We start from the raw sequence: 114,852 nt of genomic DNA, 5'->3' as shown, positions 1-114,852 counted from the left end.
GTCTCTCTTCTGACTTGTAAGTTTAGAAAAACATGAGCCAATATTTATTCTTAAATTATGCAAATATACATTTCTAATCCTATACTTACCCCCCCCCCCAGTTAACTTTACAAAATAATAAATACAGGCAAATAGGTGCTGGGGATGTAGTGGTACAGCACTTGCCTAACATGGGTTTGATCCCCAACACATAAAATAAATAAATCAATAAATAAAATCTACAATTATTTTGTAGGAAGATCTGACAAAGATCCAGATTTGGTATTGACCTGCATAAAACTGCTAAATAGGATTTTACCTCCCAAAGCTTAATTAGACTTCCCTGTTAAGGCTCTGAACTATTGTTCAAATAACTCAAACTTAGGGAACTATACTTCTAGGGAGGAGAATGATTCCAACAGACTACCCTGATAGTTAGAAAACAGGGTTTCCCAAAAAGAAAGAGAGAATGCAGAGAGAATGGTGGATCTAAGGACTAAGTTAAGGAAGAAGAGAGCCCACAGTGGACCCCTGAGAACTTCTTGCTCATCTTTATTTGTGAAAAATCATACACTGGTGAATATTTTTAAATCCTGTCAGAGAAACTGACAACTTTATAGTTGAAGTTGTTGATAGAAGTGAGAACCAGTTCATGAAGGGGCGGTAGGACTGTCCTATGTTCCCTCTTCTAGTTCTCTATAGAAGTCCTATGGTGATATCAGCATTGATTTCTGAGTTTTAAGTGGTAACCAACACAACCAAAGGAATGCAGAATTACTGGGGGGCTCAGAGAAGCAGTGGTCCACTTAGAGGCAACTGTGAGAAAAATCCCTATCCTTTAAGCTGGACATGGTTGTGCATGCCTGTAATCCCAGCAACTCATGAGGCTGAGAATGAGAATCACAACTTCTAAGCCAGCAACCTGATTCAATCCCCAGTACTGGAAAAAAAAAAAAAAAGTTTAGAAGATTGCCAGGTTTCTGTTCACTGACTAAAAGGCTTAGGAGTCACTCCAGTTGAACTGGGCTAACTGGGCTGTGCAAAATAACCACACAGGAGACACAAATACCTTTTTCTTTGGGGTCACTGTGACAGCTCCTCTGATCTTAAGGGTCTGCAGAGAGAGAGAGAGAGAGAGAGAGAGAGAGAGAGAGAATGGACGTGGGACCCCTTTTGTTGAGGAGAAGCTTCAAATGAGGCAAGGGGTCAGATTTCAGGAGGCTGACTCTTCAGCCGGTTGACTGACACCTGGGTAGGCCACACCCAAGGGCACAGTAAGAGAAGGGGACACATACAAGGCACTTTAGATTCTATCCTAAACAGGGCAAGGGGTTATATTACAAAGGAACAGGGAGCGTAGCTCCACACATGGGGCTGTAGAAAGACCCAGTCACTGGAACCCTAGAAGAGGGGGGCAGTCTAGCAGCATGGGTGCCTGACGCCACATCGCCCAGCAGGGGAGTTAACTCAGTCACGTGCTGGTCTCCCACATATTCCCCCTTTCTTAATATATACATAAAAAAGCAACTGGAAAATTGTATCTTTCAGTCACTGGATTCTTGATCATGATCTGTTATTGAAACACAAAAGGAATTAGTAGAAAATATATCTTTTTAATAACACAATATACTTGGGAGATCCAGGTTATTATTATTACTTTGTCAAACACTCATTAGAAGAGTCTTAATCTTTTCCCAATTTTACTGGGAGGCATTGCGTTTGGCCATAGTAACATAGACATTTTCATTGGCATGGAATTTAGGCCTCTCCATAAACCACAGAGCAGAGGGCTCATTCACATTATTCATTACATTGTCTTCTAGAGCATTATAACTTAGTTCTCATCCTTCCATCAACACTTTTCTGACCATGAAGGATCTTGGAAGTAATTTAAGTCAAACATTTTTAAAATCCATACATTGTAAATTTTAAGACATAGCCACAAAGGCTGTTATTGAAAAAGCAAGGAATAATATTTAAAGTAGTCATTTCAGGGATTATGAGACCAGCAGTTTGCCTAGGTCTGATTAATTGACATACACCTGTTGTAAAGCCTGAATATTAACCTCAGCATATTATAGCACTGAAATATTAGCTGGCAATAACTAATGATAAAATTAGGTCTGTCAGTAATGTAAATACTCTTAGAAAAAATCTATTTTAATAATCTTTGCTGTTGTTATTGTCCATATAGGTAAATGTAGTCTTAGTCACCAAAGTCCAGCATAATTGGCTGGTTTAGATTTCTCATATGCTGTCTTGCATGTTTCTGTCACTGGTGTGGTCGATTAGTTGCTCAGCTACCTTGGCTACCTCAGTCATGGGGGGTAGAGATGCGGAATCAATACACAGACTCTGGGAGCTGGTGAGAACTGGCTGGTGACAAACCTCAAGTCTAGTAGCTCAGTTTATTTTTGGAATGCACACAACTGTTATAGGGTTCGAGTGGGATGTGCCCATCAATCATACATAAGTAAGATAATATCCATAAGCCAATCATCTTCTGCCTAATGTAACCACACTGTGAGGAAACTCTAAATATTGCTGTCATAGTGGAAAGCAGTCTAGAAGGGTCTTTGTCCCTAAGAGGGGGGCTTACTGAGTCAGGGATTTCATGCCCTGAAGCCCCTGACTCTCGGTTTCCTGGCCCCGTAGTTTGGCAATGCTAACCACAAGTGCTGAGGATGTGGTTTCATTGATGGCTTGCTAGAGCAGAGCATCCCATCCTGCAGGTGTTCCTGTTAGGCCTGAAGGAATGTGGATTCCTCAAGCACTCGAAGCTGTTCATAGCTGCTCGTTGCAACTGAAATCTATTCCAACATTTCCTCTCCTTTTATTAAATTTGTTGCCAAAGGAGAACCATGATGAGAGAAGAAAGGAAAAGGGAAAAGCATAGAAAAAAGGGCATGAAGCAAGAAAGAGAAAAGCATCCAGTCATGGCCCATTCTTGTAGCTGTAGCTCCACTCATGGGGCAGTAGGAAGACACAGTCACTGGAACCCTAGAAGAGAGGGGCAGTCTAGCAGCATGGGTGTCCAGCAGGGGAGTTAACTCAGTCATGTGCGAGTTGGTCTCCCACAGGAGATAACATTGGGGAGGGGGGGTGCATGCATGTGTGCATATTTTTGGATTTTCTACTCTGTTCATGGAATCTGTTCATGTTCCAGTTTAACATTGTCTTAATTTTCATTAGGTTTGTAGTACATTTTTAAACTGCTAAGTAGTCTCTCTAGACTTTTCAAAATTTTTCTTATTTTCCCATTCATTTTTATTGTAGTTTATTGGTATATTAAAATTATACATGAATGGGATTCATTATGCCATATTCACACATACACATTACAATTGGATTGATCTAGTCCCCAATATCTTCCCTTTCTTCCTCCTCCCTCTCCCTGATCCAATTGCTCTATTCTACTGACCTCTCTTCCATTATTATTATTATTATTATTATTATTACTATTTTGATTGCTGCATTATAATTGTGTGTGTGTGTGTGTGTAATTCATTGTGGTATATTTGTACATAGACATACCATAATTTGGTAGATATCAGCCCCATGCCCTCCTCTCTTGGCTCCCTTCCTCTACCCCCTACTTTTCAAACTTTTCTTAACTTCTATCACACATTAATTAATTCAGATGCATTCAACAAGTATATATTGGACATCTATTATTTGCTAGATGTTGTAAGTGCTTCGCATAAAAAAGTAAACTCTACACACAAAAATCTCTGCTGTAGGTGGACTTCCATTTCAGTGAGGGACACAGGTGAGAAGTGAAATCAGCTATATGTCCAAAAGGCTTATTTTAAATAAAAAGATATAAGACAAATTTGATGGCTAATGTATCACTGTAATATGAACCAGAAAACAAAAAATAATGAAATCAATGTAATCCAATTGTGGGACCAAGCATGCATTCTTATTCCCATGTTAAATAACACTGGTATCAAGCAAAAATAACTAGCCTATTTGCTCCAGAAAATACCTATTCCTGGGATACAAGACTAAACTCCTAAACAATTCATTTATCAAGAACTAGCAGCTTGGGGCTGGGGATGTGGCTCAAGTGGTAGCACGCTCGCCTGGCATGCGTGCGGCCCGGGTTCGATCCTCAGCACCACATACAAACAAAAATGTTGTGTCTGCCGAAAACTAAAAAATAAATATTAAAATTCTTTAAAAAAAAAAAAAAAAGAACTAGCAGCTTTCTCTTAAGACTTACTTGAGACCTCTCTCTTCATGGTTTCTTGCTTGCAAAACCCACCTTAAAAATCATGGTCAATGGCCTTTTCCTAACTTCCTTACTGAGAGGGAATACTGAGGTGAGTTAAGGTAATAGCTTTGATAACTTAGATAAGAGGAAAAGCTAGATGCTCAGAGATTTTGGCACAAGTTTAAGAGTTTTTTAAAACAATGAGGTTTATTTAAAATTTTAAAAGTTCCTCAATGACGTTACTGATAAATAGACAATTCTTTGGATAGAGAATAATGATACACACACACACACACACACACACACACACACACACATACTTTTTTTTTTTTCTGTATTAGGGATTTAACCCAGAGCCTTGCCCATGCTAGAAAGCACTCTATAACTGAGTTATATACCCAACCCTTATGCTGACATAATTTTAACTTAAAATCAACTATTTATGCCTTCTCCCATACTTTAGTGGAAAATGAAAATGTTAGCACAATATTTTATTTAATACTAGATTATATGGGTTTGGTTTCTCATTATTTAAAATTTTAATTATTATTAATTTATTCACCCAGTAATTATTTCCACATGATTCAAGATTAAAACAAAAAAAAACTGTTTTTAGCTCCACATAAGTATAATAATAGATTTTAAAGAATTTAATCTCATGAATTCTTATAATCTTACAACAGATAAGGACTTAATGGACTCAAATAGTAATTTTCAGATTTTTTTTCATCAACTTGAAGATTTTAAACTCATATGAAAAATGAGTTAATTAAAGATTCCCCATGTGCAAGAAATAAAATCAAGACTCAATAAATAGGATGGATTCAAACTAAAAAGCTTCTCCTCAGCAAAAGAAACAATCAAGGTGAATAGAGAAACCACATTTGGGGAGCAAATTTTTTCCACATTTACATCAGATAGAGAAATAATATTCAGGATATATAAAGAACTCAAAAAAATTTAACATCAAAAAAACAAACAACCCAATCAATAGATAGGCTAAGGAGCTGAACAGACAGACACTTCTCAGAATATAATATATAATCGATCAACAAATATATGAAAAAAATGTTCAACATCTTTAGTAATTTGAGAAATGCAAATCAAAATTACTCTAAAATTTCATCTCTGGGACACTATGAAGGCAGTTCTAAGAGGAAAGTTCATTGCGTAGAGTTCATTCCTTCAAAGAAGAAAACAAATAAATGACCTACATTACATCTCAAAGCCCTAGAAAAAGAACAAATCAACCCTTAAAGCAGTAGAAAATAGGAAATAATTAAAATCAGAGCTGAAACCAATGAAGTTGAAACAAAACAAACAATTGAAAAAAAATTGAAAAAATAAAGTTGGTTCTTTGAAAAATAAATAAAATTGATAAACCATTAGCCATGCCAACAAAGAGATTTGAGAAAACTCAAATTACTAACACCTGTGATGAAAAAAAAGTATTACAACTCACACTTCAGAAATACAGAAGATAATTAGAAATTATTTTGAAAATTTGTACTCCAATAAATTAGAAAATATCAAAGGCATCAACAAATTTCTAGAGGCAAATGATATGCCCAGACTAAATTAGGATGATATACACAATTTAAGCAGATCAAGTTATTTTTTTAATATTTTTTGTTGTAGTTGGACACAATACCTTTATTTTATTTATTTATTTTTATTTATATATGACAGCAGAATGCATTACAATTCTTATTATACATATAGAGCACATTTTTTCATATATCTGGTTGTATACACAGTATATTCACAACAATTTGTGTCTTCATATTTGTACCTTAGATAATAATGATCATCACATTCCACCATCATTAATAACCCCATGCCCCCTTCCTTCCCCTCCAACCCCTCTCCCCTATCTAGAGTTTGTCTATTCCTCCCATGCTCCCACTCCCTATCCCACTATGAATCAGCCTCCTTATATCAAAGAAAACATTTAGCATTTGGGTTTTGGGGATTGGCTAACTTCACTTAGCATTATCTTCTACTCCATTTACCTGCAAATGCCATGATTTTATTCTCTTTTATTGCTGAGTAATATTCCATTTTGTATGTATGCCACATTTTTTAATCCATTCTTCTATTGAAGAGCATCTAGGTTGGTTCCATAGTTTAGCTATTGTAAATTGTGCTTCTATAAATATTGATGTGGCTATGTCCCTGTAGTATGCTGTTTTTAAGTCCTTTTGGTATAGACTGAAGAGAGGGATAGCTGGGTGGAATAATGGTTCCATTCTCAATTTTCCAAGAAATCTCCATGTGGTGCGGAGGGTCAAACCCAGCATCTCACACATGCTAGGCAAGCACTCTACTACTGAGCCACAACCCCAGCCCCATAAGCAGATTAATTTCAAGCAAAGAAATAAAGGATGCCATCAGAAGCCTACCAGTCAAGAAAAGCCAAGGACTGGATGGATACACAGCTGAGTTTTACAAGACCCTTAAAGAAGAACTAACATCAAAACTTCTTAAAATATTTCATGAAATAGAAAAAGAGGGAACTCTTCCAAACATATTCTATGATCATCCTGATTCCAAAACCAGTCAAAGACATATCAAAGAAAGAAAAATTCAGACCAATATCACTAATGAATATAGATGCAAAATTCTTAATAAATTTTTGGCAAATTGAATACAAAAACATATCAAAAAGATAGTGCACCATGATCAAGTAGGGCTCATCCCAGGGATGCAAGCTTGGTTTGACATACAGAAATCAATAAATGTAATTCATCACATCAACAGACTCAAACATAAAAATCATATGATCATCTCAATAGATGCAGAGAGAACATTTGACAAAATACAGCATCTCTTCATGTTCAAAATGCTACAAAATCTAGGGATATCAGGAACATACCTCAACATTGTGAAGGCTATCTTTGCTAAGCCGCAGGCCACCATCAGTCCAAATGGAGAAAAATTGAAAGCATTCCCTCTAAAAACTGGAACAAGACAGGGATGCCCTTTTTTACCACTTTTTTTTTTTTTAATTTCAAGAAAATTTAATATATTTTCTCAGGAAACAATAAAAAGGGGTGGTTACATAACAAAGTTATGTTATTTTTTTCATTGATTTTATTTTTTTAAATACATGACAGTGAAATGTATTACAATTTTTATTACACATTTATACCACAATTTTTCATATCTCTGTATAGGTTGACACCCAATTCGTGTCTTCAGACATGTACTTTGGATAATAATTTCCATCACATTCCACCCATCCTTGCTAATCCTCTGCCTCCTCCCTTTCCCTCCCTCTCCCTATCTAGAAATCATTTATTCCTCCCATGTTCCCTCTCCCTACCCCACTATGAGTCAGGCTCTTTATATCAGAGAAAATATTTGGCATTTGTTTTTCTGGGATTGGCTAACTTCACTTAGCTTACCTTCTCCAGTGCCATCCATTTACCTGCAAATGTCATGATTTTATTCTCTTTTATTGCTGAGTAAAAGTCCATTGTGTTGTAAGGGTCCGGCGGAGCGTCGGAGGGAAAGACCACACAAGAGACCAGCTTCATGCAATTGCAGGGGGAAGTTTTATTGGACCAGCATGCTGGGGCTCAAGGCTCACTCAGGAAGGGAGAGCAGCCCAGAGCCCAGAGCAGAGGTCAAGCAGAGCTTAAGTACACTTTTTAGAGAGGGCGCGGGGCTTTGCATACATCAGAACAAATCATCTTGAGGCACGGGAAAATTGAACAACAACCCTGAGCCATGATTAGTACATCCATTGGCGGGAACAGTCTGGGCAGAGGTGATTGGTCACCCCTGAGCGGGGTACATATTTAAACTGATTGGTTTTGTGGCCTGGATGCTTACGTCTGAGCTATTTTGGAGCCCTTAGCTAATAAACAACCAGGGAATCAATGGAAATATTCACTGGGCAGTTCAGGTATTGTTCTAACAGCTACAGAGATTACAGGTTCTGGGGGTAGCAGAGGAATTTTAACAATACCTGGCCTATTATTATTATTTTTAGCCCAAGCCTTTCAATTTAGAAACCTTACAATCCCCAGTCTTTTATACTTTAACTCAGACTCTTGCAGCTTAGAGTCAGCTTAGAAATTTTACCTTTACAGTGTATATATATATATATATATATATTTTTTTTTTTTTTTAGTTCTCGGCGGACACAACATCTTTGTTGGTATGTGGTGCTGAGGATCGAACCCAGGCTGCACCCATGCCAGGCGAGCGCGCTACCGCTTGAGCCACATCCCCAGCCCCTCCATTGTGTATATATACCACATTTTTTTTTATCCATTCGTCCTTCTTTTACCACTTCTATTTATTTATTTATTTATTTATTTATTGTTGTTGCTGTAATTGGACACAACACCTTTATTTTATTTATTTATTTTTACATGGTGTTGAGGATTGAACCCAGCACCTTGAACATGGTAGTGAAGCCAGATTTAAAGTTAGGTAGTCAGTGTAGTTAGGTAAATCGGGTCTAATATCGAGTGAAATCTAAGATGGAGGCCATGCTGGGAATGACTCAGGGAAAACACCACAACTCATGAAATGTTAATGAAGTCCGAAAAGGCCCTAGGCCAAAGTCCACCTCAAAGAAGTGTTAACCAACAGCCCCAACAGATTTGGAAATAGCCCATCCCAGAGAAGTGATAATCCCATCCCAAAAGGTGATAATTAGGCCCACCTGTGTCCCACCCCTCGGGCCTTCCCACCTACATTCCATCACTGAAAGAACTATAAAAAGGGGAGATGACCGTACTTCCACGGATTCCACCTCTTGGGTGCCCTTCTTCCTCCGGGAGAAGTCTTTTCTGCTGTCCTTTAATAAACTTCTAATTTCTACTCTGACCTTGCCTCGGCGTGCTTCTTTGGTGTTATTCTTCAACATCGGGGAAGCAAGAACTTGTCACCGGTCAACTGCGGTAACAGTAGGTGAGCACTCTACCAATGAACCAAAACCCCAGCCCTCACCACTTTTGTTTAATATAGTTTTTGAAATCTAGCCAGAGCAAGTAGACAGACAAAAGAAATTAAAGGGATACAGATAGGAAAGGAGAACTCAAATTATAACTATTTACAGACAACATGATTTTATACCTAGAAGACCCAAAATATTCCACCAGAAATCTCCTAGAACTAATAAATGAATTCAGCAAAGTAGCTGGATATAAAGTCAACACCCATAAATCAAAGGCATTTCTATACATTAGTGACAAGTCCTCAGAAAGAAAAACCTCCCCATTTATAATAGCCTCAAAACAGAAAAAAATACTTGGGAATAAATTTAATGAAAGAGGTGAAAGACCTTTACAATAAAAACTACAGCATTCTAAAGAAAGAAATTAAAGAAGACCTTAGAAGATGAAAAGATCTAACTTTTTCTTGGATAGGCAGAATTAATATTGTCAAAATGACCATACTACCAAAAGCTCTACACAAATGCAGTGTAATCCCAATTAAAATCCCAATGACATTACTCATAGAAATAGAAAAGGCAATCATAAAATCATCTGGAAAAATAAGAGACCCAGAATAGCCAAAGCAATCCTTAGCAAGAAAAGTGAAGCTGGTGGCATTAGTATTCCAGACCTTAAACTATACTACAAAGCTATAGTAACAAAAACAGCATGTTACTGGCACCAAAATAGACCTATAGTCCAATGGTATAGAATAGAGGACACAGAGACTAACCCACATAATTATAGTTATCTTATATTAGACAAAAACATACATTGGAGAAAAGATAGCCTCTTCAACAAATGGTGCTGGGAAAAATGGAAATCCACATGTAACAAAATAAAATTAAACCTCTATCTCTCACCATGCACAAAACTCAACTTAAAGTAGATCAAGGACCTAGGAATTAAACCAGAGACCTTGCACCTAATGGAAGAAAAAGTAGGCCCAAATCTTCATCATGTCAGATTAGGCCCCAAGTTTCTTAACAAGACTCCTACAGTGCAAGAATTAAAACCAAGAATCAATAAATGGGATGGATTCAAACTAAAAAGTTTCTTCTCAGCAAAAGAAACAATCAGTGAGGTGAACAGAGAACCTACAGAATGGGAGCAAATCTTTACCACAAGCACATCAGATAGAGCACTAATCTCTAGGATATATAAAACACTCAAAAACCTTAACACGAAAAAAACAAATAACCCAATCAATAAATGGGCCAAGGAACTGAACAGACACTTCTCAGAAGAGGATATACAATCAATCAACAAACATATAAAAAAATGTTCAACATCTCAGGCTGGGGTTGTGGCTCAGTGGTAGAGTGCTTGTCTAGTGTGTGTGAGGCCCTGGGTTCAATCCTCAGCACCACATAAAAATAAATAAATAAACGTATTGTGTCCAACTGAAGCCAGATTTAAAGTTAGGTAGTCAGTGTAGTTAGGTAAATCAGGTCTAATATCGAGTGAGATCTAAAATGGAAGCCATGTTGAGAATGAATTCCGGGAAAAGTTGAACAATGTTAATGAAGTCCCAGAAGAGCCCAAGGCCAGAGCCCGTCCCAAAGAAGTGTTAATGAATGGCTAACTTGAAGATGCTGACTCAGAAGTCCTTCCTGCCCAGATTACTTCTTTGGCCCACCTGTGCCCCACCCCTCGGGCCTTCCCACCTACATTCCATCACTGAAACAACTATAAAAAGGGGAAACAACCACACTTCCACAGATTCCATCTCTTGGGTGCCCTTCTTCCTCCGGGAGAAGTCTTTTCTTCTGTCTTTTAATAAACTTCTACTTTCCACTCTGACCTTGCCTCGGTGTGCTTCTCTGGTGTTATACTTCAACATTGGGGAAGCAAGGACTCATCACCAGTCAACAGCAGTAACACAACTACAACTAAAAAATAAATTAAAAAAAAAATGTTCAACATCTCTAGCAATTAGAGAAATGCAAATCAAAAACTATTCTAAGATTTTATCTCATTCCAGTCAGAATGGCAGCTATCAAGAATACAAACAAGGGCTGGGGTGGTGGCTCAGTGGTAGAGAACTTGCCTAGCATGTGTGAGGCCTTGGGTTCGATTCTCAGCACCACATACAAATAAATAAAATCAAGGTCCATCAACAACTAATAAAAAAAATTTTTTTTAAAAAGAATACAAACAACAATAAGTGTTGGCAAGGATGTGGAGGGAAAGGCATACTCATACATTGCTGGTAGGACTGCAAATTGGTGCAGTCAATCTGAAAAGCAATATAGAGTTTCTTTGGAAAACTTGGAATGAAACCACCATTTGACCCAGCTATTCCACTCCTCAGCTTATACCCAGAGGACTTAAAAATAGCCTACTACAGGCACACAGCCATATCAATGTTTATAGCAGCACAATTCACAACAGCTAAATTGTGGAACCAATCCAGATGCCTTTCAGTAGATGAATGAATAGGGAAACTTTGGTATATATACACAATGAAATATTACTCAGCATTAAAAGAGAATAAAATTATGGTAAATGGATGGAATTGGACAATATTGCTAAGTGAAGTTAGCAATTCCCAAAAACCAACCATCCTCTTTGACATGAGGATGCTGAGTCATAATGGCGATGGAGGGGGAGCTTGGGAGGAATGGAGAAACTTTAGATAGGGCAAAGGGGAGGGAGGGGAAGAGAGGGGGTGAGGGTGTAGGAATGGTGGTGGAATGAGTTAGACATCATTACCCTAAGCATATGTATGAAGACATGAATGGTGTGAAAATACTTTCTATACAATCAGCAACTTGAAAAATTGTACTCTATATGTATAATATGAAATGAATTGCACTCTGCCATTGTGTATAACAAATTAGAATAAATAAATAATAAATAATAAAATCATTAACTTTTTTTAAATATTTATTTTTTAGTTATAGGTGGACACTATAACTTCATTTCATTTTATGTGGTGCTGAGGATCGAACCCAGTGCCTCACACATGCTAGGTAAGTGCTCTATCACTGAGCCACAAACCCAGCCCAAATCATTAACATTTTTTGATGACTGCACACTTCCTATATGACAGCTATCAATTTAATAATATCACTCTGTTGCAAAGCTATACTTGCTTATTTTTTTATTTGCCAGCAGATGAAACATTATGGTTCATCAGCAGAGGGCACTACAGTGACACTGCTTAGCACAGATGCAGGAAGACACTTTTTTTTTTTTTTTTTTAGTTCTAGTTGGACACAATATTTTTATTTTATTTATTTTTATGTGGTGCTGAGAATCGAACCCAGGGCCTTAAACGTGCTAGGTGATCGCTCTCCCAGGGAGACACTTCTTGAAGGCTCCAGCTCTCCATTTTTGTTCTTTAACTCGGTAGCCCAATACAGAGGCTCCAACTGTTCTCCCTCTCCTGTAGGCTACTTTAGACCAGGTCCAGCCCACCTATACATCCTGGCCATTTCTACAGACTAACCCAGGCTGCTTCTTCATTCTAGCATGGGTGAACCACACAGTTCAATAGAATTTTCTAACCAGTGTCTTCACCATTGAAGACAAATATTAAAAAAAAAAAAAAATTGATGCAGTTTGTTTCCCGAGTGATCCCTGAATGACATATCTTAAAAATATACTTTTGTTCATGTATAAAGACTAGTACAATAACTATCTTAAAAAATATTTTATTTCTAAGTTAAATTGCAATGCCATTGTCAATCAGTGGTCATTGTAATACACTCTCTTGTGCAAATCATAGAATGTTGGAGTCTCTCATTCCTTTTCAGATGTATTACATCCTTACATGTTAGTGTTTGACCACATTCTTATATATTACTTTTTTGTTACACCTCGAGAAAGAGTTCTCCTATCTTTTATTCTGATAGTGTTCTAAAATTTTTCATCTTTTTAAAAAAATATATTTATTTTTTAGTTGTAGTTGGACACAATACCTTTATTTTATGTATTTCCATGTAGTGCTAAAGATCAAACTCAGGGCCTCGCATGTGCTAGGTGAGCCACAACCCCAACCCCAAATTTTTCATCTTAAAAGAGAAGACTCAGAGAAAAATAGCTCTTGAGCCTGATTTAAAAAAAGAAGACCATATTAGTTTGGTCAACAGTAATATTACAGTAAAACTCTAAGGTGTTGGTGTTTAGAATTGTTTTTCTCAAGTGAAGATAACTTAGTCATCCCTGAATTACTGGAAAACTCTACTAACTAGGAACCACAAGATCAGGAGGAGACATTTTCCACTTATGACATGCATATTGAGAAGATGACTGCACGAAGTGAATAGCTTCAGGAAACAAGATGTAGATGATTGAAATCATGGACTGTCGTGCTTTAATCAGCATGTTTTTGTACAAGCTTTTTTTTTTTTTTAACTAGAAAATGAATCCTGAGGTACTTTACCACCTAGCTACATCCCCCAGCCATTTTTATTTATTTATATTTTGAGATATGGTCTCACTTAGTCACCCAGGCTTGCCTCAAACTTGCAATCTTCCCACTTCAGACTCCCAAGTCACTGGGATTACAAGAGTGCACCACAATGCTTGGCTCCAGCCATTTTCTTTCCTCTTGGTTGCTTTAAAGTTAGAATTAACTCTGATTATCTATAAGGTTCCTATCCTTATTAGTGTTTTTGCAATCTTACTCCATTGGGTGCTTGCATTTCCCTTTTATTAATTCTTTGTAATAAATCAATGGTTTCCTGGGTAATTGTGTAAAGGTAAAATTTCTAAGCTGATTCTAAGCTGCAAAAGTCTGAGTTAAAGTGTAAAAGACTGGGCATTGTAAAGCTTCTAAATGGTAAGGCCTGGGCTAAAAAGTAAAAACTAGGTATTGTTAAAATTCTTCTGCTACCCCTGGAACCTGTAATCTCTGTAAGTTGTTAGTACAATGCAGGAACTGCCCAGTAAATATCTCCATTGATTCCCTGGTTGTTTAATAGCTAAGGGCTCCAGGTAACTTGGCACGTAAGCATCTAGGCTCCAAAACCAATCAGTTTAAATTTGTACCCCGCTTAGGAATGACCAATCACCCCTGCCCGCCCTGTTCCCGCCAATGAATGTACTAATCCTGTCTCAGAGTTGTTGTTCAATTTTCCCGAGCCTCATGATGATTTGTTCTGATGTATGCAAAGCCCCCGCCCTCTCCAGAAAGTGTACTTAATCTCTGCTTGACCTCTGCTCTGGGCTCTGGGCTGCTCTCCCTTCTTGAGTGAGCACGGAACCCCAGCGTGCTGGAATGGATCCCCAATAAATCCCCTTTTGCCAATTGCATGGAGCCAGTCTCTTGTGTGGTCTCTCCCTCCGACGCTCGCCGGACCCCTTTTACAATTGGATTCATTCACTAAGTAAATTTTTAGAGAATAACACAGCAGGTCAGATAGTTAGAAATACAAAATCCTCTATCATGTTTCCCTTCAAAGAGACAATCCTCAGAGACTTTGTAATAAAAAATTTGACTGAACTTTGTCCCCTCTTCCTGGGAGCCTATCTGTAAACCTTACAATTTTCTAAGTGATAAGAATGTTTGTTAGGGCTGGGGATGTGGCTCAAGCGGTAGCGCGCTCGCCTGGCATGCGTGCGGCCCCGGTTCGATCCTCAGCACCACATACAAAGATGTTGTATAAATAAATAAATATTAAAAAAAAAAAAAAAGAATGTTTGTTAGGGCTGGGGATGTGGCTCAAGCGGTAGCGCGCTTGCCTGGCATGCCTGCGGCCCGGGTTCAATCCTCAGCACCACAACAAAGATGTTGTGTCCGCCGAGAACTAAAAAATAAATATTAAAAATTCTCTCTCTCTCTCTCTCCTCTCTCACTCTCTCTTTAAAAAAAAAGAATGTTTGTTATTTACAGTGGTACTTCAAATGCAACTGATAGTTTCTGATAGTAATGTGATTCAGATGAGAGCTGGCCATGCCTGGAAGACCAACTGTGTAATTAGAGCATTGGAGCTGTGAGTCATGAGTCATGTGTTCTCAACCTGACCTCTAAGGAGAAGAGACTGGAGATTGAATCAACCACATGGGTAATGATTGAATCAATCCTGTCTATATAATGAAATCTCAATGCAAACTCTGCACACTGAAGTTCAAGTGAGATGCCTTGATTGGCAATTCTCTGTTTTCACACCTTGATGCTGGCTGAGTAATACATCCAATGGGTACTTTGCATTTTTTTTCCTTTTTAAAAAATTAATTTATTTATTTTAATTAGGCATATATGACAGCAGAATGCATTTTGATTCATTGTACACAATTGCAGCACAACTTTACATTTCTATGGTTGTACACAATGTAGTGTCACATCATATGTACAGTCAATCATACATGTACCTAGGGTAATGAAGTCCATCTCATTTCACTCTCTTTCCTGTCCCCACACACCCTCCCTATCCTCCCCTGCCTTTGCCCATTCAAAGTTCCTCCATTTTTCCCATGCCTCCCCCCTCCCTGTTATGGATCAGCATCCACTTATCAGAGAGAACATTTAATCTTTAGTTTTTTGGGATTGGCTTACTTCGCTTAGCATGATTATCTCCAACTCCATCCATTTACCTGCAAATGCCATAATTTTATTCCCTTTTAATGCTGAGTAATAATTCATTGTGTATATATACCACAGTTTCTTTATCCATTCATCTACTGAAGGGCATCTAGGTTGCTTCCACAGTTTAGCTATTGTGAATTGAGCTGCTATGAACATTGATGTGGCTGATTTTATAGTATGCTGATTTTAAGTCCTTTGGGTAGAGACTGAGGAGTGGGATAGCTGGGTCAAATAGTGATTCCATTCCAAGTTTTCTAAGAAATCTCCATACTGCTTTCCAGAATGGTTGCACCAATTTGCATTCCCACAAGCAATGTATGAGTGTACCTTTCCCTCCCCACATCCTCACCAACACTTATTATTGTTTGTATTCTTGATAACTGCCATTCTGACTGGAGTGAGATGAAATCTTAGAGTAGTTTTGATTTGCATTTCTTTAATTACTAGAAATGTTGACATTTTTTCATATATTTGTTGATCAATTGTGTATTATATTCTGAGAAGTGTCTGTTTAGCTCCTTAGCCCATCTATTGATTGGGTTGTTTTTTGTTTTGTTTTGTTTTGTTTTTGGTGTTAAGATTTTTGAGTTCTTTATATATCCTGGAAATTAATGCTCTGAGGTGCATGTGGTAAAGATTTTCTCCAATTCTGTAGGCTCTATCTTCACGTTACTGATTATTTCCTTTGCTGAGAAGGAGCTTTTAAGTTTGATTCCATCACATTTATTGATTCTTGATTTTACTTCTTGTACTTTAGGAGTATTGTTAAAGAAGTTGGATCCTAAGCCAACATGGTGAAGATTTGAGTATACTTTTTCTATTATTAGGCACAGGGTCTCTGGTCTAGTAAGTCTTTGATCCACTTGAGCTGAGTTTTGTACAGAGTAAGAGATAGGGGTTTAATTTCATTTTGTTACATGTGAATTTCCAATTCTCCCAGCACCATTTATTGAATAGGTTATCTTTTCTCCAGTGAATGTTTTTGGCACCTTGCTACAGAGATTTTTTTATTTTTCCCCCACACTGGGGATAGAACCCAGTGGTACTTAACCACTGAACTACATCCCCAGACTTATTTATTTATTTAATTTTGAGACAGGGTCTCCCTAAGTCGTTTAGGGCCTCACTAAGTTGCTGAGGCTGGTCTCAAACTTGCAATCCCTCTGCTTAACTTCCCAAGGCACTGAGATATAGGCTTGTACCACCATACTCAGCAAGAGATTTTTTGTAAAATGCATGAGGCTCAACTAAATACAAATCACATGAGGCTCAACTAAATGCAACAGACCCAAAGGTTACACACAGGAATTAAAGCCATGACACCATAGCAAGGATTGTTGTATATTCTCTGGGCTGCTCTCTACACACATGTCCTTTAGAGTGTTGATAGGAGACTGTTGACTAAGGTCAAGACTCTCCTGCTCATTCTTTCTTTTTCTTAATATATAATATAATTTATTTTATTATATTTTAATTTATTTATTATGTTTATATAAACACATTTATTTTATCTATTATATCCATTTGCATATATAGAATCCTGCTCACCCTTTTCATCAGAAATAGGAATAATGGAGAATATATTATTTTTCCTAATTTCCTTTCCACTCTAGTGACCCTACTCTCCTACTAGTAAGTTGTAAGAAGAAATGTTTTAAGATGATGAAAAGTTCTGGAAATGGAGAATATTGATGATTACACAATAATGTGAATGCATTGAATGCCACTGAACTATACACATAGTAAGAATGAATAAAAAACAGGGATTGGTGGCACATGCCTGTAATTCTAGTGGCTTGGAAGGCTGAAAGAGGAGAATCACAAGTTCAAAGCCAGACTCAGCAATGGCGAGGCACTAAACAACTCAGTGAGACCCTGTCTCTAAATAAAATACAAAATTGGGCTGGGGATGTGGCTTAGTGGCTGAGTGTTCTTGAGTTCAATTCCCAGTACCCCCCCCCCAAAAAAAAGTATGAATAAAACTGTAAATTTTAGATTATATATATATTTGCCACAATTTTAGAAAGTGTTTTTTTAATGTAGCTACCCAAGATTTTGTAAAGCACCCTGAAATTAAAAAAAAAAAATTCCATCAAAATTTATGGTACCACACTGATAGTAAATAAAAAAAGCAAACATCGGACATAACTCTTTTCCTTTCACTTCTACTTCTACTCTAACCAGTAGGCAAGAAGTAGAAGCGGGGAAAAGATACTAAATTGAATTTGAGAGGCTTAACCAATCTAAGCTAGATTGAAGAAACCAGACCAAATGAGAAACTAGGTTTTGTATCTTCAGAACTAACTGTACAACTTAACTTTCACCTTACCTAAAAGGTAAGTGTTATGGTTTGGATGTGAGGTGTCCCCCAAAAGCTCACGTGGGAAACAAGAAAGAATGTTCAGATGAGAAATGATTGGGTTGTGAGAGTCCTAACCCAATCAGTGATTTAATCCCCTGATAGGGATTACCTGAGTGGTAACTGAAGTGGTGGGGTGTGGCTGCAGGAGGTAGGAATTGGGGCATGGCTTTGGGTATATATTTGTATCTGGTGAGAAGAGCCTCTCTCTTGACTTCCTGATCACCATGATGCCAGCTGCTTCCCTTCTCCATCGTCTCCGCCATGATGTTCAGCCTCACCTGAGTCCTGAGGAATGCAGCTGGCCTTCTATGGACTAAGACTGAACCATGAGCCCTCAAATAAACCTTTCCTCCTTTACAATTGTTCTGGTTGGGTCCTTAATCACAGCAGCAAAAAGCTGACTAAAACAGTCAGTAGATAAACACATAATAGTTTCTCAGCTCCACAGCTGTACAACATTTATGACCATTTCCTCAGCCCTGCAGTTATCTGACTATTGCACTATGTGTATGTGGAAATTCCCACTTGAATTTCATAATGAGCATGGGCATATCCTCCTCACCTGCCCGCGCCCCCCCTTTTTTGTGGTAGGGGGAGTAAACTCAGGGTGCTCTATTACCACTGAACTACATCTCCAGCCTTTTTTTTTTTAATTTGATATAGAATCTCACTAAATTGATGAGGGTGGCCTCCATATTGTGAACCTCCAGCCTCAGCCTACCCTGTCACTGGGATTACACTGTGCCTGGCCCATATTTCCTCTTTCTATCCACATATACTAGGGAAAGATTAAATAGTTTATGGTATTCCATCTTATACAAAGGGGAAATGTATAACTGCATTTAAGAAAATCAAGTTCTATAATTCTGAAAATCCTCAAAAAACTGTGTTGGTGTTCATCAGTGATGATGTTGAATATGAAGAAAATGCTCTAAAATACTACCAGTGGGGGCTGGGGTTGTGGCTCAGTGGTAGAGTGCTCGCCTAGCATGTTGGAGGCACTGGGTTCGATCCTCAGTACCACATAAAAATAAAAAAAATAAAGGCATGTGTCCAACAACAACTAAAAAATATTTTTAAAAAATAATAAAATACTACCAGTGTATTGCTTACTCACACTGTTAAATTACAAATTTTATGATGAGAAAAATAAGCTTGAGTGAATTCATGCAACATGAAATAATTCTGAACCTCAGAAGCCTATGAAACTGAAACACCACAAAACAAAACAATAATTTGCAAATCAAATCAGTGAAGATAAATTTACAGATTACTTTCCTCAATTCTGGATTTATATTTTCATAGTCAGTGTTTTCTTCTATCTTTAAGTGTTTCAAAATTATTACTTTTATCTTCCTTTAAAAATATATCTATGTAGTTTTTTCAGTACTGTGTATGTTTTATTTTGTGGTACTGGGGACTGACCCCATGGCCCCACACATGCTAGGCAAGTGCTCTACCACTGAACTACATCCTCAGCCATATATATTTTTTCCTTTTTTTTTTTAGAAGTTTTCCACAATACCTTTATTTTATTCATTTATTTTTATGTGATACTGAGGATCAAACCCAGTGAGTGCCTCACAAATGCTAGGCAAGTGCTCTACCATTAAGCTATAGCCCCAGCCCCCCACCTTTTTATATTTTTATTTTGAGGCAAGGTCTCACTAAGTTGCTGAGCCTGGCCTCAAACTATCCATCCTCCTGCCTCAGCCTCCCAAGTCACTGGATTTAGAGGCATGCAACACTGCTCCTTTCTTTAATACTGTTTATAAAATATTGCCCATGGGTCTGGCGTTGTGGCTCAGTGGTAGAGCACTTGCCTAGCATGTGTGAGGCACTGTGTTCGATTCTCACACTGCATATAAATAAATGAATAAAATAAAGGTCCATCAACAACTAAAAAAAATTTAAAAAATAAAATATTGCCCAAATCCTGTGTACTATAAAACTAATTCTGTTGTGTATAGTTAAATTGTAATATAAGTACTAAGACAATATTAAAATTTGGAAACCTTATACAATGCTTCCCGACTAAAAAAAGGTATATAGAGAGTTCATAAGGAGGGAAAATTCAGTTCTCTTCTATAAACTCAAAGAGTTGTTAATTTTGCCCTATGTTGGTACTTTTTACTTTCTCTCTTGTTTGTAGATGCTATGTACTTTGAGCTCCTATGAAGGGTAAGGATAATATCTTAGATGCTCAATAAATATCTGGAGTTGAATATATATTGATTAGTTAAAATGAAAATGGGAAAACTACACCACCCAATCATAAATTACTAGCTAGAAGTAGTCATTTATAAACAAGTTTAGGCAGGAAAGAACAAGATGAATATAATAAAGAATATATAATAATTGCACTCACAATAGAGAAATGAAAGGAAGGAAAACAGAAATATAAGAAACAAGTACACACACACACACACACATACACACACACACACACACATACACAAAGTCAAGATTGCCTGGCAGCATGTTATAGCCTAAATCCGAAGAAGGAACTCCTATTTCTCTCTAGAAGGTAGGTACCAGAGCAGAGAAAAACTAGTTTCCACAGTGAGATTAAGACAATTTAAAAATCAGGCTATTGGGTTGGGGATGCAGCTCAGTGATAGAGCACTTGCCTAGTGTATGGGAGGCCCTGTGTTCAATCCCCAGCACCACAAAAACAAAATAGTAAAACAAAGAATCAAAAGGAACAGAAGAAGTGGACTAAGTTTTAATCCCAGCCCTCCAGGTGGTACTACTTTAATTCCCTAGTGATCAGGGTTCCATCTTCCATTTATATAGTCAATTTAGTGCAGTGGTTTGTTCTATGTCAACTTGATTAATCTGGAAAACATCTCCAAAAATTCCTTCTCTGCAGGATTCCAAGTTAGATCTGTTCAAAAGATGAGTTGGAGTGAGATTTGAAAGGTAGACATGAAGTAGCATTCATTGCTCTCTGAAAGTCACTGTGGTTAGATACAGATAGAGAGGACCAGCAGATTCTAGTTTATTCTTGATCTTCTTGGATTCACATCTGGCTCCTTCCCAACTTCTGACCCTGGTGATCCCCAATGGTCCCAGGTCCAACACCAGATGCTTGGCAGCTGCTCACAGAGGTAGCAGCTGAACAGCTTCCTACAGATCTTGCAGTAAGCCTTCTCTTTAGTCCTATTTTGGCAGCAGGACATGAGTGGCTTCTCAGACTGACTTGCTAATTACTGCTTCTCTAATCTTTTAGCATGCCTCTTGGATCTGTAACTTCTACACTTCTTCTCATGATTGTGCTATGTTTACTTCCTGTGTAAAAAAGAAAGAAAAGGAAAAAAAGAAAAACTCTAATCCTGTAACTCCTAATGATTTAGCTTCTCTAACCGAAAAAGTTACTATTTTCAGAAGAAACTGAGCTCATTGAATCATTCTCAAATAATTATTTTTGGTTTTAAGTTCGGATGTGAAGAGGAGAACCCTTATAATTGTTTAATGTGAAGCATGAAATGATTCATTGTGATTGGATCTCTGATCTCAAAGATCTTCCAATCTAGTTAGGGAGAAAAAAGATTTACCCACATTGGTTATGCAGGTATTTATGCATAGATATTCCGTTCATGACCCCTTTCCCACTTGCACATTGCAACTAGCAGTGACTATGTAATGGAATTCTGTCCAATGGGTCATAATAAGAAGTTTCCTGGGGACCTTTGGTTTTTTAATAAAAAGAGATGGACTTGGTAAGCCTATCCCTTCATCCTGTGCCCCTTCTTCTTTCCTAAATTCATATGTAGCTCCCAGATGAGCAGTCACCTTCTATCCATGAGTATACCAGTCTGTAGGAGGATGAGATCAAGAGATACTGGCTTTCAAGTTATCCAGCTGCAATGTCATCATCTGTCCAGTCCCCCAACTTTTGGGGGGCTGGGGAATGAACCCAGGGCCTCAGTATGCTAAACTTCTGCTTTACCACCCCAGCCCCTTTATTTCTTTTGCATAAGCCATTATAGCAGGATTTTCTATTAATTACAGCTAAAAGCAACATTTCAAAGTTTTTGAGACAGGATCTCACTATACACTGCCTATTCTGGCCTTGGACTCCTGAGCTCAAAGATCTTCTCTCCTCAGCTTCCCAGAAGGCATTTTTAAGTAAGACAAGATGTTAATTTTAAAGTGATATTATGAAAGCAGGGAGTATATGATTTCAGTATAGGATGACAAGTTTAAAAAAAGAAAGAGACACATAAGAGGTATGACCAGGTTTGGACCTTTTTTTTTTTTTGCAGGGGTGGGGTACCAGGGATTGAACTCAGGGGCACTTGACCACTGAGACACATCCACAGCCCTATTTTGTATTTTATTTAGAGGCAAGGTCTCACTGACTTGCTTTGTGCCTCACTGTTGCTGAGGCTGGCTTTGAACTCTCAATCCTCTTGTCTCAGCCTCCTGAGCCACTGGGATTACAAGCATGTGCCACTATGCCTGGCCCAGGTTTGGACCTTTATAAGAGAAGAAAAGAAAATTGATAAGCAGAAAGCAATTGAAGGACACTTCTTTCTTTCTTTGGGTACTGAGGATTGAATCCAGGGACATTTTATCACTGAGCTACATCCCTAGTCTTTTTATTTTTTATTTTGAGACAGAGTTTTACAACATTACTGAGGGTCTCACAGAATTGCTATGGTTGGCCTCGAACTTGTTATCCCCCTGCCTTGGCCTCTCAAATTGCTGGGCACAGAGGTGCATGCTTGTAATCCCAGCAGCTCCGAAGGCTAAGGCAGGAGAATGGCAAGTTCAAAGTCAGTCTCAGCAACTTAGCAAGGCCCTAAACAACTCAGCCAGACTCTGTCTCTAAATAAAATATAAAACGGGCTGGGGATGTGGCTCAGTGATTGAGTGCCCCTAGTTCAACCCCAGGTACAAAAAAAAAAAAAAAATTCTCTCAAATTGCTGGAATCAACAGATGGACTCCACCCATCTGTTGGAGGAGGAGGGGGAGGAGAAGTAGTACTCAGCAGCTGAGAGACATCTCAGAAGATAATGGTATGGGGAAAGGCATAAATCAAAGAGAGAAAATCATAAATCAAAACCAGTATCTGGGTTAGGGGTGTAGATCGCCTGACTAGCATTCAAGAGGTCTTAGGTTCAATCCTCAGCACTGCAAAAAGAGAAGAAAAAAATGCAAAACCATTATCTTAATTTCTGCATGAGAATGAATTTCTCATACTAGGATGAGTTTGCAGAGAAAAGAAAGTTAACAGGATAATGTAGTGATAGGAAATATTTACCAAACACCTTTTATGTGTTAGGTATTTTAACTTTGAGATATAGTCATAAACAAAACAGAGTGCCCACCCTCACAGAGTTAAATTCATTGGCTGAACAAGGTGGCCCATGCCTGTAATTCCACAGATTGGGGAGGCTGGGTTAGGAGGATCTCAAGTTTGAGGTCAGCCTCCGAAATTTAGCGAAACTCTGTTTCAAAATTTAAAAAGCAAAAAAGGGCTGGGAATAGCTCAGTGGTAAAGTACCTTTTAATTCCCAGTACTGAAATAAATACATAAATAAATTCTTTGGACATAAAGGTTAAGATATGAATAATGGGCCTGGGGATGTGGCTCAGTGGTAGGGTACTTGTCTGGCATGCATGAGGCCCTGGGTGCAATCCCTAGCACTGAAAACAAACAAACAAACAAAAAACCCCACAAACAAACAATCAAACTAAAAAGTGTATAATAAAGTGGAGGCACTGAATGTAAACTATTTTATCCCCCAGAAGCTTGGTGACAAAAGAAGGAAAAAAAATAGGTCCATTGTATATTATAAATAAAACAAATATAAGAATTCTCTGGAAGATGGAGTAAAGACAGATTTTGGGGTCCAAGGAATGGCACAACATTGAGTTCCGTGCTGGGTTTTCTATTTGCCTCATGTGTCTTGGACTGGATGCTGGAGCAGCCAGCAACTGGAAATATCAACAGGCATTAACAGAAGAGACCTTCAGAAAGTAACACACGGTGGCACATTCCTATAGTCCCAGACAGTCTGGAGACTGAAGTGGGACAATCACTTGAGCCCCAGCATTGGAGACCAGCCTGGGCAACATAGCAATAGCAGGACCCTGTCAAGAAGAAGAGCAGGAAGAAGAAGGAGAGGAAGAGGAAGGAGAAGGAGAAAAGGAAGAGGAAAAGGAGGAAGAGGAGGTGGAGGAGGAGAAGGAGGAGGAGGAGGAGGAGGAGGAAGAGAAGTAGTAGAAGTCATCTCTAGGAAAGCCTTCTCCAGGAAAGGGACAGTCTAATAAGACACACACAAAAACAACAACAACAACAACAAAAAAAACATTTTGACAATTTGACAATTGTGGCCCTACTGTAACCAAACAAAATGGAACCTACCACCATGCTAAAAGAAGGAAACAGGGGTTGGGGTTGTGGCTCAGTGGTAGAGACCTTGCCTAGCGTATGGAGGGCACTGGGTTTGATCCTTAGCACCACATAAAAAATAAATAAAGGTATTGTGCCCATCTATAACTAAAAGAAAAAAGGAAGAAAGAAAAACAGGTAAAAAAAATTTTTTTAAAAATGAAATGTGGAATGTTGGGATGACAGAAAGATAACGGAAATAGTATAAATATAATATAGTTTACTTCTTTTCTTGAGTTTAATAAATTAGGTTTTATGGTTGAAGCTCTCACTTGGCTGTAACAAAGCAACTTTCCTTTTCTGGTGTGGAGGTACCAAGGTGGGCTCAGTATGGAGCCAGGACTTTTTTATCTTGCCAAATAGTAACATTCCCAGCTGAGTCAGTGAAGCCAGATGGGCAGAGGTAATTAATGAGATGTGCCTCTCTCCTCCTAGCCATGGTGTCAGCAGAGGCCCACTGGAGAGGCCAAATTCCCATCCCTACTTAAGAGTAACAAGGCAACAAGTTACGCCCTATCATCCCCACCACTCAGGGAGGGGACCAAGTAGGGAACCTGGACTTCCATCTCCACCTAACAGTCACAAGGTGGCACTCCCCTCACAGGTGCAGTGTCAGACAAATCTGAGGAAAGACGACAAAGAGGCTGAAGGAGAGGCAACCACAAAAACAAAACCCGGAAAAACCTAAAAACTATACAAAGAAATACATTTTAAAAAAACACTATGGATAAACCAAAATTCTAATAAACTCTAATGAAAGTTCAAACAAACTGCAGGGATGTAAATAAAGAAAATGTCAGGAAAAAAGTAAATAAAGTAAACAAAAAGTGAGCTGGGCACGGTGCTGCAGGCCAGTGGCTTGGGAGGCTGAGACAGGAGGATCTCAGGGTTCAAAGCCAGCCTCAGCAAAAGCAAGGTGCTAAGCAATTGAGACGCTGTTTCTAAATAAAATACAAAATAGAGGTGGGGATGTGGCTCAATCTCTGGTACCTACCCCCCAAAAGGGAACAAACAGACAACAAAAAATTCCAGAATTAAGTCCTACATATCAAGAGTTACATTAAGTATAATTAGTCTAAATATACCAATTCAAAGACAGAGATGAGAATACAGGCTGGGAATACAGGCTGGCACCACCATATCATGTGGAAATGTACTTCAAATATAAAAAACGGTCATTTAAAAGTAAATAATTGGAAAAGTCCTATCACACAAATGCTTAAGTAGCTATGTTAACATTAACATAGAGTAGATTCAAAGGAGGATTCAAAAGAAGAAAAACACCAGAGACAGAACAAAATATCATGTACGAGAAATATAGTTCATTTTTACTTACTTATTTATTATTATTATTATTATTATTATTATTATTATTATTATTATTATTATTATTATTTTGGTGCTAGGGATTAAACCCAGAGGTGTTTAACCACTGAACTACATCCTCAGCCCTTTTTTAATTTTTTATTTTGAGACAGGGTCTTACTAAGTTGTTAAGGGCCTCACTAAATTGACGATGCTGGCTTTGAACTTGTGATCCTCCTGCCTCAGCCTCCCCAGGTGCTGGGAATACAGGCTGGCACCACCATATATTTTGAAGTACGTGAGAAATGTACTTCAAAAATAAAAAATGGTCATTTAAAAGTAAATAATTGGAAAAGTCCAATCACACAAATGCTTAAGTAGCTATGTTAACATTCACATAGAGTAGATTAAAAGGAGGATTCAAAAGAAGAAAAACACCAGAGACAGAACAAAACATCATGTAATGACAAAAGGATCCATATATCAAGAAGACATAGCAATACTAAATGTCTATACAATGAACAGAAAGAAAACAAGAGAAAGAGAAAAAAAATACCCTCTAAAACGTACAAGTTCAGCAGGGCCTCAAGATATAAAACAGACAAAAATCAACTGTACATCTATGTACTATATATGAACACTGAAATTAAAACTGTAATCACTCCAAAAACTGAAATATTTAGTTATAAAACATGTATGGGACTTAAAGGCTGAAAACTACAAAATACTAATCAAATAAATAAAAGAAAACTAAATTAATAGAAAGATTTCACAGCCTAGTAAAGATTTTAATTTTCCTCAAATTGATGGAGGTCTCATTTCTATCAAAATTGGAACAAGGAGCTGGGTTGTGACTAAGTGGCAGGGCACTTGTGTAACATGCTCAAGTCTCTGGATTCAATCCCCAGTACCCCTTTCCCCCAAAAAACCCAACAAGGCTTTTATTGTTTTTAATAGATAAAGACAAATTTATTCTAAAATTTACAGGAAAAAGCAAATGAACAAGAATATTCAGAACATTTTTTTTAAATGAGAATAAAGTGGGAGGAATCACTCTATCCACTTTTATGATTTATTTATAGCTTGCATAATTAAGACTCTGTAAGAGTATGTTAGTAATCAAGATTATGATTTGGAGAGACCCACTGTTCACTGGAACAGAACAGAGAAATAATCCCACACCAGTATTATTTATCTATTTATTTTGGTACCGGGAATTGAACTCAGGGATACTCGACCACTGAACCACATCCCCAGCCCTATTTTATATGTCACTAAATTGCTTTAGTGCCTTACCATTACTGAGGCTGGCTTTGAACTTGAGATCCTCCTGTTTCAGCCTCCTGAGCCTCTGGGATTAAAGGTGTGCGCCACTGTACCCGGCTAGTATTTTTGATTTTTGACAGGGGTAAAAAAGCAGTTCACCAGGTGCTTAGCAATTTATTGAGAGCCTGTCTCTAAATAAAATATAAAATAGGGCTGGAAATGTGGCTCGGTGGTCGAGTGCCCCTGAGTTCAATCCCTGGTACCAAAAAAAAAGCTGTTTAAGGAAACAGGAATAGTCTTTCAACAAAGGTGCCAGAGCATTTGGATAGCTATAGAGAAACCTCAACCTAAACCTCACACCTCGTCCAAAATTTAACTTAAAATAGATCACAAGTTTTAACAGAAGATGTTAAATGGTGATGCTTTAAGCAGAAATCATGGGAGGAAAATTTTGGGGAACTAGGACTTGGTGAAATGTTCCTAGACATAATAAAGATATAATCACACACCACAGGAAAAAGAAAATGGATAAGTTTGGTTTTATTGAAATGAAAAACTTTTAGTCTGTAAAAATCCTGAAAAGAAGACAAACTCCAAATTGGAAAAGTATTATAAATCACATATCTGACAAAGAACTCTTGTCTAGAATACATAAGGAATTCTTGAAACTTAATAGTAAATAGTAAAGACCCCAATCTAGGGGCTGGGGTTGTGGCTCAGTGGTAGAGCACTTGCCTAGCATGTGTGAGGCACTGTGTTCAATTCTCAGCATCACATATAAAATAAAATAAATAAAATAAAAGGGGCTGGGGCTGTTGTTCAGCGGTAGAGCACTCACCTAGCAAATGCGATGTGCTGGGTTCGAGCTGATCCTCAGCACCACATAAAATAAATAAATAGGGGCTGGGGATGTGGCTCGCCTGGCCCTGGTTTAGTCCTCAGCACCACATACAAACAAAGATGTTATGTCTAACGAAAACTAAAAAATAAATATTAAAAAATTCTCTCTCGCTCGCTCACTCTCTCTTTAAAAAAATAAATAAAATAAATAAATAAAAAATAAAGTTATTGTTTCCCAACTACATCTAAAAAAAATTTTAAAAAAGGTTCATCAACAACTAAATATATGTGTGTGTGTGTGTGTGTGTGTGTGTGTGTATTTTTTTAAAAGAAACCAATCTAATTAGAAAATGGGCAAAGAATATGAAGAGGCATTTCATCAGAAGGATATACAGGAAGTAAACAAGTACAGGGCCATTCAGGAAATGCAAATTAAGACCAGCTCTATTAGAATAGTAAAAAAAAAAAATGCTAAGAATGATGGTGAAGATGAGAAGAAATGTTTCTCATTCATTGTGGTGAATTGTGAAAAGGGAGAATGTTACAGCCACTCTAGAAAATTGTTTTCCAGCTTTTAAAATAATTTTTACTTTTTAAAGTTTTTGATGGAACTGGGAATTGAAGCTAGGGGCACTCTACCACTGAGCTACATCCCCAGCTCTTCTATTTATTTATTTATTTTTTAAATTTTGAGACAGGGACTTGCTAAAATGCCCATGGTAGTCTCAAACCTGTGGTCTTCCTGTCTCAGCTTCCTAAGAAGCTGAGATTATAGGCTTGAGTGTTTGGAAGTTTCTTTAAACAACAACAACAACAATAACATAACAACTAGTGGGGGTTGGGGGTAAATAGCTCAGTGGTAATTTGCACCTGGCAAACTAAGCTGGGAGACCAAAGACCATAAAGATCAAGTAAACTAGGATTTGAGACCAGCCTGGACAATATTGTGAGACCCTGTCTCAAAAAACAAACAACTAAAAAACAAACAAACAAAAAAAAACCCAGCAGCAACAAAATAAGTATGCAACTAATTGCACTCCTGGGCATTTATCCTAGAGGTGTGAAAAGGTACCTTAATACAACTCTACCCAGATGTTCACAGAAGCTTTACTTGTAATAGCAAAAATCTGGAAACAATTGCAGTGTCTTTCAATAGGTAAGTGGTTTAACAATTTTGTACACACATACTATGAAATCCTATTCAGAAATAAAAAGCTAAGAACTACTGATACCAAAAAACAAAAACAAAAAACCAAAAAACTTGGATGAATTTCAAGAGCATCATCAAGAGAAGTGAAAAAAGCCAATCTCCAAGGTTTACATACTTTATGACATACCATATATATAATATTCTCAAACAACAAAAGTATAGGGATAGAGAAATGACTTGTGATTGAAAGGGTTAGGAATTAGGAGTTAGAGGAGAAGATAACTTTTCCTGTATACTCTGATGGAATAGTTCTGGATCTTGATTGCCATAGTGGTTGCAGGAATCTACACATATGATAAGATGGCAGAGAAAAATATTTACACAATATACCATGATCAATTTTCTGGCTTTGTCATTGTTCTCTAGTTATGTAAAATTTAATTGTTGGATTTGGAGGGAAATGGATGGCATTAGAGCAGATTATGCTAAGTGAAGCTAGTCAATCCTTAAAAAACAAATACCAAATGACCCCTTTGATATAAGGGGAGTAAACAAGGACAGGGTAAGGACGAAGAGCTTGAGAAGAAGATTTACATTAAACAGGGATGAGAAAAGGGGAGGGGAGGGGAGGGGAGGGGAGGGGGGATAGTAGAGAATAGGACAGACAGCAGAATACATCAGACACTAGAAAGGCAATATGTCAATCAATGGAAGGGTAACTGATGTGATACAGCAATTTGTATACGGGGTAAAGTTGGGAGTTCATAACCCACTTGAATCAAACTGTGAAAGATGATGTATTAAGAACTGTGTAATGTTTTGAACGACCAACAATAAAAAAAAAAAAATTTAATTGTTGGGAGAAAACCGTGAAGGGTACATAGTACCATTCTGTATTATTTTTGCAACTTCCTGCAAATCTATAATTATTTAAAAATAAAAAGTGAAAAAAGAGCTAGGTATGGTGGTGCACTCCTGTAATCCTAGTTATTTGGGAGGCTGAAGCAGGAGGATAGCAAGTTCGAAGCCAGCTTCAGCAATTTAGTGAAGCCCTGAGTAACTTAATGAGACCCTGCCTCAAAATAAAAAATAAAAAAGTTGGAGATGTGGCTCAGTGGTTTGGTGCCCCTGGATTCAATACCAAATAAAGGAAAGAAAAAAAAAATCTGTGTAACTTTGACAGCATTTCTCTAGCTTGCCTATTTGAACTCCCCTTTTTCTAATTTATGCTTTTTTACTTTCTCAAGTTATGCTATTGTTCTCAGAAAACAGCTGAGAAAGCTGACCTACAAGAATTAAAGGAACAAAGATAATAAAAGACATCATCTGGCCAAAATCAGGAAGTGAGAATATACAGGAAAAGGAAGAAGACTGTAGAATAAAGAAGAGGTGAAGAAGGAGAAAAGACACACAGAAAAAAGGTAGAAGAGTAAAAAAGAGGTGGTACATGGACATATGGGATAGTACAAGCCTTAACTGAAACTGCACATGGAGATTTAAGAAAGAAGCAAACCAAAAGTCTGAGACGAGGAATGATGACCCATAATCTCAGTGACATGTGAGGTTGAGAAAGGAGGATCATAAGTTGTAGCAAGCCTGTGCAATTTAGAGAGACCCTCAACAACTTAGAGAGACTCTGTCTCAAAGAATTAGTGCTGGGGATGTAATTCAATGGTAGAGTTCTTCCTAGCATGCATGATGTCCTGGCTTCCCTTCCCAACACTGCAAAACATTATAAATAAAAATAAATTAAAGGACTGGAGATGTAGTTCTAGGGATATGGCTTAGTGGTAAAGTACCACTTGATTCAATCCCCAGTAGAAAAACAATTAAAAAATTCCACTGGAACAGCACACAGTCTAGGCAGATTTACAATATACATTCATAGTTCACCTGTCAATCCCTGCCCTTGCCCAATTGCTTTCTGACCTATCCAGTGAGTCCAGATTCATTCAGACTTTTCTTATTCTCTGTGTCTGAAAACAACTCTTTTCTATCCATTGGTAAACCTGCTTAGCTGTATGTCTAGTCATTGTTTCACCAGCTAATACATCTTGGTTTCTCTCCACCTGAGACTAAAACTCCAATGCTTCTTGATTTTCATGGGGAGGAAGGCCTTGGGTGAATTGATGACATCCCTGACTGAACTCATTCTTTGATTATTGCTCTTGACTTTTCCTGTGTTCTTGCTAATTTCTCACTGCTTCTTTATCATGAGATTTAAAACATCACACATAAGAAAATAAACAGATCAATAATTCCTGTAAATGCTATTAAGTGTAAGGTGTGTTGCTAATTCTGTGTATTAAGGTGGGGAATTAGATAAGAGATATGAACCAAGTGGTTATCATTGCTAAGTTTTTTATAATAAACATTGAATCTCATTTATAAAGATTTTATTCAAATGAATGTATTTTTAGTGAAGAAAGTCAGTGCTTTTAAAGGGTCAATCTTTAAATACAGAAAAACACATAAAGTCAAAACAAAAATAAATACCAAGTATTTTTTTTATTTATAAATTTTTTTTAGTTGTAGACAGACACAATACCTTTATTTTTTTAATATTTGATTTTTCATTGTAGTTGGACACAATACCTTTATTTTTATTTATTTATTTTTATATGGTACTGAAGATGGAACCCAGGCCCTTGCACATTCGAGGCTAGTGCTCTACCGCTAATCCACAAGCCCAGTCCCTCATTTATTTATTTTTAAAGATTTTTTTAAAGATGGACACAATATCTTTATTTATTTTTATGAGGTGCTGAGGATTGAACCCAGTGCCTCACATGCACGAGGCAAGCACTCTACCACTGAGCTATAACCCCAGCCCCTATTTATTTATTTTATGTGGTGCTGGATCGAACCCAGTGTCTCACGTGTGCTAGGCAAGCACTCTACCACTGAGCTCCAACTCCAGCCCAAACAGAAGGATTTCTCAAAGGTTTTAGGGCTTTGTCAGGGTTCATCATGTGGTGCCCCTTCCTTTCATTCATTCAATAATTATTTATTTTAAAAAATTAATTGAGTACCTGAAAAATGCATGCCCTGATGAATAAGATAGAATCTACTTCTAAGTAGTCTAAAGACTAATAGGAAATATTGCAAAAATGATGCCACTGGAAGACGATGTCAGAATCTTTCCAGATGTAGTTTTTGGATTGAGTCCTTTAGGTCCAGAAGGAGTTAAACAGATTGAGCTGGTGGTGGGTCAAGCTGGGGAATGGGGTGGGGTTGAGGGAGATGATTAGGAAATCTGAAGCTGGAATAAAAGTACTGGATTGCTTTTACTTCAGCATCTTTTTCTAATTATAAGCCATTCTGCCTGCAGACTTGCTGCTTCCCTGCCCCACCTAGAGGCCCTTTGGGATCACAAAAAGGGGTGGCCTTGAGAACTGAAGGGCTGGAAGGTTGTCTTGGCTGCTAGACTCCCTGAATGACCTTGGGCAAGTTGTTTAACTTCTGTTTTATTCATCTGGAAAATGGGAATGGTAACCCAGGTTACATGACAGAATGTAAGTCAAGCTTCTGCCTCAATACATTAAGATTTCCCTTGATTTAGTTTTGGAAATTGTATTATTTTTCCTGTGGATAGGTGCGTGAGGCATGGCTGGGGAGAAAGGTCTCCAAGTGGCAGTGTTGTGCTCAGCCTTTCCTCTTCTCCATCCCCTCCCCTCCATTTCTCCCCTCTCAGATTCAGAATTCCTGCTCCCAGGGATCCTGGGCTTTTGTTCTCTGGAGGCTGAAATGTCCACCTGCTTTGCTCTGATTTGCTGTTTACAAGGTAACATCTGTTGTCTGCAGGCTGTCACAAATTGAAATTGTCAAAATTTATGGACAGCAAGGGCTAAGTATTGAAGTTTGTTCACACTAACATATCAATGCTTTTCCATTTTCCTTCTACTTTTTTATTTTCTGAGGACCTCCCCATTGACAGTAATCACACCTTCTTTACTAGCTGCCGCCTCTTCAGTTTTGGTCACTAATTAAAAAGTTTAGCATCAATTAGATTTTATTATATATCTGTCTTTCCCACATGATTTTAAGCTCTTAAATCTATAGTAGGATTGGCCATAACAGTTTGTCAAACTTGAATATATATAACAATCACCTGGGGATCTGGTTAAACTGCAGAAAACAATTCCATAGGCCTGGGGAGGGGGTGGATTTCTACCAGGCTTCCTGGTGAAGCCCATGCTGCTGGGCCCTAACCACACTTGGAGTTGGAAGGCCTTTACAGTTACAGTGTTGAGAACAAAGGAGTTGCATAAAAAATGATTTCTGAGGGATGCTTTGGATTCGAGAGAATTCAGTTTCTTGGACTTTTCTTCAGTACAATTTTCTGCCCCATTCCTATGCATGATTTGCCACCAAATGATGATTATTTCTTTGTGCAATTTTGTGCCCTTCCTCGCCACCTTCATAGTCTCCAAACATGCACAGAAATGGATCATTTAGTAGTTTCACAAACCTCTTTCTACTATCATCTACCTTAAAACAGTAAGAAAAAAATTTTAAAAGAATAATTTTTATTTTTTTCTTGCTCTACAACCAATAATAGCTCCATAGTAGTCAACAAACTCAAATTCAGGATGAGAAAGTTGGAGCCATATCACCAACAATTTCCTCTCCCTTGCCAATTCCCTTTGTGCTCTGCATGGAACCCTCTGCAAACCTTAAGCTACAACTTAGTTTTTTGAAACTCCTTGCAGGTCATTTTACTTTGGGAATATAAATTCATTCCTTTTGAAAAGGCATGCTGTTTTTGTATATTCAATAAAGCTTTTTCTAATTTATTGTCAGTTGAATACTTTATTTAAAGCAGTAGTAGCTATGTATCAATAATTACATATTTTAATATTCTTTTAAAATATATTTTCATCCCTTTTAAAATAGGAAGTAAATGTGCTTGCTCATAGCTATATCACAACACCAAAGTGGGCTTAATACACAGTAGGTACTTTTGAGGGGGTTCAATGAAGGATGAAACAAAATTTGAGATTAATTTTATTAATGCTCAAAATGCCTTATTCATTAGATATTTATTGTAAACCTGAATGAATGGTAAAGAACACAATAAGACAATACTGGTGACATAGCTCTGGTAAGAGTAAAAATATTAAATTATCAGATCACGTCAAATGCTGGGCATGTTATTACTAATATATTAATGACATGCATAAACTAAAGGATCAAAAATAAGGTAATCTTTAAAATCCCTTTAAAAGTATTTTGAAATTTGGTAACACTCACTGTACCACCTACCAGTACCATTCTACTGGGGAAATGAAATTCAGAAGCAGCTAAAATTTAGTCTGGGCCCAAACCCACATCCTATTTTACAAGCTTATGCTTTCGTGTCATTGTTTTTTAACCTTCGCATTTTGCATTTGTTGGGACTGCATTTTTTCTTAACAGTTCTTGGTGATTTAAATATAAAAGAAATGAATGAGACTTTCTCATATTACAATCTCAAGGAAAAGCAGACTGTAAGGTTCATTCAGCGAGGTGCATGGCCTACAAGCTGCATACTCTGCAACCGCTTGGTGCTCCAATTTTATCTATGGGTTTTTGTACAGCTCCTCTTTTTTGTATGATGCAAATCGCCCAAGAAAGAATTAAAGCCTCCCCGCCCTGGGAAACGATGCAAAAACAGGCTGCCAGTTTCTCCCTAATACGCATCCAAGTGCGATGGGCCCTGATATCCGCCCCCAAACCCGATACACAACAATCGCTTCCTCCCTCCCCGCCTTTTACATACAGTACACATACAAATACACACACGCAGAGCAGCCAGCAGGGGCGGGCCAGGCCCGACCATTCCACAAACCACAGGGGAGAACCACAGCCACTCCAGCTATTTTCTCTCACTTCTTCGTTCTTTCTTATCTATTTCTCTTTTCTGCTGAATACAATTATTAGTGAAAAGGTAACATGAGGATCTAGGGTCTTCAAAACCTCCGCTCTGGAGTCACAGACTTTGTGGGGGTGCTATACTATCCCCCCTACCTCAGCGAGCACTTGGTCCCGCCCCAGTGCTAGCGGGCGCCGAGCGGGAGCCGCGCGGGAGCGGCGCAGCGACGGCGGCGGCAGTGGTGGCGGCGGTTGCGATTCTTAGCCGTTGAGACGCCTCTGCGGCAGCTGGTGGCGCAGGTGGCTTGCGTGGACGCGGGCGGAGGCGGCCGGCCCGCCACCGCAGCCTCAGCGCCCACGGCCCCGGCAGGTGAGCGGGCGGCGGTCACTCGCCCCGCCCCCCACCCTCGCTGGCCTCTCTGTTGGCTGTAGCGGGGAAGTGGACGCGGCCCGGCCGAGGGGCGATCAGGGGCTGCGACCGTCGGGGAGCAGGTTGTGGGGGAGGTTGTGCGTGGATGGAAGGGAAATGTCCGCCTTAATCCATCTTTCTCGTCACTGTATCCGCCTCCCTTTTGGGGGCTTGAGCCCGTGGAATAAGCCCTGGAAAAGATGGGGCGGGAGGAGGGAATCTGGGGTAGGGCAGCATCCCTGCCTCAGGTGGTGGCGTCTTTTAGGCTAGGGACCTGCTCCAGCCTGGAGGGGTAGCTGCGGAGGCCGCGCTCTCCGGGAGGAGCGGGAGGCGGCCCTCCTCTTGCTCTCCCACCCCCACCCTTGCTGTTCCTGCCCCTCCCCCTCCCTCTGCGGCCCCTCCCTTCGGGTTTCTTCGCTTTAACCGTCCTCCCTGCTGTCCCTCGCAGGCCCGTCGGGACACCCCGAGGCATCCTCCCCCGCCCGCCGGCGAGGGAGCCTGGGCTCATCCGCGCTCCCGCATCTCTCTGCCGCGCGCACCGCCTCATCTCCTCTTGGTTTTGGGACCCCCCGGCCTCGCCCCCCCAGAGACATGACTCGCGATTTCAAACCTGGAGACCTCATCTTCGCCAAGATGAAAGGTTATCCTCATTGGCCAGCTCGAGTAAGTGATTTGTAGCCTTCGCGTTTAGCGGTGCTCCCTTCATTCTCAGATGCCTTCTTCCTGCCATTTCTATTATTTTTTTCCTGTGTCCTTTCTGCCCCTCGATTTTCTTTATCTCGTTTGTAATTTCTCATTTTTGCTTTTGCCCGATAATCTCCCATGTAATTGTAAAAATTTAAGTTTTCTTACATACTCATTTATTTCCCTATGGCTTGTTTTTGACAGTCATTGACAGGTGTTCTTATAGGAAATATTTAGATGACATGCCAGTTAATGTTCCACTGTAGGTGAAATTATCCAGAATAAATTTATGTTTAAAAACTACTGAAACATGACGTTTACTAAATTTTAAATAAAATACAAAATATCAATGGAACCTATGCGAATTACAAACTCTTGAATGTCAGAAGTGTATATTTGACTAAATTGAATTTGCAGGGTTTAAAAAAAATACATGAGTTGAGTTGATGAAACCTTCTGGATTTGCTTGTTTTTAAAAAAAGGTGTTTAGGACTGCATATTCTTGAAAATTTTCCAGTTAGTCAATAGGAAGGTCCATAAAATTTATTTCCACGTTTTTATTTATGTTGTTTACCTTATGACCTTGAGAAATTATTTTACTTTTTTGTTTCTTATGGACAAAAAAAGGAGTGGACCAGATTCTGGGATCACGTCTGTTTGTATAGAGTGATCTTCAAGGACCCAGGATGTTTTGTGACACTTAGGAATTGAAACTGTGTGAAATAACTAAGCTCCATTTTCAGAAAAATACCTTTTATTAGATTTTCATGGGACCCAGTTTTTAAGACCCATATAGATACAACCTAAAGAATGTTGAGATACATTAGAGTAAGCTCAAGATCTTTTTAAGGATTCTAAAGTTGTAATTATTGTTTTGTTTAAACCATTTACTCCGAATTTGCCTCAAAAATAATTAAATCCTATAGTTCTAGTTATGTCAGCTGGAAAGAGGAATGTGCAGAGATACCCATTAGATAACAGAATCATGGAGGGAGCAACTGAGAGTGCCATCCAAGTATAGTTTCTTGATTTCTTTTTTCCTCTCCAGCTATTTTATAGACTCTATTTAACATATTTCCTTTCAAAGCTTTTTTTTTTTTTATTAGTCATGTTTTCTTTTTCAGTGGAGTTTCACTTGAACATCTTTAATTATAACCCTTTTCTAATATTTGGCATTCTAATCTGTTCCCTTTAAGAAAATCTTTTAATTCTTACTTTGTGTATGTTTTGACTTCAAATATATTGTAAGCTTCTTGAGGGCAGTGGCCTTAAACTGGAATTTTTAAAAACCCCACCAGTCCTTAGCTACATAATCATGCACTTAAAAAGCACTATATTTAGTATTTAAATAATGCCTGGGGACCTGAACAGGTTTAAGGTCCCTCCAAGATACTTTTTTTTTTTTCAAGGCATCTTTATTTTTGAGTTATAAAAATCTGAGGGAATCTGATACATCCATATTCAGATTCCAAAGCCACACTAGTGAGAAGCCAAGTGGAAATTCTTAAAAAATTTTCTACTCCCACATCATCCTCCCCACACCCTTCAATATGTTAGGTGACTAAGAGTTAGTGCTATTAAAAGTAAAAATAAAGTAGCTTTAGGAGGGCCAGAGTATTTTCCTTCTTTAACAAGTCTTGCTTTTAATGAGTTTATTTGGATTGCAATGGGAATTTTTTGTCATTTCCCCCCTTGGAAGCAGCTAAATTTAGTTTTGACATATTCTGTGTTTAAGAATTATGTTTTTTCCATCTTTAGTCTTAGAAATTGTAAATCTTTGTTTTACAGAGTATTGAAGTTTTCAGTTGTAAAGGTAATACATCTTGTTCCCATTTTGGGTTTAACATTTTCTGTCTACGTATACATTCCAAACTGGATTGCTTCTAAGTCTTACATATTCTTGTAATCCTTAACTAGTTTTTTTTTTTTAATCAATTTAAAAAAAAATTTGCCTAACATTTGTTAAGCTCAGTCTGTGCTAATAATAAGCATTTGAAAAGACTCCTAAAGCTATGTAATACAGAAAGAAATATATGAACTAAATTGACAGAAAATATTCTTTATTTTAAAGGCTTAAGGATTTTTTCAATTCTTAGGGCCTTCCCACAAAGTTGAAACGACAGATTGAAGTGACAGGTATAAATGGAGAAATTAAGGTCTCTAGTGGTGCTGGATGGTAATAACTTTATTGGTGTCTGAAACCTTCCAGTGCAGTCACATTTATGGTCTGGCCTTCTATGGTGTAATGCTTACAGAGTCAGCACCCTTAACAGTCAGCTGATTTTTTTTTTTTTTTTAATTAAATTGCTTTTAAAAAATATATATTTATTTTTTACATGGTACTGAGGATTGACAGTGCTTCATGCTTGCTAGGTGAGCGCTCTACCACTGAGCCACAACCCCAGCCCATTAAATGGCTTTTTTTTAAAAAAATCTTTTTTTAATTGTAGTTGGATACAATACCTTTATTTATTTATTTTTATGTGATGCTGAGGATTGAACCCAGAGCCTCGCATGTGCTAGGCTGTACAGCTGAGCCACAACCCCAATCCCAATCAAATTGCTTTTGAAATAGAAATTTATTAAATTCTTTCTAGATACTAGAATTTATTAAATTCTTTCTAGTTTGAATACAGGGAATAAAGGAGAGTAAAATATTACAGAAATGTTAGATATAACAAATACCACCTAATGTTGTTTTCCTTAATTAAAAGGGTTGAAAGAGAACTGAAAAAGGAATAGATAACCCCATCTGATTCAACCATGTAGATGGAGGATCTTTTCATAATATGTGTTTCATACTTTGGGAAATACTGCTTTAAACTTTTGTTAATGTCTTTTTTGGGGTGAGAATATTGGGGATTGAATTTAGGAGCACTCATTGCTGACTCCTGAGCTGCTGGGATTACAGGCGTGGGCCACTGCTCCTGGCAATGTCTCTCTCTCTCTTTTTATTTTTTATTTTTTTGGTATATATGTACTTTTTTTTGGGAGGGGGAGTGGTGTTGGGGATTGAACCCAGGGCCTTGTGTACGTGAGGCAAACACTCTACCAACTGAACTATACTATAATCCCAGCCCTTATTTGTATATTTTTTACAGTGCTGGGAATTGAATTCTTGTGTTCTTTTTCTTTTTTTAGTATTTTTTAGCTGTCAGTGGACCTTTTATTTATTTATTTATTTATACGTGGTGCTGAGGATCGAACTCAGTGCCTAATACTTGCTAAGGCAAGTGCTCTACTACTGAGCCACAACTCTAGCCCGAATTCTTGTGTTCTTATGCATGCTGAGCGAGCACTGTACTAGTGAGCTATACCCGAGGCCAATTTTTTCCTTTACATTACTGTGTTTTTTTGTGTAGCTTTCCTACAGAAATATTGTTTAGGATTGTGGAATAGGTTCAGATACTTTATATGAAAAGCTTAGGGCCAAATATGTTTAATAATTCAACAATTTTAGGAAGTTGAAACCTATGCCACGTTTTCCTGCTGGTATGGTCTGGGATAGCACATAATAATCTAACACAATATTTTTCTGCAGAGAAACAACAGAAATACTAGCAATGACTAAATTAACCTCAATGTCAGTCCAGGTTTTGCTACCAGATGAGGTTTTGAAAAATCTTGTGTTTTAGAACTTCTTGGGTTTCAAAACTGGAGATATAGGGTTATGGGCTTTTGATAATGAGTCCATTTTTTATCTGTTTTGAATGTCTTATTCTTAGTTTTTTCAGGTATGTATGATTGAAAATATTTTAATTTTAATTTTTCAAATATTTCTTTTAGGTAGATGAAGTTCCTGATGGAGCTGTAAAGCCACCTACAAATAAGCTACCCATTTTCTTTTTTGGAACTCATGAGACGTAAGTCCTGTTAGCATAGAGGCAAATAATACTTAATGTTGTGGGTCATGTGACATAAAATGAAGAGCAAGTAGAGATTCAATGGGAAGATAATAACAAAATAGAAAACTTTAATTAAAATCATTGATATTTGAAAAATGTCTTTGAGTCTCTCTTTTTTTTTTTTGATGGTTCTGGAAATTTTCTCTTATTTTTTAAAAAGAAATATTTATTTACTTATTAGGTGTAAATGGACACAACACAATGCTTTTATTTTTACGTGGTACTGAGGATCGAACAAGCGATCTACCGCTGAGCCACAATCCCAGCGCTCCTCTTATTTTTAAAGTAGACACTATAGGTTTAATTTTTATTGGAATAGATGTTTTCTTAATTAAAAAAGCAAAGTGTTTTTTCAGCAATCACATGGATGAGTGACAGATGAAAATAATATGAGGGAAGTTTTAACAAGGTCTTTAGTAGGCCTATTTAGTAAAATATCTTTTGTACAAGTACTACCTGATAACCTGTTTTAGGCTTTTTGTGATATTAGCCACACAAACTATGTTGTGGGGAAGATGAGAAGAAGAAATCTGGAAAGTTACCTGTATGTGTTTCTGTGGTTACTAAAGCCACTATTACTGCTCTGCTGTTCTGGTGGATATGTGAGCAGAGAACCAATTACTAATGTGAAGCAAAATAATTTTTAAGAAAAATGCAGCCGAAAGTTGAACTATTAATTGTAGGTACATGGCATTGTTCTGGGGCCCATCACATTAATTCCCAAAGGTTATATTCTCATGTGCCTATAATTTAATCGCTTTACAAATACTACATAATATGTCTGATTTGGGACTTGAAATAATTTTTTTTGTAGAATAGAATTGTGTGTCTGAGATGAGAAATAAAACTGTTGATACTGTGATTATAATTATGTATTTCTAAGAGTGACTACAATGGCAATATTTGGTTATGTTGTTCAGCTGTTGTATATACTTCCACATAATTTCTTTAACAGCTTTATTGAGATGTGATTTATGTACCACTGAGTTTATAGTGTGTAATTCAATTGATTTTAATATATTTTGATAGATTTTAGTGTAATTATTCTTTTACCCATTAATGATCACTTCATCCCCTTCTTCCCAGTCCTTACTTACTACAGTCTCCAATCTGTATAGATTTGCCATTTACAGACATTTCATGTTAATGGTATTATACAATATCACATAATTAGTTTGTTTCAAATGTAATTTTAGATCTAGAGTTGGATTGGCCTTTACTGTTTTTAATATGAGTTACATTCAGACATATTGTATTAAAAAAGAAGAAAAAAATATGTGTGTATGTACATATAATACAGTTTTAAACTCTTTTTTGGGGGGAGGGGTACTAGGGATTGAACCCAGAGGTGCTCAGCCACTGAGCCACATCCTGTGTCCTTCCCCCATCCCCATTTTGAGACAGGGTCTTCCTAAGTTGCTTGGAGCCTTTCTAAGTTGGTGAGGCTGGCTTTGAATTCACAATCCTCTTGCCTCAGCTTCCCAAGCCTCTGGTTTATAGGCATGCTCCACCATGGAAACCTAAGCAAAATTAATAGGGAAAGGATTCTTGTGTATGTGTACATGGTACTGGAATTGAACCTGGAGACACTCTACCACTGAACTACATTCCTAACCTTTTTAATTTTGAGACAGGGTCTTGTTAAGTTGCTCAGGTTGCCCTCAAATTTGTGATCCTCCTGCCGCAGCCTCCTGAATAGCTGGTATGATAGATGTGTAGTCTCAAAGCCTGGGGGGAAAGGAATCTTTGAAAAATTGTATACTTTGTATTAGTGTAGGGGTTTGCAAAGTATGCTTCATGCTAGGTCTAGCAATGCCAGAATCATAGATTTTTAGTTAAAAAAGGAAAGTTCTTAATGCCCCATCCCTGATATACTGAATCAGTTTGTGAGGTGAGGAGCCTGAAAGTCTGTTTTAACAAGCCTTCCAGATGATTTTTGATGTGTATGAAGTTTGAAAACATTAATTTGAGCAGATATTCTTTAGAATTTTTCAGTTTTGTAAGTTTAAAATTCCTTATTTCAGTTTTTCTGATTTTATTTGTTTATCTGTTTATTTGATACCAGGGATTGAATTCAAGGGCACTTGACCACTGAGACACATCCCCAGTCCTATTTTGTGTTTTATTTAGAGACAGGGTCTCACTGAGTTGCTAAGTACCTCACCGTTGCTGAGGCTGGCTTTGAACTCTTGATCCTCCAGTCTGCTGGGATTATAGGTATGTGCCACTGTGCACAGTAGTAGTTTTTCTGATTTTAAAAGATTTTATGATGTTATATGTATTCTTAATTTTCATAAAACACTTAATAAGTTTTTTTTTTTTAAACCCAGGGGCGCTTTATCCCTTAGCTACATCCCCAGTGCTTTTTAATTTTTAGATAGGGTCTTGCTGAGTTGCTTAGGGCCTTAGTAAGTTGCTGAGTCTGGCCTTGAACTTGCAATCCTCCTGTCTCAATCTCCCAAGTTCCTGGGACTTGTGCACCACTGTGTGCACATAGGTGTGCACCACTGCCTGGCCCATTCTTAAGTGGTCTTTCCCTACCCCATATTGAACCCAGGGCCCTATACATGTTACTTACTTTTTTCTTGTGCTGGGGATTGAACTCAGGGCCTTGCACATGCTGGCCAATTGTTCTATCATTGAGCAACACACCTATACCCCTTGTTAGGCAGGCACTTTACTTTACAAATATACCCCAGCCCTAGGTTATTATTTTAAATTCTGAAGAGGAATGAGCATTCTTTCCCCAGTGTTTAAAAATGAGAATTTTACTTTATATTTTTGCAGTGCTGGGGGTGGAACTCAGTGCTTCCTACATGCTAGGCAAGTGCTATACCACTAAGCTATATTCCCAGCCAAATATTTATTTTAAATCAAAACATACTACATCAGCTAATTTATTGTGCATTATTGAACAGATAACTAAGATGGTGTATGAAGAAAATAAAATTCAAGAAATATATTCAAAGAATTAAAAGTTTACACAATGTTTTTATAGTGTTTTGGTCCTTAGTGTTCTCACAAATATATCATCTATCTTTGGAAAGGCAGTGCTGCCATATACCTGTTGGTGTGGTAACAACATTTTTTTGTACTTTAGTTTTTAGGAACTAGATCTCTAATAGTCCTGGGAGGGTAGTTATGTATTTGAACCTTTTTCAGTTTGGACTTTGTGTAAATGGAAGTTTATTCTGACAACCAGGAGTTAGATGGGACAGGAAGAACAAAAGAAATAGCACTGTTTGGAAGATTACTAACTTACAACTAATATATAGATGAAGATTTTATTGTGAATTTAGAACAAGGATCCTTTTGTGACTGCATTCTTTCTCTAACCTGTGAGCCATCCAATTTTACATCTCATTTGATGTTATTTATAGTAAATTTGTCCAGTAGTAAAGTTTTTTGTTTGTTTTCTTTTTGCAGTACTGGGGATTGAACCCCAGGGTCTCACATGTAGCAGGCAAGTAATCTATCACTGAACTAACACCCCCAGCCTTTTTAGATTTTGAGATAGGGTCTTGCAAAGTTGCCTGTGCTGGCTTCATATTTGGTGATCCTTCTGCCTCATCCTTCCAAGCAGCTATTATTCCTTATTGGTGTGTACCACTATGCTTGGCTAAGTTTTGAATATTAGTGATCCCTTATGTATGCTAACTATGATTGTCTACTAGGTATCACAGATTGAACATTTAAAACTGAATCTAGTAGATAGTTCTGATATGAATCCAGTTCTTTCTGATACTAGAGCCAAAGTCTTGGTGTTATCCTTGATTCCTTATTACAGTCTTTGCCTTTCCTCCCCACATCTAGTCAGTCAGCAAATCTTGTTATTATTGTATCTTTCCTTCAAAATGCATCTTGATCTGCCTGCTCTGCGGTTCCTCTGATAACAACTAAAGTCCATCTCACAATTCCTATAAATATTGTTCTTATCCTATCTTGGTCTCATTTTCAATTCTAAATATATAATCAAAGTGACTTCATATGCCAATCAGGTTGTGTGCCTTCTCTGTCCAAAAACCTTCATTGATTCCCTATTAACATTACCATGAACGTTTCCATAAACTTGGTGGCACATGCCTGTAATTACAGCTACTTAGGAGACTGAGGCAGAAGTATTGAAACTTGAAGGCCAGTCTGGGCAACTTAGCAAAACCCACTTCTCAAAAATAAAATGAAAAGGGCTGGAAATGTAGCTCAGGCTTGTCTAGCACGTGGGAGGCCCTGGGTTCAGTGCCCAGTACAAGAAAACCAAACCTAAGAAACTATTTACGAATACTGTTTAAGAGACCCTATATGAATTAGTTTATGTTTACCTCTCTAGCTTGTCACATTTTTCTTTTTTTTATTATAAAATTATTTTTTTGCATTTTATTATTATTATTTTTTTAATTATAAAATTATTTTTTTGCATTTTATTTTTTTGTCACATTTTTCATTGCTTTTTTTCTGTTTTACAAATAATGTCTCATCTTTCCTCAGGTTCTTTTTACTTGTTTATCCTTTTATGTGGTTGGATATTTAAAGTCATTTAGATCTAAGCTCAGTATCTCCTTTTTATGTTTATTTTCTCCAATGTAGTGAAGACTTAAAATGATTTTTTTTTTTCTCTTCACCCACAAGTGAAAAGCTGAAATAGCAGGGACCTTGTCTGTTTTGTAATCACTTATTTAAGGGCCTTCTACGTAATAGCTGTTGAATAATTATCTGAGGATTGAAAATTTGATGCTCTTAGAGTCATTTGTTATTATGAATTTGCCTTCCATTTACTAATACAAAATGTTTAATACAACTTCTAAACTTAGTTTAGAAGTCTCTCTGCTATTTACCTGTTGTATGACCTCAGGCAGGTTATTTACCTTTGGTTTGGTTTTTTACTTCCTCGTTTGTGAAATGGGAATAATAATAACCTACCTCATAATTTTGGGGTACAAACAAGATTTTACATGAAAATGCCTAGAATAGTGTTTGGCATATGGTAAACACTAAAACAATGTCAGTTATTAATTAGAAATTGTGTAGCTTTGACAAGCATGTCATCTTGGAAAAGGTACTTGAATTTATAAATTATTGGTAACATTGCATATTTTTCCAAGGCTGCTACTGTACTCCAGTTATTAAATTGTCTGTTATTAAATTGTTTGAAATGCTGGTGAATTTAAGTTTTGCTGACTGATTGCTTCTGCTAATTAAGGGAATACCCTAACCTAGTTCTGTTTCTCAGAAAGTCTGGAAAATTTAAATAAAATGGCATTTTGTTGCTTTTATCTCCAGTATTACTGCTCTTAATTGCCTTATTACAAAGAAGTTGTATGCTCAGCTTTAGGAACTTTAAAAATATATACCATAGGTTGTTTTAAAACCTGCCTGATTTATAGTTTTATAAGTGAAGATCAAGAGGGAGGTACTGGTCAGGTCACAGGCACAGGTAATAAAGGAATGAATCATGGAATAGGATTTTTATTCCACACTAGTTTTATACAACTCTGTATTACCACCAAAGCTGTATATACTGATGTTGGGCTTGTGTGATTCTCTCATGCCTCACACCAAGTAATAAACTGTTTTATTCATCTCTGTTATACCAGCAGATGCATATTCAATTGTCTAACGAATAATTTTTCATTATAAAAAAATGCATGCTATTATATAAAACCTTATGAAACATACAGTATGCTTTATAGCTTGTGATTTGAATAGTGGAGAAATGAAGCAGCAAATTAGAATCAATATGTTACAAAAAAACTGTTTAGTAATATGGCAAAGTTAAACAAGTTTTGATATTTTAGTCTTTAACCCAGATCTTCTCATTTTGTTTACTTTAAAGGAAGGGTTCTAGGTGTTCAACAACAGCTTTTATGAGGATTACGGTTCAAAGACATAACTGCTTTTCTGTGTATTTAAATTCTTATAAAAATCAGGACATACACACTTAGGGCCTTGAGGAGTGTGCCATGTGAGAACCACACTTGTAGGATTTAGATTGTTTCAGAATTATTGTTCTACTCAATAAATGATTTGCTAATTTTTTAGTTTTTTTTAAGTTAGCCTCAATTCTTACAAGTTTGACATTGTATTTGAGGTTTTAATTCACATGTTGAGGGGTGTGGCATCAATATTTTATTAGGAAATGCTTCAAAGAGTATATTACAGTAAACAGTGGAAACTCTGAAACCTTTTTAATGATCACTGTACAGAGTTGAGACACTCGTGTTCAACAGCTAGGTGACCATGCCTGTGTAAGCCAGACTTCAATTTCCTAATCTTTGGAATAAGGATTTGGGGATACTTAAGTTTTCTTTTAGCTCTGAAATTTGCCGCTTGAATTAATGTGTATATTTTCTTTGCTAAAAATTTAAAAAGACCCTAAAAATTCTCTGTAATGGAATAAATAATTTTTATTCCTTTTTTCCCCTTTTTCTTTCTTTCTTTCTTTTTTTTTTTTTTTTGTGTGTGTGTGTGTATGGTATTGGATATTGAACCTAGGAGTACTCTACCAGGCTAAATCCCCAGCCCTTTTTATTTTTTATTTGATATAGGGTCTCACTAAGTTGTGGAGGCTTACCTCCAACTTGAGATCCTTCTGCCTCAGTCTTCCAAGTCACTAGGATTATAGGCATGTGCTTTTATTCCTGTTTTTAAGAAACATTTCCTAAAGCTATTAATGTTCTTATGATTTTTTTCTTTGGGCTTGCTTTTAGTTTTGGACTTGCTCTTAGTTTTTCAATATTAGGTATTTTATGTAGTTACATCCTTTTATTTTGCTTATGTCATTTTTTTTCAATGTCTTTTAAAATGAAATATGTTATAGAGTGAATTGGAGTTGACAGCAATACCTGGTATCCTTTGGAAACCAGTAGTGCTTTCTTTTTTTTTTTTTTTAAGAGAGAGAGAGAGAGAGAGAGAGAGAGAGAGAGAGAGAGAGAGAGAAGTTTTTAATATTTATTTTTCAGTTATCAGCAGACACAACATCTTTGTTTGTATGTGGTGCTGAGGATTGAACTCGGGCTGCAGGCATTCCAGGCAGGCACGCTACCACTTGAGCCATGTCCCCAGCCCCAGTAATGCTTTCTTAGAGCTAATTTAGGCCCTGTTCACCAATCCTGTGGGATTATATGCCCAGAAAGGATTCTCTTCTTCATCCACCTTGTTTTTGAGTCTTATTAGGTGGTCAGTCTTGAGAATATTCTTTGACCCAATTGTTCTTAGAATTGATTATGAAGATGTGTGCTAAGATTGATTAATATGTTTATTATAGCAGCATTATTCTGTAATAAAAATTTTGACAGAAAAAAATCATCCAACAGTAGACCAATTCTGGATTAGTCATTCAGTGAAATAATGTTCATTGTTGATATGAAAAGATATTCACTTCATCTAAAAGTATGTATCATTGAAATTACATATTTTTATATTCAAATAAATGGACTGAAAACAGTGGTTATATGTGATTGGTAAAATTGTGAATTGCTTGTTTCTTTTGATAATAGACGACATTCTCTGAAAACAAAAAGATTTTTTAAAAAATCTATATTATTTAGTGGTACTAGGGGGTGAAGCCCAAGGACACTTTACCAGTGAGTTTCATCTCCATCCTCTTTTTTAAAATTTTTTGAGACAGTCTCTTAAGTTGCAAACAGTGGCTTTAACTTGTGATCTTCCTGCTTCAGCCTCCCCAGTTGCTAGGATTACAGACACACCACTCTGCCTGGCCAAATTTATTTATTTATTTTTAATTTTTAAAAATATATTTTAATTTTTAAAATATTTATTTTTTAGTTGTAGTTTGACACAATACCTTTATTGATTTATTTTCAAGTGATGCTGAGGATTGAACCCAGGGCCTCTTGCGTGCTTGGTGAGTGCTCCACCGCTGAGCCACAACCCCAGCCCTGCTTGGCCAGATTTATTAAAAAAAAAAAATTTTTTTTTAAACAGGTAGAATTCATTGCCCATATAATTTGCCTATATAAACTAATAATTCAGTAGATATTAGTATATCCAGAAAGTAGTGGAGGCATTAGCCTAGTCTAAAAGAAACTCATTAGCAGTTACTTAACCATTTCTTCCCATTCCTCCTCCTTGCCTTAGCCTATGCAATGACCGAATTACTTTGCTACTTGAGGCAGTTCATATAAAGGAAACCATACAACATGTGGTTGTTAAAGATTACCTTTTTACACTTAGCATAATGTTTCCATATTCATCCATGAAGTAGCATGTGGTAATGCTTCTATATCTTTTTTTAAAAAATATTTTTATTGTAGATGTTCACAGTGACTTCATTTTATCTGTTTTTTAGGTGGAGGTGAAAGCCAAACCCCAGTGCCTCACATGTGCTGGGCAAGTGCTCTACCACTGAGCTACAACCCCAATCCCCATTTCTTTTTATTGCCGAATAATATTGCCCGTTGTTATCGATCTATCATACTGTACTGTACTTATTCATCATTTGGCAGACTTGAGTTTTTCTACATTTGGCTATTATGAATAATGTTGCTGTGAACTTAGTATACAAGATTTCTTTTCCTTCTTCCCATGCAGGGGATTAAATCCAGACCTGTAGCATGCTAGGCAAGTACATCTCCAGCCCTTGTATACTAGTTTTTGTATGAACATATGTTTTTATTTCTTGAAGAGTAGAATTCCTTGGTCAAATGCTGACTTTAGAATTAGTCTTTTGAGAAATTGCCAGAATGTTTCCAAGTCAGTTGTGTATGAAGATTCTAATTTCCCCACATTGTCTTTATGTTTATTTATTTATTTTTCATTTACATTTATTGTGGTGTTTGGGATGTCTCCCAGGATTATGTCTTTGCTAGACAAGTGCTCTGTCACTGAGACATCCCCAGCCACATTTTCTTTTTTATTATATCCATTGTATTGGGTATGAGATGCTATCTCATTGTGGTTTTGATTTCTGTTTTCCTGATTACTAGAGATGTTAAGCATCAAAAACTTCTAAACTTGTACAGACTTTCTCCTTTGGACTATATTATTTAATTTTTGATGTATTAAAATATGTGAATTTAGCCATATGTGGTGGTGCATGCTTGTCATTCCAGGTACTGCAGAGGCTGAGGCAAGGACTAATTTGAGAATGGCCTCAGTAAGTTGGTAAAACACTGTCTTAAAAGGGTTGGTGATATGTAACTTGTTAGGTTTTCCTAGGTTCAATCCCTAGTTTTTTATTTAAGTGAATTGATGGGGGCTAGAGTTGTGGCTCAGCTGTGCAGTGCTTGCCTTGCAAGAGTGTAAGGCGCTGGGTTCATTCAGCACCACATAAAAATAAATAAAGGTATAAAAAAGTGAATTTATGTATGACATTTGAATATCATGAGTAGCAAAATAATGGAAAGTATAACAGTAATATCAGAATCTGGGAGGAGGAGCAAGTGAAGAATTTTTTTAGTTAGTAGACTTTCAAATTGCATTAATAAACAGCCTAGATAAGTCTGGTTTTTTTTGTGTGTGTGGTGGTACTGGGAATTGAATCTAGGGGTGCTCTGTAATGAGCTGTTTCCCCTGCCCTTTTATTTAAGTTAGAGATGAAAATAATAATATAATGCAGTCACAAAGCAAGAGTCAAAATATTGGTGTCTATAAAAGAGAACTTTAAAGGTACATCATAAAGAGCGAAGAATATAAGTCATCTTTATTTAGCTTTGCATAGTTGTAGTACGTATGAATTTTATTTACTGTGGCTTAGTTAAGTAATACCTGTCCCTAAACACCATGGTATAAACTACAAAATTTGCTACTAGCTTTTTCAACCCACAAATTAAGATGTAAATCACAGATGTGTACCGTGTCACTTTCCTAGTTTCTTGGTGATTGGTCCTTGTGTATTTGTTTCTCAAAACATACAGACTGCAAGTATGTAGTTGGCCATTGTTTCCAACAATAGACCCAAGTGACTTTTACCAAAATAAAGAAACGAGAATTGACCAGCAAAGATGAAGTACAGTAATAATGCTGGAAGTTAATTTGAATTGAATAGGTAGAGTTATAGAATAAGTAGCTAACCTTATGAATGTTGATGTGCACATTTGGAGAGACATTAAATGTCCAGTCCCAGGAACTTGAGTGAAGTAATGAAAACAAGTTTATCAACGTAAATGAGGAAAGTGGTTAGAAAGTATGAAGATGTCCTAGAGGATGTGGCACCAACAAAATTCACATTTTGAAGAATAATTCACAGTGTTGAAGAATAAAATGTTGGAAGATGATCTAAACTTAACAAAGGAGTATGAGTATAGAAAATATGCTTATTCCATAGAAGTTATCAAAAAAAGCACTGTTCAAATTATTCTTGATTTTTTTTTAAACAACAACAAAAAATGGCACTCTTTAATCTCAATGTTCCTAATATTTTCAGTTACAATGTACTAAATAATATTAGGCTTACTATTTCATTTCTTTACATGTTTCTAACTTGTCAGTAATAGTATTTAGTGTCATGATAATTTTTAAAGATCACGGAACAATTATAATTTTTCCCATTGATTATCTAGAGTGCTTATTTTTTGACCTCTCACTGTCATATAAAGTAGATGGCCTGTTTTTACTTCTTGCCACTTGGGAGGCCAGAGGCTGACGCAGGATTGCTTGTTCAAGGCCAGCCTGGGCAGCTTAGTGAGACCTGTCTTGAAATAAAATTAAAAAGGGCTGGGATGTAGCTGAGTGGTAGAACAATTACCTAGTATGTGCAAGGCCCTGGGTTTAATACCTAATACCTGATGCTTTGAGATGAAGGTGGATAATGCATGTAAAAAATATTTATTTTAAACCCTTATACACATGAATATCATTGTGTTAGATCAGTCTTCTTTTTTCAGTGGCTTTTAGATTTAGAGTCTTACCTAAAAACACTCATGTTTGAGAATTTTAAACTTTTTTTTTTTGTGTGTGTGTGGGGGGGGGGCTGAGGATTGAACCTAGGACCTTGTGCATACGAGGGAAGCACTCTACCAACTGAGCTATATTCCCAGCCCTGTAATAAGTATTTTTCAAGATTCCTTTTACTTTTTGTAGCTCCTCATGCCAGCAGTTTTTATGTTGATTTGGAACTATAAATGAGGATATTGTTGGACCTTTTTATCTACATTGTTGGCTAAGATCCAGTTTTTCTCTTTCAGCTTCCAAAGTTTTTATCTCATATGATCTTATGAGTCTATACCTTTAAATTACTTCCTTTACCATTGTCTTTTGAAGTTTCAAGAGGGAAAATTTGTTGAACTAGCTTGTTTCAACTGGAAATAAATTTTTGTGGCAGTTCAACTAACTTACTTTGAATTTAAAATTGATTATGTAGTAGGTGTGTTGCACAGTAAAGCTTTTATGTGCCCTAATTATATTTAGAGTTCTAAGTTTCTTTCTCTTTTTAAATTACCTTTATTTTGTTTCTATGTGGTGCAGAGGATTGAGCCCAGTGCCTCATGCATGCTAGGCAAGTGCTCTACACACTGAGCCACAACCCCAGCCCTCTAAGTCTCTTTTTATGGAAATTTTAATTTAAAATCTTACAAAGTATTCCTGTAAGTATTCATTAGGTCTTTAATTCTTACAGGATTTCAGCAGGTAGAAAATTTGTTATATATATATCTAATTACAATAATTTTAAGTTTTAGTACATTTTAGAAGAAATTAGAGTCAATTTCATTGTCCTGTTTTGGAAAGCACATATATAAAACTTGGTGCGGTGCGTGCATGCCTATAATTCTAGCAACTTGAAGGCTGAGGCAGGAGGATCACAGGTTAAAAATAAAAGGACAGCTTGGTCAACTCAGCAAGATCCTATTTCAAAATAAAAAGGGCTGTGGGTGTAGCTCAACAGTAGAGAGCTTGCCTAGCAATGCATGAAGCCCTGGATTCAATTCCTAGCATTGCAGAAAAAACAAAAAGCCCAAGTACAGGTCCATTGTAGTGAAAATAACTCATACATAATGTCTACCTTCATAGAAGTGACAGGCTTTTTTTTTTTTTTTTTTTTTTGTACTGGGACTTTAATCTAGGTACTAGTTCTCCTGGCTCAGGCCCCCAAGTAGTTGGATTATAGGCATGGATCACTGTGCCTGGCTTAGAATTGACACTTTCTAAAGAATTTATATAGGAAAGGGACACATAAGGGGTCTGTCTTGGAGAAGGTATCTGAATACACAGAACCAATTGGTGCTTGTTATCTATGGATTATGTATTTGTGAATTTGTCTACTCATTAGAATTTATTTGTAGTCCCAAATTATTTATTTTAGTAAGTATTGTTTTTACAGTCTACATAGCACCATAAGCTTTTGCATTTCTGTGCTCTGTGTATGTGTGTTTTTTAACTAGTCTTGAAACATAGTGCTAAAATTCTTTTTAGTGTTCTTAAGGTTATGATTTACCTTATGGAGAAAGCACATTTTCTATAAGTTGTTGGCTGTGAATTCAGTGTTAGTGAACCAGCAGTATATTTTGTAAAGTATTTTTAAACTGGTTATGTATGGACAGGATTATGAAAATGTTGTGACTGTAGGAATCACACCTTGTATATCCTATAGGAGCATTAGTTCATTAGAATTCAGTGTTCACAAGTTAGGTGCTGTACCAAATTTTGTTGAAATGAAATTATATTTGGAATGCAGTTAAAGGTTTGATGAATGGTGTTGTGTCTTTTTTTGTGTGTGCTTGTGTTTTTCTTTCATTTTTTTTTACTGGAAATTGAACCAAGAGGTCCTTAACCACTGAGCCACATCTTCAGCCTTGTTTGTTTATAATTTTAAGATGGTGTCTTGCTAAATTGCTTTAGGGCCTCACTGAATTTCTGAGATAGCCTTTGAACTTTTGATCCTCCTGCCTCAGCCTTCCAAGTTGCTGAGATTCCAGGCATGTGCCACAATGCCCAGCGTGGGTTTGTGTTTTTCTCTTATAAAAAAGAACAGAATTTACTGTTCTAACCATTTTTCTATTAACACAATTGTGCATGTTTATGGGATAAAGTGTGAAAGTTGGAGTTATAAATATTTGAGATATATGTGAATATCTCAATGTCTGTATATACATGTGTGAATATATGCATATATATGTAGTGAGTTAAATTGGTACATAGCATATTCATCACCTATCTCCTCAGATAGTATTGATGAGACAGTTTGAAATCTCTTCTAGTTATTTTGAAATATAAATTAGTGTTATGTTCTAACCATTTTTAAGTGTATAGTTCAGTGGTGGTAAGTGCATTTGCATTTTTGCACAACTTCTGTGGTCTCTCTTTTTTTTTCTCTTAGGATTATGGATCTAGGAGGTTTTTATTGAATTTAAGTACTTGGGGGCTGGGAGTATAGCCCAGTGGTAGAGCGTTTACCTAGAATCAGTGAGGCCCTGGGTTCATTCCACTACATTACAAAAAAATTTAAAAAGCCTTTATAATTATATCGGGGACCATTTAATTGTTCTATAAGCAAAAAGAACCTAAAGAACTTTAAATTGTAATAACACTTCATCAGAGCCTTCTCATACCTTGGTGATATTGTCCTAAATTAATAAAATGAAATCATTAGGATTTAAAATGATCATTGTTTGTTTTAATTAACACATTTAAAGTACATCATAGGATGGTGCTATTTAATAATATTTAATTGAGATTGCGATGCATTCATGTTCTCCCCTTTTGTTTCAGTGCTTTTTTAGGACCAAAGGATATATTTCCCTACTCAGAAAATAAGGAGAAATATGGCAAACCAAATAAACGAAAAGGTTTTAATGAAGGTTTATGGGAAATAGATAACAATCCAAAAGTGAAATTTTCAAGTCAACAGGTGAGTCATATTACATAAAATTTAGTATTTATTCAATCTTGGGAAATAACCACAGTCCTGCCTGTGGGGAAAATAAATACTAATTTAAAAGCCTTGTGGATTTTAGGTTAAATTGTTCTTATTTATGAGGCTGAACCTTGATTTTTAATGTGTAATGAATTTTTGAATTTTTAGTTGCATGGCTAAAGAGATCTCAGAAAACTGAGAAATCATCAGTTAACTCCTGATTGAGAGTTTATTTAATACGTTGTTGAAGTTAATGCCATTTGTGCTTTTTTTTTTTTTTTGCCTATTTCAACTGCAAAAGAATGAGTGTTTTCATCGCCTTACCATGATTGATTTGTTCATTTTTCATTTTAATTCTGTCAGGTTTTCTTGTGTATATTTTGAGGTTATTTAACTAGGTGCACACTAACTACACCATTTGTACTCTTAAATTTGGGATTTTAAATTTTGGGATTTTAAATTTAGTGTGTGCTTGAATTTTCTTATTTTCTTTAATTTTTAAGTCCACAGAATTATATCAGAATATGAACCTCCATGGGTTAAATGTGTGACTTAGAGCAAAATGCAAATTATTGATGTCTAGAAGAGCAGCCTTATGCCTCCTTTTCTATATTATTGTCCAGAGTTAATTTATCTATGACATAAATTTTTACTTATTTATTTATTTATCTATTTCTTTATTTATGAGAGAATTTTTAATATTTATTTATTTTTTTTTAGTTTTCGGCGGACACACATCTTTGTTTGTATGTGGTGTTGAGGATTGAACCTGGGCTGCACGCATGCCAGGCGAGCGCGCTACCGCTTGAGCCACATCCCTAGCCCCATAAATTTTCATTTTTTATTTTAAGACAGGTCTAGCTAAATTGCTTAGTACCTCATTAAGTTGCTGAGGGTAACCTTGAACTTGCAATTCTCCTGCCTTAACCTCCCAAATTGCTGGGATTACAGGTGTACACCCCTGTGCTCAGCACAAACCAGGACTAGAGAGCTGTAAGAGGAGATCTTGTGAAAACATTGAGGTGATTCTTTACTCTAGTTCCTTTTATTAAGGCCTAAAGTACCAAAAAGTGGGAAGAACATGAATAAATTTTTTTTTTTTAACTTTGAGAACTTGCTATATGTTCTGTTTGGTGTATCTAAATCATTGATGTTTCAAGGCTACATTAGATGTTCTTTTGTGCCTTCATTACCACCTAGTACTTATTTGTCATAGTACTCATCATAACATATCATAATTGCTTCTATAGTTGTTTGTAACTGCCACAGATTATTTTACTAGATCTATGAATAAAGGAATCGTGTCATATGCATCAGCACTGTTACTGTGGGAAGAATAGATAATTCACTAAATGTTTGTTGAATGGTTATATAATCATCCATCCCATCATAATTACATTTGACTGTGTAATGGGAGTACACTTGTCCAAACAGACAAAATTGATTGTCTTGTGGAATTTTTTTATATCTTATTTGATTTATTTGTTTTTATGTGGTGCTGAGGATCGAACCCAGTTCCTCACACATGCAAGGCAAGTGCTCTACCACTGAGCCACAACCCAGCCCTTTATGAAATGTTTTGTAATTTCTCTTAGATAATCTCTCTTGTGACTGCACCTTTCTCGTCTTTTTTATCCTCCATTTGTCCACCTAGTTTATTCTATCCTTTGTTTCTATCTACTCAGTCTGCAGGTAGTTTTCATCAGATAGATCTGTTATTTTCTATTTTGCATTGAGACTTTTGGGGAGGTTATATGAATGAAATCAAATAACATTTTGTCTACTGAAAGGATTGCTGCTGATTTGATGCATTCTGATTCCTAGGCCCAGACACATCCCTCGTGGCACAGGGCTTATGGAAAACTGATGTCCAGATATATATATAAAAATAAAATTGACCATTTTGAATTTTAAAATTTTCTATAATGTTATGAATAGTTTTCAGAAAAATTTTACATCATTTTGTTAATAACTGTGCTGGGGGTGGAGGTGCATACCCCACAAATCCTATTGATTTTGGAAGCTGAGACAGGAGGATTGCAAATTCAAGGCCAGCTTTAGCAATGTAATAAGACTCAACAACTTTGTGACACTCTGTTTAAAAATAAAAAAATAAAAAGGACTGGGGATGTGGCTCAGTGGTTAAGTATCCCTGGTTTCAGTCCTCAGTACCTAAAACAACATCAACAACAAATAATTTTGTATGTTATCAGAAAGCTTTAAATTTTTAAATATTTATTTTTGTTATTGGGGATTGAATTCAGAGCCACTTAACCACTGAGCTCATCCCTAACCTTTTTTATATTTTAGTTAGAGATAGGGTCTCGCCAAGTTGCTGAGGCTGGTTTTGAACTTGTGATCCTCCTGCCTCAGCCTCCCAAGAAGCTGAGATTACATGCGTGCACCACCATGCCTGGCATGCCCCCCACCCCCCCCTTTTTTAAAACAAAAAGAATTATCATTCAAAAAGTTGTAGATTTGGAGTTTTCTTTAGGAATGATCAACCTATAGTAGCCTTTGAAATAGTTTTAAAATTAAGTTTCCTATGAAACACAAATCAGTAACTTTCCTTATTGCAAACAGTCTTGATTTTTTTTGTGAACAGAAAAAATTTTTAGGTTAAAATTTGTTTTGTGAAGTTAATAGTGTTTATTTTGCATAGGCATCAACTAAACAATCAAATACATCATCTGATGTTGAAATTGAAGAAAAAGAAACTAGTGTTTCAAAGGAAGATACTGATCATGAAGAAAAAGCCAGCAATGAGGTATGTTTTCATTTTTCTTACACTCTTAAACCCCAGTTTTTTATACCTTCATTTTTATTTATTTATTTTTATGTGGTGCTAAGGATCAAACCCAATGCCTCCCACATGCTAGGCAAGTACTCTACTGCTGAGCCACAACCCCAGCCCCACTTAAACCCCATTTTTGTAGCAAGAAAGAAATTGTAAAACAAATTGACCTGGCAAAGTAGGAAGCAATCTAAATTTAAAGTAATGAATGAGAACATTTTAAGGCTTATTTCCTATGGTAAGTATTTTTTTAGAGTGTTTGTTGTCTTTAAGATGCACAGATGTTTTTATTTGAAGCTATTTTCATGTGCAAAACACAAGTGCAAAACTATAAAGTAGATGAGTGTTTGTTAAGTAAAAAAAAAATAAAAATTTTTCTATTTTTTTAATTGTTGATAGGACTTTATTTTTATTTATTTCTATGTGATGCTGAGAATAGAATCCAGTGCCTCACACATGCTAGGCAAATGCTCCACCACTGAGCTACAGCCCCAACCTCCAGAAATATTTTTCTAAAGCAGAGGATTGTGGGATGGAGGGATGTACGGAAAAAACATTAAGCTGAATTCTTTAAAACTTATGTTGATTTACACTTCTGTGATTGGGAATACTCCTTTAGCCCTTCTAAACTTCATGAAATGATTGTTAGATAACCTCCAAAGTTTAAGCCACTTTAAAATTCATAGCCCTAATATCCAGAATTCTGTAGAAAAAGTGGCTTTATAATTTAAATAGACAAACTTCTGGTGTACCAGCAAGACTTTTAATGTTTATAATTTCAAAGGTCAGAAAAGTAAAACAAACTTCTTTAGTTCTTTTGCTGAAACGTGTTTGGGGCTTAAGTTTAAGAAAGTTTCTTTTAGCCTTGTCCTGATTTATTCAGTTTTATTTGCTTTGTCTTTTTAAGGATGTGACTAAAGCAATTGATATAACCACTCCAAAAGCTGCCAGAAGGGGGAGAAAGAGAAAGGTAATTTCACTGACTAATCATAAGTATCTTTAAAATTTTTTATTTTACTTGGATTGAGAAAGAGTAGAAATAATGAAACTTCCTTTAAAACTTGACCTTTTACTCTGAACCTTTAGTTTTTTAAAGGGTAGGTTATGTTAGCAAAACTGATTTTTTTTTTCTTGGTGATATAACTATGGTATCCTTAAGGTGTATTGAAAAAGAAAAAAAAATGCAACAGTTTTTATGACTCTGCTTTTGTTTTCTCTGTAAAATGAATAGGTGGATAGTAATATTTTCTTGTAGTATTGTTGGTAAAAGGATTAAATGATTTAATGCACGCAAAATGTTTATGATAAATCTTGGTCCCTAAATACTTATATGTGCTGTGTAAGTGTTACACATCATTATGTTGTTACTGTGTCGCAGTGTTGTGTGAAATGAGAGTTTGAGTGACTATGTAGGGATAGGTATCTGGGCAGGCTTTTAATTTGTTATGAATTTCCTTCTTATGAAGTTTTGGTCACACCTATTTCTCTCCTGTTTATGTTTCTGACATATATACCAAAGATAGAAAATCGAGAGTTTAGTATTTTATGAGGAAGTAAAATATGAAAACAAATAATTATAATGGCTTTTTATCCTTTGATATATGCATGGGAGAGGGGATGTGATAACTAACGAGATTTTAAAAGGTGGGCAGAATTTTGTCAGGCAGGTGAAGGAGGGAGAGAAAGGATATTGAGACATTTTGTCAAATAGTGTATATAAGCACATAGAGAAAATGTTCATTTTAAGCATGTTTGAATACAGTGTTGCATTTCAGCATTACCATACTTTAAAGATGGTTGGAAGCAGATACATAATCCCCAGTGTTATCCTATAGAACTGGAACTTAAGTGGGGGGAAGCCATTGAATTGTATATTTTAGATGCTTCCTTTTTATTAATGCAGTGTGATGATGGGAGTTCAATTGGGGCAGCAAGCCCAGTTCACTGAAAAATTCATTCAGAGTTTTAGTACAGCTTTCCTGATCCAAACACAGAATTGAGCAGTGAGTAAGGAAACAGGTCTCTGTTCTTGTTGAATTCACATTTTTATCAAGATAGAAAACAGGCATAGACCAGGTGTGGTGGTGCATGCCTGTAATCCCAGCTGCTCAGGAGGCTCAGGCAGGAGCATCACAAGTTCAAAGCCAGCCTCAGCAACAGTGAGGGGCTGAGCAACTCAGTGAGACAGACCCTGTCTCTAAATAAAATACAAAATAGGGCTGGGGATGTGGCTCAGTGGTTGAGTCCCCTGAGGTCAATCCCTGGTACCCCAAAAAAGAAAAAGAGAGAAACAGGCATACTTTGTTTTACTGTACTTTGCTTCATTGCACTTTGCAGTGCAAACTATTTTTAATAAATAAAAGGTTTGTAGCCACTCTGTGTTGTACAAGTCTTTGCCATTTTCCCAGGAACATGTGCTCTGTGTGTCTCTCTTGTCATATTTTGAAAATTTCTCACTGTATTTCAGACTTTAATATGGTATCTGTTATGGTGATCTGTGATTAATGATCTTTGATTTACTGTTCTAATTGTTTTGGTGCATATGAGATAGGACACATCTACCATATATATATTAAGTTCTCTGACTATTCTGTTCTTTCTATGGACCTCCCTATTCCTTGTGACAAAATATCAAAAGTAGACCAGTTAATAACCCTATGATGACCTCTTGATGTTCAAGTGAGAGCAAGAGTCACACTCCTCTCACTTTAAATCAGAAGCTAAAAAAGGATTAAGCTTAGTGAAGATCTGTTGAAAGCTGAATGAGATAAGTTAAAGCTTGGCCTTTTAGACTAAGTTGTAAACTGAAAAGTTCTCAGAGGAAATAAAAAATGTTACTCAAGTAAATGTAAGAATAAGAAAGTGAAACAGACTTATTCCTGATATGGAAAATTTTTAGTGGTCTGAAAAGATCAAAGCCAGCTGCAACACTGCTGTAAACCAAAGCCTAATCTAGAGCAAGGTCCTATATATCTTCAATTCAAGGCTGAGAGAGGTGCGGAAGCTACAGAAGAGAAGATTAAAGCTAGCAGAGATTTGTTCATGAAGTTAAAGAAGCCATCTCTGTAACGTGAAAGTACAAGTTGAAACAGCAGGTGCTGATGTAGAAACTGCAGAAGATAACTAAGATAATTATATGAAGGTGGCTAAACTGAACAGATTTTTTTCAATGTAGAGGCTATAGCCTTACATTAGAAGAAGATGCCGTCTAGAATTTAAAGCTAGAGAAAAGCTAATGCCTGGCTTCAAAGCCACAAAGGAAAGTCTGCTTCTTATTAGGGTTCAGTGTAGCTGGTGACTTGAAGTTGAAGCCAGTGCTCATTCACTATTCTGAAAATCCTAGAGTACTTAAAAATTATACTAAATCTACTCTGCTTATGCTCTAGAATGTAACAAAAAGGCCTGGATGATGATACAGTTGGTATACTGAGTATTTTAAGCCCACTGTTGAGACCTACTCCTCACAAAAAAAGATTTCTTTCAAAATATACTGCTTATTGGTAATGCACCTGGTCTCTGAAGAGCTCTGATGGAGATGTCTGGTGAGAAAAATGTTGTGTTCAGTGTTCTAACACAACATCTGCTCTATAGCCCTTATAGATAAGCAAAGAAAGTGGTTTCTTCGGGTGGAATCTACTCTAGGTGAAGGTGCTATAAAACATTGTTGATATGACAACAAAGAACTTATATAAACATAAGTTGATACAGCAGCAGAATTGGAGGACTGACTCCAGTTTTTAAAGACGTTCTGTTGGTAAAATGAACATTATTACATGCTACAAAGAAGTCTTTTGTGAAAGGAAGAGTCAGTCAATGGGGCAAAACTTTATTGTTCTCTTATTTTAAGAAACTGCCAGAGTCACCCTATCCTTCAGCAAATACCACGCAGGTTAGTCAGTAGTCATCTACATTCAAGGTAAGGTGAGGTCCTCCCCCCACAAAAAGAGTATAACTCACTAAAGACTGAGATGGTGGTTAGCATTTTTAAGCAATAATTTGTCTTCCCTCGTGATGCTTGCCATCAGACCTAGGACCTCATGAATTCTGGGCAAGTGCTCTCCAACTGAGCTACGTCTCCTCTCCAGCCCTGTAAAGTATTTTTTTTCAATATTTTTTTAGTTGTAGGTAAACACAATACATTTTATTTTATTTTACTTTATATCACACGTGTTAGGCAAGCACTGTACTGCTGAGCCACAACCCCAGCCCCAGTAAAGTATTTTTTAAATAAAGATATGTGCATACTTTTTTAGACATAATGTTATTACATATTTAATAGACGATAGTATAGTGTAATCATAACTTTTATATATGCTGGGAAAAGGTAAACTTTGTGACTCACTTCATTGTGGTGATTTGGAATGGAACCTGTGATATCTACAGTGCATGCTTATAAACATGTAGAGCAAGAATGGTAACGTGGAGAGTTAGAACAGTGACTTGATAACTGACTAGGTTATGGAAGGAGTTTCTAAAGAGTTGGCATGAGATTGGAATGATCAAGAACCTTATAGGTTCTTTTTAGTAGTGGAGGTGTGAGGTGCAATTTAAAAGCACTTTAGGTGGGTAAGTTGATGATTGAAAGTGGATGGTAAAGAGTCGGCAGAATTTAGAATGACTTCCAGGTTTTCGAGTGGGTGATTAGATACTAAGAAGACAGAGAATGCTGGTTTGGCATCAGGTGTGTGGGGAGAAGAAATTGAAGCACCTATGGAAATCATGATGAAGATACATTTTGTTTTGGCACCAGAGTGGGAAAAGAAAAAATGCAGTTGCTGATATGAAGATATGAGATATGTGAGGTCAAGGGAAAATGTTTATTGGGACATATTGCAGAAATTGGAATTCCAGGGGAATATAATGGAAGAGAGGGAAGGTAGCTCTACAAAACTCTTTTGAGAATGAATTGTCAGGAGAAATGTAAGAGAGGATATGAAGCTAAACAAGGGAGAGGAGGATTTCAAGAATGACAAGAGTGATAGAGGATCCAGTAAGGTCTAGTTAGGTTCCCTCAAGGTACTTTGGTTCCATGTAGATGAATAAAAAGGACAGGAATCAGATAGTGAATTGTAGAATAAAATGTTTTTGGGTACTGGGAGTAGAACCCAAGACCCCGAGCGCTAGGCAAGTACTTTACCACACCCCCAGACTGAGAAAATGTTTAGTGGTAAAGTTACAAAGTAGTTTTGAAATCTGTGAAGCAAAGGAAGAAGTATTAAGCAACTCAGCAAGGATTTGCATAGATAAGGTAAAGTATTGAAAATGAAAAAGTACTTGCTGTAGATGCCTTAACATTTTTTCTTTGCACAACTAGAAAAGATTGAAGATATGGAATGTAAGTACATACTGATATGAGAGAGGGAGGGCACATTTGAAGGAACTGACCAAAGAAGGAAGAGGTAGGCCTCTTCAATACAGGGAAGGATGGAGGAGGAGGCTATAAAAATTCTAGGGAGATGTGGAAATCAAGGGAATTACTTCTTACTGGCTCAATCAACCAGACCCAATTCTCAAAGCAAGACATTTAGGTATAGTAAAAGGAAGAATGGATGACAAATTTATGCTAGCTATTCTGAGAAAAGGTGGGGTTAAAGGATATAATGAATGGCTTTGAGATCCCAACTGAGATTGCTTAAAGTGAATGCATGTTTGTATTGTTCCCCCTCTTGCCCCCAGCAGGCTCAGTATGAGCTTGGGAATTCTAACATAGAATGTAGAATTGTATTTTTTATATATATATTATTATACAATAATATAATAGAATTGGATCATATGGGATTTTGTGGGACAGGTGCTACAAATCAAGGATGCAGAGAGACTGAGGAAACTCATGAATAGTACTTCCTTGAGGATTTTGTGTGTTGGATGGCTCAAGGGAAGGTAGTTTAGCTAGAAAGTAGGGTAATTGATACAGAGAAAATGAGTGAAAGGGTTAGAGATCTCAGTGAGATCAAGTACCATACGTGGACATGAATCTAGTCAAAATATTTGCATTTAAAAATTTAAATATGTGTATTTAATAATTAGTAATTTTTCTAGATCAAATATTTTTTGTTTTCATGAGGAATGATTTTGACTTATGAGTTTTCTCTAATAATCCATGTCTGCAGTAGAATTGATCTTTAGTATAAGTGTTAAAATATTTTTTATTAATTATTGATGAACTCATTGTTTTTGCTGCAAATAATCCATTACACCTATAATTCTTACTTGCTGTTTTGATTTATTTCCAAGTGGGGTTTTTTGTTTGTTTGTTTGTTTTGGGGGATTTTTTTTTTTTTTGCTCTGAATAGCTGATGGATTTGAACTGAATTTTAAGTGCGCTCTATTAATCTGGGAAAGAGCTCTCATGTAGTCTTGGGTTCAACTTTTACCTTGATTTTGCACTATTATGTTTCAATTGTAAAAGCAATAATAATGTTTTTAAAACCAGCAAAGAAGAAATGAATACACTCTCAGAAATGGATTTGCTAAAATATACATTATTTATTTCCAGTATTCATTTATAATAATACTTTCAGAAAGGAAAGGTGGTACCCATGTATTGATCATTATTGATCATCAGTAACTAATATACAAATTTTCTACATGCTTATCACACTGAGCATCATGTTTGTAAATCATATAGCCTATTGATTAAAAGGGTAAACTGCCTTTTTATTAAAGAGATAAGATTATACATATTTTGAATGCTTTTATTTTTATTAATGTAGTTAATGCTGAATTCTAAACCATGGGAAAGCAGCTCTTAAATGGTTCTTTCATTCTTCTGTTTGATCCCTCCTTCAGTTTCTTTCCTTCCTTTGCTATTATGATCAGTACCAACTGCTACATGTTTGCATTTCCTTTCTGATTTGTCATTTTTTAAAAATATATTTTTGGGCTGGGGCTGAGGCTCAGTGGTAGAGTGCTTGCCTCATCATACATGTGAAGCACGGGGTTGGATCCTCAGCACCACATACAAATAAATATATAGATAAAAAGGTATATGTCCATCTACAACTAAAAATATTTAAAAAAAAATTTTTTAGTTGTAGGTGGACACAATACATATATTTATTTATTTTTATGTGGTGCTGAGGATTGACCCCAGTGCCTCACATGTGAAGTAGACAAGTGCTCTACCACTAAGCTACAACCCAGCCCTGACCTTTTTAAATTTTTTTTTTTCCTTTTTGTGGCACTAGGGATTTGAACCCAGGGCCTTGTGCATCTGATCTGTCATTTTTAACCTTTATTCTACTATAATGTTTACTCAGTAATTACTGATTCTTATTTGGAACCATTCTCAGGAGAGTTAATGCCAAAATTTATCAGAGTGAATTATAATTTGCTAAGATTCCTGTTTATAGAAAATAAGAATAACCCTAAGGGGAAAACATCAGATATCAGTCTTGGTTCAAAAATATATTATGTGCCCACTATTATGTATAATTATAATGTACCAATAAATTTTTTTTGAGTATTAACAAAAGTTAGAGAGTTAGAGACTTTGAGAAAGAAGTATGTTAGTTATAGCATCATCGCATTATACTTTGGTTCCCATTGCATCAAAAGTATTAGCTTTATTTTTACAAATGATTTTTTTTTTAGTCAGCATTTTCAAAAGGTGAGGTTTTTATATTTTTAAATGAAGAATTGTTCCCTAAAATTATAAGCAAAGTTTGAGGATTTTATTCTAATGAGTTGATTGTTCAGAAAAGATCATCTAGAAATTTTGCTTATATTTGTTGACTCATATTGACTAGCATATTTTTACCATTAAATTAAACTTTGTATACTGCTTATTAAATAAGTTAATTGAATTTTTGTAATTCAGGCAGAAAAACAAGTAGAAACCGAGGAGGCAGGAGTAGTGACAACAGCATCAGCATCTGTTAATCTAAAAGTGAGTCCTAAAAGAGGACGACCTGCAGGTAGGATTGTTAATGTTTAAATATTTGCTTGGCTTGTGATTAATATTCCAATCCATTAAAGTGTTGTTGCCTCAAGTGTTTTGGAATGAAGTAAATAGGCATTTGGTTACAGCCATGCATTTTCTTAATGACTGTTACAGATATGGTCTGAGAAATGCATCATTAACCAATCTCATTGTTGTTCAAACATCATAGAGGGTATGTAGAAAATCTAAGAAGGCTTTGACATTAGTAGGCCATTTAATCTTATGGGACCACCATTGTACATGCAGTTTGTCTTTGACAGAAATGTCATTATGCAGTGCTTAAGTCTGAAATAATCGTGAATTTCGTTATCTTTTTGTTTTTAATCCCATTAAATTTTCCACAGATACTGGCAAATGACACTAGAGTGGGGTTAAAACCACCAGGAATAATGGGCTTATTTTATCATTTATGAGGCATAAACTTTGTAAATGGAGCCATATTCAAAGAACAAATACAGCCTTTGATTAACAGTTGTTAATATATTAAATTACTACATTCTTTGTTTATGAGGATATTTATAATATGCAGCTCTCATTAGCATTAATATTTTCTTAATTTGGCAAGTTGTAAATCTCTTGAAAAGGACCTTCCTAATACAGAGTATGCAAAAGAAAATTAACAAAAATAGAGAATGTTTTTCTACTTCATAATAGGATTCTTATTGAAAAAGGATTACGATGCATAATAGCCAGAGGGGAGAATTAAATTTATTTACATGTTTTGGAATTGAATAGTGTTGTAATGGGTCAAATTAAGGGTGTTAGAAAACTCAGTGAATTTTGATATAAGCTTTCCAAAGATGTGTGTGTATAAATAAATGTACATATAATACTCTGATATGGATAGGAACGTATGTGATACTTTAAAGTTAAATTTTGTGACATTACTGGTAAATGAAAAATGTTGTTTTAAGCCCTCTCAAGCATACCAAGGACAAATTGATAATAGCTGATCTTTAAATTTTTTGGCTTGTTTCTCATTTGATTCATGATTTTTAAAACTTAATAAATTATTGTTATCTGTAATAGGCGACTAAATAATAAACTCTTGATGTATAAAATTTTGTAATCTTTATATAATGATATTTGCATTTTAAAGGGAAACTAATTATTTTTTTTTCACATGAATATTAGCTACAGAAGTCAAGATTCCAAAACCAAGAGGCAGACCCAAAATGGTAAAACAGCCCTGTCCTTCAGAGAGTGACATGTGAGTTGATTTTTAATGTATAATTGATTATTCAATAAATGAAACCTTTGATTACAAACAAGGATATATCACTTGCATTTTTACAAGTTTTCTCTTGTTTTAAGGGATGTTACTATTCCTATTTTGATATTTCCAAAAATCATGGGGAGGATTGTAAAATGTAAAAATTGGTAAAAACTGAAAATATGTGGTTATTATTAAGACTTTTTTTTTAAAGTATATGAAGATATAATGTTACTTTGGTAAAAGAGAGTAAAATCTAAAAGAAAATTGGGCAGGATAGTCTTGTTGAAGGAATTTGAGAGAATATATATATATTTTTTTAATCTTTTTTTTTTTTTTTGGTGGGGTTCTTTTCTTTTGTCTTTTTTGGAATTGGGGGTCAAACCCAGGGCTTTGCGAATGCAAGGCAGATGCTTTGCCACTGAGCTACAACCCAGCCCGAGAGAATATATTTGAAGTGGTATCCACAAGTATTTTTAGCTCCTTCAGAGTAGGTGCTTTATTTTAAAATGGTGCTAAAATTGTAGTGTATATTTAAGATTTTTAAGTATTTTGGAATAATCACTTAGTTATCAAAAAAAAAGTAAACATTTTCCCCCTTTGCTGCCTTTCATAACCATTTATGGTAAGGAGGAAAACCTTTTTATAGCCGTTGTGTTTAAAAATTTTGTTGGAGGTGGCACACACCTGTAAGCTACTTGGGAGGCTGAGGTAGGAGCATCACAAGTTTGGGGCCAACCTGGGCAACCTAGTTGAGACACCCTGTCTCAAAATAAAAGAGTGGGGGTGTAGCTCAGTGGTATAGAATACTTACCTAGTTATGTATGAATCCTGGGATAAATCCCCAGTATTGGGGGGGAAAAAAGAGTTTTGCAGGGAAAGCTTAAATGAGGTATGTTAAGAATGGGCTTATATATTATAAGTTTTGGATCAACGAATTATTTTTATAGGAACTTAATTATAGAACATTACTAGAATTGTACTTTTCAACCAAAATATATTTAAAGACTTTATTTTATTATTTATTTTTATGTGGTTCTGAGGATCAAACCCAGTGCCTCACATGTGTTTAGGCAAGTGCTGTACAATCCCAACTCCTATTTTACTTCTAAGCTAGCTGTTAAAGTATTACACACCTGTAGTTCCTCTGTCTGAGGAAGGAGGATTACTTGAGCTTGGAAGTTTTCGGCTTTCCTGGGCATTATAGCCAAGACCCAGTCTCGATCTGTCTGTCTGTCTCTCTCTCTCTTTTTTTTTTTTTTTTAAGAAAATTACTTTCAAAAACAGTAACATATAACAATAATATATTGTTATTGTATACTTATTATAAGGAGAATAGATTCCAAGCGTTCTTACCACTAAAACAAAAAAAATCTATGGGGTAATAGGAGTTAAATAGCCATTTAAATGTATACATCCACTAACACATCACATTTTACATCATAAATAGTTCTTGTCAATTAAAAAATAGTGGTACAGAAACACAACATGGTATAATTATTGTAGCGATATTAAGAAATCGTTTACCTGGAGGTAAACAAGTTTGCAGTCATTATTCCTTGGGAAATCAATTTGGAAGGAAAATATTGCGAGATTCCCCTATTTTTAAATATAAGGAATCTCTCCTGATTAGGCCCCAGTTTTCCCTTGAAGTATACTTTCTAGTGCCTTTGTCTCCATGATTTTTTGCTGATTCTTATGGAAATTATCTAATTTTGCCCTTCCTGTCAGCTGAGCTGCTTTCTCAGTGACTTTCAGACTATATGGATTCAGAGGCTTTAGCATGCCTTTTTAGATCACATTTTCTCTTGATACAATCTAATGTCATTTTTTGGTAGTACATACTGTGTGTTTAATTCTAGTCAGCTTCAATGGTCTCACTCATAATACTTTCCCATATGTTCTTATCTTTTTTTAATTAATTATAGGCATTTAAGTGTATAGGTTTTCCTAAGAAACCACCCCTCTGGAGTCATGTGTCCATCTGAAGAATTAAGGCATTCCAGTTTGAATTCTTAAGACTAGCAGCTATACCCTTTATGAGATCTTTGACCCTAGGATATGGGAATTTGAAAATCCTATATCCTTACTTGAAACAGAGGCTTTTTTTTTTTTTGAACTCAGTTTCTTAAATACCATATCAACTTTATCTTGGTAATAATCAGTTCAAGCTACTGATATTCTACCTTGAAACCCCTTTACCCCAAACCACATTTCCTTCTTTCAAGTTGTTATAGTTCTACAGTTTTACCCATGGATATATTCGGTAAAAAGTAGAATAGGGGTCATTGACAGCTGGGGCAGCAGAAAGGAATGGAGGGGCTAAGGTTGAATAAGACATAAGATGAACTGCCAAGAAAAGAAAATGAGAAGTTGATATTTATGGAATTCTTGCTATGGGAGAGATTGGATAACCAGCATGAAAATATTGTTGGATAAAAGAGGAATTAGTTCTGATGTTCTATATACCACAGTAAGATAGCTGTAGTTTATAATAATTTTATATTTCAAAATAACTAGAGAAGGGTTTGAAAGTTCCCAACACAGAATAACATTTGAGGAGATGGAAATGCTAATTACTATGATTTTATCATTACACATTGTATATATTCTTCAGATTAATAATATTGTGTCCCATAAATAATAATGTTATTTGTTAATTAAAAATTTGTAAAGGGGTTGGGAGTTAGCTCAGTGATAGAGCACTTGCTAGCATATCTGAGATCCCTGTTTGATACAATTTCTATATTAGTGAGCTTTTTGCTCAGGCAATAAATAATCCTAAAATAGCAGGAGCTCACAACATTTATTTATTATTCCTGCTGAATGTATGCTGGGCGTTGGATGTAGCTACCTTTGGTTGTGTATTGTGAGTGGAGTGGAGTGCAGCATTAAATTACATAAACTCTTGAAACTTATGTTCTTCATCATGAGAACAGCGTGGATGTATTAGTGACTATTTCTTCCTGATGGGTACTGAAATGGCAATAATAGTATAGACAGAGCCTTGAAGAGCTAAAAGCAACTCATAATGTTCACATAAAGTAAGAAAAATTTGTTAACAAGCCGCTGAGACATGTGGGGTTGTGTATTAGTCTTTAAGTTAACATATATTAGAAGACTTGAGGGGCTGAGGAGCTGTGGCTCAGTGGTAGAACACTTGTCTTACATGTGTGAGGCCCTGGGTTCAATCCTCAGCACTACATAAATTTTAAAAAAAGGTATTGTGTCCACCTACAACTAAAAAAAATATTTAAAAAAAAGACTTGAAAATTATAATTTTCTCAATGTCCCTTGAACTATTAAAAAGATAAACTGCCAGGTTAGGGATGTAGCTCAGTGATGTAGTGCTTGCCTAGCAAGCCCGAGCCCCTGGGTAAGCCCCAGCATTGTTAAAAAAAAAAAAAAAAAAAGAGAGAGAGAGAGAGAGTTTGTTACAAGTCTGTAGTTCATGAAAGGTGGCAAGTAGTGATAGTTAGATTCATGAGACTTCTTTGCTTTGATACTGTTCAAAAAATTTTGAAGTAATCCTCTTTCTTTGACCTTAAAATAGTCTTTTTGGTTCTGGTTTTTTGAAGTCTGGTCTCATTATGTTGTTCAGGCTGGGTTGGATATTCTGGGCTTAAGTGATTCTCCTGCCTCAGCCTTCCAAGTAGCTGGGAGTACAAGAGTACACCACCATGCCCAGCTTTTATTTTTCCCCCGCTTGCGGTGCTTAGATGTTCAACCCAGGGGTCTCCTATATTCTAAGTATATACTTTAAAACTCAGCTATATCTCCAGCCCCACATTTAAAAAATATATGCCTGGGCCTGGGGTTCTGGCTCAATTGTAGAGTGCTTGCTTAGCATGTGTGAGGCACTCGGTTCAATTCTCAGCACTGCATGTAAATAAATAAAGGTTCATCAACAACAAATGAAAATATTTTTCTAAAGCCACTTTTAAAAAAAACATATGTAAAACATTCCATGTATAGGTATTATCATTTTAAAGATCTATTCCATATTTGGATGCTTGCTTTTAAAAAACATTGTTATCTAGGTTGGAGATAAAGCTCAGTGGTATAGCACTTGAAGAGCTAAAAGCAACTCATAATGTTCACATAAAGTAAAACAAATTTGTTAACAAGCCACTGAGATTTGGGGTTGTGTATTAGTCTTTAAGTTATTAGAAGTTAACATATATTAAACCCATGCCCCAGGCCCTGGGTTTAATACCCAGTGCATCTTGTGTGCACACACAAACATTATCTGTTGTTTTTATGTGTTTAAGTTTGTTGGTTTAAGATGTGTTACAGGGAGTAGATTTGTTGGGTGAGAGGAAGTTTGTATTTTTTAATAGCTACTTCCAAAACAGTTTGAAGAAAGCAGTCAGTTGATATTAAGAGCCACAGAAATTGTTTTTACATTTGACTTGACAATATTACCATTTTTAAGAAAAAGAGGTGAAACCCATCTGACATTTGAAAATAAGCACACCCAAAGATGATTTCTGACAAATTTTTGAAGATGTAAAAGATGACATTTTTTTCTTTTCCAACTTAAGTCTCCTAAGTATTCAAGGAAGCACTTATTTGATAGGGGGGGGGATCAGTGGGTTTATTATGTGACATTTTGCATCACATATCTCATTTATCTGGATGGCATTGGACCAAATGACATGGGATCCATCTTAATCTGTGAAAATTTCAGTAAAATTCCGTGGATAGTAAAAAGATTATAGTGTTTTGTTTTTTGTGGTACTGGGGATTGAACCCAGGGCCTTATGCATGCGAGGCAAGCACTCTACCAACTGAGCTATATCCTTAGCCCAAGGTCATAGTTTTTAGACAGCTTTAAGTCTTTATAAAGGAGTTCTCTAGTTGAACACGTATGCCATAAAAGTAATTGTTAGCATTTGCATCATCTGATTATCCTTTTATAGCCTATTTCTACTATTTATATTCACATAATTATTATCCAGCAATAATTAGGATATTTGAATAAGTTAGGTAGTTTGAATTATTTTAGCAATGTGTGGGAGTACTTAGATCGTAATTGGCTTAGTACTGTTTGTTATCATGCTTAATTTGCCATATATTTAAAAGAGTGCTTCTTTGAATTAAAAAATGACATTTGATTTCACTTCTGCAATTCAATTTTTCTGAGTGTGTCTACTTTTAAAAAATAGGGGCTGGGGTTGTGGCTCAAATGGTGGCGCACTTGCCTGTATGCGTGCAGCCCGGGTTAGATCCTCAGCACCACATACAAACAAAGATGTTGTGTCCACCAAAAACTGAAAAATAAATATTAAAAAAAATTCTCTCTCTCTCCCTCTCTCTCTCTCTCACACTCTCTCTTTAAAAAAAAAAATAATTTATTCTTACAAATATATAGAATATAAGCTCCCATAAGTTGGGTCAAGGGTATGGCTTCATGATAGAATGTGGGCTTAGTATGCACAAGGCCCTTGGTTAATTCCCAGCATCTTCAGGAAAAAAACAAAAAACCCAAAACAAACCATCACCAATCATCAAACTAACAACCCTAAAATATAGCCCCCAAACACACAACAAGATCCAGGGATCTTGCTCATCTTATATACTGCTATTTCCTCAGAGTTAAAAACAGTAAGTACCATGGCACATGGCTAGTGCTCAAATTATGTTTTTGAACAAATGAATTACATGAAAGGAAACTTGGAAAATGGGGGAAAATCACTTTCTATTAACCTAATGACACTTTAATTTTGTATCTTCTAATTTATATCAAAAGGATGTTCTGTTACAGAATTTCTTTTACTTTTCTGTAGATTTACTTTGTATGGGTGCGGTATGTTGTATACTGGGGACTGAATCCAGAGCATTGTATATACTAGACTGTACCTCTGAGATACATTTCCAGCTTCTAGATTGATTTTTAAGTAGCAATACTGCTACATTTCTTTAGAGAGGATCTTGTTTAGTGGTGCAGGCTGGACTTGAGTTCGTGTCCTCCAGCTTCAGCCTCCCCAGTAGCTGGGATTACAGGTGTGCATGTGGATTATTTTTATCATCTAAAATACTTGTTTGGTGAATACAAGAGTATAGATGAATGACAAGTAATGATAAATAAAAGCTCATTATTGCATTTTGTAAAATAGGATTACTGAAGAAGACAAAAGTAAGAAAAAGGGGCAAGAGGAAAAACAACCCAAAAAGCAGCTTAAAAAGGATGAAGAGGGCCAGAAGGAAGAAGATAAACCAAGAAAAGAGCCTGACAAAAAAGAGGGGAAAAAAGAAGTTGAATCAAAAAGGAAAAATTTAGCTAAAACAGGGGTTACATCAACCTCTGATTCTGAAGAAGAAGGAGATGATCAAGAAGGTGAAAAGGTAGAAAGTTTATATATCATATAAAATACTTGTTCTAAGTTCTTTTTAGATAGTTTTTAAGTATTCAGTATTTTTGTGAAAGCTAACCTGGATTCTTATATTTCTTAATAGACTTCTACTGACTACATTACAAGTACATTTGAAACTTAATTTTCTATTCTGTATATATCTTCCCTTCTCACAATTATAGTCAGAAAAATTGAATATGTACTTCCAATAATCCCACCTAGGAAAATAAGCGAATGTAGGAAATAAGCCAAGTTGGCTGTGACGTGAAGACAAATGTAAATATAAGGTGTATTTCTATATATATTTTTATTTACCCCAACGAAAATTTTTGTGCCTATTTATTGTATGTTTAGTCATTTATATGTAACTTTATTTGGATGCCATTAAATCTTGTTTGGGAAACTTATTAAAGCTATATGTCTGGGCTGGGGTTGTGGCTAAGTGGTAGAGTGCTTGCCTAGCACATGCAAGGCCCTGGATTTGATCCTCAGCACCACATAACAATAAAGCTATTGTGTTCAACTACAACTAAAAAATAAATATTAAAAAAAAAAAAGCTATGTGTCCTTTTGTGTAGAAAAACAGAATAGCCTTAAGAGATGTACAGATCCAGGTCACATAGACATTTTCTCTCTTTTATTTATTTATTTTTTATTGGGATTGAACTCAAGGGCACTTCCCCACTGAGTTACATCTCCAGCCCTATTTTGTCATTTTTATTTTAGAGACAGGGTCTCACCGAGTTGCTTAGTGCCTCCCAGTTGCTTTGAATTTTTGATCCTCCTGCCTCAGCCTCTCAAGCTGCTAGGATTACAGGCATGCATGCACCACTGCACCTGTTTTTTTCTCACATTTTAATATTTCAAAGCTAAAATTTTTAAACAAAATAGGCTCAGCAGTGTGCTTATCAGTATTCACATAAAATTACTATGACAGGAGGAAGACTATTAAATCCACAATCATAAAGGAAAGTGAAGATTGTAGAGCAGAGATGTGCAAAATTCAGTTGTGTTTTTTAAAATTACTAATTTAAACACGTCTCTCAAAACTAGTTATTTTTCTCTGGAGATTGTCATTACAGCTACTAGTCACTGACTTGATAGTTAATTAAATCCATCCTGATTCTCAAACAGAAGAGAAAGGGTGGACGAAACTTTCAGACTGCTCACAGGAGGAATATGCTGAAAGGCCAGCATGAGAAAGAAGCAGCAGATCGAAAACGCAAGCAAGAGGAACAAATGGAAACTGAGCAGTAAGTATTTTTTTATTCTAAATTTTGGGTTTTCTTAAAGCTAGCATGGGTTTTTTAAACAATAGACTTCATTTTCCAGACTTTATGAAGCCTTTTGAAGTGAAATTTTTCCCATGTTAGAAAAATCTTCCATATATGAAGATGATATTTCAGGCTTCATTATTTTCTGAGTGAAGGATGAGATTCTTGGAGGCAGTCACCCTGTGAATTCTTTTTCAGTTTAAACTGAAAGTGCAGATAAGTTTTAACTATTGGTTTTGCAGAAAATTGTACTCATCCTCTCTTCTTTGTGATATATAAATATAGAAAGAGTGGTGATAATATATTGGTGGGGAAAGAATGCGGGATATATTCTTGTTATACCACCAGCAGGCCTACCCCTAAAGACCAGCAAAAATAACAAAAGCACAGGTGAAAACCCACGAAGCCAGTAAAGTAAATCCAGCGGCTAACAGGGTTTACATTGAATGTGTGCACTATAAATCAAGTTCAAATCTGTTTTCCCTTAAGTTTTGATACTTGGAGATGGTATATACTTACCATGGGGGATTTCTTTCCCCTTTATTGTATAAAATAATTTTATTAATAGAATGAAAAATGATAGCAGTGATGATTGTTAGACTTCATGTCTTTGTTTTCCTGGTTATCTTTAGACTGTCACTTCTGAATTCTTTCTCTGAAATACTTTTCTTTCCTGTGAAATGTCTTACACTTTTTTTTTTTGTTGTTGTTGTTATTTATAGTGAGGAGATAGTTTTATAAACATGCTCTATGTCACTAAAGACAAAGATAATGAGCAGTGAAACTCTAAACATCCTTGAATAATTTTTTTTATATTATAAAATAATCATAAGCCACAAGACTATAAATATAGCATTTGCCTCTGACTTCTTAGTTGTTCGGAGGCTATATGAGCAGCTTTAGCCTCTTGTGGGAGTATTTTAAAAAGTGATCTGAAGTTCAGAAATGTTACTCCCCATTGTTGACTTTGACCACTTCTGTAAATATTTTTTTGTTACCTATCCTTCTCTATATTTTCACTGAAAATTTGTTGGACTGTTGGTTGCTTTTAACTTCATTGTGCTCCCAAAATTAGGATACAGAATTAGTTGTTGCCTAGTAAAATAGCCCATCCCTTCTTCAGTATCTCAAAGTTATCTTTTTATGTATTTCAGTTTCTTTTGAATGTCCTCCAATGTAATTTTCTCAAATTCTAATATTTGTGTTTTCTTTCCTTCTCCTGTTATTACAAAACTTTGTACTTGGACAGTTTTGCTCTGTAAAGCATTTCAGATGCAACTTGTGTGAAATGCATTATGCAAAATAAAGTTTATTGTATTGTATTCCCAGCCAAACAACATGTAATCTACAGTAATAAAAAATATATCTCATTTTGGGCTCAAAGCATTAATCCAGTTACTGAAAAGAGAATACAAGTGGAGCAAACAAGAGATGAAGATCTTGAGACAGACTCATTGGACTGAATTTCCCCCTCCCCCCCCTTGATGGAAGAATGTTCCAGATTCTAAATTGAGGACTTCATTATTAATGGCATTATTACTGTGTTATGATTGTTAAACAAAATTTCCTGTAAGGTACACACTACATCCTAAGGTCTGCCATCATTCCTGTTAAGTTTTTTACCAAGCTTAAAATGAAGCTTTGTGTTTGAAAGTTATAACAATTCTAGATGAAGATGGTGGTTGTACATTATTTCATTTAGAAAATATAAAAATTCATTTTGTTTTGAAGCTAGGTATTAACTGGAATAGCTATATATCCCTGAGAATGGGGCAATTGTGCCCTTCCCTTGACATTCCTTGTTGTTTAATTCTTTAGAATCTTAATGATTGTTTTTTTTTAAATCCTGAGAGATTAATCAGTAGACTTGTTAAGAAAAAAATGAAACTGTAACCAAAATTTTAAAATAAAGTTTTTTTTAAAAAAAAAACCTGATTTTTAGATATTTTTTGTTCTTGTCTATTTTAATTGGTTTATAGTATGGCCTGATTGCCAAGCCAAGGTACTAGAAATTACGATTTCAATTTTAAATGGTTATTTTTGTGATTCATAGTAAAACGGTACCTTTTCATTTGAAATGGTATATAAATGTTAGTGGATGTCATTTAATTTGATAATGGCTTCCCCTTCCCCAATTTTTAAAAAATTTCATAGGTGTCTTAAAAACAGTATTTTAATCTTGACGCTTACTTCAAAATCCCTTAAATTACCTGTACTTCGGAGATGTGATGAACAATTAAATTGGTCTGTTTTGTTTTTGTAGTGCTGGGGATCAGACCCAGAAAGCCTCATGTAGGCAGTCGCTCTACCATTGAGCTACAACTCCAGCCCTAAATTGGTCTGTTTTAAATGTGCTGCTTTTAAAAATAATTGTGATGTAGAATCCGTTAAATGTTTATAGTATTCTTCCCATTGTAGATTGTTGATCTGAAAGTGGGCTTTTAATATATTTCATGTTGGAAAGAAAATTTCATTGTGACAGTTCCAAAATCATTTTGTGAAGTCACTAAAAAAAGATTGTTAGATTTAATTTAGCATATTGAGTTTTGCTTATATTTGTACTAATGCTGTGGAGCTCTGGTTCTAAACACTGTAATCAATTCTTTGTGGTCTAAGCTATTGATTTATTATTATAAGGAAAATTTTTTATTATTTACATAAGGGATTGTGGGCATTTGGTAATCATAGTCACAAAGTTCCAATGTTTTGAAATATTTGTGTTAACATTTGATAGGCAGAATAAAGATGAAGGAAAGAAGCCAGAAGTTAAGAAAGTGGAGAAGAAGCGAGGTTAGTTATTTCACTTTCTACGACGTATAAAAGCATACATAGAAAGTTTGTAGACAATTTTTCATGATTGGCTTCAGAATCAGCCTCATTTTCTTATGTCCTACAAAAACATTCAGATTCCTGATAAATTCTATATAAATTACATTGTACTTTAAGCGTAACTAGGTGAACTTGCTAAATAGTAATCTTTGTATTTTAATATTTGTCATTTGATGTCAGATTTTTCTAACTTGGACAAAAGCTAAACACTTTCTCATTTTTGTCAGATTGCTTAATTAGGGTTAAGTGTATAAGGTAAGGCAGATGTTTTATGGATTGGTGTATAGAGTTCATTGGATGTAGACAATGGCTTATTTTGTGCTTTCATGCTGTTTGTTGCTTTCCTAAACTATATATTAAAAATTGCAGGTAACTTCTTATTCTTAAGCAATTGTTCATCTATAAAGAGTTTCTTAGTAAAATATATATTTTTAAGAAGCCACAGTTTCTTTCCATTATAAAGCAGATTATACAAAAACACTGGTGTTGGAAAAACTATTTACTGTTTTTCACATATTTTAATTTATAGAAACATCAATGGATTCTCGACTTCAAAGGATACATGCTGAAATAAAAAATTCACTCAAAATTGATAATCTTGTAAGTGTTTAACTTCCTTTAAAAATACAGTGCTGCTTTTATAGCTTCATTTTTGTTTCTCATTGAATTAATTTAAGATAAAAGGGACAATCACTGGTTAATTTGTACTGCCTTGACTTTAAAAAAATCTTCAGAAATAAATTATATATGCTGTGAAATAATTAACAATTACTATTTTGTCATGAAGGATGTGAACAGATGCATTGAGGCCTTGGATGAACTTGCTTCACTTCAGGTCACAATGCAACAAGCTCAGAAACACACAGAGATGATTACAACCCTGAAAAAAGTAAGTATATCAACTCACATAGGCTTTTAACATTGTCCTATTACTTCATTAAAAAAATAAGTATAAGTAAACAAATAACCAGGGAAACAATTATAAATATATATTGTTTTCTCAGATACGGCGATTCAAGGTTAGTCAAGTTATCATGGAAAAGTCTACCATGTTGTATAACAAGTTTAAGAACATGTTTTTGGTTGGTGAAGGGGATTCTGTCATCACACAAGTGTTGAATAAGTCTCTTGCTGAACAAAGACAACATGAGGAAGCGAATAAAACCAAAGATCAAGGGAAGAAAGGCCCAAACAAAAAGCTAGAAAAAGAACAAACAGGTATGTATAATCTGAAGCCAGTTTTTAAAAAACTGTTTGCCAGGATTTCCTTTTAAAAATGTTTTACGAAGCCTGGGAATGTAGCTCAGTGGTAGAGCACTTGCTTGTGCTTGAGACTGTGGGTCTAATCCTCAGCATGGAATTGGATGGGAGGGTTTAAATATGGCTTTATTACATAGGAAGTGACTACTAAAACATTGTTATCAACAATGAGGCTTCATTGTATTTTCACTGGCCTTGAGGTAGTCTTAAATGGTTCTGAATCAGGGTGATCATGGTAACACAGACAGTGGAGATATTAACACTGCAGAGGACTTGGTAAAAATGTGTGATGGGCCTGTCAAACCACTTAAGCAGCACAGCAGCATGCCCTCAGAACAAGAAATCGTGTCAGTTTTTAAAGTCAGGGTTCTAACACAAAAACCAGTTAATGGGGCAAATGACCGGAGGAATGTAAAAACTATCTAGAACATTGTCTCCTCCTCCCTAGAGGATTCACTTCCTAGTCAAGCTTTCATTTCTCAGCCACAGAAAACAAAACCTATCCCCAGGGTTCAATAATGGTATATGTGTGTGTGTGTGTGTGTGTATGTATATATATATATATATACATACACACACGTATACATACACACGTACACACATAATCTTTTAGTTGTAGTTGGACACAGTACCTTTATTTATTATGTGGTGCTGAGGATTGAACCCAGGGCTACACATATGCTAGGTGAGCACTCTACTGCTGAGCCACATCCCTAGCCCCTCAATATTTTGATCAAAACAGCATCACGCTAACTGGGGCATGGTGGTATGCCATGGGCTACTAAGGAAGGAGAATCACAAGTTCAAGGCCAGCCTCAGTAACTTATCAAGGTCCTAAACAACTTAGTGAGACCCTGCCTCAAAATTTAAAAAGGGGCTGGGATGTGAATCATTGGTTAAAATGGGCCTTGAGATCAATTCCCAGTATCCCAAACAAAACAAAAACCAAACAGCATAACAGGTGGAGCCTAAAAGTTGCTGTATTTACAGATGATAGGAGTATTCTGGTTCATGCTATTGTGCTTAGTCATGCTGAGCATATTATTTTTTAATTGTATTAATGGACTTTTTGTTTGCTTATGTGTAAATAAAAAATTAACAACTATATTATTTTTCTAATTATTCCTTTACCCATAAGTACATGCAGTAACTATTTATTTCTGTGCATTAGCTGCACAAAGACTTTAGTGATGTTACTTGACAGTGAAGCTGTCCTGTATATTCCTGAAATGGCATCAAAATCCAATCCTAAAATTAAGTATTAGAAACTTAGGAGCCATGTTTTATTTTTTATTTTGAATCTTTAACAAAGTATTTCCATTGGAATCCTTTTAAAGGTTCAAAGACTCTGAATGGAGGATCTGATGCTCAAGACAGTAATCAGCCACAGCATAATGGAGATAGCAATGAAGAAAGTAAAGACAACCATGAGGCCAGCAGTAAGAAAAAGTGAGGACATGTTTTAATGGGTCTGTGTTTGTGTTTTGAGGTGGGGTTTTGCTGTATAGCCCAAGCTGGCTTTGAACTCCTGGCTCCAGTGATACTCCTGACTCAGAGTGACTTAGGTGTGCAGAGTAGCGCCTGTATCATGTTTTCTTTTCTTTTTTTTTTTTTTGTAATCATAAGTTTTTGACCACAATACTTTAGCAAGGTGATTTAGTACTCAAGGTAGAACCTAGGGTAAGCACTCTATATAGCACCAGCAGGGGTGATAGAGTTTGATCCTTGAGTTCAATAAGGAAATTGTAAATTGGCAAGAGAGGTGTCTACCCAGCACCTAAAATCCCCAAAAGCTAGTATACAAATAATTTGCTACCTACTGTATTCAAGAAAATGGGAGCTAGGTAGGAATTCTATAAAAAACAGTTTTCCCCAGTCTATCTTTCTACATGGCTTTTTCTTGTGCTTTACCGTTGAGCTGCGTATTCTCAGTCCCAATACAATGTTAATGTCTTGCTTTCAAAATTCCTTCAATTGTGGAAGGATAAATGCATTAACAATTTAGATGTAGAATCATTGATTATTTTATACTGTAATCCTATACAACTGTAGTTGTCCAAAATTTTTGTTTGTTCAAAGGATGTGGAATCAAGCATCCCTTCAAATTGTGTAATTAAAAAATCTATGTATGTTGGCATCACAGATAAAAAATTCTTATTCTGCCATGTGCCATGATGGACACCTGTAATTTCAATGGCTTGGGAGGTTGAGGGAGGAGGATGGTAAGTTCAAAGCCAGCCTCAGCAAGAAAAAGCAAGACGCTGAGCAACTTAGTGACACCCTATTTCTAAATAAAATACAAAGTAGGGCTCAGAATGTGGCTCAGGGGTCAAGTGCTCCTGAGTTCAATTCCTGGTACTAGAGGAAAGGCTTCTTTTCTATTATGCTTTCCTGGGTTATTGTGATCTTCCAATTACTTTAGGTAGAAGATATAAGGGTAAAATTTTGAAAAAGATGATGTGTCTTAAGTAACAAGGGTTTTTGTTTTCATGTTTTGGTAATTTAAAAAATGTAATGCAGCTTTAATGCCTTTTTTCCTTAGGAGAAAACCCTAATCTCAGTTATCACACCTATCTTTCCCCCTTTTTCTTTAGGCCATCCGGTGAAGAGAGAGAGACTGAGATATCTCTGAAGGATTCTACACTAGATAACTAGGTTGACATACCTGGAATATAAAGAACATTTGACAAGTTTGTAATGGTTTTCCTTTGAAATATTTAGATTGCTGAAAGTTTTAAATTTTTATAAGCATAGGTTTTGATGTCTACAACTTGTTTTGAGGGAGATAATCCCTTTATCTTTGTTTAAAAGTAATTAAACATTATTGCTATTGTACTTGTGCAGTATTAACAGCTACATTATACAGTAAATGTTGGGGGGGGTTATCCACTTAGAAATGTTAAAACAGCTTTTCCAGATATGGTTGTAGCATATTTTCAGTTAGTGTGTGTATGTTAATGTGTAATTGGTAGTAAAACAGTTACATTTTTTAAACTGCTACTTGTATAAATCCTCTTTTCCCAAATACTGTGGGTTTTGTGCATAGTTTTTACAAATCTTGGACAGACTGTCTTTTCACTGTGGGTTTTGTAGAAGTTGAGCATTTTTATGGTTGATAAAATGTTACTTCTATACAAGTACTCACTCCTTTTTTATCAAAAGTTAATTTTAATATCAGTCCACATTGTGCTCCATTCTGCTTTTTTGTAACAGTATCATCTGTACTCCTTTCTATCCAATTGACATCAAACTGACTTCTATGAGGTTCAACTTATGTTAAGATAATTTAGTTTTGTGGCTGGGAATTTAGTGAAGGCACATGACTTTCCTGCAGAGAACAGACTTATTATTATATATGTATATGAATGAATCTGATTTTAGAGTTCAACCATTTAAGATCCATTACAGGCACTAATAACTAAAAATGTTTATTTTTGAGAAATGTCTTAAGTCACATTCATTAAGGAAGTCACAAAGTAGTATTTTTTTAATTGGGAAAAAAAGTCAATCCATGATGCTTATGTGGTAAATATAAATAAATGCTATATAAAGAAACCTATTTGAAAATGTGGCTATATTAGAAGGGAATTTGTATTTTCATTTCTATATCATATATGTAACAGGGTTACAAAAAATAGAAATATTAGTTGCTCCAAGGTAGTATTTGATAAGTCTGTATTTTGATGTATATGGACTAAATCCGGAAGAACCAATGTTAACACAAAATTTAATAGTCTGTTAACTAAAGGATAGCATTTCTAAGATATTTTAAATATTAGGTCCGTTGGTGGTTTTCAATAGGTAGGTAGTAGATACGTTTTGAAACTCTTATGAATATGGGAAAATGACTTAATACCAGTGTTTGTAACATGTGTTGTAAGTTTTGATCTCTTGATAATTATTTTCATCTATACAACTTGAATTATTTGGATAATTGAATTTTTGCTTTTTAGAAGTCTTACAATGGAGCTAAGACCCACTGTTTTGAGGGAACTCTGCTATTACATTATATATACACCAGTCATCTGTTTTGTCCTAACAGTTTTAACTTAGATTTATTCTAGTTGAGCCATAAGTGTCAAATGTGTAAACTTGTTTTGATTAAAGAATTTTTCTATCAAACTTCATTAGTAAATTACTTCTTTGCTGTTTTAAGAGTTTAAGGAAATAATTTTTTAGTTATCTGGTTATTGATCCTGTTTGGGGACACAGGGTTAACTAAATATAAGCACAACAAGATGATTTAAAAATAAAGGAAATATTTTTTTTTTTGTTCTCCCTCCCCTTTTTTCCTATGACCCAAACAGATCTATAGTTTTACCAAGAAGCCACAGAATATTCAACTTCTGGAGAATATGAGACTCACCTTGCTCTAACCAGTTAACCTTCTTTGAAATATTCTTTGTCATAGGTGATTCATGGATAACTGCCACTCTCAGGACTCACCAAAAAAGGTCATCAAGACCTTTAAGGCATTGGCAATATTTGGTTTAAATTCCTTAGCTAAGAGATAATTTTCAATAAGGTTGTTAACCCCCACCCCCCCAAAAAAGTATGTGTAGAATCTGAACAATACCTTTTGTGCTATTTGATCACTAGATAACATTTTGGAAGAGTAATTGATTGCTGAAGGTTTCTCAGCTGCTTGAATCAGAGAACCTGACTGGGAATTTGTATGGATAATTTGATCAGAGTACTTAAGGCTCAGCTATTGTATCTAGTGAGATACTTACCTGGTTAAAGATATAAGGTCAGCAGGAGGTCTGCTATCTAATTCTGGATGAGAGCAAAGGCTCCCCCCCCCAATTGTTCAGTTGACCAGAGATTATTAGAAATAGATAACCCTTAAGAAATGAAGAAGCCATTAATAGGCAAAATTTTATGTTTATATTTGTCTTGTGTAATTGTCCAACACTAATGACTGATCTTTCCCCCAGTAAAACTGCAGTGTCTAATTATCCCTAAAGGAATCTGAAGCCTGAGAAAAATATTAAAAGAAATAGTTAACTGCTTTTCTGTGTAGTGATCTTTTGCATGCATCTTCTATTATATCAAAATTAAGTTCATGAAATTTTCTTATTTCTTCATTGATGTATATCATAATTCATGGTATAAAGTATGGTGTGTTTAATAGATTGAAATAAGCTTAAAGAAAGGCTGTTTTTGATTTGGGTGTTTTGTTGTTTTTAACTTGGTGGGATACTCACATAAGTAACACTGGCAAATTGTGGTATGGCCTGGTTCTTGTCAGTTTCACCAGGAAATAGTAGATTCTTTGGATAAGTCAAACTATCAGAATAGAATAACATTCTCAATAAATGATAAAATAAGAATGCATTATGATAATTAACTTGCTGGGACTTGCTGTTTTGAGAGTATGAAATGAAAATTAAAGCATATTAATGCAAGACGTGTAAGAAATGCAGTATTAAAAATAACTTTTACCTGTGGACTTTTAGGAAGTGGGTAAATCACTCATTTGTCTTAAATCTATGATTTTCCAGCAGAATTTTCTATCTGTTCAATGTTACTGGCACCACTGGATACAGGAAAGTAAAAATTTAGGCACAATGTAAGGCAGCCATGGAGGGGCCTCTTTAGTTCTCTATGCCTTTGCTGATCCTCTACTGATTGAATGAGTGAATGAAAACACCTCTAGACATACCAGAAACAGGTACTTGTCATCACCATATCATTCAACTTAATATTGTATATGTGGCATTAAGTCCATGAGTCATACTTCACTGTCAGTCTTTGAAATAGGCTTACAGGCTTCATCAGTTTTGATTTCTATGGTAAATGTCTTTTCTCAGTCATCCAAAGAAATGTACAATTCAGCTGAATTTAAATATAACCTAGGAGAGAGAGAGTAAAAATTATAGTGAAAATCTATTTTATAGCATTTCTTAAAGTCTTAAGAAATTGAATTTTATAATAAAAAAAGTTTCCAGAAAATATTCTAATCAGGAAACTTTAGTCTGTTTCAAGCTAGGTGTGTGGTAGACTCCTGTAATCCCAACTACTTGGGAGACTAAGGATGGAGGATCGATAGTTCAAGCTAGTAGCTTGAACCACATAGCAAAAGTTATAAGATTAGGTGAATGGAAGAGCTGGGTTAGAAAAGTGTTCTTTCCCTCTTTTTGAGAAAACTGTTACATATTATTGAGTATTATTGCTCAATCAATTGGATCTTGATTTTTCCCTGTCTCCATGGTAATACCCAATCTGCTATTTTAAAATTGACATTTTAAACTGAGTGAGGCTTTATTTTAAATACTGTGAAGATGTGTACATACTTGAGCTAGGGAGATACATGAATGTCTTGTGTGCTTATTCATATCAAGGTATAAGTTAATATCACAAAAGAGACCACTGAATGACACAATAGCTATTCTTGTATTATTCACAAAACAATTACTCTTGTTTTTAACTTCTTCCTAATTTTTATTACAGATATTTAAAGGATCTTTACCTTGGAAGCCTCATGGTAGAAGGTGTAGCAATCACATTCTTCAAAGAATTTTCAAAACATTTCCACCGCTTGATGTATCATTGATTCTATCATTCACAAAACACTCAGGATACAGAATGAATAGGCAAGCATGGATTGGGAGAAAATAATCAGAATTTGTGTATGTGACAAAAGATTAATATATTCAGAATATATGAAGTACTTCTTCAACAAGATAAAATGAGTAAAAAGCAATAAATAAATATACTCTGGAATAAATACTAAGTGAAATAATTTAGCATTTTCTAAATATTTGGACCTGTTTTTAATTAAAGGTTCCAGGATCAACATAAGGATAAGCAAGGAATTCCCCCAGTTTGTTGCCTTCTGAGTCGTAGTGGAGCATTCGGAAGCAAACATCACAAAAGAAACATGGGTCCTCTGGTGCAAAACTGTCACTGTTCGTCACCCATCTGTAGTTTTTAGAAAAAGATGTATGTCATTATGAATCAAGTTTTTCATGCCTCAACATGCTATAACCTGTAAACAGAACATTCCCACTATTATCAGTCCATGCCCCTAACACTAATGCTGTTGCTTTGTAAAACTTCCTTTTAAAGGTAAGTAGAAAACTATAATAATCTCACAATGTATACTCAAAAGCATACATTTGTCATGATATAACCTGTCCTTCAGACATGTTCTAAAAGGCAATATTAAACAATATACTTTTTTTTTTGCAACACCTATGCAATGTGTGGTGATTAGCATTCCTATCTTAAAAAACACTTCTACATGCTGGCAAACCTCAAACTCTTCCAGTTCTATTGAAATATATCAAATTGTTTAGATTACAGTTATGTTATTGTGTCCCACCTGTACTGTTCTAATTTTAATATGTGTGCTTCTGAAAACAATTCCTTTTTTAAACTGGTATATTAGTACTGTTGTTCTGAAAACACAAATGTTTTAAATTCTAAATTAGACACAAGGGAATGTGTGCATAGTGATATTTAAGTGAGATTGTTTTTGGGATTGAGAATGTTAACTGTTCACAGGATGAAAATACTACTTTCCAGTCTAATTGAAGTCTCCATTTCATGGAATGTTTGCTTTTAATATCTTGATGTGGTAAACTGATTTGTTTTTCTATTGATCCTTTAAATGTGTATTATTGGGGCTGGGGTTGTGGCTCAGTGGTAGAGCACTGGCCAAGAATGTGTGAGGCACTGGGTCAATCCTCAGCATCACATTATTTAATAAAAAGTTTTGTTAAGTATATTGTGGTTGGGAATCCAAAGTAAACTTTTAAGGTACTAATTCTTCCTATTTTGAGTAGTTTCCGAACTTTTACTTTGATCTACAATAAGAAACACATTGTAATCTAGACATGCAGAATCACATACAGCAAAATTTTTTAAGAAACCCATATTTGGATCTCACAAAACAAACTCACTACCTGGTTTTACTAGTACTACCTAAAACAAATAACAAAAAGTGCAAAGTATGACTTCTAAAAGGAAAAGAAAAAAAATACACATTACTCACCTAGCTGTGTACATTTTACAAACAAAACATTTTCTGGTCCATAGCCAGTGTTTCTTGGTAAGAAGGGGATAAAGTGTTCTATCCAGGCAGTCATCATAATGTACAAGTCTGTTCATTGGAAAATAAATGAAGATATTAAAGTGCAAATTTTCACTTCATCTCTTATTCAGTATCAGGGACATAGTATTTATTTAGTTTTTTTGGCATACACAAGATTTTTGTTTGTACGTGGTACTGAGGATCGAACCCAGGGCCACACGCATGCCAGGTGAGCGCGCTACCGCTTGAGCCACATCCCCAGCCCCATTTTCCAATTTTTGATTACAAAAAAATTAGGGAAACTTTAGTTTTTGGCGGACACAACATCTTTCTTTGTGTTACTAATCAGCTGCGTAGCTTTGGGTAATTCTCTTCCTCTGAAAACTGAAAGAACTGCAAGGCTATCAAATTTGATTTTTTACTTGATTATTTAATTTTGGTTAAGAAAGGATACCAATATATGAAAACTTCATCTTCAAAAAAATGATTAGACCATAAAGACTTGTACTGTGGAATGGCATTAAATGGTTAAATCAATCTATAAGATGAAAATGACCTGAATTATAAACTGCCTTTCCTTAGCACTGAGACAAATAATTGTTTCTTTTGTTGACCAATTCATCAACATGTTCCCTTGAGTTTAAGTGCCATGTTTTATTCTACAGCCTGGGAATGACACTGGTTACAGCAGTATGCCCACACCTTCAGAGAATAGTGGCTGTGACCTTCCATCTTTTTCCTTTTTATTGGTGGTGCTGGGATTGAACCCAGCTTCAGACATGCTAGTTAATCTGGTCTACCACAGAGCCAGGCTTCCTCAACCCCTTTCCATCTTATTTTGTCATAAGGCAAGCACATTCCTCCTCCTTTGAATGGAAGAGTAGGCTTATATATTACCAAAGACAAATATACCATAATTAGTTTTAAAGGTCAGATTTCAAATAAATCTGATGTTAACTCTCCTGGATCTTGCCTCACCCACTAGGGAAAATTTCTTCCATTCTTAATTTAATCCACCTAAGTCATACAATTAAAGATGGATGCACTATATTTTTATGTGGTGCTGAGGATTGAACCCAGTGCCTCACACATGTGAGGCAAGCGCTCTACCTCTGAGCTCTACCCTAGCCCCACAATTTACTCTCTTGTTTTTTGGGGGAGGGTGGGGTACATGGGAGTTGAACTCAGGGGCACTTGGGCACTGAGCACATCTCCAGCCTATTTGGTATTTTATTTAAGAGACAGGGCTTATTGAGTTGCTCAGAGCCTTGCTGTTGCTGAGTCTGGTTTTGAACTTGCGATCCTCCTGCCTCAGCCTCTGAGCTACTAGATTACAGGCATGTGCTACTGTGCCCAGTTTACAATTTCACTTATTGCGTAACATTTTGTTTTCTAACTACTAAGTTTCTCATGTTTCCATTTGTTTAACTTGCAATGTACATGTCACTAATTCAGTTTTCTATTTTCTGACTTAATGGGAACAACGTATCAGGGTTAAACAACAAAAGGAAGTTCTTTGGGTCTATTTTCTTCTCACACATGCCTCTTCAGTTCTCCAAGCATATGGCTGCAGTCTCTGGATCTATCATGTTGGATTTCACTTTTCCATTAGAATAAATAATTCTCTTTAGGCCTTACCACACATCTTACGTATTTATCAAGGCTATTTGTGAAGTACTTTCAGTGGTAGCTTCAAGAATGATTAATAAGGATATAAAATTTTAGAGACTGATCACTAAGACCTGAAAGCAGAAAAAGGGACTTTCTAGAAGCATCAGTTCCTATTATTTGTATAATAAAAACAGGTATATCTGTCCCATGAAAAACTTAGATTACGGGCATGTACCACCATGCCCAGCTTCTGTTTTCTGATACTGGGAATTGAACCCAGCTTCACACATGGGGCACTGACAGAGCATACATCCCAGCTCCTTTTATTTTGGATTTTTAGAGTAGCTGAGGCTGGACTTGAACTTGCAATCCATCCTCCTGTCTCAGTCTCCCAAGTCGCTAGAATTTCAGGCATATGCCTATACCCAGCTCCAATTCTTTTTGAGTTTTGGCAAAAAGACAAAAAACTTAAGAATTAGGGTTGGGAGTGTAGTTCAGTGATACAGCACTTGCCTAGGATGCATGAGGTCTCAGGTTTGATTCCCCAGCACCACAGAGAAAAATGAAAAATAGAAACCTAGGAATATCCACATAGTAGTAACATGTATAAAGCAAAGGGCCTACATGATATACAGAATGGATGAAAACACTTTATATACAAATGGAGAAACTTTTAAAAGAATTTACAGATTTTTAAACCAGTAATAAGTATCTCTTGAAGATGCAAATGGACACAAAGAATTGGTCACTACATGGAAAACAAAGACATTTTTTGCTGCTCCCAAGCCAAGCTGCAGTGATGATTCCTTTTATTAAAAAAAAGAAAAAAAAAACTACTTGTGCTTTTATAGTGTGAAATAAAGAGAAGAAAATTGAATAACAAAATGTGCTGCCACTTACCTTATGTCTGTAATGACAACAACATGTTCACAATCTCCCTGGTGACAATATAAGTAAGGAAAACCCAGCTTAATATTCAGGTCATTGAAGGTAAAATCTTCCATTCTAGCTGTCTGAAACTTTCCATATCCTCTATCATGGGACTCTGACCACTCAATGATAGTTCTGAGGGAAGAAAAAAAATGCCAGAATCTATCACTGCTCCACAGAAATTAAAGGATTATTGGCAGCTGAATTTCACATCAGCTGGCTCATCCAATTAACTGGACAGATGCCACCTTGACAGGAAGACCATATCAGTATATACATTCTGGAATCGGACACAATGAATTTTCTTCATCTGTTAGTATCAGTTCTCAAAGTGTGGTCCCTGAGGTCAAAATCATACTAAGCCTTATCTCATCCTCTCACAACCAACCAATTTACTGGAGGCTGGGTGATGCTTATCACTTCAGCTTGAAATGCAAAATACCTAACAATGCTACTCTTATCATTTTATTTTGGACAATGTATTTTTCACAAAAAAGTAAATGTAACAAGATTAACTATCTTAAATATTTCTTAGTTTCACAATTTCTAATATAATAGATACAGCTATAACCCATAAGTGATAGCTCTTTGGGAACCTCAACTTTTTACCCCATGAAGGGGAGCTAAGACCAAGTTTGAGAACTGCTGTACTAGAATATATACTGAGGCCAAGTACAATGGTACACATGTGTAATCTCAGTTACTAGGAAGGCTGAAGCAGACTACAAGTTTGAGGCTGGCCTCAGCAACTTAGTGAGACTGTCTCAAAATAAAAAGGGCTAAGAACACATCTTAGTGGTACAACACCCTGGGTTTGATCTCCAGTACCACAAAAATGTGGGAAGGGCGGGGGCTATAAAGCAAGCATTTATATTAATTGCTCAGAAAAAATACAAATGTAGGGTCTTACCATGAGAACACTGATAATGGAAGTATGGTCTAATTAAAATGGTATTAGAGGTGGGCTAGGGCTATGGGCTAGGGCTATGGCTCAGCATGTGTGAGGCCCTGGGTTTAATCCTCAGCACCACATAAAGATGCATAAAATAAAGGTATTGTGTCCATCGACAATAAGAAAATATATATTTTAAAAAATAAATAAATAAAATGGTACTAGAGGTAAATTTTTATGTTAAATACCAAAACACCATTATATATTCATTCACCTAGGGCAAACAACAGTATCTTCTGAACAAGCAGAAGAAAGAGTTTAAACATAAAAACTGGAGACTAATAAAATCTTAGTCTTGGACATAATTTTTTTTTTTAGATATGTGTAATTTCAATATGAAATTTATAAAATTCCTTGGCAAAGATCCTTAATGGACTAATAATAGGATTTGTGGAGCTATCTGTTTTTAGAAGGAGAAAAAGGAAAGGACTTAGAGAAAATTTTTGTAAACTATACCTGCTCAAATCTCTGCATTCTGGGTATCTTTTATCATTGTAGAATGTTCCCTCAAAATAGAAGAAGGCTGATTTGTATAGGTCCTACAAGAAAACAAATGGTATTGAGAGAAAGCCTACTCTTAATTATGGAATTGATCTAAGTATATAGAATTTATATAGCATAAGATAACATATATTAAAGCAATTTCTGGAAACTCAGGTCATACATTTGTCTAAAATTTAATGGGAACCTACTATGCAAAAAGTATTACATTAGTTTTCAATGCTTTTTCAATTTTACCCTATTGCTAGAGGTGGTTTTTCTTTTTTCTTTTGGTACCAGGGACTGGACAGGTACTGAAACATTAAGCTACATCCCCAGCCCTTTTTATTTTTAATTTTGAGACACAGTCTTGCTATGTTACTTAGGGCCTTGCTAAGTTGTTAAGGCTGGCTTTGAACTTGCTATCTTCTTGCCTGCACCTCCAGAGTTGCTGAAATTTCTATTCTTAAAATAATCTTTCCTTGGGTACCGTAGTAGTAGGCACAGTAGTGGGGTCTGAACTTTTTACAGTTAACTTTCAATCTATCAGACTTTCCATCAATCAATCTTCACTGCATAACAGAATCACAAAAACATCAAAGACCAAGTCTCACCTCAGACTCATTAAATAAGCACCTCTAAATGAGGCCCAGGTCATAAGTATTTCTCCAAACCTCTCTAGGAAAAATATGCAACCAGAGCTAAGAATCATTTTATTAGATTTGTCCTTTACCAATATGTAGAAACAGAGCCCTGGCTGAGCATCAGAGAATCTGAATTATTTTCCTTAACCTACCACTTACTTACTATCAGTTTCTTCACCTATAAAGTGAGAATAATATTATTTCCTAGGGTATTTTACAAGGACTGCAGTGAGAATCAAAAGCAAGAATTTAAGTTTCAGATATTAAAATAATTTTAACCTAATCCTGTAACTTCTTTGTAGCTCTGATTTTTCCTTCTTAATAATCTTTATTTCCCCATTTGTAAATCATCTTACATTGGCAACAGACACAACTGGTTGTGCTGTTTCACCTTGGATAGGTCACTAAATCTCACTGACCCTGTTTCCTCTAAAGTAGAAGCCATCACATTCCTCACAGGTTGTTGTGGAGATAAAAAGATATGATGTATTTGTCTGCTCCAACAAAATCTATCACTTAGTATACTTGTAGAAAATTCAAAGTGGGGAAGCGAGGGTCGAAAAAGTTCTGACAGAATAACTTGTTTTATTTTGGAAGCAAAGTGTAATGAGGGTCCATTTCATGCTTTGAACATAACCCTTGCTGCTTTGCCACTGCAGCTTCTTTTAAAACTGACATTTTCCCCCACTTCTTTTCTTCCCTTGCTCCCTCACTAACCCTGGTAGAAAGCAAGCTTACCTTTTTTCCTGTTCTAGGCCAAGTTATCTGTTCTTAAACACACACACACACACACACACACACACACACACACACACACATACACACCACAGGAATAAAGTAATTCAGACTTCAGGAAGGTGCCAGAAGACTAAAGATATGGCTATCTTGAAAGTCTACAAAGAATCATGATCTCTGACAAGTCACAGCTGAAATGTAGCCTTTAAATCACCTCTAAAAGTCCTCTAGTTTCCCCTGAGAGTCAAAATCACAGTCTCTGAGACAGAAGTCCCTGTATTTGTCCTTTGTTAGCAACGCAATAACACTTTTTCGTTTTTCTCAAAACCTTGTTCTCATTATTGGATTGGCATTTGGGAAAAAGGATGGAGCTTTTGGTAATAAAAGTTTGGTGTATATAAAACTTTTGATCATTACAAAATACTTATAGAGAAGTAATTCTTATGTAATTTAAACAACTTAAAGCCTACTGACATAATTAATTACAAAGCACACACATATAATCCCAGCTAACGAAAGGCTCTAGATCACAAATTCAAGGCTAGCCTATGCAAATTAGTGAGTACCTGTCTCAAAAAATTTTAAAAGGGCTGGGATAGCTCTTTGTTAAAGTGCTTACATAGCATGCATGAGGCCCTGGGGAAGGAGGGCTGGGGGACGTAAATACACAGGTTGTTGTTAATCTAGTGTAACCTAAGTTTGTAGTTACTGTTTTCATTTACAAATTAACTATCACTAGTATGGTCATCTGACAATTTTTTTTTTTTTTTTTTTAGAATTTTAGTATTTTTTTTTTAGTTTTTAGCAGACACAACATCTTTGTTTGTATGTGGTGCTGAGGATTGAACCCAGGCCGCACGCATGCTAGGCGAGAGCGCTAACTGCTTGAGCCACATCCCCAGCCCAAGATAATTTCTTGTATGTAATTTTAGGCTATTTACTAGTAATTTACTTGCTCAAAAACATTCAAATCAGCTACATTAGAATTTCAGAGATATTCTTGTAATCTGCTGTGAGGAAAATGATCTTGGAAAAGAAGTGCTGAAGAAGCACGGTTATAGATTTTTTTTAAAAAAAAAAAAACATACTTTTTAATTGTAGATGAACACAATACCTTTATTTATTTTCTATGTGATGCTGAGGATCAAACCCAGTGCCTAACATGTGCTAGCCCAGCATTCTACTGGGCTTAGACACTAAGCCACAATCTCCAGCCCTAGATTCTTTTTTTTAACTTGAGGGCTGGGGCTGTGGGTCAGTGGTAGTGCTCGCATAGCATGCGTGAGGCACTGGGTTTAATCCCCAGCACAACATAAAAACAAAATAATAAAGATATTGTGTCCACCTACAACTAAAAATAAATGTTTTTTTTTTTTAAAGATTGACTGATTGGGGCTGAGATTGTGACTCAGCGGTAGAGCGCTTGCCTAACACAGGCGGGACCTGGGTTCAAGCCTCAGCACCACATAAAAATAAAAGCCATTGTGTTGTGTCCATCTACACCTAAAAAAAAATATTAAAAAAAAAGATTGACTAATCTATGCAAAATAGAAATGGTAAATAGATTAGACATTAAAACATGAGGAACCATTAAAAAAATTTATTAAAAAACTTTTTTTTTGGTACTGGGGAATCAAATGCAGTGCTGCTTTACCACTAAACTACATCTCCATCCCTTTTTACTTTGAGACAGTTGCCAGGTTGGCCTCAAATTTGTGATCCTACTGCCTCTAACCTCCCATGTTGCTGGGATTGCAGCTGTGTATACCACTGTGCCTGGCTACTGGCAGTGATGTTTATTTTAAAAACCTACTCTATTCTTAAACTATTATGGACCAAAAACAAATAGCAAAGCATATTACATTTTAAGGCTTTAAAAGAGATTAATGACATTGACCAAACTCTCCCAGTCCTATCATATGAAATTTATTTAAAAATATTTATTGGCTAGGGGCTGAAGTTGTAGCTCAGTGGCAGAGTGCTTGCCTAGAGTATATGTGAGGCACTGGGTTCAATTCCCAACACCACATATAAATAAATAAATAAATAAATAAATAAATAAATAGACGTCCATCAACAAATAAAAAAAAAAAAATTAGGGCTGGGGTTGTGGCTCAGTGGTAATGTGCTTAACTAGCATATGTGAGGAACTGGGTTCAATCCACAGCACCACATAAAAAAAAAAAATAAATAAAGGTATTTTGTGTCCATCTACAACTAAAAATAAAAAATAAAAAAAATTCATTGGTTGGAATAAAAATTCTTATTTCCTCAGTCATAAAATCTATAGCTTCCTAATTTGTTCCACCGTTGCCAATGAAATATATGCCAAATATATCCCTGTCCCTGACAGCATGAGAACTCCATTTTTTTCGAAGTTTTTAGGTATCATGATACCATAGGGTGAATACATGAAATAATTTTGTCAAGACACTGAGAAATACTGAAGGTGGGTAATGGGTACATAAGAGTTCTTTATACTATTCTCTTTCTTGTTGGTTTGTTTGAAATCTTCCAAGAAAAACCTTAAAAAAAAAATTCCATAAAATACAAAGGCTCCAATCAACGAAATAAAAATCTTTCCAAGGCTAAAAGATAACATTAGCAAAATCTAATTTATATGCATTTGCCTTTCTAAAATATAGCTGAAGAATCAGAAGTAAACAAGACAGGTCTCTGAATACATTCCAGGAAGTCCACGCACTAGAAGCCTCTGAAGTATTTTATTCAGCACTGCTTAAGATTTCACTCATGGATTAAGTAAACAAAAGAGGAGAGAAAGACATCTAAAACCAGGTACAATGCCAGCCACATAGCAAAGAAGAAAGAACATGGGCCTCTCAAGAGGAAACAAAAGGAATCTGAATTCAGCCTCCATTGCTGCTTATTGAACTACAGCAACTCCTAACAGTACTCTGAACTCTTCCTTACCTGTAAAATAGTGGTAGTTCTCACATACTTAGTTCAATAAAAGAAGGTATTATCTTACCAGATGGAAGAGGCAGAAACAATACTACAGTAGATGTGTAAATATTTTGAAATGGTACCATGCGTCATTTAGCCTCTGCTTAGAAAACAAGGCATTAGCATCAATGCACAAACTATAAATTAACTAAACCTGGTTGAAAACAATCTCCATGGTTTCACGGAGGTTAAAACTGATTCCCAAATCCGACTCAAACTACTCAGTGTATTGATGACAAGGTGGCAATGACAAGGGTGAATTCAGATTTTTCTTGTTAAATTGATTTTATCACTTTGTGTGGGGGAAGATTAAGAAACTTTGCAGAAGATTGCTGTTTGCTTTTCCTTTGAAGAAAAAATAAATCTCATATTTCCTGCTTTGTAGAGTCTTGAAATCCCTCTTATTTCTCATCATAATCATCTTCAAAAGCACTGAATCTGGCAGCTCTGAAGAACCTAATTATCTTTTTTTTATAATCTTTTTTAAATTTATTTTTTAGTTGTAGTTGGACACAATACCTTTATTTTATTTATTTTATTTTTATGTGGTGCTGAGGATCGAACCCAGGGTCCTGCACGTGTGAGGCAAGTGCTCTATTGCTGAGCTACAACCCCAGCCCCAGAACCTAAATATCTTAAAAAATCATTTTCAACATAACTCAAAAATATTTTAAGTTTTTAATATGTATATAAGATATTATGATAGTCTCCATGTCAATCACTGAAAAGACTATAAGACAGCCAGCCTGTGGGCCAGACAGACATACATCAAACAGCATCAGTATATTGTAATATGAGCATGGAATAAATCAAAAGGTGCTAGAGAGGCAAAGAGAAGACAGTCAAGAAAAACTGTATAGTAAGTGAATTTTGAGCTGGATTTGGAAATATGAGTATGAACTCACCAGATGCATGGAGGTGTTGAAATACCCAGAGGCATGACAAAGTATGGGATGCATTAGGAAGACACACAAATTCAATGTGCTGAATGAAGCCCAAGATATAGAGATAGGAAGTATGAAAGGAGTTAATTTGGGAATAACTATTATAAAAGGCCTTATATGTCAAACTAAGAAGAGATAAAAATTGATGTAACTGGTGGAAAAGGAAACGGCAAACAGGAGACTGTGTTTGTTCTTGTCCAAACTCTATCTCCATCTTTACTGTTCTAAATCCCTCTTTACATTTCTACAGAAGAGATTCTTTCTCCTGCAGTGGGTCAGTTAGGCCTGGGGTTGTATTAGGTAACAGAATTAGTTCACCTGTGCTCTATGCTGAAACACAGAAGAATCTTGCTTAGATGAGCAATGAAAATTTTGAGGACAGCCAGCTTGTCAACTCTGCTCCTTTTAGAGGGATATCCAAGGTTTCTCTGTCCTGTGGAGAACACCACAGGACAAACACTAGCAAGGACCAACTCCATCTATCATCTCCCTGTTTGGTGTTAGTCACTGTACTGACAGGCCCTTTTACATTCCAAGAAATGTGAAGAAGGGGAGCAATTATTGAGGCTTTCAGGCAATTTTATGCTAAGGGTAGTTATGACAGATTAAAACTCCCAGAGTTTGAAACAAGAGGGAGTGAACAGCAAAGTCAAATGCAACAGTGAGGCTGGGTAGCTTAGTGGTAGACCACCTGCTGAGCATGCCCCAGCATCAAACAAAAGCACTAACTGGTCAAATAACTGTGTGGTCAAGAGCAGGAATGTTCTTAGAATAGATGAGAAATGAGGAAGTCAAAATAAGAATATCACTTCTGTGAAAAAGTTCTGATGATGTAGAGAAGGAAAGGCAGGTCAGCAGCTTGATGGAATAACAGAAGGAAGCACTGACTAGAATACTGATGAACCTGCCAGAGTAACCACTATTTCCTTAGTTTACTGTTGGTTTTTTGTGGGGAGGAGCAGGAAATCACCTTACTTTGCTGATGTGCTCAGGAGCTTGGTCAGGAGTATTGCTGAACTCTCCACCAATCTGGAGGTCACTGACACAGCAAATCGAATCCCTCAGTTCGGTAAGCTTTTGACTGCCCAGGACCTGCATCGTCTGGTATGGTTTATGTTCTTTGTGCTAAAAGTCAAACAGTAAATAAGTAAATGTCCACTTATTGTAAAAGTATTTAAACCAGAAATCCTGTTATAAACAGGTCTAAATGAAGTTACTGATTTTCTTAATCCTTATAACTTGGTGTTCTGTTTTCTCAGACTGTGAATTTGTCTGAAAACTTCCATGAATTATATCACTAAACTAATGATAAAAGTTGTTCACAACTCCCCTGTGGCCCACAGCCCATATTCTAAAACCACCTCCTTTGTCTAACCCTCAAACCCAGCCAGTATTTCCCTGGTGCTCTGTCAGTTTAAATTAACCAGGGTTAGGCAGCTGATGACAAGGGCCAGCCTTATGTCCCCAACTCACTGCAATTACTGAAACCACAGAGTCCTAAATATTTTCCCTGCCCTACCTGGCTGCTGCTGTAGAAACTCCTGCAGGTTGTGCTCTAGGTCTCCCCTCTCCTTTCTGCCCTCTGTAGCCCTGTGTGGTGCGCCCTCTCTTAGGAAATTTAAGTAATAAACATCTTTCTATGGCTTTAATCTCTTTCTCAGTCACTTCCACAAATTAAAATCCCATGAGTACAATTGAAATACCTGGCCACAGAATTCTTCTAGTTTAAGTGTATGATCAAGATGCCACTAAGCTGATTTAAGGATTAAGAGCCTATAGAATGTAACTTTATCTGCCACATCTCTCAGCTTCGTCTTTGAAATTTTCCTACAGGTTGTATCACTGAAGTCAAGCACTCAGGTTATAAACCCAAAAGTTTTATTTTTTTAAATGGTAATTTGAGATACTAATCAAATAAAGTAATTAGTATTAAGTACACTCCAGACACTTCATAAAAGCCTGTTTATTTATAAGTACAATGTATGCATAGCAATATTTTTCTCTCTTTTTTTTTTTTTGGTACAGGTGATTGAACCCAGGTCACTTGATCACTAAACTAAATGCCCAGTCCTTTTGATTTTGAGATAGGATCTCACTAAGTTGCTGAAACTGGCCTTTAACCTGTGATATTCCTGTACTGGCCTCTCAAGTCACTATGATTACAGGCATGAGCCATCATGGACAGCTGAACGGTAATATTTCAATCAGAGTTTAGGACACATTTGAGGAATCAAGAATATGTACTCATGCCAGATGTAACATACCTGTATGTAATATCAGCTACTTAGAGATGGATGTAGTAAGATCACAAGTTCAAGACCTGCCTCAAAATAAAAAGGGCTGGGATGACACTGAGTGGTAGAGCACCATTTCATTTCCCAATACCAAAAAAAGAAAAGAAAAAAAATAATTCATTGAGGCCAGGCACCATGGTGGCACATGCCTCTAATCCCAGAGGCTTGGGCTGGAACAGGAGGATGGCAAGTTCAAAGCCAGCCTCAGCAACGATGAGGTGCTAGTCAACTCAGTGACACCCTGTCTGTAAATAAAATACAAAATAGGGCTGGGGATGTGGCTTAGTGGTTGAGTGCCTCTGAGTTCAATCCTCGTTAGCAGGAAAAAGGGGGAAAAAAAAAAGGAAAATAAAATTAACTGAGTAGGTACATATATATAATGGAATATTACTCAGCCATAAAGAATAATGAAATTATGACACTTGCCAGTAAATGAATGGATTGTAGACTATCATGCTAAGTGAAATGAACCAATCTTGCCAATCCTAAAAAACCAAAGGCCAGGGCTGGGGATGTGGCTCAAGTGGTAGCGCGCTTGCCTGGCATGTGTGGGGCACTGGGTTCCATCCTCAGCACCACATAAAAATAAAATAAAGAAGTTGTGTCCACCAAAAAATTAAAAAATAAATAAATAAATAAAAAACTCCAAAGGCAAAATGTTCTGATATGTGGATGCTAACACACAAGGTGGGGTGGGGTGGGTAGGGAAGAACAGAAGTACTTTGGATTAGACAAAGGGAATGAAGGGAAGGGAGGAGTGGTGGGAACAGAATGAACTGGACATTACTTCCCTATGTTCATATATGAATACTTGACCCATGTAACTCCACATTATGTACAACCGCAAGGAAAGTTGTACTGCATGTATTTATAATACGTCAAAATACAATCTATTGTCATGGATAGCTAAAAAGAACAAATAAAAAACAAACAAAAGAATTAAGAACCACTGTGGGGGCTGGGGATGTGGCTCAAGTGGTAGCGTGCTCGCCTGGCATGTGTGTGGCCTGGGTTCGATCCTCAGCACCATATACAAACAAAGATGTTGTGTCCACCAAAAACTAAAAAAAAAAAAAAAAAAAAAACCTAAAAAATTCTCTCTCTCTCACTCACTCTATCTTTAAAAAAAAAAAAAACAAACCACTGTGGATTTATATATACTTTCAGTTGCTTCTAGTAAAGAGAGCAGGTATGCATTCCAAGCCTATAAGTATAATCAAGAGATTGTTTGAAATTTGACCTTATTTCTATTATTCCTCATTAAAACAACAACAACAACAACAAAAAGCCAAGAATATGGATTGTCAGCTCTAAAAATAATATGCCTGAGAGACAGCATATACTTATGTTTATTTTGAAGCCTGAGGAATGTGACTCTGAATAATTAAACCTTTTGTGAAAAGTTATCTGTAGAGAGGCTGGGGGTATATAGCTCAGTGGCAGAGCGCATGCCTAATGTGTGCAAAGCCTTGGGTTCAGTAAGCACAATAATCCAAAAACAATTTCCATGAAATTCAAAAGGTTTTACTACTGACCTTATGAAATATAACAGGATACAAGATATTCACAGACAAGATAAGCTCTCCTTCCTCAATCATGTCGGCTGAATTTTTAGGTTTTTTCCCCATAGCATGTGACTCCTGAAGAAAAAAATATGGAGACCTTGAAGTCAGATACTATAACTCAGATAAGAGGTAGTATGGTACAATGTTTAATAGCAAAGGCTTGAGTCAAACAGCTCAAAGTTTTAATCTCATCTATGAAAAAACAGAAAATATTTATTTCGTATAACTGTTGCTGGCAATGTGACATAAATCACCTAAGTAGGGCTAGGGATGTAAATCATTGGTAAAGACCCTGGGTTTGATCCTCAGATCTCTCTCTCTCATACACACACACACACACACAGAGGCAGGATTGAACTGGAATCTCAAAGGTAGCCACAAGAAAATACCTACAATATATATAGAAAAGCAGAATCAAAATGGCACACCACAAAAATTCTATACATAACATGAAAGTACATAAGACATACAAATAGTTAACTGGCAGAAGTAAAGTGTTCCTTATTAGTAATTAGTTCAAATACAATGGATTAAACTTTCCTATTAGAAAGGCACATTGGTAAAATGGATTTAAAAGCCTTGATGGGGGCGGAGTGGTGCACACCTATAATTCCAATAGCTCAAGGCTGAGGCAGGAGGATTGCAAGTTCAAAGCATCAGCCTCAGCAATTTGGCAAGACCTTGTCTCTAAATGAAAAATAAAAAGAGCTGGGGATGCGGCTCAGTGGTTAAGTGCCCCTACGCTCGATCTCTGGTACAAAAAAGAAAAACCTTGCTTCTCTCTATGTTGTCTAAAAGACACTCACTTTAGAAACAGATTGGAAAGTTCAAAAAAAGTATATCCCATGTAAATAATAAACAAAAGACAGTTGTTGCTGGAGATATATATATATATATATATATATATATATATCATACACACACACACACACACACACACACATTTTTTGGTCAGAGAAAACAAATTTCAAGCCAAAAGATTATAAGAGACAAAGAAGAGCATTATATATTAATAAAGGTACCATCCAGCTAAGCACAATGGTACACCTATAATCCCAGTGACTTGGGCGGCTGTGGCAAGAGGACCACAAGCTTGAGACTAGCCTAAGCAACTAAGTAAGACTGTGTCTCTGGGAAAAAAAAAAATTGAAGAAACAGTTCTACAATAATGGTTAGAAATTTCAATACTTCACTTAGAGTTATAAGACAGAAGATTAATAAAGAAGTAGAAGAGGGGCTGGGGATGTGGCTCAAGTGGCTGCGTGATCGCCTGGCGTGCGTGCGGCCAGGGTTTGATCCTCAGCACCACATACAAACAAAGATGTTGTGTCCGCCAAAAACTAAAAAATAAATACTAAAAATTCTCCCTCTCTCTCTCTTTAAAAAAAAAAAAAAAGAAGTAGAAGTGAACACTTTAAACAATTTGACCTAATAAGACATATACAGAACTCTTCATTCAACAATAGCAGAGAGAGATTAAAAAGGAAATAATACAGAGTGGAGATAAATGAAACAGAAAATAGAAAAATGATATAGGAAAAAAAAATCAACAAAAATAAGCTGATTTCTTTGAAAAAACATCAAAACTCTTACTGAGTGATTAAAAAGAAAGAAAGAAGCCTCAAACTATTAAAATCATTACTACTGATTTCACAGAAAAAGAATTTTTTTCCCCCTTGGCAGTACTGGGGACTGAACCCAGAGTACCCTACCACTGAGTTGCCCCTCAGCCCTTTTAATTTTTATTTTATGACAAGATGTCACCAAGTTCCTTGAGATTCTCTTGCCTTAGCCTCTTGAGTGGCTGGTATTATTGATGTGCACCACCATGCCTGGCAGAAAAAGAAGGATATAAAAGAAAAGTTTGAACTCTCGGGTTTGGCGCTGGGGCCCAGTGGTAGAGCACTTGCCTGGCATGTGTGAGGCACTGGGTTTGATCCTCAGCACCGCATATAAATAAATAAACAAAATAAAGGCATGCTGTCCATCTACAACTATAAAAGGAAAGTCCAGGACCAGAAAACATAACCATGTGAATTCTACAAAATATTTAAGGAAGAATTAATACCAAATGTTTCTCAGGCTCTGCAGAAGAAATCTGAAAAGGACTGAACTCCTCATTCTATAGGCCCAGAATTACCCTGACACCACAGCCAAAGATCCCACAAAAAAAGAAAACTACAGGCCGACATCCCTTATGAATATAAATGCAAAAATTCTCAACAGAATACTAGACACAATTCAGCAGTATATTTAAAGGATTATACACTACAATCAAGTGGGATTTGTTCTTAGGATGTAAGATAACATAGCAAATCAATCAATATAATACACCATACTCACAGAGTAACAAGGAAAAAAGCATATTACCTCAACTGATGTAGAAAAAGTCTTTTACAAAACATGACACTGCCTTGTTTTTAGTTTGGTCTTTTTCTCTCAAATGCTGTATCAGCTAGGAATCAACACAATACAAGAGGTCATATACATCATATTCAATGGTGAAAGACAAAACCTTCCCCCTAACATCAGCAACAAGACAAATGTGCACTCTTCCTACTTGTACACAACACAGTACTGGAAGCTTTAGCCACAGGAATGGGGAAAGCAGTGAGAAAGATAGAATGAAAGATGACCAAACTGGAAAAGAAAAAATAGTTATATCTCTGTTTGCAGATGACAGATGACACAGTCTTGTACAAAACCCTGAAGAATACATACACACACACACACACACACACACACCCAAAACCAATCAAAACACAGCTAATAAACAAATTCATCAAAGAAGCTGGATACAAAATCAACACCCCTTTAAGACAATATACTAAATAAGCCATATAGAAAAGGACAAACATTGTATGACTCCACTTATCTGAGGTACCTAGAATAGGCAAATTCATAAAAATTTAAAGGAGAAGAATTGTCACCTGGGGCTATGAGAGGGAGACTTGTGAGTTATTGCTTAATGGGTATAGAATTTCATCTGGGATGATGAAAAGTTCTGAAAAGTTATTTTGTTCAAATACCTGTGTTTTTTTAATTTTAGCTTCTTCTATATCATTCTGATTTAATTAGGAGGAAAAAACCGAACAGTAATTTGAACAGAGAAAACTTAATCTAAGAATTATTAAGTTTAACAAAAGACTGGAATAAAGAGAGATTTGCAAGGAAGCAAAGGGAATGACTACAATGGCGATGACTACATACTTTTATGAAATATACTTAATGTTATTTTATTGAACACTTAAAAGTGGTTAAAACAATAATTGTTATGTTATGTTAAGTCTACCATAATTTAAAAAAATAAAGTGGGAGAAACAATTCCTGCCCTTCTGCACTATCAAGTGCCCAGCACAGAGTCTGACACATGGCAAGTGCTAAGCTCAGTGTGTCTAGTAGCTTCTAATTCCTCAATATTCAACTTCTTAAATTTTTCTTAGGGATTTATTCATGACATAATGAATTAAGAGTGTGGTTAAAGTAAAATCAGAAACAGAACAAAAAGGGTAGGAACAGGATGGTAAAAAGGACACAAATACAGCATTCGTGAGAGTAAGACCAAACCAAAAGCAGAGATAAAGGGAGCCATCTGAGTCAAGTATGTGCTTAACTGAGTTCTTTTGAGTCCTTTTCTCTAACTAGTTCTTAGTCTCAATGGAGTTTTTGTTTTTCAACTAAGCACATCTAATACAAAGCTACCATATAGTCATTACTAATAGCATCCAATGACTGAGTTGAGTGTTTCTTGGGAAACACCGGTAAAAAAGATGAGAGTCTTACCATCTCATAAGCAAATGTTTCTTGTCTGCAAACACGATCTATCGTTATGGTTTCTTCCCGATGTTCCAGGAACCTCTTTCTAACCCTGTTGTAGATATACAAAAAATCAAAGTTTAACATTCTTTTCTGGGACTTCAAAAAAATAAAAATCTTTTTAAACTTCTTATTGTAGACTAGTTTTAGACAAAGAGAAGTTGCAAAAACAGTACAAAGAGTTCCTTTATATCTCTTGCCCAGCTTCCCCTAAGTTAACATCCTATATGATTAAACAAGGATCAAGAATAGGACAATGAAATTAATGTAACATCATTAACTACAGACCTTTTCCAACCTTCACACAATTTAATTCAATGACTCTCCGTTGCCCATTCCAGATTCCTACTCAGGATCCCACAGGCATCACTTATTTTTCCTTCCTCCCCTTGAGTCTGTCCTGAGACAGGAAGGAAATATACATATGTATGCTAACTCAAGCCTGCACAAGGAACTGTATTTCTATAATATATTTAAAACCAAGAGCTGGGTATGGTAGTATACAACTGTAATTCCAGCTATTCTGAAGGCTGAGGTAGGAGAATCACAAGTTCAAGGTCAGCCAGGGCAACTTAGCAAGTTCCCATCTCAAAATTAAAAAATAAGCCAGGTGTATGGCACATACCTATAATCCCAGTGACTAAGAAGGCTGAGGCACAAGAATCACAAGTTCAAGGCCAGCCTCAGCAACTTAACGAAACTGTCTCAGAATAAAAAACTGAAAATAAATAGGGAGACAGTTCAGTGATAAAAGTGACCCTGGGTTCAAACCCCAGTACCAAAAAATAAATAAAAATTTAAAGGATCAAGAATGTAACTCAACAGTAGAGCATTCCAGGGCCTAATCGCCAGTTTGGGGTATAAATGAGGGAGTTCAAACTAAAACCACAGGATTCATTGTAGCCTTCTTTGTTTTCAACTTCTTTTTCCTCAAGAGAGAAACCCAGCTCTCACGATTGGCAATCTACTTATTAGTTTAATTCTAGTAAAAATAAATCCCATGAATCCTATAAGAAAAACTAACTCATGAACAGTTCTTTTTGTCCTCGGTCTTACATCAGTAGAGATTTCCTTATGTAGTAGACTTAAGTTAATTCCTTCTTTCCCCTCCTCTTCAGTGTTGGTACATTATTCATTTGGAATAGAGTTAGGTTCATTTGTTAGACTTTTTTATTCTATTTTGGGGTCCCCCTTGTACATCTTGGTTGGTTTTGTCTGATTACTTTTGGGGTATGCGAGATGTAAAACTACTATGGCATGAAAGAGTCAGAGGTGTCAAGCCTTCTTTGTCCTTAGTAACCTGATTCCATTTTCTTTCTTCTTTTTGCCCCTTTCCCACCTGCCTCCTACAGGCAATCAATCTCTATACTTCTGGTTTATCCTTTCCATTTCTTTTATTCAAATACCTGTGTTTTTTAAATTTTAGCTTCTTCTATATCATTCTGATTTAATTAGGAGGAAAAAACCGAACAGTAATTTGAACAGAGAAAGCTTAATCTAAGAATTATTAAGTTTAACCAAAGACTGGAATAAAGAGAGATTTGCAAGGAAGCAAAGGGAATTGTAGACAAAAGGAACACCCTACTCCTAGCGCTGAGTAAGAAGGCCCAAGAATTCCTTTTCTCCTCTAAGGACTAAGATCCAGAACTAGTGCAGGAGACCTGGCTATGACTCAACCAATGGAAAAAAAAAAAAAGTTGCTGCAGTGCTGTATCAGTGGAACTTGCTGGAAATCCACCTTTAATGGTGCCAAAAAAAAAAAAAAAAAAAAACTGTTTAAGGAAGTGGGTGGCAGGGAAAAACTGCAGTGCACTGCAAGGGCTGGGCACTGGGGAAGCTATGTGCACTGTGGGATCATGCTGAGCCAGCACATCAGATCCCTCAAGTGCCCCAAGGTCTCTTCATTGCCCTTTTTCACTGGAACAGCTGAACAATGCGCCAGTTCCCAAAGGAAAAATATTAAGGGGTCATGGTCTATTTTTACAGAACAGGCAATAAAAATGTAAATTTACAGATGAGAACCAGTGAATTATACCCCGCACATCATTTTGCATGAAGGGTGGCATCTGCTTTGGGTTTTGCTTTCTTCACTTACTATAAATCCTCTCTGGAAATCATTCTCTGGGTTCATCCTTCTTCATCATTTATTATAGCTGCAAAATATTCCACTGTGTGAATCTCCCAGTGTGTTTGATACTCTTTTATGTATGTGGAGATAAGTTATTTCAAATATTTCACAACTGCAAACAATACAATAACCTTATACACATTTACTTCCTTATTGCTGGAGGGATATCTTCAGTATAGATTGCTATAAGTGGGACTGCTGAGTCAAAAGGGAAGTGCATATAGGTTGGATCGATTTGCATTCTCATCAGCAATGTTTGAAAATACCTGTTTCCCACAGCCTTATCAAAATAATGCATATTTTAAAATTTACGGTCACCGATAGGCTATTAAAGGCAACTCAAAGCAGTTTTAATTTTCACTTCTCTAATGAGTATGGTAGATAGAAAATTTAAAAATGTTTGTCAACTTCATTTTTAAACTTGTTGTGCAGGAAATTAAACCCAGGACCTTGTACATGCCAAGCAAGTGCTCTACCACTGAGCTACATTCTCAGACCCTACTTTTATCTTTGTGTGTGTGTGGATGAATTATTAGTTTGTGTCTTTTTTTGCCTCTACTGTTAGCAGATCCCACATATTAGAAATATTACCTTTTTTGGGGTGTGTTTCCGGTGCTGGGGATTGAACCCAGGGCCTTGTGCATGCGAGGCAACTACTCTCCCAACTGAGCTATAACCCCAGTCCACGAATATTAGCTATTTATGGTGCTTATTATAAATATCTTTTTCTAAGCTTGACAGCTGTTTTGGATTTCATGAGTTTTTGTTTTTTTTTTGCCATGAAAATATTTTTAATATTAGGTAGTCAATTTTATCAATTAAAAAAAGTTCCTCGGGAGCTGGGGTTGTAGCTCAGTGGTAGAACAAACACTTGCCTAGCATGTATGAGGTACTCGGTTTGATTCTCAGCACCACATATAAATAAATAAATAAAATAAAGGTCCATCAACAATTAAAAAATTTTTTTAAATGGATAAAATAAACATTTAAAAAAATTCCTCTGAATTTCAATCAGTTTTATTCCACTAAGGTTTATATGTTTCGGACTCTACATATATTTTGATCTCTAATCTGTTTGGAGTATGTTCTTGGGAAGAGTGTCATACTTAACTTTCTTATGTATTTTACTAACTCGGGACTTTATTCTGCTTTGTTGAACAATTTGTCTATTCATAAGCCAATTCCCATTGCTGTAATTTACAAAGTCTTAAGTGTATTTTATTATCTAATAAAACCACTACTTTTTATAATTTTCCTTCTACCCCAAATTTTCTTAGGTCTTCTTCCATGTTTTCCATATGAACTTTATTATCAACTTGTCTAACTCCATAAAATAACTTTTATTATTAACAATACTTTTATTGGGATTACATTAAGTTTATAAATTTTAACTCAGAAAGAAATGACTCATTGTGTTTAGTCTTCCTTTCCAAGAACAGGGAGTATCTTTCATTTATTCAAGTGTTCTGAGTCTTTCGGCAGTGTCTTAAAATTTTCCTCTATACATAATTTTTATATACTTCTTGTTAAATAATATTTGTAAGTATTTGACTTTTTGCAATTGCAAATGACATTTTCTCTACTATTATGTCCTCTAACTCTATTTTTTCCCAATATATGAAGGCTATTTTTTCCTTTTCTTTTTTATCTTTTTTTGCAATACTAGGGATTGAACCCAGGCCCTTACACACACTGAGCAAATGCTCTATCACTCAACTACATCCCCTTTATTTATTGAGACAGGGTCTCACTAAGTTGCCCAGGCTGGCCTTCAGCTTATGATTCTCCTGCCTTAGCCCCCCAAGGAGCTGGAATATCAGAAATGAAACACTGTACCTAGCAAGGCTATTGATTTATATATATCAATTTTGTATTCTTCTCTTTCACTAAATTTCTTAGTTTAGTTTTTTTTTTTTTTTTTTTTTTAAAGAGAGAGTGAGAGAGGAGAGAGAGAGAGAGAGAGAGAGAATTTTTAATATTTATTTTTTAGTTCTCGGCGGACACAACATCTTTGTTGGTATGTGGTGCTGAGGATCGAACCTGGGCCGCACGCATGCCAGGCGAGTGCGCTACCGCTTGAGCCACATCCCCAGCCCCCCTTAGTTTAGTTTTAGCATTAATTTCTTTGGGATTTTCCAGGTACACTTGTATCATCTACAGATGGAGTTTTTACTTCTTTTTTTAAAAAAAAAAATATTTATTTTTTAGAAATAATTGGACACAATACCTCAATTTTGTTTATTTATTTTTTTATGTGGTGCTGAGGATCGAACCCCAGGGCTTGCACATGCCAGACAAACGCTCAACCACTGAGCCACAATCCCAGCCCCTAGTTTTTACTTCTTTACCTACTCTTATATCTCTAATTGATTTTTCCAGTAAACTGCAACAGCTAATACCTGCAGGAAAATGTTGCAAAGTAGTGGCAATAGTGGGCATGCTTGCCTTGTTACAGATCTTAGTTGAAATTCCCGGATTACTTCTCTATTGAATAAGACACATGGTTTACAACTAAGTTACATGTATTTCACCATGTCAGAACAGCATTCTTCCGATTTCTATTTCCTTGAATGTTTTATAAGGAATTGTGTTAAATGTTTTTAAGCCTCTCAGCATCTCTGGAAACAAGTGATTTGTTCTTTAGACTTCATATTAAACCAAACTTCCATTCCTGAAATAAATCCCACTTGGAAATGGCATAGAGTCTTCTTAATATAGTGTTGGATTACCTGATATTTTGTGTTGAATAACACTGGTATCAAGTTTTCTTTCACTGTACTGTCCCCATCTAGTTTAAGCATCAGTGCCATGTCTGCTTCATAAAAACAATTAAGCTTTTCTTGAGCTGGGTGCAGTGGTACAAACATGTTATCTCAACTATTAGGGAAGCTGAGGCAAGATCACAAATTCAAGGTAGGCTTAGGCAACTTAGCAAGACCTTGAATCAAAAAATAGCCAAATAAATAGACAGGCTGGAAATATAGTTCAAAGGTAGAATACTTGCCTAGCATGCATATAACCCTGGGTTCAACCCTTATACCACCAAAAAGATAAAAGTGTCTTTCTTCAAGGCTTTGGAGCATTGGGACTGGTCTCTGATATACTTTTGTTCAACTCTTTTTATTTTTAGCCTCTTTGAGTCAGGATTTCCCCCTATCCCCTCAGAATTATTTAAAATCCATCTAATGCCTACACATTAATCTCTTTTCTTTCTTTTAGTTGCAATATTATACTTCAACACACAAACACTGTACATTGGTCTTTCACACTTATCCTCACCTTATTAGTCATTTTGCTGAAAATTTTTCAATCATCAATTGGTTGGATGAGGCTTATCCTCCTGTCTTTCCTCAGAAATGCTGCAGGAATTATGTTCTTCCATGTTGAAAAACTTTTTCCATATCTTCAATACTTTATATACCTCAACTGAATATAAAGTCCTTAGTTCAATGGCTGGGGGCGTAGTTCAGTGGCAGAGTACTCAGCTAGCATATGCAAGGCCCTGGGATTCAATCCCTAGCATCACAAACCAAACAAAAATAAATAAAATTCTGAAAATAAATAAATCCCTAAAAAATAATGCTACATTGTCTTCTTGCTTTTTATGTTAGCTCCGAAACATCTTCTGCTTTTTGTAAGTTTGCCTTTGTAGGTTATCTTCTTGCTCTGCCTAGAAGACTTGCTGATTTTATATTTATCTCTGATAAATATGGCAGTTTTACTAAGCTATATTTCCAAGTTGATAATTCTGGGTTAATCCTCCCACATATGCAGTGAGCCTTTCACTTTGTAAATTTTAGCTTTTGTTTCCTTTATGGAAATTTTTCTTAGATTCTATTTTTTTTTTTTAAAGAGAGTGAGAGAGGAGGGAGAGAGAGAGAGAATTTTTTTAAATATTTATTTCTTAGTTCTCGGCTGACACAACATCTTTGTTGGTATGTGGTGCTGAGGATCGAACCCGGGCCACACGCATGCCAGGCGAGCGCGCTACCGCTGAGCCACATCCCCAGCCCTTAGATTCTATTTTTAAACATTAATTCTGTTTCACTGCTTTATTTTCCTTTTCCAGGGACTCTGATAATACATCATCTTTACTTGTCCTCCATTCTCAACACTTTCTCTCATTATACTTTTTTTCTTTATATAATTTTCAATTCTCTTGGTTGTTTTCAAGCCTTCCTTCATAGACTCTCATTAAATTTTCATCTGAGTATCTCTCTAGGGTATCTCCTAATTTATTCACTTACAATTCTACCTTTTTCTTTTTATTTCTTTCTTATACATGCCACAATCCCTTTTCCATTTCTCCTTTTCACCATCATTTTCACTTAGTTTATTTTTTCTTCCATTTAGTTTTTAAATTTCTAATTCAAGGTGTTTCTATACTCTCAAATGCTTGAGTATATTCAATTGTGTTGAGTATAGACCTAAGCTTGCTTCTGTTTCCTGGTTATTTTCTGGGAAAAGGAAATAGTTTCCCAAGTTGATCTGAATAAACAGTTGTTTCCTGATTTTCTGCAGTAAATTCTCTTTGGATTTTATTTCCTCTTGTTTGTTTTAGTGCTACTTTGGAGTTGTGGTGGTAGTTTACAAGATTCCTAATTTAACAGTATTCTTTTCTGTCAAAGTTCAGATATATAAGAATTTAGTTTTTAAAAATTGTTCATGATTGTTTTGGTTATGAGATAAGAATTGTAAAGCCTGGGGGCTGGGGATGTGGCTCAGTGTTAGCGCGCTCGCCTGGCATGCGTGCGGCCCGGGTTCGATCCTCAGCACCACATACCAACAAAGATGTTATGTCAGCCGAGAACTAAAAAAAAAATAAATATTAAAAATTCTCTCTCTCTCTTAAAAAAAAAAAAAAAGAATTGTAAAGCCTTTAATTTTGTGGTTCTCTTTTTCTTGCAGGACTCTAAAATGTCTCCTTTTCACCTTTTACTGGTCCAGTATATATTCTAGTATGTACTGGATCAGTAAACGGTGCTTTTTTTGGCTACAAAAGTGAGAGGGATGGGCAAAATAATATAACAGAAATTATTATTGTTTAAAAGTAAGGGAATTTGCTGGGTGCAGTGATGCATGCCTTTAATTCCAGCAGCTCAGAAGTCTTGAGGTAGTAGGATCACAAGTTCAAGGACAGCCTCAACAACTTAAGTGAGATGCCATCTCAAAACACAAAATAAAAAACAGGCCAGGGGTACAGTTCAGGGGTAAAGCCCCTCTGGGTTCAATCTCCAGTACCAAAAAAAAGTAAGGGTGCTGAAACTTTTGGGAAACAGCTAAATTTTAATAGCACAATGTACAGTAGTAATAATTCTCATTCTTTGACTCCTAAGAATTAAGATCTTCTGTTTTAAGTGGTCAAAAAATTTCAAAAGTATTGGAGATAGTTATTTAACTTGTTATGGATTAAGGAGGGTAGCATGTATCAAAGAATCAAATCTTTAGTAACTACATTTTTTTTCCCTTACATGCATAAATTGAGTCAAGTAGTTCTTTCATCAGATGCAAGGAAGAAAAGGCACCAGAAATTTACTTACTTTAAGGTTTTGTTTTTACATTAAGTTTTTAGTAGGGTGGGGAGGGAAAATTTACAGAAGGAGGAATAGACAAAAATTTAGGCTTGGGGGCTGGGGATGTGGCTCAAGCGGTAGCGCGCTCGCCTAGCATGCGTGCGGCCCGGGTTCGATCCTCAGCAGCACCACATACCAACAAAGATGTTGTGTCCGCCAAGAACTAAGAAAAAATAAATAAATGTTAAAATTCTCTCTCTCTCTCTCTCTGTCCCCCTCTCTCTCTCACTCTCTCTTTAAAAAAAAAAAAAAAAAAATTTAGGCTTTTGCAACAAGTCTAATGTTTTATAGGATTATTAAATTAACATTAGCCGGGCTTGATGGCTCATGCCTGTAATCCCAGCAGCTCAGGAGGCTGAGATAGGAGGATTTCAAGTTCAAAGCCAGCCTTAGCAAAAGAAAGGCACTAAACAACTCATTGTCTAAATAAAAAATACAAAATAGGGCTGGGAATGTGGTTCAGTGGTCGAGTGTTCCTGAATTCAATCCCCAGAACCAAATTAAAAAAAAATAATAATATTAGCTAAGTTTAAAACACAACAGTTTTGCAGTATGTCAAAACAATCCCAGCTAAGTACTCCACTGACAACTTTTACATTAGATGATATCTATAATTTGACCCACATATCCTAAGATTGCAGGGACTGGAAGACAATGAAGGAAACCCATGTGTTCTAGCAGTAGAAAGCAATCAGAGGAATCAATGCGTTAAGCAGTCTTAACACTGCTATTTAATATGGCTTAATAAAATACTTTTAAGTCAATTAATGTGTTAATAATAGTAAAAGCATAATACTGCTTTGCTTATGATTATCGCCAACCATTTTTCTTCAGTCTATCTCTAAAAATCATTTTCACAGTCATATGAAAGCTTCATTTATTCCATTGATTCTACAAATTATTGACTCCCTATTATGTACCACAGATCTAGGACCTGGGGCAAGAGCAATAAGTGTGACAGATATAGTTTATGGAATTAGAGACTGAACCCAGGGCCTCAAGAAGGTTAAGCAAACACTATTCCACTGATCTATATCCCTGGACCTGCTTATGGAACTTTTAGGTATAGCTAAGACAAAAAATTTTAAAAGTATAGATGAATACTGCAATAGAGAGGCATGGGGTGCTACACAAACATACAAGCAATCTAAGTATTTATTTAGCTAAGGCTTGAAGGATGAGTTGAAGTCAGCAAGATCAGGAGGGTAAGGAAGAGTAATTGTTCTACGAATATTCCTGGAGGGAGAGAGCACATTCCAAGGAATAGAAACACAGCACAGTATAGCTGGAACACCACAGAGATAAAGATGAAAAGATCAGCAAAATCCATTCCACAGAGGCCTTTGTGAGCCACTTAAGGATTCAGAACTTTAGCCTAAGGGCATCAGAAGTTTTTAAACCAGAGAATAACACAATCAGATGTACATTTTAGACAAATCCAACAATAGTACAAAACAACTGGAGCAAGGCAATACAGCAGACTTAGGACAATACATGGATGAAGGAATCTGCATTCTCATGTGAAAAGCTTCAATGTCTAGATAAAAAAGTTTAAAATTTTTCACACAAAAGATGTAGAGTCACTGGCAATTCCTAAACAAACAGCATACTCAAGTGAATTGTGAACAAATCAGAAGAGAAAATGATGGGACTTAGGATGACAGAAGCCTTTCATAGTACTCCAAACATTACTAATGCAAACACTAGTATTGGATTTCAAGGAAACAGATTTGACAAAAGAAACCACGGCAGAGTTGAAATGACTGCCTAAATATTTGAGGAGACAGCAGAATGAGGTAGGATAAAGGATGACAAAACATAGCTGAGGTGGTATAAGATCAGTGGACCATAAACTAGCAGTTACAAATTTCACTATTATACACAATTTCTCTATAGCATTATCATAAAGCAAGGCTTCTCAAGATGTGGCTGGCAGAATGGAAGTGATCTGAGACCTATTTCTATTCAATCTGAACAGAAAAGAAAAGCAGGCATTTAGAAACTTTCATTTCAAGCAGAGAGTAACTTTATGTCTGTTGAATTTCATTAACAATAAACATTTGAACTTACATTTGTTTTTTTGTCTTGGGGGGCTGGGATGTAGCTCAGTGGTAGAGTACTTGCCTAGCATGCATAAGGCCTTGGGTTTGATCCCCAGTACCGTTAAAACAAAAATATTCATTTTAATTGTATTTCACAAAAATATGGATCTGTCAAAGATTAAAAATTAAAAAAACAAAAACTCATTCTCTACCACAGATATTGAGACCCACTTTCAGAGTATTTAGCCTGCACCTCAAATCTAAGCAGATTAGCTACCTTTGTAAATACACAAAGTAAACACAAATTTGAAAGTGTGCTGGATATGAGGGGCTATACATTTATTGTTAATTTTCTTAGGGGGAATATGACCCTGATGATGTACAAGAATAATACTTAGAGGAGCTATATGCTCATGTACTTAGGGGCAAATTATCATAATGTTTGCAACTTATTGAATGGTATAGCAAGAGAAAAAGACATATGGCTGCACCTCATTATTCACACAGCTAAAGCAAATATGGCCAAATGGTAACAATATTTGAATTTATTAAGTGGATATATGGATAATATTACTTAGTAACTTTTTAAAATTATTAATTAACTTTTCAAAATACAATGTTCAAAAAATGTTTAAATTAGGCTGGGGTTGTGGCTCAGCAGTGGAGCACTCGCCTAGCACTGTGTGAGTCCCTGGATTGACCCTCAGCACCACTAAAAAATAAATAAGAAAAATAAACATATTGTGTCCAACTACAACTAAAAAATAATTGTTTAAAAAAAATGTTTAAATGAATAGTACATGGACTGGTGGTGTAACTTTGTGTAGTTTGTGTGCGTAGCAGGCCCCAGGGTTCAATTCTTGACAGTTAACAATAAACAATATATGACAAGAACAAAGTCATCCATACCCCAAAGTCACCAGGTCAGTATTCTCTGGAATAACTTCTGGATCCTCACCTTCTTCAAGGCATTTCAGTTTATCAAGACTAAAACAAAAAGAAGGAAATGAAAACTTTAAAAAGTCACCAAAAAATCTTGTCAATAGTAATAGCATGGGGGCTAGGGATATAGCTCAGTTGATAGAATGCTTGCCTTGAATGCACAAGGCCCTAGGTTCAATCCCCAGTACCAAAAAAAGAAAGAAAGAAAGAAAAGAAAGAAAGAGCACACCCCTAAATACATCACTGAATAATTAAGAAGTCAGGAAAAATCCAGCAGGCAGCTAAAAGGAAGCTGGAAATCAGGTAATAATTTCTATGCAGATATTTTATAAGGAAAAGGACATAGACCAATTGAAGGCAATCAGTACTGTGAAGAAAGAGCTCATTACAAGTTATTTTTTATATTTTCACCTCACATAAGGAACTTTTTGGTAATTTTTCACTAATAGCGTACTCAGGAGACTCCCCAACAGTCCACAGTAAGGATTTTAATACTCCTCTGATTAAGTCCTCTCCAGGCTCACCACTACTTCAGATTCTTCCACTGTCAAAGTGTCTGTGGCAGACACCGGTCGCTGTTACCCAGGCTGCTTAACGAGACCTTTAAAATTGGCGAATAGAAAAATTAGTCGTTTTTGTTGCTATCTTGTTGTTCCTTTACTCTTAACTCGCAGAAACTGTATGCATTTGGATCCTGGGACTTCTCCCAGGGTTCCAAGAAGGTTCTGGAGGTTGAAAGATTTTGCAAGGAGGTCCTTTAATCGCGGGTCTAAACGACAGGCCCTCAGCAGGCCCGAGTCCCAGGGGACCGTGAAGGCAAAGCTGCACCCTTCCTGGCCAAGATGACAAGTCCCCGACCCACACTCACCTGCAAACCATCCTTAGCTCGGCCGCTGCCTCCAGACTGCAGCCCAGATCCCGGGCCACTGCGGAATCCTCCAGGTCAGAATCAGCAGACCCCCAGCTCCCGGGCAGCGAGGACGCCGGAGGCTCCCTTAGCGACAAATCTCCGGCCCCACGCAGACGGCCCCGCCATAGCTCCCCAAAGGCACCCACGTGGAAAGCGCGCGTGTTTAGCTCGGGAAGCTCGTACTCTGGGAAGTTGCAGCCTCCAGGGCTGGGGACCGGGTCCTGCCGGCCACCCATCCCACTGCACGTTGGGACGGCCGAACAATCTTCAGCCATGTTCGCCGCACTCACTTCCCTGCAGAAGCCTAGCGAGCAGGACCTCGCGGAGCGTGACGGGACTTGTAGTTGCGAGCGGCGCCCGGCCGGCGAGCGGCGGCGCGGTGCGGGCGCGGCTGTAGGCACTACATTTCCCGGCGGGCTCGGCGGCCGCCCTGGGCGCGGCCTCGCCAGGCTTGGTGGGCAGGGCCCAGTGCATTGTTCTCCGCGCGGGCGGTGCTGGGGACGACAACGATTCTCGTCGGCCTGGCGGGTCTTGTTGGTTCCCCACCCCGATGGTTACGTAGCCGCTCGCTCGAGTCAGGTCTTAGCTTCCTTCTGGCCCCGCCGGTGGGTGCGGAACTTTTCCTCGACTCCGGTGTTCGCAGATTATGTTGCTGCCTTAATAGCCCTAGAGCCTGAGAGACACTGGGATCCAGCCCTCCAGATCCTGCTCCTTCAGAACCTCCCCAAAGGCCCCATGTTCGTGCATGTATTTATGCAGTGCTGCATATATGCACAGTAGTGCCTATGGAGTGTGGCCACCACTCCCAACTCAATGACTCCAGCAGGAGCCAACCACTAATCTGTCTTTAAAATTAATCTATTCTGGACACTTAATATAAATAGAATCATATAATAGATAGTCTTTTTAATGACTGTTTTCTTTCACTTATCAAAATACTTTCAAGGTT

General features: G+C 36.2%; 3 protein-coding genes across 8 annotated transcripts; 1 reads left to right on the top strand and 2 right to left on the bottom strand.

The window, feature by feature from the left end:
• Positions 1–33,979: 33,979 nt before the first annotated feature.
• Positions 33,980–35,894, bottom strand: LOC144377288 (uncharacterized). Its single transcript, XM_078047664.1, has 2 exons — positions 35,720–35,894; positions 33,980–35,232 (listed from the first exon to the last, which is right to left on the bottom strand). Exons 1-2 carry the CDS (start codon positions 35,892–35,894, stop codon positions 35,048–35,050), a joined length of 360 nt encoding a protein of 119 aa, XP_077903790.1. The 3' UTR covers positions 33,980–35,047.
• On the top strand, positions 35,802–85,065 carry Psip1 (PC4 and SRSF1 interacting protein 1). Of its 6 annotated transcripts, none has more exons than XR_005733952.2 (17): positions 35,802–35,934; positions 39,742–39,818; positions 53,523–53,661; positions 56,330–56,434; positions 57,369–57,431; positions 64,281–64,377; positions 65,538–65,613; positions 71,736–71,964; positions 73,107–73,225; positions 75,981–76,036; positions 76,605–76,675; positions 76,863–76,964; positions 77,080–77,293; positions 78,673–78,784; positions 79,930–80,025; positions 82,843–83,009; positions 83,789–85,065. XR_005733952.2 is itself a non-coding variant. In XM_021728209.3 (15 exons), exons 1-15 carry the CDS (start codon positions 35,863–35,865, stop codon positions 79,988–79,990), a joined length of 1,593 nt encoding a protein of 530 aa, XP_021583884.1. In that variant the 5' UTR covers positions 35,802–35,862; the 3' UTR covers positions 79,991–81,457. The 6 variants fall into 6 exon arrangements, 4 of the variants coding, with proteins under 4 accessions (XP_021583884.1, XP_040141763.1, XP_005328052.1 ...); XR_005733951.2 differs by having other exon boundaries at positions 82,840–83,009; XM_021728209.3 differs by lacking the exons at positions 82,843–83,009; positions 83,789–85,065 and having other exon boundaries at positions 79,930–81,457.
• On the bottom strand, positions 84,081–114,219 carry Snapc3 (small nuclear RNA activating complex polypeptide 3). The gene is made up of 9 exons (XM_005327993.5): positions 113,862–114,219; positions 112,961–113,038; positions 102,276–102,360; positions 98,463–98,567; positions 95,609–95,758; positions 89,323–89,405; positions 87,885–88,049; positions 85,335–85,442; positions 84,081–84,259 (listed from the first exon to the last, which is right to left on the bottom strand). Exons 1-9 carry the CDS (start codon positions 114,176–114,178, stop codon positions 84,112–84,114), a joined length of 1,239 nt encoding a protein of 412 aa, XP_005328050.1. The 5' UTR covers positions 114,179–114,219; the 3' UTR covers positions 84,081–84,111.
• Between the last annotated feature and the right edge of the window lie 633 nt (positions 114,220–114,852).

Source organism: Ictidomys tridecemlineatus, chromosome 4 (genome assembly GCF_052094955.1).
Source record: "Ictidomys tridecemlineatus isolate mIctTri1 chromosome 4, mIctTri1.hap1, whole genome shotgun sequence".
Lineage (NCBI taxonomy): Eukaryota > Metazoa > Chordata > Mammalia > Rodentia > Sciuridae > Ictidomys > Ictidomys tridecemlineatus.
Note: the sequence above shows the minus strand (reverse complement) of the source record. Positions and strands in the feature narration are given on the sequence as shown.

Excerpts from the sequence above, each read along its gene's own strand:
- Psip1 (XM_021728209.3), top strand. The coding sequence starts at position 35,863 with ATGACTCGCGATTTCAAACCTGGAGACCTCATCTTCGCCAAGATGAAA. Across the intron at positions 53,662-56,329 it reads TGAAATTTTCAAGTCAACAG|GCATCAACTAAACAATCAAA; the intron begins GTGAGTCATATT and ends TATTTTGCATAG. Across the intron at positions 73,226-75,980 it reads GAACAAATGGAAACTGAGCA|GCAGAATAAAGATGAAGGAA; the intron begins GTAAGTATTTTT and ends AACATTTGATAG.
- LOC144377288 (XM_078047664.1), bottom strand. The coding sequence starts at position 35,894 with ATGAGGTCTCCAGGTTTGAAATCGCGAGTCATGTCTCTGGGGGGGCGA. Across the intron at positions 35,233-35,719 it reads CTCGGGGTGTCCCGACGGGC|CTGCCGGGGCCGTGGGCGCT; the intron begins CTGCGAGGGACA and ends CCGCCCGCTCAC.
- Snapc3 (XM_005327993.5), bottom strand. The coding sequence starts at position 114,178 with ATGGCTGAAGATTGTTCGGCCGTCCCAACGTGCAGTGGGATGGGTGGC. Across the intron at positions 102,361-112,960 it reads ACTGACCTGGTGACTTTGGG|GGTTAGAAAGAGGTTCCTGG; the intron begins GTATGGATGACT and ends TATCTACAACAG. Across the intron at positions 85,443-87,884 it reads GTTGTCATTACAGACATAAG|ACTTGTACATTATGATGACT; the intron begins GTAAGTGGCAGC and ends TCCAATGAACAG.